Here is a 144179-nt window from a genome sequence, read left to right on the forward strand (position 1 = left end):
ATTTACTCTATCTCTATTTTTATTATTATTATTATTTCTCTCTTACTTTACTGCATGTCTTTTTACAATGTTTCTGATGAATTAAAATGGTGATTTGACAGTTCTTGCAACTAAGCTTAAGTCAATCTCTCAAACTCTGATAAATGCAAGAAAAGTAAAGATTTTGCGAACAAACGAATATTTTTCTTTTCATGTTAGAAATCAAGAATAAATACAAAGAATTGATACCAGAAAGAATTTAGAAGATTCTACAAATAACCTTTAAAAGTACTCGGTTAATAATTTGTATCGAGAACAATTGATTTGTATTATTTTTATGCTTTTCCTTAATGAGAAATTAATTCATTCCTCAAAATGTTCCTTAAAACTTTTTTTTATCTTTTAACATTTGTGAACAAAATTTGCAGTACTGAAATATATAAAACAAATACTAAAAACAGAGGGAGGAAATTAGACATCTATGGCTCAAGAAAAGTTCTAATTTAACTAATATTCTAATTTTAAGTAAAAAAAAAATGTTTCAGAAGATAAAAGGATTCCGTGTTTTATAATATTTTTAAAGCAGTTTCTGTGTTAAAAACAATATACAAGAAAGGATTGAATCCCAAGAAACGCCTAGTATATCGCCTTTTTCCTAACAGTCTAGAAATACACTCATGTCCAAAATTAAGGTCACAAACATAAAATCTGTGAAAAATGAAAAACTATTCACTGTGTTGCCACAAAATTTGGCACAGAGGTACACTACAATGGAAGAAAGAACAGAGACACATAACAACATAGAAAAGATTTTAATTGGGAATTAAGAAACAGGGAATATCAAAAAGTGTTACATTATGAATCAGAGATAGAGCATTTATCTCGGGGAAAGCCTGTCTAATATGGAGTGTGACCACCGTGCACTGCTATGCAGGCTTCACAACGAGCCTTCATACTGTTTATGAGGGTGTCAATAAATTCTTGGGGCAACAAAGCCCATTCTTCCAAAAGCGGGGCTTTTAACTCTTGGAGTGTATTAGGAGGAGAGTTACGCTGTACAATGGCTCTTCCGATCCCCATCCCAAACATGTTCAATAGGATTAAAATCAGAAGACCTCGAGGACCAGTCCATATGTCGAATATCCTCTTCCTCAAGAAAATCATCAACGATCTGAGCTCTGTGTGGACGCGCGTAATCGTTCATAAACATGAAGGTTGGGCCAAAAGCACCCCGGAACAACCTCACATAGACTTCAAGGATCTCATCCCTATAGCGATGTGCATTGACAGTATCCGCATCGAAGACGTGCAGTGGTTACGATTGCCCAACATTATGCCACCCCAGACAAGGATTCCTCTGCCACCAAATCTATAGATTTCTTTTACGTAGGAGGGATGATAGCGAGCTCCGCGCTCTCTCCAGATAAAGATTCGACGCGTGTCACTCTGTTGGTAAATCTCGACTCATCACTGAAAAGAACACTCCCCCATTCTTGCTTTGCCCAAGACTGATGTGTTCGGCACCACAACAACCTGGCTTTTATGTTGGATGCAGTCAAAGGGACGCACTCAACTGATCGCCGGACATAAAGGGCCCTCTCTGCTAGACGTCTATATATTGTTTGTCTGGAAATTCTTGTTCCAGACGCAGCAGCAAGGTCACAAGCAAGTTGAAGAGCCGTTGTCAGCCTATGTCGTCGTGCGCTTAATACCAAATAGCAATCCTGTGTAGGCGTCGTTGCTCTGGGACGGCCTTGGCCGACCGTCCTGGTTACAGTACCACTTTCTTGGAATTGATTCCACATCCTGAATACCACTTTCGGTGCCACTTATAACCATCGAGCCACCTCCGCTTGAGACTGCCCAGTTTCAAGCCTGCCAAAGGCTCTCCATCTCGAGGAATCGTCTAAACGATTATGAGAACTCATTCTCATTGAAACAGGTTAAATTTTTTGTTTTAATTCAATATTCACAAAATCGTAGGCAAAAATCCCAGATGCCTAAACGGTCTGATTTCAATAGTTCCTCGAAAACTAATGCTAAAAAACATTTTTTCCCACAACAAAGATTAATACCGTATTAGTGGTCCTTCACAATATATAAAATATAATTTGTTTAAATTTTACTGGTAGCCATTTAGAATTACTTTGAAAAACATTTTTGTGACCTTAATTTTGAACATGAGTGTATTTGCATAAGTTACTCCAAATTTCGACTGAAAACATTTTTTTTAAACGTTTTAACGTATAATTTCTCCTAAAAATGAATAATAAAAACTTTCACATTTTGTTACTTCATAAGATACGTAAAATTACTAAAAAAAAGTAATGTGTTGTTTAGAAAAAAATAAATTCCTTGTTGTAAAGACCGTAATAAATTCTATGAAACAAGGTATAGTGCTATTTTATGTATTTATTTTTAGATTTTGTTTTAATATAGTGAAAAAAGAAATACCTCGTCGTGATATAAAAGAAGCTTGCTTTTGAAGAATTTACTGTCAATAAATTCCTTAAATGATGCATTGCGTCTAAAATTTGTCTTTAGGATCTTTATTTCATAATATGAAGGTTTTAAAAACAAAAAAAATTAATTCTATTGAATAGCTAAAAGTAATTTTTCTCTCAATAATAAATTCCTAATTTTGATTTTTTTTTTTTTTTTTTTTTTTTTTTCCTTTGGCGAAACGTAATTTTAACATTAGAAACTGGAACAATACCTTGAGCCATTTTTTCAGATTATAAGAAAGAAAAACAGTTTCCATGACAACGCCTGCGAGATTAACTGTTAATATAGGAAAGGGGGATAATATTCCAAATATTTAAGACAATTCATGGCACATAGAAACTTTCAGATTTCGTTCTCCCTGCATTTCTGTCTATGCAATTTGAAAAATTTAAATAACTTGTCAGTGGAACTTTTTTTATTGCTTGCGATTTAAATTAGATTGATAAGAAAAGAACGGATCGATGAGCTGACTCGTCACCTTGGAGCCACGTGACCGTTGCGTCACCTTTAGGAGGGCGTGTCCTGCCGTCGGTAAAGGTCTACAGGAGTGACCGCGCGTAGATGAAAAGCCAAATGACAGTTAATTCCAGATAGGAAGATTCCTCCCTCCCCACTGTCCTTACTTTATTCTATTTTTCATCTTGTTATTTTTGCTATGGAGACAAGCCGTTGCTGGGATCGAGTAACCGATATTCGAAATTTTTTCGATCGTTTTCTGTCACGATTTTCGGAATTGGATGACCTTTTCCTTCTTATGCCTTCTTTTCTCTTCATTTGAATATTTCGGCCTCTCATAAATTATTTTTTACATTAAGTTTGGGCCTCTGAATATAATTAAAGTATTGCCAAATGACGGAAAATAATTGTGTTACGATTTTGCTCTTGATTACCGATCCCACTGTTTATCACATTTGCAAACATAGAATATCGAATTTTTATTTCTGCGTGTATGTGAGCAAAAAGCAGTTATCATATCTTGAGAGGTATGAAAAATGCATGTTCCTTTCCCACTTCCCTTAACATGATGTAAATTTTATGTGGAAATAATTTTCCCTCAAAGTAAAAATAAGATTTTCTATTTATGCAATGATGGTAATAAAATTTTCGAATCATAACTACACGAATATTTTTGCTGTAATAAGATCATTTGAGTAAATTAACACCCAAAATACAATTTTAAAGTTACGAATCAGTTTTAAAAGGCAGAAAGTCAGATTTATAGTTTACATTATTTTTTTCATTCGATTCTTTATTGAAATAATACATAATAAAAGAAAACGCGTCATTACGTATGTATAATGAACGTGTAATTGTCGTACACTAGCCGCATTTGACGACCAGAATAAATGCTCGCCAGAATAAATGCTAAAATTTTCAAATAAATATTTTATGTACCCTTGGTCTCTTAATAGTCACTTCATTAAAACACTTTTAAGCTTTAAATTTCGATGGCCATATAACTCGTATTATTATAGATGCATTGCAATATTCATTGTGCTGCGTATTTATTTCTTTTATTTTTTTCTCAGCATCCGTATTATTTGAAAATGAACTTGAAGCGGAATCGATAAAACTTCAATAAATATAAAACATTTTTGTTGAAATAAAAAATACGACTACAAAATCTACATATCTTTTACAAATACGACTACAGAAAATCGAATCTTTCAACATTGAAATTTTATGAGAACAAAAAAAGAAGAAGAAAAAATGATATAATTTATGCAAAATATGAAAGAATCATTCAATAAACAATATTTGATTCACCATAAAATTCAATTTTACTTTCAACAGTGTTTAACTGCTGTAACTAATGTTTTATTTTATATATCAATCAATATATGCGCTCACTTTTGAAAACAATTATGAAGTCTAAATTCTTTGTCTAAAGTCTAAATTCTTTCTACTTTATAAAGTAGTTCTACGGTCCAGTAAACTATATTCAGAACAATAATCATGACAGCGTTTTAAACTTCCACTTTATAAAGCTAAGAATATCCTTATTTTAGGATAGTCAACAGTTTCATTATTTTAGGCCAAATAGAGTGGGTGTTGATTCGCCAATTTTCTTCAAAACGGTCGAAGGCAGGTGTTAAATCATGCGGTTTTATAGAAAAGAGACATTTCGATTTTCATAACTCAGTTAACTTTCTTCGCAAAAGAGTGGATTTTTTTTTTTTTAATTTAAAATATTAATGCCGCAAAAATACGTTATTCAATATGATTCACAGGGCAGTCGATCTTTGTAAAAATTGAAAATTCGTCATTCATCAGAGCATTTACGTAAAAACATAATTATTTACTTCAATTAGATCATTTTATTAATAGATGTATGCCTATTACAAAATGTTCGCAAATTGGCTGCTGGACACAGATGAGAGTGGATATCATTATATATAAAACCGTGTTTGCCTTAAATGAAATTGATTTATTGATTTAATAATTTAGATATTGTAAAAAATCATAGAAAACTTTTTCTCGTATTTAATCTAGTTCTTGTAATAATTTTTAATTTGAGCTCTTGTCAATGTGTGGCAACACGTTGATAAAAACTAATTTTTTTCTCATGCACGCATCATGTGCTCGTGCAGGCTTAGCTTTATTTTTATTTTGTGAGAAATAAATTGCCGGAAAATGTGATAAAAATATCTTTTAATTCATTAAAAATAAAAATTTAGTTTATAGATAAAAATATTGGTGTAATTGAAAAAGTTATTTTTTAAACATTAATATGAAGTAAAAATCAGTTTTGTGCCGGTTTAATAGCTTTACACAAGCTATTTCTTCTATCCCTGACATATACAGACATAAAATATAATAATTACATTTGAATAATAATAAAAAATACATATATTATATTCACTTTTTGGCCATATTTCATATTTTTGTTTCAAAACATGATTTTGAGATTGTTCCTTGCAGCATAATTAAATCGAAATGGATTTTACAAGGGCAATGTAACCATAAAACATACAATTTTTGCAAACAATTGTAAAATGCACTCATGGTAAAAATTATGGAAATACCTATTATGCTTCGAAAACGAAAACGAATTGTATGCGTCGATCATCTTTTCAAAAATTTCTTAAAGTAAAAGTATTAACTATGAACAATTAATTTAAAGAAGCATTTTTCCGCTTTTCTTTCATTTCATAAAGAATATATTCTTAAGGTCTAGTGACACTGCATTATCACTCAAGGAGTTGTTTTTGTATTTTATTCAGTAATATTTTACACATTAATACATCTAACACTACATAAATTCGTACTTAGTACAAAATGCTGCTTCTTTTTCTTTAATTTAAAATCTCGTAAAACATTTCTAAAAATGTAATCGCCTCCCTTTTGTATTATGCGCAACCGGAATAGAATTACATGTATCGGTTTCTGCTCCTCATGTTAGTAAGTGGTTTTAAAAGCAAAAATACTTTTATCTAAAGCAATGCTAGAACACATGCTTTGTTTTCTGTTTCATTTTAACGAATTTTCATTCCTGCCGGAGAATTCTTTAGAAACCAGAGATGCTCATTAAAAAAATGTCAGAATTTCGCTATTTTGAAAGTTTTGGTTATTGTTACATATCTTAAAAACAGTTTGATAGAAATGGAAAAAATCTGGAAGAGTGGTTTTTAGGTCCCGTTCCTGCGACAAAAAATTTTATGACATTCTGTTCAAAAATTTCTTAACCTGTGAATTTAACAATAAATTAATATATATACTCACATTTTTAATAATTAAAAAATTTAGCCTTCTTGTTGAGTATTTTAATGCAAATGATAATTATTGTCAAAAATTTCTTGAAATATTGAAAAAAAAGTGAAGTGCCATTTGACATGATTCATTCAGAATTTTTGTAGGCTATAATTCAACAACTATTAACGAAATTATGAAACATTATATTCATTCGAGTTGTTTTAATCCGGAGAATATAAATGCATATTTAAATTTGGGTGCTGGTATTTAAAAAAAAAAATTAGTTTGTATTCATTTAGACTTGTAGGACCATTAAATTTGATATGCAAGATAGACGATTTCTTGTGTGAGAAAATAATCCACAAGCTTATAGAGAACGCATTTACATTTCTAACGAGTGATAGTTAGTTGTGGAATAATTAACAATGTCCGAAATTTTTTTTCTTGAACTGCATATTAGACAAATCACTGTAGTATGGCCAAAATAATTAAAATATTATTATCATATGGCATAGTCAGAAAAGGATGCCAAACTGTATTTTATCATTTCGTGTAAAATTTCATTGCTGTGGGATTTCATCTTCTGGTGGGTGAAATCCCGCGGAGTATTTTTTCCCCCTTCAAAGAATACGCAATTCATTTTTTAACTTTTTTAAAGAGTCTTTTTTTAATATTTACAAGTTTGTGTTTGAAACAATCTGAAATTGAATGAGTAGCATTTAGACATTATTAAGGCAAAAACAAATTCATAAAATGATATTTATAGTCATATCATAAGGTTTGTTTAAAACCAAAGTGTGATGTTTTTATTATAAACAAAAAGTTCTTCGCAGCTTAATGAATTTCCTATCTGATTAACAATCGTTACTTCCTGAAAATGAAATGACCTCTCTTTAATAAAGGATGATAAATTTACCGGCTTGAAATATCTTTTTGCGAATTAGTTATTTAACCAAAGAAGAAAAATTGGGAATGTTATTGAAATGTTTCGGATGAGAGAAATCGTTTTGAAAACATTTTGGATAGTAATAAAACGATAAAACTTTCAAGAAATTCAAAATTCTATATGTTGATTGGAATTTGAGAATGAAAGATCTGACATAACTGTGTTTGAACTTTTTTTAAATCTCAGCGAATTAAAATAAATAAATTTTTTGCTTTTACAAATCTCAGATTTATTTAGTATATGGTTTTTAATAGCTCTTTTCAAGTGAACAAAATGAATCATTATTCAAGAACTGTAGCTCATTTTGGAAAGAAATTCAATACACATATAAAAAAAAGGCATATTGGGTCAAATGATTGAAAAATCTTGATTTCCATAAGGGGGAATATTGATACTCATTAATTAATTGCTTTCATTAACTTGGTAAATCAGTTTTTCTATCTGAATGAATCTGTCCTCTCGAACCATTTTGGTCAAAGGCAATAATAACTCATAAAGCTGTAGAAGGCGTTGGCGATCGAATCTTTTCGTGCCCTGCCGCAAGAAAAGATTCCGCACCTATTTCCATCTGTTCAGTGCACTAAGATGGGCTGCAGCAATGCAACTCAAATACTTCGATTCCATCGCCATTATCAACGAAGCTTGCTCTTCGATGATGCTCCATCTTTTTCCCGTCCTTCATTAATATTATTAAAATGTTATCTCAACAAAGCAGTTATTCCGGGGATTTTCTCTTGTTCCGTGGCTAATTTTCATGCTGCTTTTCTTTTAACTCCTTTTTCCGAAGAAATGCATTTCTTATTTTTCAATGTTTGAGGCAGGAATGTGAAGAATGGCAGAAAGTACAGCTATCCAAACGCTATTCAATATTTAAGGCCTATGCAATGTTGAAAGTAAAGAGTTATCTATTGTAATGTCTGCAACGGACTTTACAATAGATAATGTCTTTACGGACATACGCTGTTTAGATTGTGGCTGGTATGAGCTATCGTTACAATACGAGTATTCGTCCGATTCAATAAATTTAGATCAAATGAACTGTGACACGTCAAATTGTGTGTTCAATTCATTTAATCTAAAGTGAGTGTCTTCAGTTCATTTGATTCAGTTATGTGTCTTTGCTCTCTATTTCAGGCAAAAATCATGATTTTAGCTTTCGCACTTTTCTTTTTAGCGTGTTAAACTTATTTTTAACGCTACTTTTTTCGCTCTTTTATTCATTGTTTAAGTAAGAAATAACATCGCTAAATGAAAATTTGATATCAAACCGGAAGCAGTTGGATTATTTTAGGGTAATAATATTTCAAAATGTAATTTTGAGACCGTTTAGTATTTTTTTTTTTTTTTTTTTTACCGTTGTGTTGTTTAAAATGTGTAAAACAACATTTTCGGCCCATCCTACTTACTATACCTATTAAAACCTATGTAATGCAGTGTCCGATGCTTCCATTATGTTCACATATCATGAAAAATTTCATGAAATGATACATAAGAATAACACAAAAAAGCTTGTATGATATCAGTTAGCACCCTGTCAAGCAACAGGGCGCGATTACAATAGCTATACAAACAAATGTTTTGTGACAGAAATTGTTCGATGGATGCAGGGTGGAGGAAATCCGATAGTGAAAGGTGCCACTTTATTCCATGTTATCTACGCAAGAAAACACGGATAGCAAAAATATAACCAAACTGCACACGCAAGAAGTGGGAGGGAACCCTCCCGCTTCAACTCGTGTCTCAAAATGGATTTAGAATTCTATTGTGCATTTTAGAGTGAAAACAATGTTTAAGCCAGTTACATATTTGAATATTAATTTTTTTTTCTAGAAATGTATAAAAGTGAAACATTTTTTACAGAAATGAATGTAAAGAAAAATCGCATAGTTTAATACAAAAGATTTTGTTCCAACTACAAACTAATTCCCGCTCGTCTTTTCTTTTTTCTAAAATTAATAAAAAAAATATCTTCACCATCATTAGATGTGTCACGATGTATAGAATAACATAAGCGTACCAACTCGATCTTGGCTCGTTCTGTCTCTCACGAAGGACTTCAGTAATCCAAGAGAAAAAAAAGTTCTTCCATTCCATGCAGCCGAAATGGGAAGGGTTGCTAAGATGTTTCGAAGTTTCCTTACTATTGAGAATTGTTCAGCTTTACACACAGGCAGAGTTTCTACAAGAGATTTCTGTCCTTTTTTCCGAACTGGCTATTCATTTACAGTTCAAGCATCTGCGCAGTTCAAACTCCTCCATTACTACAAATTCTCTACCATGAACATCTTCTCGGTATTTTTGTACTTGCATCTGTTCATGCTTTAAAAACCAAGTCATCGAAACAGATTAGAAAAATTAATTCATTGCACTTCAGCCTAACTATAAAAAAATTCAGGAATAGGATAAAGCACGGGAAGAAACAACACATTAAAATTTCAGCGCTTAAAGGTCTCGCCGGTACAGCAATTTTCAACATAGATCAAGTCTAAACATCAGCACAAAGTTTAGGGCAACAGGTAGCACTAAATGTCATGCACAACACTTATAAAGAAAACACAACTAGAACACTGTTCAAAAATTCCTAATGATTTCAATTAATTCCATTGTAGACCCACCAACTGCTGAAAAAAATCTGCAAACACATTTTTAAAAAAACTAAATAGGAAAATTAAGCAGGAATTGACGGCATATCTAATAAAAATCATTAAAAACTTCCCATTCACCATTATAATTAAATTTTACGTAACCATTATCTTTAAATTAAAACACTTTTCCTCAACCTAAAAAACTACAGTAATGTTTTCTAATAAAACTTAGCAACGATTCTTCTACCCACTCTAGCAATAAATAAATCCGTCTATTCATTTAGTGACATAATCGAACTTTATATCTTCAAAAACTAAACAATCATATGTATGAAGATAGCATTTTTATCCCCCTTCAAGCGGGATTCAAACTGACACTATTCATCATTCAAATTATCCACCAACTACTTAGAGTTGTTGAATATATCTCCTAGGGTTTTGAAATTAGAAAACACATAGGTGTGGTTTTTCTAGATATAAAAAAAAAGCTTTTGCCTGAGTATGGCTCCACAGCCTTATTTGCAAATTTTTATCCTACAACAACCCATTCTCCTACATAAAACCGGTTGCGCTTTTCTTATTCGAGTAATTACCATACTTCATCTCATTTAAGCCAACGCTTTTGGATGTGAAATTGCCACCCGTTCATTATTCGATATTTATTAACAGCATTCTTCAAAAATTAAGCACTAAACTCTTCATTTTGCTGCTATCCAAAAAGAAAAACTCAAAATAATCACTCACTGAGCAATCGCATTAAAGACCTTAAAAGCTGGTTCACAAAGAAAAGAATCCGAACCAGTCCTGTTCACCAAAAGAAAGAGCAATTACCAAGCAAAATTCAGCATTAAAAGTATAGAAATCCGCTGGTTTCAAGAAACTAAATACCTAGGAGTAACTTTAGGCAAAGATATAACTTGGAACCCTCACATAAATTATATTAAACAAAAATTCCGAAAAATAATTCCCTTTAAACATTACCTTCTAATTTCGCGGAATTTCGAATAATCTTTGGGAAACAAGGTGACTATTTATACCACAATCCTAAAATTGGTCTGACATATACTTGTCCACTTTGAGCAGGCGCTGCAACATCTAACATCAGCATAACCGACGCCAAGTCATCATACTTAGAAAGATCACTAAAAGGAAATGGCTCATGACAAATGAAGACATAAGGCATGCATTAAATCTCCTATCAATTAAAAAGTTCATTGAAAAAGAGAGAAAAAAAACCCCTGAAAAATTTTCAATAACAATGCAAGAATAAAAAAATGACGCAAAAAAAAAAGTATCAACATTATTGATCCAAATATTAGAACACAAAGGCTCTGTCTCCTTTAAAATTTAAATTTTAAATGCAAAAATTCCTTTAAACTCTTATAGTTTTCAAATATCTCTTTGAAATAGCTCTTTAATATTCAAGGTCCTTCAATAATCACAAAAGTCTTTTTATCTCCAAGTTTAATTTTCTCATGAGACATCTTGCTCCATCCTATTGACTAAAATCAAAATTCTCCCTACTCCACCCTCCACCTTCTCATAACAAGGTGAAAGAAATTACTCCTGATATCTCAAAGAAACAAGTTACCCAAAGTAACTCCACGCCAAGAGCGAAGAAGAAACGTCCCCATTGGACAATCAAGCAAAGCCACTAATCCAGTCACCAACTGACATTCTCAGCTTCCGGGAGAGAAAGTTCCAACAAAGACAAACTAAGTTCTCCTGCCTTCATCATTCTCCACGTTTCTTTTCCTGACCAACATTCTGCTCAGTTCTGCATCTTTCCTTCTCCAGATCTCACGCACTTCAGTCCAGTTCACGCATTCAGTTTCCAACTGATCGTGAGTGTCGGCGTCCGTGAGCCGAAGGAATTGCTAATATTTTGTCTGCTTCCCTGTTTATGCTGCTTAGAATTCATTGAGAGTAGTAACCATTAAGGAGAAGGTATATGAATTTTTCTGGAAGCATTCTGCGTTTTCAACAGCTGTTATTTAATTTCATTTACAAAATAGTCAAGGAACTGCAAAAAGACAGCAATTCGAAAGTATTTTAAGTTGATAGGCTTCATGTTGCATTCTTTGACTCTCTCTCTTTTGGCCTGTTCTCCCTATGGGGATTTCAACATCAAGAACACCACAAAAAATTTTCACTGCTATAAACACATGTCTGAATGTCTTCACATCATTACTTCTCATCTCACTCAGAATAACCAAACTTGCTCGGTGAATTGCATTACTGAGTTTAAATATGTATCTTCTTTCGGCAAACATCTATACAAAATGCCCTGAACAGAAACAGTAAGGCTATAATAAAAGCATACCTACTAATAGCGCATCCCAGTTGACTAACCATAAGAGCAGTTTCTCTTTCTTTAAATTGTGTTATATTGTCCAAAATTTTTACCAATGGTATAAAAAAAATCCATAAACACAATGAACACATCATATCTCTTAACCCAATGAATCAAATTCATCTGCTTCAGAGATTTTTCTTTCTTTGAATCAGGTATCATTTTATCGATTGTTATTAATGTTAATACCCTTTTGGGTGCATTAAGAAAATTACGAACCGCATTTATTACGCCAATGCACTCCTGAATTACTTTTTAGAGGGCATTGGGGATGGCGAGATTTAAACCGCGGACACTCAGTGCACGAGAATGCAAATGAATATTGCTTAGAAATACAGGCCAGTGCATCTTCACTAGGGATTGCAATACCGGACCAAAATTGCAAAACCGGTATTCGGTATTTTTTAAATCTTAATACCGGGATACCGGTTTTAATACCGGTATTAGAAATTTTAGAAAAAGAAAGAAAACACAGGTGTTTCTTTGTTTTATTTGCCAGTTGTGTTAGAGAGTGTAAATATCACAAAAATAATTTGTAACTTATAAATTATAACAGTATATAATCACAAAAAAGTAACGAAACATCTTATTTATTTAAATCACAAAAAAAGTGTAAATATCACTATTCAGTCTGTGGTACTATTACAAATTTTTGAAATGGGATCTTAAAAAACATAATGCATCAATTGTACTATCATTAAGCCTGAAAAGTAATTTTGTGTAAAAATGACCAGCTGTCGAAAACGCTCTTTCGGCATCTACGGTAATTGGTGATACTGTTAGCAATGCGCGATATACTTTTTCCAAGTATTTACCTCTAAATCCCTCATCTTCAAATAAATCGATTTCCCGTCGGATGGTTTTGGATATAACAGATTTGTGTATTGTATTTTTGGTTCGTTGAAATTTTATTTATCGCTAATTCTAATTTTTTTTTAAGAGACAATTCCTTTTCACTATCGACAGTACTGACATCATAATCTTCGATAATTGAACCGAATTTTTCCGAATGTGGATAGGTTTGTGGGTAAACAATTTTAAGAAAATTTACTCTAAACTTAATCAGATTTGAATTGGTTCTTTTCTTTTCTTCTTTTTCATTTTCATTTTTAAAATCATTATAATTATGTAAATACCATAAGACATTTTCTATTTCGGTATGCCTTTCTTCTGTGAGATTTTTCAATGTAATATATAATTCTTCAGATAGTGATGTGTGCTGTTCTTTCAGTGACTACAACATGAAATTTGTTGTTGCATTAGCTGTTAATAGATTACAATCTCTCCTACATAATGCCTCAATAATCAGTTTTATTGGAAGTAGAGCTCATATAGTTCTGGATATTAAGCCGAATTCACTATCTGAAAAATTAATTTACAGGTTTAAGTCAATTATTACTTTTTTGATTAGATTTCCCAGTTTCAAAAATCGTTCCATCATTAGGAGTAAACTGTTTCAACGTGTTTTAGAATCTAATATTAACATATATTCTGTTTTATTTTCAGTTAGTATATATTTTAGTAATATATCCTTTTTATAGGGGAACGTTTAAATATCTTAACAATTTTTCGAACTTTATAAATTATAGGAAGCAATTCTTGATAGGTTAATATTTCATCCTCATTAGCAATATCTTCTGTAACAATTACATTGTCAATATCACTCTCACTCTTACTCTTTTCAAAGTTGGAATCCGAAATTTCTATATACACAGTATTTGGATTCTTCTGTTCTTTATTTTTTCTGTATAACACAACTATTACTCTAATTGAATTCCATGTGCATAGCACAACTGCTGATTTGCACCAGCCAACTTTCCAACTTTTTTCATAATTGTTGCTCCATCAATCGTTATAGATACAATATTTTCTTTCAGGGATAATCCATGTTTCGCTAATTTAGATTTAAGCAATTAATTAAGCCATTAATTAGCTAATTAATTTCGCCCGTTAGGGAGACATAAAAACAAAAACGTATACTCTTTTGCTATGTTGGCGATCCCTGAACAATTTAACCAATTACAAGACAATTTTAAAAATTTCTAGTAAATACCGAAAAACCGGTATTTAAACTTGCGAATACCGGTATTACAAAATTGTACAAATGGCTCAAAATACCGGTATCCCGGTATACCGGTATTGCAATCCCTAATCTTCACAGCAGCCATTCTTGCTTCTTGTTTTTTTTAGATAATCCAGTTTTATCCCCATTTTTTTCAGTCTATTTAGAAGGGCATTAGTTGTATTTTCCCCTGCGCTGTCATGGATGGGAAGAAATAAAAAAAACAAGAAAATTTTCAAGAGATCGATGCTCAATTTCTTCAAAATGCCTGGCAGAGCCAGAAAGCTGCTCTATATCTGCAATATCTACTGTTTCTTCAGCTAAACTTGAGAAATAGTGGGGAAGTTTATCTTCGCCACAGCTTGGACCCTTATATTTTTGTCACAACATTCCATAATTTCATTTTGAACTTTCAGACTAATATACGTATAACTTTTTTTCCACAAGTTTCTAAATGCTCAACCAGTTTAGCATCACCACGACTGGCCCTGTGTCTCAGAGAAGTTCTCAAGTTGCTTTCGTTAGATTTTGATTTTGCAGACTTATCCAGTGGTCCGGAATATCTGTGGGTGCGAAAAGATAATTCTTGCCACACAAAATCACTATCTCAATTATTGGCTTATTTATTTTCCAGCAGTTTTTCTTTCACAGCAAACTTCAACTGTAAATTTATTAGCTCAATTTTTCCTCTGTCAATATCTAACAAACGTTTTTCTGTGACGCAGAATTTTTGCCGTACAATGCAGCTTCGTGTTTGTTAAATGTTCCAATAGTTTTCTTATAATTACTGAAAGAATGTTCTACAAATTTTTTTCGGTTTCTGACTCCAAATACCAGCCCCATCAAATACTGAAAAAGAAAACCCCCGCAAACGTTACAAAATTCTCCATTCTGAAAGAGGCTTTGTGCTGAAATCTTAAATTTTATTCATTTGAGTTGGAAATACTTCATCCACACATTTTGTAAACGTTCCATTCTTTTCTTTATATTCATTTCCCCTAAACTTTGAATAACTTACAACATAGCTTTCTAATTGGCAAACGGCTAAATATTGTGGCAAAAAAAAAAAAAAAAAAAAAAAAAAAATCGGTCCGTATGCTAAGTAAGGTATCTATAATATATTTGGGTGTTCTTTGAAATTTTTAAAATTAATTAATTAATTTGATTCTTAGAAATTTTTGTAACGCATGTTTGTTTATGATTAGGCGTACATCTGAGTATAAAGGCATGATCTCAATACTTATGTAAAGCGTTTGGAATTGTAAATCTCTCTTATGAGCGAATGGGGAAAAAAAAAGTTGCTTCTAAGCAAATATGTCTAATAAACGGTTAATGCCTTTAGGCTCTGCAAAAAGGACGAGTGCTTTCTTTTCTAACATTCCATCTTCAAAGAACTTAATATTGATGAAATAAATTGATAGTCAAGGAATTTTCTTCAGGTATGCTTCCTTGAAATCTCATTTTGAAATTCTTCTCCTAGAAATTCTGTAGTAAAGGTCCCTAGTTTCTTTTTATCTTTTTTAAGCACTCCTCATCCTTTGAAAAAACGTGCGATTTTTTCTCAATGCAATTCATAAATCGAAATGAATAAACAAGTCACACCAAAAATATACTGTTTCCTGCATTCCTCTGCTCGACTGGAAAGGAGGGTTGCCAGAACAGTTTCAAGGGAACACGTCAATTCCACGCGGGTAGCACGTGGAACAAAAAATGGCTTGAAGGGGGAAGCTTCAACACTCTAGTATCATGCCTTGGCGATATTCACAGGTTTATATTTATAAATATTCAATTAACGATTGATTGATTTGAAATTGATTTAAAACTGAAATATTTTTGTCAAAGCAAATGCATGCAGTCCAAAATAAAAAATAAATAAATAAATAAAAGTAATAAAAATTTAGTGCGTAGAAGTTATTAGTTTAAAATTTTAATACACGGCAACGCGTACGGAAGATTAAAACCCTCATCGCTAGATCTCTGCTAGGTGAAATTAACGACACTCTAGCGAACAACAAAACTCTAATTAAATAGCAGCACAATCAACGGCGCTCTTCGTACACCAACTCGCAAATACCATCAACACTCCAAAGAAGAAATTCATCCTCCTGTGAGCATTTGTCTTTTTATATTTACGAATAATGAAGATAAAAGGGTCTATGACAGTTTGTGGTGGTGGGGGGGTGAGAACTATTGGATATCTACAAGACAGATAGTTTGATCTATAGCTATGAACTTTAGTACGTATATATTTTAAAGAGTGGGGATATCCACCTCAGAGCGATTTTGATTTGAAATTTTAATTAAGTAAGAAGCAAGCGAATTTTTTATAGTTTTCCGCGATAATTTTCGAAAATATTACAGCACTAAAAGAAATTTTATATTGTTTACACTTTATTGTTTTTTTAAATAGCTTTTTTAATAATAACAGTTTAATAGTCTTGCAAATATTTTTTGAATTTTGAAAGCTCTTTTATTTTTATTATTTTGCTTGCCCTGAAATTTAAACCGTTTTCTTAGCTTTATCAAATATTTAATTACTTCAATTTTTTTCCATTTTTGAAAGCTAAAGAAAAAGTTTAAATCTGCGCAGTTTACAGGACCAATAAAAAAAGTGAAATTCCAGTATTGCAAAATTGTATAGATGAATCATACATTTACGTTTTTATTAGCGCTATGATGCCATGAGACTGGTCTATTGAAAAGTTCCATACACATATTGAACAGAACATATGAAAGAAAATCAAAATAATAGGCATTAATACCTGGTAATTCGAGGGAATCATGGGTATGAAATTATATCTAAATAATGTAACTGAATTTAAATGTAACCATTGTCTTTAGTGACCCAGCTGGTAGCTAAAAGCGATTAAAACTCGGTATGGAAATTTCTTGCAGAATCTTTAGATCTCGTGCTCCAACAGAGAAATTTCCAGAAATTTTGTTTTTGTCGCCAAATGTTGGTTAAATGTGACGCCATGGTCAAGGCCATTGATCTAGCATCCGTTTCGAATCTTTGTAAATATCCTTTCCCAACTATGGTTCTAACTGGGGAAGGAAATAGTATTGTAAATTCGTAACATTGTCCTTCTCTTCAAATGCAGGGCACTCCACTGTCTCATTACATAAAATTATGTTCAGAATGGATATGGTGATAGCCGACGTATCTAAAGAGCTTTTTGTTTGCCACTGGACGCTCACTAAATTCAGTAGGGAACGCCGTTCAGTTCTTTTACTGTTACAGAAAATCCTTCCCATTTCTGCAACTTCGAGCCCGGACCTCTCCTTCATTCTTGGTTATACATCCAAACGCTTTTCCAAATTGCCTTCGTCTTAAATTTTTGATCTGCTTATTATCGAGTCTTCATTCATCGGCTAACTGGACAGATTAAATCATCTTGTGCTTTTTCCAAACGTGCCTCTAAATATCGACATATTGAATCGGAGAGGAAGGCATACCACTCATTCCTCGAAAGAGGGTATTACCGGGCAATCGCGACCGTTTAACCAAAAAGTGTATGTGATAAAGTACATCTAATTGCAAGATGCAATGCCAGATGCAACTTGCGCTCTTTTGAGGTTTGCCGCAGTCTTTGACATGCTGATCACAAAGCATTTGTTTGCCCCATCCCATTATGGATTTTGTATCCTCCCTAGCAGGTTGAGTTGGGGCGAGCACACTTTCTGATCCCTGCTTTTCCAGATAACTGAAAATGAAGAAAGTCTCACAGCTTCAATAAAAGCTTGAATGAGCAGGAAAGAAAAATATTCAGTGATACGCAAGGAATTGCAAACTTTTGTTAGTTTTATAGAACACTCTCCGCGGCTTCGGCTGCATCTATTTATTCTATGTGTAAGTACAAAAAAGCAAATCAATTATACTTTTAAGTCGCACATTTTTATATTTAACGCACAAATATTTTAATTTCAACTCCTTAATTAATTAACACTCTAATAAAAACCTTTGTAGTGTCAATATTTGACGTATACTTGTAAAGATTTGAGTTTCCGCTTTGGAATTTGGCTATATATAATTGACGGTGAGAGAAACATGGTGACGTTTAGTGACGTCATAGTGACGTTTTTAAATAATTAATATTACCAGGAAAAGGTAAATGTACTTATTGATAGGGACCTCTCGTCGTCCAAAAAAGCCGTTTTTCCCTAACGCCAAGTAGCAAATGTCAAAAAGTTGCAGTGATCAAGGAAGAATTTGCAGATGACGCTCACTAAAGACAGTTTTTGGAAGAAAAATTTTGAAAGACCGTTTTGGCTGGTGATCTAACTTGTTCCAGAATCAAGCTTCTTGTTCTAACTCTTCTTCTGTTAATTAGATTTTTGTGAATAAGAGAATATGGTCAATATCATTGTTTGGCAATCGGAAAGACACCAAGAATTGTCATAAATTCGAAATGTATTCAGTAGGACGGATTAATAGCCCACCTGGTAATTACTCTTGTTGTTATTGCACAGCTTTTTTATTACTATTATTTTCAAACCATAGGCTAAAGGAGAAAGAGAAGAAATATCCCTCGGAGTATCTTCTTACTACTTGTTACTCTGATAAGCTCGGCATACAGTTTGCAGCAAAATTATCTGGTATATGCAATAATGTCTTCCATGGGGATCCCTTTTAAAGGGCGTGGATATATTTCATTGCTATTTATTTGCTTTTGAACTAACAGCGTTGGCCAAATGCTGCAATTTCTTCCGTTTATTGTCACCTTTTTTTCTTTTATTTATATGCTCCTTGGACAAAACTATGCTCTACTTTTTTTTTTACAGAGATTTATTATCTTTCGTAAACATTCGGTTTTTTTTTTTTACGACCTGTTGATTTTGAAGCAGATGATTCCTCTTCATTTGTTAAATATGTTACGGTTCGCCTTTCTGACGGACGCTTCTCGAGCGATCGCATCTGACCTCGATTTATCTTGCGTTGCATGGCCTCTGATCTGCCTGCAGTCTGCGAAATGGATTCTAAAATTAAAACGGTGGAGCCTATCTCTCTCTTTTTTTTTTTTTTTTTTTTTTGTATATAACGTGTAACTGTAGAAATAATCGTTGACAGAAAATGTTAAATTTGTGCATCACCGTAATTATAATTGGAATTATGTTGTGATTTCGAAGGTCTTCACGTAGCTTAATTTTTTCGAAAATTGTACCCTAAAAGAATAATTTTTTCTTTAGATTTACATCCCGCTTTGCAGAAATTTGAGGATTATTTCGTGATAGATATCTTAGTTCTAAATATTACCAGATAACACTTCAACCGCCATTCCATTCTCCAAGCATCCTCACCGCATCAAAGAGAGGCATTTGAAATCGGCATAAAGGAAATGAATCCCTCATACATGACATTCGATAAACCGGTTCTTTAGTTCGCTCTTCTCAGATCTGATTCCGAAAACGCACATTCAGAAACTCTCTATTTTGGAATAAATATAAAAATGGAAAACGCATTTCGAGATATTCTTTTTTCTCTCTATGCATCCAATAAAAATAAGTTTTATGTTATAGTTCAACTTTTTCCAAGCTTTAAAATAATATCTTTTTAATAATATCTGAAATAAGATCTGTTAATACCAGAAATCTTAATTTCTTTAAATTTAATTCGTTTTCATTTTAAATGCTTCGGCACACATTTATTTTATTAAAAATAGCTGTCTTTACTGCAGTTCCATAGGTTAGAGCAATCCATTCTGCTCAGGAAAAGGGGAGATTTCTCTGAAATGCATTCTGACGAAAATGTAGATCTTTTTTTATCAAATTAAATTTAGTTAGGAAGTACCTGCTCTCGATGTTTTCTCTTAATTTTTAACGTCGAGTTTCATTCAAGGAGTTTAATCTTAGAGTATCGAAAATTTTACCTTCGGTTCGATTGCAAATGACCAGCGGAACTGAATCCATTCACATAATGCCATAACCACACGACGAAATATAATCGTGCGAGTCACCTCGTATCCAACTGGTTCACTATGTTACGTTTTTTTATCCAGCATGGAGCGCAATGGGTTCCAAAATAAAATTGAAGCGATTGAATCGGACATTCATCAGGTGAACATAAATACACTCCACCGGCTTAACGAAGAAATGCGGCGAGAGGATCTTTCAAAGGGCCCGATTCGAGCGATAGTGATTTTCAGTTCCATTCAAAGAACACACTGTTATACAAAAGCTAGAATGAAGATCTTTATAAAAAAATAAAACAATCTCTCAAAGTCAAGTTTTCTGAGAAGTAAAATGAATCTGATGTTAACGAATCTGATGCAACATCACCGAACATGTTTTAAGTATCCGATATTAATCTTTGTTCAATCTTCGCCGAGGGTAATTTTATGCAACCAATGATATTATTTCGTGCCGAGTTTTGCTGATTTTGGTAGGTACTTTTTAATAATAAAATTATCTTGCATTTTCACTGATTTCCGAAGGAAATAATTACTTTTATTTTTCATAATTAATTTTTTTTCATCCGTTTTGCACACTGGGGCTTGGTAATCTGAAAAAAAAAAATGAAGAAAAAAATGGGCGACCATTTTGTATACTCCGCACCACATTACAAAAAATTACTAGCGTGATCCCACCCGCCCTCTCCCATAAAATCTAAGAGCTTTACTTTCCCTTCCCCACAATTAAGCATTTTTAGTACGACATGTAATATGGGGCTTTTCTTAACTGCGTGATTGTTTCAATGAACTGCAGCTTGTAAGGGTTCGTTTCAGCCCAGCGTTTTTGCCAACTGTTAGTAAATAGCCTTAAAGAAAAACGGACAGAGTTACAACATTTGCATTAAGACAGCGAATCAACTAAGGGTTTTTGCAATCTCTTCATTGTTTATTTCTAAAGTCTTTGTTATTTCTATCTCTAATAATAATAAAGACTAGTCGCCTTTAGCGACCAGCTGGTTCGCCGGGATTATATGTTATATTTCATTTCATTTAAATCGTTTAGATATAACTTCATGTCCATGATTCACCCAAATTGTCTGATATTAAAGTTGTGTTATTTTAATTATTTTTCATTTGTTCTATTCATTGCGTGCTTAAATTTTTCCAATCTAGTGACATATTTCGTGCCGAAAAGGTTTGGCATGGATTCATGAAAAATAAAAGCTAAAGCAGTAAGCAGGGCGGAATCAAAAAGCAGACCAAGAATTCATTGAAAACATTTTATTATTGATACTTATCTCAAATTCTAGAAAATCTCTACTCTGAGAATCATTTTCAATCTCAGAGCAGTCAGTCCTCCGATATTTCTAAATAGTTACACATACAATTATATACATTCTTGTAAATGGTGAATGATACAGTAAAAGAGAGACCAATCACACAACATACCGAGTACCGTCGAATTGACATGAATTCTGCGGCGCACTAGAACACTGAAGTTCAACATGATTAGAAAGGAGCATGAAACTGTTCAGCAGTGTTGCATCACGTAGAGCAGCCCCATTCTACCACAGCGCTTTGAAAATAGAAATTTGCAATTCATTCCTTTTCTGAGTTTTACGATATTATATTTTCACTTTTTTCGTCTTGTAAACCACACAAATTTAAATAGAAATTTTTCCCTCTAGTTTTCAAAAAAAAAAAAAAAAAAAAGCTGAAAATCAAGCTATTAAATATTTGAAGAAATTATGAAAGCGGTTTGAATGTTAGAGCGACAATGTAATCTATCGTTAAAATTTGTGCAAAAAATATGTTTAAGATGATTCCAAAAATATATTTTTAAAAAACTGCAAGACAATGAAATTGCTTTCAAAAAAGCATTTTTTTAAAATTTTGGAAAGTTGTGAAATGCATTTTATGCTATAAAATTTTCGGATGTTATCGTAGAAAAAAAAATCACAAATTCGCTTATTTTTTTAATTGATTAAAATTTTAAGAAAATCGCTCCGCGATGGATACTTTCCCCTTTTAAAGTATATAGGTACCAAATTGGGTGGTGAAGCAATCTGCCCTATAGAGCATCAAAATACTCTTTCATCTCTACTATGAGTAGAGATGAATGTGTTTATGATCTACATGGCAAATCGTCTGACCTACAGATACTGAATTTTGTACTTACACACTTTGGCGGGTGGGAATGTGCCCCTTGGATTGATTCTTTTTTTAAATTTCAATTAATTGAATGCCGGTGTCCTGACATAGGGGTAATGCGTTTTCCCCATGATCTGGGCTTCCGGGGTTCGAGTCCCGGTTAGGGCATGGTTGTTCTTCCTCTGTGTTCTATCTGTGAGGTGTGTGAATGTGCCCCCCTGTAAACAGGGGTTGTGAATGTGAGAGTTTCATCTTCATATGAGCTAGAAATCAGACTTCTGTCTTCGGGTGATGAGGTTATGATGTTATAAAAATGATGTTATAGTACTACGAAATTTAGAAGATACCTGAAGTTTACCTTTTCAATAGCAGGATGATTGCATAAGATTGGCCTCTATTAGAAAAATTTAGGGACACAATGAACAAAATATAAGTAAGACAATTAAAATAACACTGCTTTAATGTCTGGCAATTTCACGTTATCATGGATGCGAAGTTGCATCTAAACGATTTAAATGAAATTAAAGTTAACCAATAATTCCGACTTTCCAACTGATTGGAAAAAGGCAACTCATTATTAACAACGCGAAAATTGAACATAACTATTTACAAAATTTTCGCTGTGAATTTTACAGACAAATGAATTAAACCTTTTGTTGATTTTATTATGATCAAATTTTCTTCTACCTACAAAGAAATTTTCTGCATTTATTTTCACTGTAAGGTAACTGCGAAAAATGTTGAATGCGGATTATGCTATTTTAGAGTTTGAGTTAAAGTATAATAACAAAGTTTCTCGATAAATAGGATATGCACTACTAATGGAACATTACATTATTTTTAGTGGAATTATTTTTTTTTAATTTTTAAATGAATGTTCCAACTGAATATAAACTGCCATTGCTTGACATTTTGTTTTGACTATTGTTTAGATATATTTGTTATTATTTAATTTAATACTAACCGCTTTTGATGACCAGTTGATTCACTAGGATTAATGGTAGCTAAAATTTTAAATATTCTGCGCAACTTCTGTCCTAATGTTTTCTTTAGCAAAATATTTTTGGACTTTAAATTTTGTGAGACGTATGACAGTTATTATTTTAGAAACCTTTCACTGTTTTATTCATGGCACTATGCAATTTCTTAATTATCCGTCCTATCTTCATATTTACAGTGATATCGCAAGAAAAAGCCGCAGTGTTTAAAAATGGGCGCATTTAATAATAAAAAAAATGTTCATTAATGCTTCATTCAGATGCTAAATCTGGATTGTAAGTATAACAAAATTTGAAAATTTTACTGTTGCCAAACCTTGAATTCTGCCAGTACAAAAAATCCGGAAATTGAAATTTTCTCTATATGGAAAAATTAGCCAAGTCTTCATAACTTAATGATCAACAATTGGGTAAATAAGCCAGTATGAAATATTAGCAGCAACAGCAGAAGGGATCTGAATTTCACTTCAACAGTGTAGTTGTAAAATAAACTTTAAATATTGTATAAGAATAGATTAAAAATAGAAATAATTGGCACCATTGATCATTTTTTTTAAATTTTAAAATGATGTAAAAAATATTTGTGCACTAAATAATTTTGGAAGTTATCAGAAGAAAATGGAAAAAATTCGTTTAATTTTTAATTAATTAAAACCATTTAAATTTTTTAAAAAATTACTACCAGGTGCTTATTTATACTTTCTAAAGTATACATGTCAAAAATTTGTAACCGTAGTTCAGATGATTTAGCTTTAGAGCTCCAACAGATGCATTCACTATTGTTATTAGTAGCAGTAGTGATTTTTATGCTTATTGTTGATGTTGACGAGTTATGTTTGAAACAGACACAGTGAAATCAATGGCAACAAAGCAAGCTCATTCGTCGCATTAAACGCAGTCAATACTAAATATTTAATATTTGTTACTTTCTACTTTTTGCTGCAATATATATTGTGTTTTTGTATCTTATTACAGTATAAAAGATTCATTTGTGAATGTAACTAAATGATGCAAATTTAAAATATTTATTCTTTATTTTGAACCTTCTATTTAGGACGTACGTATTCATTTCTAATCGAAAAATGATTTTAAGATGGGACGTTTATTTTTTCGCAATTTTTATGTGGTATAAAATTTTAAAAAATTTGTCAATCTCTGTTTCTTAGAGAGAAGAGCAGTCGAAATGAAATACCCTCGCCTCTAGATCCGAGCAAATTTTTGATGCATTTGTAAACCTAATTGGCAAGAAGCCTTTGTTAAGCAAAAATAGGGCATTCCATTTCCTGAGAGAACACAAATAATTCTAGCGAGGAATGCCCGTACTTCTATGGGAACTACTCATTCAGTGAGCACCTGCCAGCAAAATAAACACCTGATGAAACATCCACGTAAAAAGCCTCGATGAGTACAATCAGATGAATACAAATATCTCTTGTCGCAGGGTGAAGAGAAAGGAGGGACAAAAGTATTTCCCATATTCGTGACGTCGCCCCGCGAATCCGCAATTACTGAATGAAATTTGTTCGCTAGATCCTCTTACATCATTGCTGTTCGTGCATTCGTTTAGCTCGAACCGGTTTGGAAACGAGTTTTCAGTAACCGACAAAACGCACCGAAGTAAAGAAGGACTGCGTCGCTTGATCAGAACGACATAGCATTCGTGCTCTTGGAACGGTTTCCCGAAATTCCATGCAGCAAGCACAGTCGGGGAAATAAATCAACTGACTAAATGTTGATATTTGATAGCGCTCAAAGTGCAAATCATCATCTTTCAAATTCCTAGGAGGAAATGCGAGCCGAAAAGTCCTGAGCATCAGTGAAGTTTGCATCACCCACGCTTGGCTAAGGAAAAAAATAATTGGCGTCCTTGAGATCGGCATCGTGAGAAAGCTCTCCGGAACCTCGAGTCGGGAAACAAATTGGCTAATTGATAAGTCTCAACGGATGTGAGACCGAGCAACGAAGGCGTCACTCGCTGCTAAACTTGGAAGCCAGAAGCATCTCGCCAAAATGATTCACGTCGATCGAGTAGGTAGGTGTAGTAAAAATTCTCTTGCTATACATTTTGCAAAATATGACAGATGTCATTTCGTTAAAATCTGTAAGCCAAAAGGCTTTTACATTTCTTACATTTAGAGTGGCGCATTGATGGTATGACAGATTCCATATTTGCCTGCTCTGGAATGATCAGGTTCCATCATTTCAAACCGGAATGGCTGGTCCGATGGATAGTAAAGTAACATAATCCAAGAAGTCAATAATTTTAAGATATTCAGAGGCAATGAATGGATAATTATTGTTTAGAAATGTTCATGTGATGTAGAAAAATGAATAATGTGCTTTGCTGTTACTTCTGCTATTTCACCTTCGAGATAGCACAACCTCTTTGGCCAGAGCAAGGGGACTCTCCAATATGCGATTAAAACGGGGAGAATTTCTCTCAAAGAAATTTCTAACCCTTATTTATCGTCTCGAAGCGATTTTCAGTTCCGTGCAATGATTCGAAAATCAGAAACATCTGATCATTTTAAAAGTTCCTCAGAAGTTGGAAGGTAGAATTCACTTTCATTTGAAATGATCTTATTTTAAAAAGTTATATCTAGTCCATATTTTTCAATATGCCCTCCGTACTAATAAATTATTTTTTTTTATTTCGCATTTTTTATAAGTTTGTTGGTCCCTTTATATGTGTATCGTTTAAGGATATGAATTATAACTGCATAAAACATTACACTATGCAGTAACATTAAGGATAAAATGTATGCATACACTGAATGCATAATACATGCATATGCTGAAATTTCTCATTTTCTGAGATATTGTTTTGAAATTTTCATGCCAGTTAATTTATAATTTATATCAATCTAATGCTGTAAAAAAATTGTAATCAAAATTCATTGGTAACTTTTTGATTTTTATGTTTAAAAATGTATTAAAAAATTATAAATCTTCAGATTGTTTCAAGCGCATTAAAATAGAACATAAATCTTTTTTTGTAGATATTTTAATTTTACACGATATTTTACATGCTTAACTTTTTAGAATTTACAATTTTTGCTTCAAAACTTAAATTATCTTACATTTTTTTATTATTATTATTTTGATGAGTGTGTGTGTGTTGTTGGCTACCAAATTTGTATACCTGGGAGTTCGGAAATGTGCACTTCCGAACGATTTTTAAAAATTTTAATTAATTAAAATTTAAGCGAAAATTTTATAGTACAAAATTATTTTTACATCAAGATTAAGTTCAAAAAACTACCTTTTTAATGATAGCTATGTTTTAACCTATAAATTAAGTTACTATTTTCAATGATTTTTTTTAATTAATCATTTTTCAACAATTTTTTCTCACAAAATTAAAATAAAATTTCGCATGCGTGGAAAAAAATTAGCTCTCATCAGCGCGGTGCCACCACGTTCACAAAAACTCAAAACAAAAGATTAAGTTCTAATGAAGCTTGGAAAGTGTAAGATTCAGCACGTGTTTGCATGAAATCGAATAAATATGGATCGTAATATTTTCTATAAAAAAATAAATGCGAGAAATGGTTTTGTATTATATATTAAAATAGCTATATTATTAATTCAATAGCTCAGTTTTATATAAGGCCTACATAGGTTAACATATACAGGATATCATATCTAATTAGGCTCCAACAGCTAATTTCTAAAACTTAATTAACTGGCGTATATATTTAATAAGAAAATGATCTAAATGAAACAAATAATCATATTTTATGCAGTTTGAATCAATAAATGTTCTAACGAATGACGAATTTTAAATTATAATACAGATCCTCTGTTCTATGAGTTATGTTTAATAAAATGTTCTTGAGACACTAATATTTTAAATCTAAAAAAAAGTTCCAACCCTTACCAATTACAACTGATTGAATTATGACAATTTGAATGCCTCTATTCTATTTCTAGAAAAAGACACGATTTTAGACCTCTCTCCAACGACCGTCTCGAAGAAAATAACCAATCAGCGCTTGGACTTTCCCCGAGACTGACTGTCTATAACATTGAAATTGTTGATTGCTTTATAACTCGGTTAGGTTTGATCGCAGACGATCGAAGCATTAGATTGTCAAGATAATTTTACTGAACATGATTTATAAGATCAAAGAACTGTATAAAATTCAGACTTCATAATTGTTTTCAGAAGTGCATTCACCATACAATTCAGATTAACCTTCAAAAAGATTTAAATGTGGTAAATAATATTTTATTTTATCTCAATCAATCGAGATAAAATAAATAAGAGGTAAATCGCTCCTAGGCACACATTTCCACCCAAGAAGATACGGATGTGCCGAATTCGGCAACAGTCTGGCCCGCTTACGCATCCCTTACATACCCATTCATCTGTTATTATTGTTACTGACTAATCGCCTTCACCATATTAGTTGTATTTCATTTTATATCGTTTGGATAAATTCGTCCGTCAAATTGTTAGATATGAAAGTTACACTGTTTTTTTAAGGGTCTTACATATGTTCAATTCTTTTAATAGATGAGCTTTTTTAAGAGAGGCCACTTCCATGATATCATAACGTTATTATATCCAATTCATCTAAATTTAGAGATACTGTAACTTTATTTTTTTATTCTTCCTTCGAGCTAAATGGATACGAAATAGAATTCTTCTTTAGCTTTCAACAATGCAAGATCAAATATCTGATAAAAAAATAAAAACGTTTTTTATTTCATTCACAACAAAAAATATTGTTGAGAGATAGCTTTAAAAATACATTGAAAAGTTGATTAAATTTTGACCGAAAATTTTTATAGCAATTCAATTATTATAGTTGAAAAAATAATTGTATGGACTTAAAGATGGTGTAAAAATCATTTTTGTGCGAAAATATTTTCGGAAGTTAACATGAAAAAACATCCAAAATAGCTTATTTCTTAAATTGGTTAAAATTTCTAACTTAAAATTTTTTTTTTAAAAAAAAAAAGGCGCCACAATTTGTACATCTCTTTTCTCCAAATTTTATCTGGGTCAAACTTTTTAACTCTGTCGAATCCCAATACACACACACACACTCATCATTATTGTAAGTAACGTTGGAAATTAGTTGTGATATAATTATTCCACAAAATATATTTAAAAAGTAACCGATTTAATAATCGAAAATTAATATTAGAGTCTTTTTGAATTAACACTAGAAAATAAATTAAATTAAACTGGTGTAGAAAAATTATGCTATTTATCAGCCAAATGTCTGTAATAATAATAATAAAGACGAGTGTATGTGTATTGGCTTTCTATGTGTATCCAACTTGGCACGGGTGGCAATGCGCACATCCGAGCGTTTTTTTTTTTTTTTTTTTTGAAATTTTGATTAATTAAAAATTAAGTTGAATTTTGCGTTTTTCCGAGATAACTTCCAAAATTATTATTGCTCAAAAATAAATTTTATACCATTTCAAAATTTAACAAAAAAAAACATCTGTTTAATTATATCAATTTAATAGACATACGAAATTGTTTATTAAATTAGGCTGAATTAAAAGAATTTTCCGAAATTTCTTTAACTTTATTTTCAACAATATACAACATTATTGCCTAGAAGAAAAGTGAATATTTGCGTTTTAAGTGGCGCTATGATGACATGGAACTGGTCTCCATTAGAACTGTTCCCCATGAACAGATTAAACAGAATGCATATGAGGCAATTAAAATAATGCTGCTTTAATCTCTGACATCTTGGCGGAATAATGTACATAACGTTATAAAAAACGATTTGTCTGATATTAAATATAACCGCCTTTCCTAGCGAACTGATTGTACTTTTAAATACTGTAGCAATTGCTATTAAATTGAGTAATAAAATCAATAGTGAAAGAGTTTAAATAGTATGCAGTTTATTAAAACAATATAATTATATTTAAGAGTTTCAAAATAGATATAAGTTTAATTTTCACATTTTTCCTTAAAAAAATATTCTATTCAAAAGTTTATAAAAACGACGCTTTAATTCATTTAAACATGATTATTTGACACTATGCGATTGTTAATACAATCGATATCAAATAAAAGATATAAAATATTAAAATAAAAATCACTTATGTTCTCTTGTTTTCTACGTATTACATCTTTAAAAAAGTGATAGCTTAAAACTAAATTTCAGTTCTAATTTTGTGTATGGTTTTGCATGAAACAGTTTTGCTTATTAAATTTAATTCTTGTAAAATTTTATTTTTCAAGAAGTTTATTCATTTTGGAATTCAAGTAAACTGACTTATTATTCTTACACTTTTTCCTTTTTTTTTTTTTTTTTTTTAATAAAGAGTAAAAAAAAATGCTTAGCCATGAACTCATAGAAATAGTGACGGTCTAAAATATTAAACAGTACTTCGTAAATCATTAAAATTATAGGAAATTATTCGCCTTCTCATGCGTATGGAAGAAATGTAAAGTATATTTTGCATCCAAAAATGATATGCCAAATCCACTATTTAAAAATGTTTTGATGACTGATTTTTTTTAAAAAAAAATTCTGTTTATAATTTGTTACAGAATTATAATAATTAAAATTACAAGAAATTAATTTTATGAAATTTGTAAGAAATCTTGGATGCATGAAACAAACAACAATATATACTTAATAAACCTAATTGGCCTTTTTCTTGTTACAAAATGTGGAATTCTTTTACATAAATTATAAATAAAAATATTTGAGTCAGTATGTTTGTAAAATTAAATAATTGCAATCTTACAAAGTATTTATTAAGAAAAAATTCCCTCCGAGGCAAAACGAAAAATAATACTTGATACAAGAAATGCGTGATTTGGCATTTGAGTACAAAATAAAAGGTTGTCGACAGTTTGAATTTTCTGAATTATTCGCCCCTATAGGCATCGTTTTAAAGACAATGCAGAAAATTTAATATAACGGAAAAATTACTCCTAGGAATGAACTGAAGTTTCGAATGCTTCCATAAAATGGTCTTGTCCATTGACTTATGCCCAAATATAGACGTGTTATTGTAAGAATTGTATTTTAAAAATTACTTTGTAATTATAAACATGTGCGTAAAATATGTGGAATACCTCACATAACTATAACCAAAAAATTTCAGATCGATACCGGACTAATGAAATTTGGTGTGTTGCCATTGAAAATTTTGAAGGCTTGTTTTCATTTTCTTAACAGGGTGTTTCGAAATTCGTGTACAAAAATTTAAAGAGTGATAGAAAACATACAAACAAGCAATTTTAACCGTACGATGCATGAGCAGGCGGTGAACCATTAGGAAATATCTGTTACCGTCACATGAAAGAAGGATAGACCAAACAGGCTAAACGAGGTCTACTTAATTTTATTGACAGCATGTGTGGCAAAATCATTTAAACTTTAAAAAGAGCGACCGCCTGCTGTATTGCAAGCTTAACATCTTCGACATAGCGAGTGGCGCACGTTTTCAAACACACCTGGTATTTCTCGCACGGTGCCGACAACAGCAGAAATCCTAGCCATTAGATCCTCATCGGAGTTGATAGAACTTTCATAGCGTTCAAATAGTCCCACAGAGAAAAACTCAGGCTGAAGAGATAGATTGAGCGTGCTGATTAAGGTGTGGACTTACCCTGACCAATCCATTGCCCTGGAAGCCACATCGAAGCTGAAAAAGGGTGGTGCTTAGATCATATACCTGCTTGTATGTTGACTGCAACACGTTGAAATAACTGGTAATATCTGTTGCAAAAATGTGAGGTATGTTCTGCCATCCAGTCGAAATGGCAGAAAATGTGGGTCCATCAAATGGACACCCACTGTTCCAGCCCACACATTTAAGGTGAAACGCTTCTGATACTCATGATACTGATAATGATACTGATTATTCGGTATCGACAAATAAAGGGTGTGCGTTTTAGAAATGCCTTCACAAGTAAAGGTGCATTGGTCTTTGAATAATATGCATGTATTAAACTCATGCCAATAACAAATATCCCATTTCACACAAGCACCGATGCAATCGCTCGGACATTTCTCGGTATGGCACGTGTCTTCTCGGGAAAAGTTGCTTGTACAGTCGGTCGGCTTCCAGAACATGTAGGGAAATTTCTGCTTTATGCTTTTCCATTACATCGCTAGCGGTTCACTTCTTGCTCTCTGCCCATGCATTATAATGAAAATTGCTTGTTTAAATGTTTTCTATTACCTGTTACATTTTTGCCCATGAATTTTGAAACACCCTGTATCGAAAAATCAGTTTTGAAGTTTATAATTAAAAAAATCTTTAAGAGTACGTTGATTCCTTTGTAATGGTACTTTATTTTATGATTATATGATGAATGATAGAAGAACAAAGCTGTGTGACTCCTTTTTTTTTTCCTCGCGTAAATTCCTTAATATACCAATTATGATTATACACCTATTGCTTGTATAATTTGTATAGGAGAATGATAATTTTCGAAATTAAAATTGATAAGCAAATATTTAAGAGGGTCTTTAATAGGCAATTTCGAGAATTATATCACCAAGGGTTATGAATTTTTTATACTTGTGCATTAAAATTCAAATACGTTAAATATATTTAAATCAAAATGTAGTATTTAAAAAAAACAATAGAAAATTCAAAATAGTCCGAACGACGTAAATTTTTTATATTTTTCCCATCACCCAATAGAACTTCATTTGGAACAGAATTAGGTGTGATTTTGTAATTTCGATTAAAAGCAACGTTTTTAGAAATATTTTTATGCAACCACACTTAATTCCATAAATTTTTTTGTACTTTTCTGAACTAAATTTGACTTTTAAGAATCTAAAAGAACATGAAATATATATCCAGTTCTCTTTAAATATTTAATTGAAGTTTTCAGTACCCATTTTAGGTAATTTCCATAAAATTTAAGACACTTGGAATGTTTCAGTATATATATAATGTGTGTATGTATATAATGTATTCAGTATATATATAATGTATATATATATATATAATGTGTGTGTGTGTGTGTAATGATATCTTTTAATTTAATTTAAATTCAAATTAATTTCCTAATTATTATCTTAATTCAGTTCATTTCAACTTCATTCTAAAATTGTCTCTTATTCCCTGATCCAGTTTCTACTTTTTTTCTTTTTTTTTCTAAATTTAATTAATTCTACACGCACTCTATAAAAATACTTACGTTAAAAATCGTTAAGTTAAGTTTTTTATATTTTTCAATCATTGTAAATGAGAAAATGCTGATCGAACAAATTTCTGGGGAATTTCTTAGTAAACCCTCACAATTGAATTGGCATATTTATACCAATAAAATAAAACACAGCTAAAGTGTTTAACTAGTGGCAATTTAGATGCACAAATACTCATGTTATTGTTATATTACTTAAAAATATGAAATTTGTTTATTTAAATAATACTTTTCTTAATTATCAAAAAATTCATATTTTTGTATTAATAAAATGAAGTTTTTAAAAAAATTTAGAATGAAATACAAAATGTTTATATGCACTTTCTTATATTTGCTGAAATATTAACTAAACCCATTTCCAAGGTTATAAAGCATTTAACATTTTATGTTTTGCACTTCATTTACTTTTTAGTTAGATATTTTCACTAAGCCATGAGCTTTCATATTCTTAATTACAATAAAGATGAAATGAGGCTTTCACTTTTTTTTTAAGCTGAAGGCGATTAATTTTGTTAAAATTTCTCCATCTAAAATGCCTTATTTTTAAAAATTTCTACTTACTGAAAATATGTATTCCTTTAAATTCAATGTTTCTTTAAAATCTTATTGGCTAAATAATTGTTTTTAAAAATATAAATATTTGTTCCAGTGTGGTATCTATTTTTTCTTCCTCTCTTAATCTCAGGAGGAAGAACAATTCCAATAGCGGAAATTATTTTTACAAATTCCTTCCGGTAAAAATGATTTTTGTAATGGAATGCTTCTTCTTGTTCTTTCTAGCCTTTTTTTTTTTTTTTTTCGCTACTTATCTAGTACTGCTAATTTTTTTTAAAAAATTCAGTTTATATGAACTTAATCTGTATTGATATAATACTTAAAAAATGATATAAAAATACTAATGTATTTTTTAGTATTTTTGTTAATTAAAAATCCATGAATTGCATTCAGTTAAATAGGAATATCATATAAATCTCAATTGAGGCGTAATTTTTCAAGTAGAATACCAGAGTAGATTCTGATTTAACTACGAATTTCTTTCTTTTTTACTATAATATTTCGTGTTTTATTATCCGTAACAAATTTGCTTACATAAAATTTCTTCTTAATTGTTTTGGCATGGAGAGATAAATGAAGTTTGTAAGTCGATTATTTTTTAATATATTAGACTCAAATGATTTTTTTTTGTAGCTAATTTTTTTACAATTTTTTGCTTGATTTTTTTTTTCCCTCCTTGAGATTCAAATTATTGCTGTATTATGGAATCGTTTTAGATATTGATAAATTCTAAAATTCCAATAGAATATAATTTTCGTTTCTGTCCTATTCCAATTGCAAGATCTAATTTCTCTTTAACTTATCATGTTTTATCAATATAAATGCAATACGAAACAATTTGATAATTAGCATAACAAATACTATAAGAGAGATAAATTTTTTAGCATTACATGCCTTCTATTTTCTTCTCATCCCTTGGCAAGGGAAATACACTGTCATTCCCTTACCAAGTTCAATTACTCAAATTACCCTGCTGCTATAGATATTAATCATGTGGGAAAATTACCGTGTTTACAAGATCTTTCTTTAATATTAATGCTATTTTGTTTTGCGTGCAGTGAAATGAAATCGTAACCAACAGATTTTCATATGGCTATTAACTATGGCGCTATTAACTGCAACCGTTTCGAAAACAGAAACAACCCATCCGGGTCCTCTGTTAGCGTCACATTTTATATTTTATTGATCGAAACAAAACAGTGGTTTATCTGGGTGTTCGCGATGGAAAAGATGGCAGATCAAGACGGGGGCTTATTTAAGCCCTCAAAAGAACCAGAAGATAAAAGTCTTAAGACATTTATTTGGAATCCAAGAACAAGAGAATTCTGCGGCCGAAATGGAAGTAGTTGGTGTAAGTGCATTTTTATTTAATAAATAAGAAGTGAAATTATTCACCCCGCCCTTATGACTTGCAATCACTACTAAAGGACACACATGGGATATGTACTTTTATTAACTGATTATTTTGAATATGTTACTTCATGCAAAATTGCAAAAATATTCTATAGTGATCATTTAATGCGGATTATTGAGCATTAATTACTGCTTTGTTTTTATTTTGTTTTAAGACCAGAAGTCCTCTGTTGGTCATAAAGGTCAGTTGAATGAAAGTCAAAGTCTTTTTGAACTGGAACATTCCAAAAATCAGTGTAATTTAAAGTGATATTTACATAATATTTGCAAATTATTTGGATCACTTGTAAATTTATTCGTATCATTAAAAATTTTTTCACCATCATTCTTTTTATTTGCTGATAAGTGTATGCTTTAAAAAAAGGTCTTTGCATGCAGTTTTATTTTTAATTCAAATTTAATAAAATAATTTGTCATGAATTTCTAGAATATCTTTGTCACATAGGAATTTGTTTGCAGAAATTGCATGATTAATTTGCAATATTGTAATTCAAAATGCGATGAAGTAAAACTATTCAAATAAGTTTTTAAAAAAATTTTTAAGAGTTCATTGAATAAATACATGATTCTCTCTTCAAAAAAAAAAAAAAAAAAATTCTAGAGAAATCTGATTTTTATGATTTATTGTTATTTAAAAACTTGGAAACATCTGTACTAAATAAAATAATGATCATAATTAAAAAAATTTTGTGCTCATAACTTGAATCAAAGAATTAAGCCAAATTTTTTAAATCAAACCCTAGGATAAGAAATTTCCAGTTCTCCACCCATATGCATATGAATGAATGAGAGAAATTTAGTACAATTTTGTGGTACTCAATTTATTGAAAGAAACATGTCTCAGAAATTTTACTATGTATATAATTGTGTGATGGAAACTGAATAATTAATAAGAATATAATTAATTATCTGCAATTTTATCGCAAAATATTTTAATTCTTTGTATCAAATTAAATTTGTAAATTTTTTACATCATTTTGTAAACATTTCTATTTATTGTTTATATATATATTCCATTTGCAAGCTTGCCCTAAATTTTCTGTTCTAAATTTATAATTATTTAAAAGAATTTGGAAATTTTATAATAATTTTTATCATTCTAATTTAGAAGAATGTAGTAATATGGAAATGCTAGTATTGGTTGTAATAAGTCAAAAGATTTAAAATCCAAATAAATACTGTAAATCATTAAGTAGGAAATTTGAAATAATATATCCTTTTTTGGCAACTAGTGGAAGATTTCAAATATAATATTTAATACTTAAGAAAACACACATCGAGTCTTCAAGGCTCAATCACTAAATATTTCACAAAAATTGGAATTTTACCATAGGAGAATATCAGTTTTGCAGCAGATGTATTGTAGGTCATTTGGAAGCTGACCACAAATATTTTGTGAATTTCACTATTTTCTTTTTCAGAAAATAGATACCCAAGCCTCTGGGGCCCGATGTAAGCGTTCCTTTTTAGTATTGAATTACTGTGATGATCACAAATTAATCTTTTTGTGAATGTAACTATATAACTTTTTTCTATCAGGAAATAATAATTCCAATTTAGATATTACTTTTTTTTTGAAGTGCAATAATTTTTAAAGTCCTCCTCAAAATTTTTTGCTTCAAATATTTTTAAATGTTAAATTATTGCATTTAATATTCAAGTGAAATATCCTTCTTTTGTATGTTACATATTATGCTTTCATACAACTAAAATTTTCTTTGGCATAAATGTAATTTTGCCTTTTGTAAGGCCTTTAAAAAGCCTATCCAGGCTTCTAGGTTATTGCCTATCCAGGCTATTTTTAAAAAGCCTATCCAGGCTATTTTTAAAAAGCCTATCCAGGCTTCCATAATCTGATGCCTATCCTCCAATACTAGTAACTACTGATAAGATGCATCTTTGTTGGTTAAATTATTATACTTAGAACCTTGATATATTTCAAACCTTTTAAAATTATCTTAAGTTAATATTCCAAAACTTATCAGTATTTAGGCTTCTAACCCCAAATAAAATTATTTTAATGTATAGCAGTTCTCAGTTTTTAATGATTAGTGTATATGTTTCCATGAAATTTGAAAATGTTTCATGCATTTTTTAATTGTCTTTAAAATATATAATTAATTGAAGTTGCAAACCAATTGTTTAAGGGCATTAAATTTTGCCCACATATATAAATTACATAATTAGCAGATCACTGAAAGGTGCCACACATACCTCTTTGATATGGAAAATTAAAACAAAATACGAGAGTTTGGGAACCATATTGTCATTCTTTTTTAAATTGTACAAACTGTGCTTCAATTAAGATACAGTGGTTTGTAATTTTTTTCCTCTGTTTTTAGATTCTGAATGGAATTTTTATGTAATTATGCAATTTTGTTAGCTTGTTTAAAGTATCTGTAATCTGTGACATTTCTTTATATGTTTATGGTTTATTCTTTTAAAATACTCCATATCAAAGTGGTTTATTTGGATTTTTGTTTAAAATATCTAAATAATACTACCCCGTTTATGGTGAAGACACACTACCCCTAAGCCAGGAAGGACCCTGGCATCTTTTTTTACATGGACAGCAAATTTAGCTTAGACTCATTTAATTTCTTCTAATTAAAATTTGGTTGTATATTTGTGTTGCAAAATATGAGTAAGGATTATGTCATTTTAAATATTTTTTTATTGTTCATTGGTGCATATTTCCATAAAATTATTTTTTTCTTGCTGTTTGAAATATATCAATCTAAATAAGCAAAATGGATAACTCATGTAAACTATTCATTAAAATCTTGTGTATAGAGAAAGCAAGAGCAAGTCTTAAAAGGTTGGGAAAAAAAGTATCAAAATATATGCCATTCATAATATAACAAAAATATAATGTAGAAAACCTTGTACAGTATATGATACACTTGGGTTGCACAAATCTTAGAAAATTCCATTTATTTTTATTATACGTAGTTTTGTTTAAATTATGTAAGCCAGCTTAATTTTTATGTAAGAAGCCAATAAAAACATTTTTTGATTTCAACTTTACTGTGAACCAACCTATTTTTTTTTCCTTTTCAGTAAAAATTACAGTATTCTACATTATATTCTATCTACTGCTAGCAGGTTTTTGGAGTGTTATGCTCTTAGTTTTTTATCAAACGTTGGATTATTACACACCTAAATGGCAGTTGGATAGTAGTCGTATCGGCTCAAACCCAGGTTTGTATTATGAATTGAATAAGTATCATAAGTTGAATAAGATTTTATTGCAGTATCTTTTGATCATTTTTTTTAAAGTTCTGTCTCAAAATTGTTTGCAAAAAAATAAAAAAAAAAAAAAAAAATAAAAAATAGATAGTCATATTTTTGAATTCAAAGAATCTGATTTTTTCTTTATCTGTGAATAAAATTGAATGAAAGGATTATGAATTAATTATAGTGAATATATTACTTGAAATATTTTATTAAATGAAAAGTTACTTCAATGTCAAATATTTGTTTTTAAAAATTGAATATCTTGAGGAAAAGATGAAGATACTCTATTATAAAAAGGGAAAATAATTAAGATATTGAATTCTGTTTTAATAGATAATAAAAGATTTAAAAAAAAAATTGAATTGTGCTTTGCTTTATTTTTATAAAAAATAAAAAGATTAAAATAAAATAAAAGGCAAGATAATTTCATTATCTTGTGTCTTTAATAATTTTCCTATACATCTACTTTAATCTGCAAATAAGATTATCTGTAGTGCTATTAGAGTAGATTTATATATTCTTATCGATTATTTCTTTGATTAAAAAGATATAATGTTTTTTTTTCCTTCCTCCTATATTAAAAATGTACTAATGATTGTTTTTCAAGTGTTTTAAAATTTGTCAATGGTGATGAAGAAAATTATCTATATGCAACTTAGAATTCTAGCCAATTAATATAGGAATTCAATAAACACTGAATTTAATTCATTTATACTAAATTTTTATAAGTAATTATTTTTTTCTAAAATACATGAATAAATATTGAGCTATTTATTTAATTTAAATAGAACTGTTGATAATTTATCTGTAATATCCTCTGTTTAGTTTCTGAAATATGCAAATGAAATGTCATTTTATATAATTTTTAGTTTCTGTTACATTGTAATTTTCTTAATCATGCTTTTATTTCATTTATAAATATTTAATTAAACTCATTGTTAAATTTTTGTCCCCTCTCTAAATTAAAACTTTGTTTTCTTTGGAATTATAAGCTCTGAATTACTGTGATAATGGTACAAATAAACCATAAATGGTTACAAATGGTAGTTGAATTATCTTTAAAGCTGAGAAGTGTTTTACAATTTTGGTTGAATATGTTTTAGGGCTAGGATTTCGTCCATTACCTCCACCTGATAATGTGGACAGCACATTAATTTGGTTCACTCATGGAAGTTCTCAAGAATGGGAGCATTGGACTGCCTCTTTAGAAAAATATCTAGAACGTAAGGCATTGTCATTCTTTTTCTAAAAATCAACTGTTAGAAATTTATTAAGCTAAATATCATCTTAAATCCTAGAACTATGTGATTGCATTGCAGAATGGTAACTCTACATCATTTATATTCTTTATAATAATCTAAATTTTTCTGTCAATAAAAATAAAAGAATTGATGAGTTCTATTACATTACTATAATTCTTGGACATTTCATGTCAAAATTTTTAACTGGCACTGTAATAGAAGTGTAAAAAAAAAAATTTTCTCACTGATATTAATCCTTATTCTTAAATTCATTGACTTTCTTGTCGGTGTGAACATTTATATTAGACTATTAGCAAAAAAATTTTTGCTTCATGAAATTATAAATACTGGCCATTATTTTAAGGTTAATTGTAATTTAAGAATTTAGTTCTTGTAATTTCTTAGGTTGTAGTCATATTATGAGCCTAAGTTTAGAATATAAATACGATTAATTTTGTATGGCATGTCTATGAATACTGCTCGTGATTGCAGGTTAATATAAGCTTATAAAAGTGTTAAATGAATTTCTTCCAACTTTAAGTAATTTGATAATCAATAATGCAAAATTGATTTTTGCATTAATTAATACTTTAAGATAAACAGTACTTGTTACAAATAATGAATTCTATTTTTTTATTAATATTATTGTGAATTTTATTTATATATTCTATGAATTGTACTGTGGTGACATACTTAAATGTTAAAGAGGACATGATATTAAAACAATACAGATATAAGTAATCTGTATTTTTGATTTTGAGCTATTCAAAATAAATTTAAACTTTGGATAATATTTTAACTTTATATGAATAGAAATTTCAAGGAGTCAGAGGGAAAATTTGAATTTATGAACACATTTAAATTAAAATGGCTTAAAATTAATCAGATTGCAATACTTTTTTATTTAATTGTTCAATATTAAAATTGAGGCATTATTTATTCATATTTCTGCTTCATAATGTAATATCAAATTGAACATCAGAACTAGAGCATCTGAGATATTACATGGAAGAACATTAAAATTACTTTTGTAAAGATTTCATTCAAGTTTTTTTTTTTTCTTTACTTTTAGAGAATAGGTTTTGAAAGAGTGATAAATACTATTTTTTTTAAGTTACAAAAAAAAGGAGGGGGGGGGACAAGAAATAAGTCATATGGTACCAAAAGAAAGCTTTCGTATAACTCAAATATTTTTTTTAATGAAAAACTATTTTTTAAAAAAAGTTTTCCTATGAGTTTATATATTTACATGCATAAAAAGTTATTCTTTTAAATTAATAAAATTTTTAGGATGCTGATAACATCTTTTGTATTTTGCAGCTTACAAAGGCGGCCGTCAATTTGGAGAACATGTGCAGAACTGCAAAATAGATGATCACTTTGAAGGAAACCGTGTCTGTCAATTTGATTTGGAAAGTTTAGGTAATGATTGTACATATGCAAACAATTTTGGATATGATCTTGGCACACCTTGTGTACTTCTAAAGATAAATAGGGTAAGACATTTTTCCAGAAATTAAATCAATGTATTTGAAAGAATATGATTTCTGTGCTTCTAAATTGAGTAATACAAATCTTATGCTTGAAAAAATTATCTTACTATAATTGCCTTATCTTAGTGACTCTTCAAATTGAGAGTATCTAGAAAACTGCAAGTGACTACATTGCCACTCAGTGTCAGTATATGTTGCAGTTATTGAAAATTCCTTGTAATTAAACAGTTTTCAATTTATTTATACAATTTCTCTTTGCAAGATACCATTGGCATGTGGTTGAAACTGAATTCTGTAAAGATATAGCAGAGTATTTTAATTTTATGAGGAATATATTCAAGATTATTTGATAATGCATTTATTCACCAAGTGGTCTCTCCCCCCCCCCCCACTCTGAGCTTCAATTTGCATCTGACAAATGGTTTCCGTGTAATTCATATTCATTTGATTCTTGTTGTAAGGAATACAAACTGAAATAAAAGTTATAATTGATTAATTAGTGATTTATCTTCAATAGTTAATTGAAGATTAATCAATCAATCAATTTCCTTAAAGTATCTTTAAGGAAATGAGGTTTATGTGCTATGTTTATCTAAGCAATGACCTTAAGTATGTAGGTTTTCTGTTTCTTATTAGTTATTTTAAATCATGATGATAAGTTGGTTTGGGTGTTGATCTTTATTTTATCCCTGCTAAATGATTGTATTTCATTTGGATTGTTGTAAATTACTTCTATAAATGAGATAATTATATATATTACATATTATATTGATTACATTATTTATCTTTTCTTGTACTCTTTACAAAAAAGTATTAAAATATTAAATTTTATATCGTTTTATTTAAAACTGTGTTTGTTCCCATGATAAATCTCTTAACATTGCTTTTTTACATTTGATATATATCCTTGCTATAAAATTTTGAATATAGTTTGAATTCCAGTCATTCTTTATTTCGTGCCCAACTAGCATTTTCCTTGTGAAGGATTTATAACTAAATGTAACAAAATTTATTTTGAGTTTTTTAGCTCATCAAGGCTTTTTTACTCTTGAATGCAATTATTTTTCTTGTCCTTTTCATAAGAAAATATTTTTTAAAGTCTTCAGATTTTATTTAATGGTCTCAGTTGTAGATAGGTATCTACAATCTTTGATATTAATGAAGCTATATAACTGTTCACATATTAGGAGTATGAATAATAAAGATTTGTAAACTTGTTAAAAACTATTTTTTTAAGGTGGTATTTATGTTAACTGTTAACTTATTTCAAAATGAACAATATAAAAGTATGGATTGACCAAAACAAAATTGCAACTAAAAAAAAAAAAAAAAAAAAATGGTGTACCTGAAAAATTGATTTTAATTTTTCATTTGATTATCCTGGATTATTAATCTTAACATTGGTTCCAATAAGAAGTTAATTACTTTATAGATATAAAAAGTTGGCATACTTCTTTGAAGAATGTAACTTTTAATTCATTTTATTGCTAAAGCTGTATTGTAAATGACAAATAGTACTTGTTTTCATCTTTTATGAAGTTATTTATGGCTTGTTTGCCAATGTTCTTTATGTGGGTTTTAAATAATTATTTGATTTCTATTTCTTTTTGGTTATTTTTTAACATTTTTCTTTATTTTATTGAACAGTAGAATTGGTTTGAAATTCTTATAATGTATTCTGAAATAGAAATTATAAATTTTTCTTGCTTATTTCATGAAATTGGAGATTTTGAAAAATGTCAGTATATTTCAATTAGTTGCTGGGAACCTGGAAAAGTGTTTGCTGTATCTCATGTACTTTAAAACTTTCGTTGTTAAGAGTTGAATCATTTGGCAAATAATAGATGCCTGTGATCATTGTATGTTTTAGGCTGTAATCAGTATTAGGATCCTTATACTTTAAAATAATTTTTTTGTAATGAATTTCATTTTATTATATTTGTATGAGAGAAGTTAACTTAAAAAGATGTATTAAAGAACTTGGCTTCAAATTTGAAGCCTAATATTTTCTTTTTTTTATTAAATAACATGTATGTATGTTTTTCTTCTCTGATGTCAAAAAAAAAAAAAAAAAAAAACCTTGTTAGTTATTTTCTGCAAAATTTTAGGAGTTTTGTTTTTTTATTTATGTGATTGTATAAAAATTTCCAAATATCTTTGGATGACTTGAATGATAATTATTAGCCTTTTGGCATAAAGTCAATTTTCCATATGAAATGTTTTTTGCAAAACATTTGAAGGGGTTGGATTGTAAAAGTGACTTCAAATTGCACTCTTTTAAATTCTTTATGACTATGTGTAACCAATTTTTATCTGCTGAAAAAGATGTTGTTAAGCTAATTTGTAAATGAATTGGTCAAACTGAGTGAGATGGATTGCTAAAAAGATTTTGTAATATAATGATATGAAAAACATAAAAAATAAAAGCTATGTATTGATGTAAAATATTACAAAAATAAATAAAGAAAGAATTGATTGATATCTCTTATTCTTGCATGTAGGTTTAAAAAATTGCAAAAAAAAAAAAAAAATGGCAATTTGTAATTGTTTTTCTTCAAATTTTAAAATATGTTGCATTAGTTGTTATATAGCATTAGTTGTTAAAGTATATTCAGTTCCTTTATAGATATGAAACTTATTTATCAAAACTAGTCTTGTTTTCTAAATTGCTGATCTTATCTTCTGTTCAAAGTTAAAAAAAAATAAATAAATAAAAGCTCCAGAATTTAATTTTTAATTCCTAATCATTGCCATAGTATTTTTACACTATCTAATTTATTATTAAATAATAGTATTTTTACACTATCTAATGTAATAGTTTGATGTATATGCAATACAAAGAGATATTTAAATCTGAAAATAATTAAAATGAAACTTCAAACTTCAAAATATCATTTATGGATTAAAGGCAAGTATATAGAAAGTAATAAAGTAATTGGAAGTCATTTAAAAAAATATTTCTGCTATTCATGTGCTTAAAATTTATGCTGCATGATATATATATTTTAATTAGATGAAGCTTAGAAATCTTATTGAAGAATACTACAGCATTTTTGATTCAATTCTTGATATTGACGAAAAAATATTTAGTAAATATCAAAAATATATTTTCAATATTTCACTTCCCATGAAATCAGTAAAATGTATTGTTGAATTTTCTACTGACAGTATTGGCAAATTGTCACATTTCTGTTGGCTAACAATGGCAAAGTGTACAGATTATATTAAATTGTAAGGGAAAAAAAAATATTTTAAAGTTTTTTTATGGCTCAGTGTTAGACATTATAACCAGAAAGTATTTCAGGAATTCTAAAACTTGTCTGATCTATTAATTTTACTGGTAGAAGTCTCAGGCCATAATCATTTTGAATTTTTGAACTGCAGTGAATGTTGGACCCAATTATTTTTATCTTTTAGCTATATATTTTTTTGTTCCTGTTATAGTAAATTTAATGTATGATTTTCCCTAAAAGGGAGTTATTTCGTGCATTGATGTTCCAATTTTTCTTCTGAAATTAATACATCACTCTAACAAAACAATAATAATATAAACATATTTTAATGTGGTACCTTCCTTTCATATTTTTGCACGTTGATTCAAAATCCAAAGGTCCAGAACATCACAGAAAGTCCAATAAAAAATTTAAAGCACTTAAAAGAAATTCTAATAATTGAAGTGTTTTATTATAGAACTTTTGATATTTGTTACTTTCTGCATCCTAGCATCTTATTCTTTGCAAACAAATGACATTCTAGTTTTGAGTGTATTTTTGCTTTCTTTCCCATGAACAATAAAAGCAAATGTGTTTTAGTCCTAAATTACATTTTCTAATGCATATACTTTAGTTAATGTAATCAATGGCATAAAGATTATGGTAATAATTAAAAATTGAAAATTTCTGTGAAATATTTTTTTTTTTTTTTTTTTTTTTTTTTACTATAGGGAAATGTGTGACTGGAAATTAATAAATTTAAGGACTCGTAAAAAGTTAATTTCAAGTAATTATGCTATTCTAAAAAGACCGATTCTAGAGTTTTGAAAATTGAAAATAAGTAATTTTTTTTTTTTTTAAATAGAAGTTCCTTATGAAAGCAGAAAATATATTGCTATATTTCACTTACAGCTAGCAGCTTCTCCCCTTCACAGGAATATGACAATAATAATTTTCTTTCAATCACTTTAACACGTAGTGTGCAAGATATTTATTGGAGAAGGAGTATGCCCATAATTTCACTCAGTAAATGTTTTTTACAAATCTGTTTTATTTTTTTTAAAAGTTACTTAGTAATTTAGAGTTCTTTCTCAGATATATTATTTTTTATTCATATTGATGTCTTATTTTCTTTCCTCATGATTAAATATATTAATGCATGATCTTTTTAAAGGTAAATACCTTTAAAAGATTTTGAATGATATGCTTCAGTTTTGTTATTTCTTCATTTTATGGAACCTTGTGCTTTGAAGCTGTTTTCTCTCCCCTCTGAAACTGAAATCATTTTTAAATTTTCGAAATGAATGAATTTATTTCATTTCTAGTGATGAAACTTCATCAAATAGCATTAAAATGAAGACAATAGAAGTGTATATTAGTTTTATTTAACAGTGTTTCTCTTATGTTCATAAATTTTCATTTTTAGATATATGGTTGGAAACCTGTACCATACTCGAATGATTCATTCCCACCAACAATGCCTGATCATATAAGGCAAAGATATGATCCCAACTATGTATATATATCATGTGCAGGAGAAGTAAGATTGTTACACTTTTTTATAATTTTAATTTTTACTGTATTGCTTTTATTGTATCATTTATTGTAATCAAATTCTTTGTATCTGTGTTGTGAATAAAAATTTAATGCTTTTGAAGATAATAGAACTGAAAGACCAGAACAGAATGTTATCTTGCTATATTATTAATATGTGATATTTCATCTGTATTAATTTTCATATTGAATGTTATTATGAAAAATTACCTGTATGTAATGTATGTACCTGTATGTAATGTATTAATTTTTACTACATTATTACTTAAAAATTGATCAGGAAAAATTCTGGCTACTACAAAATGCTGCGATTTTGTTATTGATGTAAATTTATAGAGATGATATAAAATTAAAAAAAAACTAAATTATGATTGAATATGCTTAGTGTAGCATTATCTCAGTATGTGACTTACTGTTTTCTTTTTCCTAAAAGGCTTGATAATGCTTATTACAGTCTAAGTAAATAAATAAAATAGTAACAGCCCATGTTTTAATTTATTGTTCCATATTAATTTTTTAAATTATGTTGATTTGCAAGATTAATTTGATTATGTTATTCTTTTATTGCATTATTTGTTTATAATAGGCATTATTTTACAAAAGTTCAATCTTTAAATTTAATGGTTCAATTCTTATTCATTGCTGTAATTTAATTGCATAAATAGGTCAAAAAGCTTAGCCATTTCAAAAATACTAATAAATTTTTATATAAAATTATTTAAATTTTTGTAAATCGGAACTGCTGTGATCTTCAGCAAAATTAGATTGATTTTACTGTAATCTTTTGTATTAAAACTGAGAAATTAAGCTTAACATTTTTGTTTAATGATCTTACAGAAAATTTATTTCAATAACATCTAGTACATTTTTGGACTGTTTTAAAAATATAAGAAGACAAGGGACAATATGAAGTTTTACTGATATTTTGTGATGTAAAATTAAAATTTTAAGAAAGTATGCAAATCAATAGAAAATATCTGTTTTAAAGTAGAATATAAAGCTAAAAAGGTGCCTGGCCAATTTGCTTAAAAATTGGTCATTTTTTAATAGTAGAAGTAGAGATAAGAGAATCAACAATACTGTTGATAATTTTTTAAAATATGAAAATCTTTTTTCAAACATATATTCTGAAAAGAATTGGTTTCTCTTCGATAAAGATGAGCCTATTACAAAAGTTAAAATGTGAACTATGTAAAGAGTATGTTCTGCATTTTATTTAGTATAATGCAGTGTTATTGAATAAGCAATAAAAAAATATTGTGAGATTTTATTAAGTTTTGAAGAAGTATTGAACAATTGGAATTTAGAAGTGTCCATAATTGATGGATTTTGTTTTTATCAGATAGTGTTATAGTTTTTAAAGGCTGTCATGAAAATCTGAGTTTTATTTAGCTTTATTTTTTACAATAAATATTTAGATTAAAAGCAGTTAACTTACTCTTTAATAAGTCAGATGCTGCAGTACTGGAATATTTATTTATGTTTTATTTTAATTGGACATGCATAATTTTATCTATTTTAATGTTTGTGTAAGATAATAATTTTTTATAGTTATGGAATAATCCCAACTCTAAAAATGTAGTCATGTATCCTGTTTCTCTAAAGTATGTTGCTGATACCTGTATCCTTAGAAGACTAACAATTATTAACCTCTTAGCTTGCTTTTTGAGGTTTATCAGTATCTCTTATATTTATTTCATGGATACGATTGGGCGTGCTCTATCTATTCATTCATGTTTATTCACTAAAATATCATTTTAAAATAAATTATCATTAGATTCTGTTGTACTTTTCAGATTTTATGAATGCAATATAATGTCTTTGCCCCCTTTTTAGAATCCTGCTGATAAGGAGAACATTGGTCCAATTCGCTACATTCCTGAGGATGGAAAAATTGCAAAGTACTATTTCCCTTTCACCAATCTGGACGGTTATCTCTCCCCATTTGTGTTTGTTAAGTTTATGAAGCCAATCACAGGCGTCCTCATCAACATAGAATGCAAAGCATGGGCGGCTAATATAAGACATGACCGAACTGATCGCCTGGGCAGTGTCCACTTTGAATTGATGGTTGATTGATCTCTTTTAATTTATTTTTGCTTCCACTCATCTCACACTCTAGATGAAAAAAAAAAAAAAAAAACTTTATTTTAGAAACCCAGGATTAAAACTATTGAATTTTCACGATTTTAGAAAGGAAAGGCTGCCTCTATATAAGAATAAATAAATAAATATATATATATATACATACACACCACTTGAATATAAAAAATATAGATTTCATAGCTAAATTATTAAATCTTGTGCCTAGCTGAAGTGACGTGGGTCACATCTGTTGTATGTATTAAAGCTTAGAAATTTCCTGCCATAGTATTGAGTGGGGAGACAATCCTCAGAAACCTGTTTTCTCTTCTCTTTATTCTACTTTCCTGTTAGACTAAGCCACTGTAAATGTATTTTTGGGACTTTTACACTGGTTAGGTAGCTGCTTTCTATAAAGAGGAAAACATCAGTTTCTATAGCAACTGAAATGTAAATATTGTTTTTGTTACTCTGTGGGTTTTCTTCCTTTTCCCATTTCACTAATCATTGTTATCATGTGTAAGTATCCTTGGGATTTTGTTTTGTGTGTGAATATACCTGTCATTTGGAAATATATATATATATATATATATATATATAAACTAGGTTTACTTTAGTTTTTGTTTAACTGCATTGGTATTTCTTGTAATGTGGAATTTATGCTTGATACAAAACCCTTTAATAAATGATCTCTTAAAACAGACATATTATTCTTGAGGTTAAAGCCATAACATTTTTCATATGTTCTATTTTATTGATTTTATTTTATGGGAACATATATTCTGACAATTTTGTTTCTTGTATTTCATATTAATATTTAGTTTTTTTTTTTCTTTACCAAGTAAATTATGTAAAATTAAAATAGAGCTTAATGGTTCCTAATTTTAATTTTTCTATCCCTCCCCTCTATTCTGTTACTAAATTATTTAAAGAAATGTAGAGCTTAATGATTTGAATTTAGTGGTTTTAATTATCTTTATTGCCTTTTAAACTCTGACTAGTTGTTTGGACCATAATTTTGCAATTGTTTACTGAAAACTAATGTGCGTTTCATTCATAAATTAAAATTCATTTAGAAGTATTGAATTGTTTTTAGTTCTCCAATAACTTTTTATCTAATTACATAAGAAAATTTTCCTATAAAGAATCCATTTTAATGGTTTTTATAAATGTCAAATGGCAGGTATAGGAATTTCTCTCTCTCTTTCTCTCTATTTTTAGAATTTCATTTTAATTCTTCCACTTAGTCTATTACACAACACTTCTAACACTATTTTATTTGTGGCACAAAACTAAAACTATTTTATGTATAGTTATTAGTGACCCTTTCATTTGAATCATAGAAACCAAAGTATAGGCATTGAATAAAAGAGGCACTGAAGCAGCGATATACGCAAATTAGTCAGATGCTGCTGTGTCTTTCATCACACTGCCCATCAGCAGCACATTTGTTTCTGCCGATGTCTCAATTTTTCCAGAGTTTTTTGCTATTATTTCGGGAGTTTAGAAGAGTACAATGCAGTATGTAACTTAGCATTTCTCAGACTGGATCTGTACTGTATTTTAAAATATATATTTCTTATTTATTATCCTTGGCCACTTTCATCATCTGTTATTCAAATATTTTAAGAATTTTTTGACATTCACATTTCTGTCTCTAGTATGCTTGAACTCATTTGTTAAAATATTTCAAGGAAATAATGTTGTGCTGTTGTCAAATGGTTGTTAATTAAATAGTTATGAAAAAGTATTATATGTCAGAATTAATGGGATTTTCATTCTTTATTAATATTTAAATTATATACTGAATGGATGTGACAAAATAAAACTAAACAAGATACTACTGATACTTTTTTCTTATATTTTTCAAAGCAACATTGAAAATCATTATAAAAGTCACATTTTTTTTAAAATTAACTTTTGAATATCATTATGATCATTTTAACATTCTGTTAAACCAGAGACAGTTACCTTGCCATATTTTTTAAATAAATGTGAAATAAAAAAGTTTTTTTTAAGTGAACTAATTTTTGCTATAGGTATATTTACTTAAACTCCTTATTAGAATTTAATTAATGACAAGCTGTTATTTTATATTTACTTCATCGCAATGCAATAATGGATAACATTCTTCAGATGGTCTTGAGAAATGCTAATTTTATGAAATTATTTGTTTTAAGTCTATAATTTTCTCCTGTAGAATATTAGACTGTTCTAGTGAATGTAAACTATTTCTTGAAAATCAAGTTAAATTTCCTCATGAGTGTGGAAAATTATTTATAAGATGTTACAAGAAATATGTTATTGTGTGTGTGCCTTTTAAAAGATGGCTAGTATTAATGGAGAGTATGATATTTTACTATAATCTTATTAAATATAAATGTTGAGATAGGCTCTGGCTTGAATTTGGAATGGGATTTTTTTTATTTCTAATTATATTTTATAGTAATGTAGATGATAAATCGATGCTATTTAATGATCACGATAAAAAGATTTTAGTCACTTTATTATATTTTTTATCTGAGTTTTATGATGTTTATTATAATCATTTATTGTTGTTGGAAAATTTTTACTTTTTTCTCTTTTCATTTTATGTTTTATCAATTATTTTTTATGGTATTATGTGGCATCATTATTCTAGCACTTATTTCTCATTTTTTTTTTCTTTGTAGTAGCTCAAAAATTGTGATATTTGCTTTACATTCCAATCATAAATGAATGTGCAATTCGCATATTCAGATCATTTATTTTTTATTTGTTCAAAATTTTGTGAACAATTATCCTGATGCATTTTATCTGTTTTAAATATATGTTATAAAATATTTGCTTTAGGATTTTTGTGTTGGTAAAAAATGTTAAGTTACGGAAATATTTTATTGTTCATATTTTTTCTGTTTTGTCATCATTGTTTGTCTGCAAGAATCTCATATGTAACAAATATGATTATACTATTAATTTTTTATTTTATTGGACCAATTATAATAGTTTATTGTATTTGAAATAAGATGATGCATTTGTATACTTTTTTCTTTCAAACTTTGACATTTGGGTTTAGAATGTTGGTTAAAAAGTTTATTTATATAAAAAAAATATATCATGAAGTCTAAGTACAGTATTTTGCTTGTATTAAAAATACTAAATAAATTCAAAATAGTTTCATTCAATGTGTAAAAAGCCTGAATTCTCCTTCCTAACTTACTTATTTATTTATTTGTAATACTTAAAATATTTTACCTAATTGTCCAAATTTTTTTGTGGTTTTAGGAAAGTAAATGGTGTATTGGTTTGCATTTGCATTTTTTATTCAATTAATTTATAATTTAATTTTTTCTTTTTATTAATTGGTTGTACTTATTATTTTGTATTTGATTAATCATTTTATGATGTTAAAAAACAATAAGAATAAATATTTTTTCATATTATTTCTTGGGATTTATCTAAAAAAAAAAGATTCTGGATCCTCACTGTAGGAATGATTTTTGTTTCTGAAGTTTATAATATTTCCTTCTTTTTGATGATCTGACCACTTATGGGTCTCTCTGTATGTAATGTTAAGTTTTATCAGGATAAATAGTTGTATTTGATGCAATCGCAATACTGTCCTTGATTTTTTTAATTTCAAGGGATTTTTGATAGTTTATATTTTTATAATATTTATTTATTTTACTTTTTTTAAATCCTTGTATTTATTTATTGCATGTTACTTCAAATTTATTACAAACTAATCTTATTGCAGCTGATTTGTCAAAAACTTAATGAATTCATTTCTGCGAGGCTTTTTTAATTCTTTAAAAACATCATTAACTTCAAAATCTGTTATAGATATTAATATGCTAGTTCTTAAAATGCTGAGATGGAAAACAGCGTAAAAATTTTCATGTTTGAAATGTTTTCTTCCTCTCAGTAGATAATTAAGTTTATGAAAGTTTTATTAGCGTAAGATAAATATATTTAACAATATTCATTTAAAGGGCTATAATTTTTAAATATTTTGCTAACTTAGCAGACTAATTTAGACATTTATTCATAGGCATAAATTAGGCTTATTATCAATTTTTGCATCTCTTTCTTTTCTGCTCTAGAATTATCATATTAGCTTTTTTTGTCATTTTTAATTGCTTTATGATGTTCTAAAATTCTTCCAGTTAACATTAATTGTTGCTGAAGTGTATAGATTTGATTTGATAGTCTGTTAGCTAGATATGAAAGCTATGTAGATTATATCAACAAATCATTTTCTACTTTTTGAGATTCCAAGAATGCTTATTTCAAGCAAGCAGTTTTTTTTTAATAATTAAATTTTCAAAATAGTAGAAAGAAAAATAGGGAAAATCGTTTATATTTTGCTTCTGCTGTTTCAGCAATTGTTACAGTTGATACATAGATTTAATAGCAGTTATGTTCCAACTTCTTGTGTGTGAATCTTGGAAATGATAAGAGTTTAAATAAAAACAATATATATATATATATAAGCTTAAGTGTACTTTTATGTAGCAGAGAAAAATATTTCAAATATAAAACTACTGCCATATTGTTACAGTGTATTTATGAGTCTTAGGTAATTTTTTTATTATTATTTTGCTTTGGTTTATGGTGATATCATTTTTATTTCCCATTCTTTCTCTTCATGTTTAATCATTCCATTTGTAATAAATAAAACATTTTGTGATAATTTTTTTAATTGTTTCTTGGGACTTTTGTACGATTTTATGTATATTGACAAAGCATTTTCATATCACCTGAAATTCCTGGTGGTAAGAGGGTAGCTTTAGCCTTTTATTGTAGAGCCAACTGCTGAATTGTTTATTTATGTGTTCCATTGTACAAAAGAGAATTTAGTTAATAAATGCTGTAATGTGGCTATTGTTTTTCCTTTGTTTCATGCACTCGCTTCAAAGATCAAATTATAAGGAGAGAAAAAAAAAATTTTTAAAAATTCACATACTGTGTACAGGGAAGTATTGAATTTTTGAAACATTATTTAATTTTATCTTTAAGGTAATTCTTAATATAGTAATTCAAAATGTATAAATTTTCTTCCATATAAAATGCAAAGCATAGAAATTTATTTCAAATGAGCATTTGTTAAAACATTTGTTTAAAACATTATTTACATTTGTTTAAAAATTATCCTTAATTACGTTTTTTCCCCCAAGTGTTTGTGCTAAATTTAGTTTGTATTTCAGATAAATTTTTGCAATTATTTGAAAAATGAATTTGTTATTGTATTTATTTTACTTCATCTTAGAACTTAATTTCATTCACGTTTATTATTTATTTTGACAAGTTCAGTAAAATTAGTAATAATTGTTAAATTACAAAACAAACAGAAAAGAAAAAAAAACCCTGCTGTTCTGTAATTTAGCATTAAAGAGCAACTTCTACTTTAAATGCATCTTCGTCATTTAGATTTGATCTTATTCTAAACAAAATAGAAATTTATTTTATACAAGTTTATTTTTTTTTTAACATAAGAGTAAAATGGAATGAATTGTTCAAAATTTTAACATAGTTTAATTTAATCTGATTTCATTTTTTATATTCTTATTTGTGGGTTTAATTTCACCTACACACTGCAGTGAGTTTGGATATTACCTTAAAAAGCAGAGAGTTAAATTTCATTCTGCTGATATTTGATTTTAGTATCGTCTGTTGACCATTGCTGACCAGTCTTTGAGGCAGAAATTTCTAAAAATTGTCTTTTAAAATATTAGTAAAAATACATATTTAGAAATGGTTTTAATATCTGGAATTGTTTAAAGAAACTCTTAAAATGATATTTTTGGAAGATGAGAAAATGCATTTCTTTTTCCAAAGATTTAAATACTACTTACCCATTCGTTATTTAATTATTCAATCTGACTTGATTTGTATTTTTTTTTTTTTTTTTTTTGCCAATTTTAAATGAGTGGAATTCACATCGAAAGTGACAGATCGTGAGAATGTTGAGAGTGGAGTATCAAACTATCAGAGGTAACGAAAACTATTTATGCATGCTTTAATGTTCTTCGAAAATGATTGTCAAGAAGTACTCTAGTACCTTAGATTTAGAAATAAAGGACAACAATTGTCTTAAATATTTATTTGATGTATTTTTTATGACCAGCAGTGCTCCAGGCACTGTCATTTGCAAATAGAAAATAACATAACTTGTACACAAAACAATAACATTCAATTTCACCATAGTTTTCTGATACATAGTGGATAATCTTGTTTTCTTTTCCTTTTAGCTTTTATGATGCAATTTATACTTCTTCCATCACATTAAAATCACTTCTTCTATCACCAGATAAAATATAGTCACACACCAAAGCTTATTTATTTTAAGAAGTCTCGTCTGACTGTATCAATATTGATGACTCTGGAACAACAAGAATGATGATGCGGGCATGCATTTGGCAGACGGATTTTTGATCCTTTTTTTTTTTTTTTTTTTTAACTGTTTGTCTTTGCAGATTTCGAGCGTGGAAGCTTTCAAAATTTACACAAGCCAGAAAATAAGTTAACTGAAATTAAAAACACTTGGATATGTCATAGTGAATCAAAACTACGTGAAAATGTTAAATTTGTCTTGGGCTGTAAATACTGACATACATATCCCACTGAATGAATAATAATCGCAACGTTTTATTCGCTTTACACGAATTAATATTGTCCAAGAGTATTGAACTATCTTATTGAACTCAATTGCACTTATCACATTTTTCCACCCCGCCCCTCTCCCGCAAAAAAAAAAAAAAAAAAAAAACTTATTGTTTATTAGCTAACTGTTTTATAGCGCTGTCTTAAATCCATATGAATGCATCTGTATTCTGCAAATGAACAGAAAATTTCAAAATCAAATTGGGCGTGGCGCGCACTTGGTCTCTAATAATTGTGTCGTAACAGATTGCACTGTGACGACATCACAGGAGGGGGAAGCGGAACGAACAGCAGTAAACAGGGATTCGCTTTGGGAGCACTTAGTCAAATTGCCTGGCCGCGGGTTTCTCGTGTGATTGAATCATAAGGTTGCATCCTCTGGAGACAGTTGTGTATGCTAATCACGCATGTGTAATGTGCCGCAACGAGTGGACTTTCCCAAATGAAGTCAGGTGATTTTTCTATTCGAGTGCAGTCTAGCACATTAGTATTCAGTTGTTCGTAATCGTTTTGTAGTTGATTCTGCTAATTTAGATCAAATAATAACCTATTAATCAGAAGAAAGAAATGACGTGATTTTTATCTAAAAAGAGATTTCTTTAAGTGAAAAACGCAGCGATTCTATTTTAACACATTCACTGACAACCGCCGTTGTTTACGTGCTGGTGATTTAACTACACCAGCGGTGACGATGATCCTTTTCAATGAAATAACGCACAATTTTTTTTAGCTGTCACACATCCCTAGGATATTGCTTTATAAATATTTCTGAAGAAAAATTGCTTTAACCCAAAAAATAAAAATACGCTATGCACATTTTGAAACTATTAATAACATTTAATAATTTTTCATGTGATTTATATTTAAAAATTTTAGATTTGTTATAGGTTATGGAAATTTGGATCGAACTAATAATTTATTACTTTGGCTTTTAAATTTTTTGTGGTAACTTCACTTCCTCGATGTAGAGAATTTTGCTTTAAAATTCAGTGCACTCAGATTGAGAGATCCAAAATATTTCATTGTGACTCATCTCTCTCTATATATACTTGAGGTAGAAATAAACAAGACTTGATAGATACGAAGCATGAATTATTGGGAATTGGATCAGAAAATTAAGAAAGTCGTTTGCTGCAGAGGCGTTACTTTTCTTTGATTTTCCACATTGGAATCGAACAATTCCCCAAACAGCAAATATGCCTTCCTTAAAAATCTTTTGGAAATCGATTTGATGATTGGGATGGCAGAATGTCTCGAGAAGTCGATGAAAACAAGCGATTTATGTCGGAAGAGAAAATGAAATAATGGGTTAAATTAACACGGCATTTAACTGCACGCCGACTTACGCTATCAATTATTTCACTTTCTTTTCCAGAAAAGGCCACCTAATTCCAAAATTTGGCATGATAGGTTCGGTATATATGCCGTAAGGTATGGATGTAACCTTATTCTTTGTAAATCGGATACCGTTGTAACTTCGCTGCTTTCAATCCGAATATCAATTACCTTACAACATTTTTGATTTCGAAAAGTTTTACCAGTCCGTTGCCGACAGCATATCTGTGTGCCAGCTGGTCTAGGTATCGCCTGTTCAAAGATGTTTCTTTGAGAAAATTAAATACTGTGTTCAAGCTAGGGGCTGAAAATCCTAACAAGCTATTTTTCTGTTTTTGTAACATGAACTGTCAATTCAAAATGGGTTGATAGGACTACATACTCGGGCATAATATTGAGATATATAAAAAGGAAAAAAAAAAAAGTTAATTTAAAGGAAATACAAAGTGAAAATTACTTCCATTTAGCTCATTCATATTACAATGCGATGGTGGAATAATGTCATTGTTGTCACAATTCCAATGAATGGAAAAAAGTGTTTTTTCAAGCAAATTTTCTACAGCTGTCACAATCTTAAGCATCACAATTTCAAGTATTAAATCTCGTCAATCGTTGCTGTGTTGTACATTCGGAATTTTTCCTATTTTCATACCTGTATATTAAGTTGAGTGTTATTCCAGCAGACAGGAAAGCTATATGCATGAAGGATCATAAATTTATGATATGGTTTCCCTGTCCCAAAACGAGTAGACATTACGATCCGCGCATGCCCGCTGCGTTCCAAATGCTCGGCCGAGAATGAGCGTTCACTCGACGTGGCAGACGCAAGCGGATGGGAACCTGTACAGCTTCATGAAGGGGCAGTCGTGCTTCTGAGATGGATTCAGACTCATCAGAAGGTGATAGTTGTACTTCTGGAGGCACTGGCTTTTCAATCCACAGTTAAGCATCTTTTTGCAAGAGCTGTTCGTTTTCCTGTAGTAGAGAAAATGAGTAACTTTCATTGAAGCGGAATGGAAGATGGATATTTGAAAACAGATATAAATTTACAGAATTACATCCTTTGTACTGAAATAACTTGCTAGATTCAAGGCTGTTTTAATTAAATCTAAGCTCCTGAGATAGATTAATTTGACTTCCATTAAACTCATAACTGCTTGCTTTTATGCCCAGGGGACTTTCATACAAATAGAATGATTGAGGAAAATGAAAATCACTTGATTCATTGAATAACAACTTAAAATTTTGTAAATCGGGACCTTTTTAAGAGAGTATTTTGCAAGCCGGAGACACCTCACATGTACATCGTAAGCATGCTCAAATTTAATGATTATGCTCAACTTTAATATTTGAATGCTCAGTTATAAATCATTGTCTTCTTAATATTAGAATTTTGTATCTATTAACAATAAAAGAGTTTGTATGTGCGTCCGTTGATCTGACCATTTGAGATAAAGCTACCACAGTTTGCACATAAAAATCGAAACGGATGACTAAAATGAAGATACATTGAAGGAAGCACATTTCCAAGTAACTGCAAACGATGCAATGAGACTTTCAATTGTAGAGACAATTGCCTAACCTGCTTACCTACTAATCCAGCCCTGCTGACGGCACACAATTCATCTTTCCTCTGTGTCGTAAATCCATGGCTTAATCCATGTTTGCATATTAGCAGTTCCCCCACACTCCCTCCGCTCTTGTGGTAGGAGGGCTTTGTGATTTTGTAAGGGAAGAAAGATCTGCGACGAGAAACTTTGAAAGCTTATCTATCTATACTTATATAAAGCTCAATGTGTATATTGGCGCTCTACAGGCCAGATCGTTCGACCTACAGCTACCACATTTGGCACATGCATACCTTGGAGGTCGGAAATGTGCACCTGGGGTCCCTTCTTTTTTTAAAAAAAATTTTAATTAGAATTTTAATTATTAATTAAAAACTAACTTTCCCGCCTTAAAATCTTTTCATTTCCCCACTACCAAATGAGTAAGGCTTCAGTTTTTTCCCCCACGCTAACAAGAATAGGCGTAACATATTTCCGGCCGATTATTTCAAACGATTCTGTTTATATTCTTAGTCTTTGATGCATTTAAAATTAAACATTGTTAATGAATCGATCTTTCAGATTCATTCTGAAGTACTTTTGAATTAAAATAAAACAGAATAAAGGAAATTAAAATTACTACCATACTGCGTTACTACCATAATTGGCGTTGAAAATTCACGCATGCGCATTGTGTTCCGATTGTTGACAACTATTATCAACGGATGCGGGCTTGATTTAAATTATTTTTAGGTTAGTTTTATGCTTTTGTAATTAAATTGTATTTATGTTAGTCATATATTTTTTGCATATGCTTATAGTTTTAAGTACATCGTTTTTTTTAAGTAGTTTTTTTTAAACCTGTTTTCGACCGATTATTTCAAACGATTCTGTTTATTTTCTTAGTGTTTGATGCATTTAAAATTAAACATTGTTAATTAATCGATCTGCTCATGATAATCTGAGAAACTTTTCGTGACAAATTCTTGAGATATTACATAAATTAAGAAAGATATTCTTTAGTGCTCAGTGATTCTATTTTCTGTAATCATATTATTAAAAAAAATGCTTTGTTTCAGTAAAATATATTATTATATTAATTTCAGATTAATCATTTCCACTTAAATTTAAAGCATAAATTCTACGGGTGCTAACAGAAAATTAGAGAGATACATATTACGTTATGACTAAAGACCTTTATAATATTATGAGTGAATTATGTGACTTGCAAAATTTGAAGTTTTAAAATATTTTAATGAAGAAGCTATTAAAGTAGGAATTACATAAACATTTAATTATTAAAATTTTAATGAGCATTAAGATTGGCGAACCAACTGGTTACCAAAGGCGGCTAGTAAATCAATATTTAAAAAAAAAAAAATTGCCCTCTTTTTGTTTGAAATTTGTGGGGAATGTTTGAATAATATCTTCAGAAATTTGAGAGAAAATGAAATTAGAAGGCTGGATTCGGGAATTTTAGTTTTAATTCTTAAAATTTTGGGAGAAAACTGAATATTTTTTGCAAATTTCTCAAAATTCGGTAAATTATACTAGAGGCATCCAATTTTTAGTTCTCTTATTGGTATTTGGATTGCTTTTATATAATCAATAAAATAACTATATTACGGAGAAATGCATTCGAAAAATCACCCAAAATTACACAATATTAAATTTTAAAAAATTCAGCATTGGACTTCAAAATTTGAGCTTTGAAAGTTATCGAGATACTTTCATATCTACCTCCGTGCTTAATTTTTTTGCTGTAATTGCAATAGATTTGTTTGGATACTAGAGATAGATTGTGCATAAGTCTACACTTATATTGCTTTAAATGGCACTTGATAGGCCTTTTTGAACTTCCAACATTTGAAGAGCGAGAACTGTTTCTCGATGTGTTTCAACTTTTCAGTGGCAATAGGTCCGACTCACCTGCACATTTCGATGGGCACCCTCTGCCTGATGGCGTCTGTTTGAACTATGATGTTCCATTTGCCTGACGAGTCTTTGGCCGTCTCGGGTCTCAGGAATCCAGTTTCCGCGTCACACAGTGACCCCTCGTGGAAGTAGGACGCCCAGGACCAGGCGTCGTGGCTTCCCCTCTCTTTCGCCTCCCTCTGGGTGCTGAAAGTATTCGGGGTAATTATAATTCAGTGAAAGGAAGCATCAAAATTAAACCGTTTCATCCTTTTTGTTTTTCGGTACATACCTGTTGCTCAACTCGGCCTTGAAATCTGAAATGTCCGATAGCTTCTCGAAGCTGTGTGGTACCTCAACGTGCATCCTTTGGATCGAATCTTGGCAAGCAGCCACAACTTGATTCACGTATTTCCTACAAAAAGAATTGTGCAGATCATGAAAAGGGTGTCTATCGATTCAATGGACATCATCATCATATAATAGTTCACATTCAGCTGTAATTTTGGCTTTAAAGCACAGATAATACCATTTAAAAACATTTTTTAATTATAATTAAGTATGCTTCAAAATTAGGATTTAATACAACAGTAAAATGCATTAGCTCTCTTTTTGACACATGCACTTTATATCCATGACTAGTTTTTATTAACACATTTTTTTTTTTTTATCTTCGACATAATTCATATTTTTAAAGATAAAAATTAAATTAAAATTTTTAACCTGTGTCTTCCACTCATTTATTGATGCCCTAGAGTTTTAAAATTTTCTACTCTTATGTGTTCTGTAGATAATAATGCAATTTTTTAATAATTTATATATCAGTAAATTAATTAATTTTATTAAATTTTGATTTCATGCCAGAGGTACAACTTTGTAGTGAACTCGAGGGAGAATTTATTTCAAAAAATCATAATATTTAGATACAATTATTCTTGAAAATCGAAAAAGTAAAAAATATTTAAAGCAAAGCATTTTCTTCTTTTTTTTATTTTTATTGGAATATTAAAAAGTATTTCTCGGTATGTTAAAAGCAGGAGTTTTCTTTTTATCAGTATGATAAAATGGAGAGTCTTTTTAAGAATTATTTTTATTAATTTGTATCGAATCGTAGCCTTAAACAATTTGAAACTGTGGGATATTTTTCTGTACTAATTTTCGAGAAGGGGACAAAAATAGAACTAGCATTTTATTTGTGAGTTTAGTAAGATTAACATCCATTTTGGAAGCAACAATATTCCGGTTTAGATGTACTTTTTGTACCAGATGACGTACCTGTTCCAGATGACGAGGACGGCATCTGAATTAGCAACCCACCTTCCTGCTGTACCTTGACAGCAGATTTTATCTGTATCAAACTTAAATATATGGTTACTCTGCCAAATCTGCTCGAAAATATGCCTAGCTTTCGAGGTCTTAACAATATGGGCCCTCTATTGGCAATGAGTTCCCAGCATAATTTGAAGATTATGTCCCGATTAAATTCTTTTAAAAGAAAAGAATGGTCTGTTTAGTAATGCTGAAATTCAGAATGAATTGTGAGTGCTAATGTTCACGAAGAAATGGATGGATATCGACTCTCAAATGATCCTGCATGAATGAAAATTCAATTTCCTCTCAATATAGGTTGAATAAGTAAACTTTTCTGGGTTGAAGATATTTATTCAAGATAAAAAGCTATTATATGTAAATATGTGTGCAATAATATATCACAACAAGTCATCGTGATTTGAAAGGAATTTACTAATCACTTGTAATGTTGTTCACTTCGATTGGTTAACAACTGCAACTTCGACTTTTTAAGGAAGATAAGAGAAACTTAAGAAACTGAACATTTACGATATCCTAGAGAATTTTCGTAATGCCGTGCAAGAAAATAAAATTCTTAGCTCGCAATTATGTTCTTCCCAAAAGAAAGGCATATTTCAGTAATAAGAAACGTTTAGAAATACTGATGATATAGGATGTATGTAATCGTAATACTGGCCTAGTTGTCAAATAAATAAATAAAAAAGACAATTTTCTCGATTTTCAGCATCCTTCCAGAAAGTATGTTTTCAGAACAGTTTAGTGATAAAAAACAACAGGAGAGGAACGGGGAAGATGAAGTGTTTAAGAAATGACATAGAACTGCCATTTTAAAATTTTTTCCAAGTTATCCTCATACTAGTACTAACTGAATTTTCTGATACATACTATCTTAATTTAGATTCCTGAACAGTCAGTTCAGAAGTCTAAATTCAGTTAGCTTTGATTGGCATTATGTCTGACCTGAAGAATGAATAGCCTTTGGCGGGACAGATCCTTGCCGCCAAATTCAAAATGCATGTGTTTATGTCACAATTAATCAACTGTATAACCTATATTCAAGCACTGTTATAAAGATTGCCATTTTAAATAGATTTCGAAGATTGCATTGCTATTTTCAGATTTTGCCTTTTTAGCAATCTTTCGTAATACATATAATATCTGTGAAAACAACAACGGAAGACTCGCTCGAATACCGATTAGAGATATGGGAAAAAACGATCGATGTCAGTGAATTTGTGAATTCACAGATAGATGCACTGCACTTTGTGTTCTTATAGATGAGTGCAAGAAAAGTATTTTACTCGCTGACATATTTTAGCTATAAAGGTCGTATAAAAACTTATTTTTTAAATTTTTTTATTATCATCCTTTTAGAGAAACCAAAATATTTTCATCATTTGGTGCATATATGCATCATGTCATTCCTATTTTCTTATTTGATGAAACTTTGCAATTGATGTCTAATTACAATAATTAACGAAATAATCATTTGCTTCTTTTGGGGACAGTCACATTAAATAATCAATAATAAATTAGGATTTAAAACTTACTTCCATTGAAGCTTACTACTGTCGATTTTCATTCAACAAGTAATTCCACAAAACTTTATACATAAGAGATCAACTTTACAACTGCCAGTGGTGATGTTTTTTATTTATTGTTTACGAGTTTATTTTATTGTGAGAGGTTCCATATCGAGTGTTTCTCCGACAAATTTTAATCTTTTATTCACTTGAATGTAGCAAATGTGAATTCCAGGGCATCTTACCTGGGGTACTTGCTGCCCAGTTCGCACCATCCCAAGTCCCTGCTCCCTTCGCAGTTGATGTCCAAGGTCTTCTTCGCAGCCGTTTTTACGTCTTCCTGAATCATCGGGGCCAAGCGTAGCAGATCTTTCTCTTGAGATTTCGGGACTTTTGCGGGCTTAGTGACAACCCGAGAAATGACGCTGAAACCAAAACAAAATGATTACTTTAAAAATTGTAGAAATGAGTGTCAGAAACTTAATATGTGTGCATTTGAAAACACTTTTGAAAATAAAGAATCCTCTTATCAAATGTTCTGAACCTTGAATTTTATACAAGCGGACAATTCACATGACTTTATAGACCCGGGGTGAGCTTGGTTGAACGTATCATCCGACATTTACTCATGTCATTCTGTCTGTTTGCACTATCCCTTCTTTACTCCCGAAAAAAAGGCACATTACATGAGCGTGATTTGAATCCAATTAATCTGGCTTTATTATTGTGGAATGATTAAAATGAACTTAAAGTTTATATTGAACCACGAACAACACACTCCAAAAATAAGCACGGATTTCCCTAAAATATACTTTTTTTTTAATTTTAAAAATAAGTTTACTTAGTGTTTAGTACTTTTAAGACTGCATCTGCAAAATGAAATAGAAGCAAATAATTTCTATCTACTCATTTTATTTTTTTATTCAAAGTTCCTACGGCTTCAATGTATTTTTTGCAGAAGTTTGATGATTATTGAATTGCCTGTTCCAGTTAACTTTTTGAATGTCCCCGAAGCATGAGAAAAATTGCTTACATGATCAAAATAACACCCTTTTAATTTCATTTTAGATTTTGGGATCTGAATAATTCAGCACACGAACGTTAGTTTTTGATTTGCTATTTTATTAGGAGCATTGCCATGAAACAAATATTAATTATTTGCATGATATTGATCTAGGAGAACGCTTTCAGTCAGAACTTTTGAATCACAACAATTAAATAATCATTGGACATCAATAATTGTTTGTCCAGTTGAAACAAATCCTTTAAAGGTCGAAGTATGTGGTTAGCACTTTTCTGATAAAACATTTTTTTTTTCTTCATCTTTTTGATCTATCATGAGTTTTTTTATCTCCATTTCAAGGTGACATTGAATAACATTACGTTTCCTTACTTGTGTCATCGAATTCAAGAAGCTTGGGCCCGTTTTTGCATCTAACTATTTTTAACTATTACTACTATTAACTGACTATTTTAGAACAATCACATTTTGGGACAATAAAATTTTCAAGCAAGTTTCGGTACCTCCTGGCCATCACGGTGCACGTCACAGGCCCATTGCAGGTAGTCTTTTCGAAAGTCCAAGAATAAATGTGGCTGTGAATCCACAGCAGACTGTAACTTTCGGTGAGAGAGGTGGGAGCTCTTGGAAGGTACGAGAGTTTTCACTGTCCTAGAGTGGCAGTTATGGGTGTTGACTGTTCCACTTAAATGGAAATGTGCTTCATCGCTCCATAGAATCTGCCATAGCCACGATCTATCCACTTCAATTCTATCCAGAAATATCAATACAAAGTCAGTAGGAATTTTGTACGGGTCGAAGAGCACCATTTTTCTCAATATGTTTCGCACTGCACTGTAAGGAACATCAAAGTACCATGATACTGCACGTACGCTACTACAGCCTACAACGTTATCCACTGATTGTTTAATGATAGAGGTGGCAACATCTTCAACGACATCTGAACGAGTCGATTTGCTTCCTCAATTCGGCTGAACTCTAAGATCTCCAGTTTTCTAGAATCGAGAGATCGTTCTTCTGAGAACTTGTAGAAGTATTGGTCCTTTGCGTAAATTCTTAAGTCGACGAAACTCTTGAATTGCAGTCGAGCATTTCCTTTGTTTTCAAAAAACAATTGACAAGCAAAGCGTATTCTGGCAGCGAAACAGCTATCGCTGATAAAAATGACATTTCCCAGTTTTATCCCCTTTTATGCCAAAGAACAGTAGCTATACACCAAGGGTTTATGAAATTTTTGTACATACAGTGTGAAATTGCAGTTACAATAACAGTTTCAGTTTCATTACTTTTTTCATCTTTTTTTTTTTCTTTCATGTAAGCAATAGAAATTTAGAAAAAAATCCATGCTGCAGTGCGTTTTTTGTCGGTTGTTTCAGCATATTTTCTGCTACACAGCTCCATATACCGGTGTTTTCAGGACTCCTTTTTTTCGCATAATCTGTTTCTCCATGTTTTGAACAGTATGATCAACGATTTCGGAGCCTTTACACTGAAATCAGTTCGCTATGTAGAGAGCTGAGAGTAGGGGTGTTTCAATTTACACCCACTTGAACACACATAGATATAGATAGATTACTCAAGAAGGTCTCTAGCAATTAAAGTGTTATGTTATGCAAGTTTGGTTATAAAAGCTGAAATTTTTATGAACGCTAAAATATTTTAGATTTATTAATATTATGTGACATTATAAAGAATACAATATTCCATCAGATACAGTAAATAAGAAGTTAAATAGTATTCTACAGAAATTATTTAACGAAACTCAAAAGTATTGCCTTTAATTTTTATGTATTTATTTTATTGTGATATTCATTTTAGAATGCCATGCTCTTAAAAATTCTTTGGCTGTTCTACTCTCTGTCTACTATTGAAGTAATTGATATCTCAACTTTGATTTCGCCCATTTATTCTACTTGAATCGATTATCTATGCAAGTTTTAAAGAGCTCAATGAAGATGTGAAAATCACATGGAAATATATACATATAAGGAAGAATGGTTCAGAATTTCCCATTTGAATTTCTACAGACTCTCTTATTTTTGGTTTAGTTCTGTATGGCTTTGGGCTCTTGTGCATCAGGACAAGCCAAGAAAAAGTTACCAATACGCTTCAATTTGATTGCCTTTATGGGCTTTTGTTACGATACCGATAAGTATTGACTTTAGCTTTATGCTGTAGAATTTACAAAAAACGATCTTTTAAATTAAAAAAAAAAAAAAATTGCAAGTTTTGGCGAAGGAATTTGTGAGCTGAAGATTTACCAATTTTTGCAAAGTTTTGCACCCGATAGCAAATGTAGAAATCTTTCTGATCATGTTATTGATCCTTCAATATCCTTTGACTCGTTATTTACTGGCAATACCTATTGAACTGGCCATGACAACTTACTAAAAAAGAGTATGATCGGGAGTGTTCGGACACTTTCGGATTTAAATACCTTTTGAATTTCTTTAGAAATTTTGGACGAAATGAATTCTTGAACTTTGACCATGTAAAGAACATGTTTGAAACGTCTTATAGTGGATATTCGGGTACCAAATTAACAGAATACCTAGTAATATTCCATTGAAGCACTTTATAAAATTTTGAAATAATTTTTCAGAATATTTGGGGATATATTTGTATTTGTAGTGAATAAATTTAATTGATCCATCCAGATAGATAGGATAGCTGATAACATATATAAAAAAATTCACTGAATGCAATTAAGATTCAGGAATATATTATCATTTCAGGGACTAATTTTTAGCTGCTTTTCATGTGAAACTAAAAATTGAGCTATCTTCCGCAAATTCATATTTTTTGAAACTTGCATTTACGAACATTTACACTGAATTCTATAAAAAGTTAGGAATATGCTACATACTGCTGAAATAGTATAATGTAGACAATATAAATTGCAATTAATTAGATACAAAATTAATAATAAATTTTAAACTCCTTCTAAATAAATTTCATTATATTAATATTATTTGCTAAACATATCAGTTTGTGTAAATTGATTTACAGTAAAAGTTCTCATTCACCTTTCGCTTTACTTATCCTGCAGGTGCTTTAATTATTACTAATATGAAATTAGGGCACCTTTTTTTGCAATGACGGCTATTATTTTATGAGTAAGCTCATTCGCAAGTGTTTGGAACGTCGTCCCTACGACCAAAGAATCTTCAGACGGGCCACGCGTTCCCCCTTCGACCCCTCTTGCGGTTTTCTGGGATGCTTTGATATTTGTCCGACAATTTTTCGGTAAATTGGACAGGCATCAAAGCACCCCAGAAAACCGCAAGAGGGGCTCAAGGGGGGCGGGGTGGACGCGTGGCCGGCCTGAAGATAGGAACGCCACTTGAGTAGGAACTGCATGCTCTGCCCGTGAAGGAAAATTGGCACGCTCCTTCTCTGATGCTTGACATTTTAATTCAAGCAGAATTTGAGGCAATCGCAATCAATCTTTACTTTTTCGTATACGCAATATGCAAAAAGAAATATTGCTAGAGTCAAATAATTCGAACTCTAGATTTTGGCGAATATTTAAGTTTTTCCCCTGCCCCCCTTCCAAATCCGAAAAACACATTTGTGTAATAACCCCCTCTGTACGGACGTCGTTAGGAGGAGTTGCATCTGTTTGTCTGTGAAAGGATAAGTCAAACACTCTTTGAGCTGGATAGATAAAATTTTATATATGGGCTTTAAATAAGATTTTAAGATTTTTATGAAATTTTGTATGAAATCCATGCAAAGGAAGTCAATTAATCTTCTGTTTGAATACAAGTGAACACAACAGCTACAATCCGTAAAACGCTATATAGATAAAATCTAGTAAAAAGGTTTATCACCGAAACTGTATACCAGTTCAAAATTTCGAAAAAATATGGCTGTCGATTTGTACTTTTGCATGCATGTAAAGGCAGAAAATGAAAAAAAAAAAGTAACAATTTGATCAATGAAATTTGCTTCACAATTTTGGCATCTAATGCAAAAATTTGTATCCATTTTTGGAACCAAATGTGCTGAAGTGTTGACAGTCTGTCTGTCGCAACGACTTAAATAAATGAAATTTGGAATGCGATCACGTGACTATAACTATTGTTCTATGTCAAGTTTTCGTTTCATTGGGTTGGAAAAAAGAGCCCAATACACACATTCGATTTTTGGCTTCATGTGTACTTAATCACAATGTAAGGATCAATAAATAGTCCAAGATCACAAGACAGATTCGCTGAAAATGGTAAATGCACGCCGAGGATTTTCGTAGCTGTTTTTCGCCACTAAAGGCATTTACAAGGTTCACAGTCTTATGCGTGGAGAGGTTCAAACACCTACACTCGAAAACACACTAGAATATTTTGTGGAGACAAACTTCTGCGGGTTATATTGAGGGATGATTGGATTGATTTGCTCACGTCATTGAATTTGAGTTCGACCACGTCAGTGACTGCGCTCATTAGTTTTACGAAAATGGCATGCAGTTCTGGCAGAAGCATTTCAAAATCTAGTAGTTGGTCTTCTCCAGGCTTCATTGGAAAAAAAAAAAAAAAAAAAAAACCGGCCTATCTCAAATTATTATTTGAAGCATCTACAGGATAAACAAAACATAGAAGTGAATGAATTTTCTTTGGTCATATAGTGTATATTAAGCTACACAATTCTAGTGTTTGTATTAATAATATGAATAGCATATTAAAATTTACTCTTGCTTACGAAATCTAATTTATTACTATTCTATTTTACCTCTATGAAACTTGACGGGAAGCTCGGCATTTTATAAGTACAAGACGCGCACTGAATTTTCGGGTTAAAAAAGAACACCATTTTTATATCTTCTAGAAATGCACGAAGATGCATGCACTTATTGCTCACACCGAATAAAACCAGCAATGAAAGTTATAAATCATCATAAAATTTCTGTGAAATAAAGCTTAACACCATTTTTTTTTATCAGTTTCCGGTTGATTTTATAAACGCTCTGGCGATTGAATCGTGACGGAGAATCGGAAATGGGAGCCTATTCTCTACTTGAGGAAATTTCAAAGGAATTTCGCCCTCCTACCTGGCGAAATTCGAAATAAAATGGCCAATTCGAAAGTCTTAGGTTACTTCTTGTTGTATAGAGTAAATAACCGCTGTGTGGTATTATTGTATTCTGAACTAGCATTCGATATGACATCGTCTCGTTAAGACGTTATTTGGATATGGTCTACTGAACAAAATGCTAATGAAGTTTTACTGTCGACTTTTGAAGGTCATTAGAAAATCGGATTTTAATAATTTTATATTTATTATAATTTTTTAAAAAGTATAATTTATTAAAATTTGTAAATTTTTTTTTTCAAATCGTACAAAATGATCCTTTCGAGACTGAAGCAAGAATTTCGTACAAAAGTCATTTCATTTAGAAAAAGGTTTTTAAATTTCATGCAAGTACACAAGAGAATTTCTAAAGTGGAGGAATATGAGACGACTCATTCACCGCTCTTGTTCCATGTTTTACTGACACTTATTTTTTAACGCGCTGTGAAGGGACAAAAAGAATAGCTAGAAAAATAAATCTCGAAATTCTTTAAGATAAGGAAGAGTCACAATTGGATTTGAATGGCAGATTTTAGAGCCATTAGGAATTGAGATAGCTTTTCAGATTTTAATAATCATTTTTTTATTAAATTATTAAATGGATCAACTTCTATTGATATATATATAAAAATAAAAATTGCTTTATTGTGATTTAAATCTCACTTTGGATGTGCGGACCAGATATGGGCATCGGGCCATCATATTTTTGTCTGGGGAGACCAGCGCTTAAACAGCGGCCAGTTCTAAAACATAAGACATTTTTTTTCTCTCACCAATGAGATATTATTCTTAGATTATATTCAGAGATATTATTCTTTACGCATGATAAATAATGAAAAACAATCCATTGACTTATTTTTTGTTAAATGAAATGTTATTCATTAAAAAGGCATATTTATCTCGATAAATGCTAAATGTATTTAGTTTAACTCTAATGAATGATTTTTTGTTTTCAGTTTCTTCCGTTATATTTACTTTTCAAATAAAGGCATTAAGAAAGAACTTTATAAGTCCAGCATTTACTTTTCAAAATAATAATAATCAAGTACAGAGATGCGTTCGCACATCGAGTATTTTTCGGAAAATAATAATAATAATACGCGTTTGTTTGCATTCAGAGAGACTCGAGCAGCTCACCTTTCGCTGGAGGTTGTGCCGGCTCCGCCCCTCAGATTTCGAGAGTATCCGCTCTGCCTCGACTTCCCCTCGTCCCCTCGCAGGCTGGAGGCGTTCTGGAAGGATGCAGACTGCACGCTCGCCGACACTTTGAAAGTATTCGGCCTCGAAGACGCGGTCAGGATCGGAGGAGGGAGGTCCTTGATGACGCTGCTGGGAGAGGGGCCCTGGGACCTGGCAGCAGATAATCAACATTTTTGAATGAAACTTGACAAGAAAATAACTGATGAGTTTTCTTGTTGTACGCATTTAAAAGCGTGTGCCGGGGGTCTTTTTCATTAGACCCGTGACAAACTGCATTCTTAATTGTTTTGTTTAATGAAATATTAATAAGCACACTTTTCAATCAACTCAAATATTTAAAACAACAAGCGCTTTTATAAATACCCTAAAAATATGCAGTACATTTTTAGAAAGATGATTGCAGTGTCGAAACAAAAATCGTAAAGGCATGAGACGTCGATAGAAATTTTCTAATTGAATTGGAGCTTCGATCTTACTCGTAGTATTTTAAAATTCTTTTTGAAGTTTTCAGTACTATATTCTTCGTGAATTATTTCTATTATTGGCTTTGCTTTCTGAACTTCATCCCTTTATGATTTTTGATTCGACATTCAAATCTTGTATTAAAAAACTATTTTACAACTTTTAGTACACTAATTAAGGGGTGCTTCAAAATTATTAGTTTCTTTATTGATAACTATTTCCAACTTTTAATCCTTCATAGTTGAGGACTAAAAGCGGTAAACATAATAAATGGCAAAAGAACACACACACACAAAAAAAAAAAAAAGAAGAAGAAGAAGATAAGGCTTGAGGAACAATTTGCTATTTACCTTTTTATATGCTCTTTTGAGCACATTTTTCTCTAATTTACTACTTGGATGATAATCAGGGACTTTTCACATTTATTACATTATTCATTGGACATTTTAAAGAGAAAAATGTATATGAATTCGTTTGGCCCTTACATCGTTTATCGCTTTTACACTTCAATAAATTATCTTAATTATTAATAAATCTTTTCATCAATATTGGATTACAAAAACCAGAGCAGTGTCAGAAACGTTATTATTTCAGAAAAGTGAATGAAAAATGAATTGTGTGAAATATCCAGACTAATGAAGCAGAGAAGGAATTACTTTACAGACAACCAAAAATGTTTCAGAGACAAAGTTTTCTGCAAATTGAAAGAAACCTCCCAAAGACAAATTAATTTGAAACTATGATCAACCACATAATTCCCGATGCATCTTTTTTGCCGTACATAAGAATTTCTTTGGTGCGAAAAAGTTTTTTTTTTTTTTTTTTTCTACTGGTGAAGCAGTTTTTGCATATACAAAAGAAATCATTCACATACATGCAAAAAATTCAAACTAATAAAACACTCAGGAGTAGAGTAAAGAAACTGATTCTTGGCATGTCACCAATATGTAACTTAAATCTGATAAATTGAGAATTTTGGATCACTTAGGATTTCAAATTTGTCACCATTTTAAAGTCCAATCAATCAGCCCTCTCCAATATCAAGTCTCTGTCAGGTAATAACATTTTTGGGGAAGCACTTCACGTCTTCTGTATGCTCCTTTTAATTTGTAGAATTTGATCTAGCCTTCGTTCTCTGAAAGAAAATTGTAAAGCCAGGTTGCATGATTGGCACGTGGCACAGGTGCTAGAACTGAGTGTCAGTTTGAAGATGAGAGAGTTTTCTCCCTTACTGAGTAAAGTTTCATTTGAAATGAACGCTCCTTTCACGGTTGTAAACAGTTTCAGAAAGTGTCGACTTCCCCTTTGAACCTACACATTTCCTCTGAGAACAAACCAATTCCTGTTCTTCAAATACTTGTCAGATTCAGACTCAAAACGAGTTCCATGAGGGTTGTCAGTCCTAGAAAGATTCATGGATGAGGATATTCTGAGAGTGTCATGAGAAATCCCTCATCAAGAAGAACTGGCCGTATTGAAGATGGCTCCCAGCACTTCAAGCTCTGAGCAACCTTAGATGATATCTGTAGAAGTTATGCTACGCGCACATCCCAAATCACCTGCAGGAGTCAATACTTTGTTACCAAGCCACTTCAGGAGATGTTTAAGTTAGTGTGAGCTCCGAGAAAAATCAGTCAAGAAGTATAACAGAGAAGCTTCACCAAACGTAGTCACTTCAACTTAGAGTAATAATTACCTGGAAAGGTAAATGAAAAAGAGAGCAGATGATCAAGAAAAGAAAAGCAATAGAGCGAGTACAAAACAAAACAAAATAGTTGATTAAATTACAAAAAGTTTCAGTAAGAGAGAAAAAGGTAATATTGACACAGTTCAAGGAAAGAGATATTAGAACCATAAAGTTAAAGAAATTATCTCGAATCAACGGTGAAGAAGACGAAGAATGATAATTACAAGATTAATCAGATGAGAACAGTAAGATGCAGGATGTTCCTAATAGAACAGTGAGATGCAGGATAGTGATAATCAACGAGACCGTCATGATGAAATGACGCAGTTAGATCAGTCATTTTTGATTATGTATGGGATTTGCAAAGGGACTGAAGATAGGGCATAGATTCACGGCAAACTCAGTCAAATTCCTTTTTCTGGCAACATTATGCAGTAGGATAATACAACTTTAGGTTTGTGAGTGAGGGGATGGAAGAACTGAAGAGCAAACACGAAGGAAACGAACAGAAAAACATAAAAGGGATTGAAACTTCAGCAGAAATGGGCAAACATCAAGCAATAGGTAAGTGTGTCTTCATGAAAACCAATGAAGAGGAGGAGAAATGAGTCGAATAGCAAAACAAAATTACCTAGTACTTGGGAATAAGAAAAAAAAAAGAGATCGATTGAAATGCACCAAATAATACTTACCAATTTAGCAATTGTATGGCAATTTTCTTTCTCAAATCATTTTGTGATATTTGAAAATAAAATAATAAAATAAAAGTTTTCAGTTTTGATTCGAAATTAACCAACTGATTAAAAAAACCCAGCAAATTCCAGTTAGAGAAAATGTATCAATATTATTGTTATAAGAGAGGAAGAGACTAAGATCCCAAGAAATCGAATCACTGATAGAATTAAAAATATTAAATTGTAGTGAAACTCACGCCTTACCTTTTTCCATTGACAATGGGTACGAATCCCGTTTGGATTTGAGGTTGGCTTGTCAGACCTCCCGACGAAAAAGAGCCATCGGGATTCTTCCTGTATTTATCGGCTGCGTTCTGTTTCCTCTCATCGATGTTCGATGCTGCTGAGAAAGGTTCCAAGTTCAGTCTCGGAATTCTCTCCTGGTGCCTGGAGCCGTGGAAATGCTGCTTATTCAGCAGAGGGGGCTGAGAACTGGCGAGCTTCTGAAGTGTTGCCTTGTATTCCTTTTCCAGTTTGGAGAGAGTGACCTGCGGAGGGGTTGCTTGGCCATCGGTATACAATGGAACACCCAAAGGAAATGGAGCTAAGTGCAAAATCAAGCGAATCAGTTTTCGTTGAATGTGATTCAACAAGACTTTGATAAGTTATCCTCAGAAAAACTGTGAAAACATAACTTAAGTATGGCACGAAGAAACTTTCCTAAAATGTTAAACTCTAAATGATATGCCATAAATAATCAATATAATGTCAGTCGCTTTTGCATGCTTACATAAATGAACATTACACGGGAACATTAGATGCATTATTAGTAGATAAAGCAATAACGCTCCGGCAGGTAATTTCTGAAATCACCCATGATGAAGGAAACTGCAGGAGTGACTATTTCCGGAGAATGTTTCGGAAATGTTTTCACGAATCAATGAAATATATGAATCTTGAAAATATGGAGGAAAACTCTTTTTAGTAAATTTTAAATATTTAGAAATCGTAGCTTATTACTTTACAAAGTACTTCAGTCATGTTCAAAGGAAAACTTTAAAGCCATTGAGATACATTTGGTTTTTACATGTTCAGCAATAATAACAATAATAATATAACAATGACTGGAAATCGATTTTACTCATTTGACTAGAGTAATTGAATGAAATTTTTTTTGGTTCTGTTGCTGATAGACAGTGTAATGTCACGTAAGATGTCGTATTTTCTTTGAAGATGATTAATATCCGATCTGCTATAATTTGCCGCAAATCGCTTATGAGTTCCTGATTAGACGGGGAATTATATTTCTTATTTTAATTCGATTTCTAACACACTGCCGATGTGAAATTAACTCGGACAAAATTTTTTCCCAAATTTAATTTATTTGATTCTTAAATGGCACAATAAAAATAGTTCACTCTTTTTCTTCTAATAATAAGAAAAATAACGAAGTATCTATTGCAAATAGACCAATAAAGGAATATTTATTGAAATGGACTTAGAACTGCAAATCACGTGCTACAATTCAGCAATTCACAATCTAAATATTCAAATAATTTTTTACGTAAAAGAATGTTTTAGATTCGTGAGTGCTGATTTATTAAATTTTAAATTCTATACTTTTTCACATACTCACAAAACCTTGAATATAGCTGACGGTTTTAGGCTCTGCAGTTTAATTACCATGTAAAAGAAAAAAAAACCGTTATTCAGCGCAGCATAAGCTATAAATCTCAAGTATGAGAGATGGTAAGTTCGTTTTATGAAGAATGGGGATGGGAAGAATGTAATTAGAAATGAAGATGCCTTAATATTTTCAATTATCTTAGGCAGTCAAGCAGTAAGCATGTTAATACCAATTACAACAATAATACAGAAAATAGGCCACATTTTCCCTCACTGAAATAAAGCAAACAATGAAATTGTTTTAGTCTATCCCAACCGCAGTTAGAAATCCGAATCATTATAAAATGGGTGAAAAGAAACAATTACAGATTGAGAAACTAATCTTCGGCACAAATACTGAAAAGCAACAAGCTAGAAAACGCACCATGATGGCAATCCTTTCTTTCTTACCGGATAAAGTTTCGCGCATTCTTTCGAATTCAGATGCTAATGCAAAATTCATACTCTTTTACCACTGTGTTCTATTTGTTACGTAAGCATGTTGCCCCGCCTCTCACTTGTAACGCCCTCTAGCGGTATATGTTAACAACGATCAGTCTTTGTAACCTCATCGACGAAGCAGCACGCCGAAAGGCAAGGCTTAAACAAACTCCCGAAGCGGAGAATCAATAAAATCTTTAAAATACAAAAAAGGTCCGTCATCATTATCGAACCTCTCCATTCTTGTCCTATCCGGAGACGAATTAGCGAAAATATGGAGAAAAATAAAACTCAAAAAGCCAAAGAGTTAAAAAGAATCCGTGGAAGGATAAAGGCGAAACTAACAAGTGTTAAAAAGTTTGTTGAAAGTAGTTCAACGGTTGAAGAAGAAAATAAATTCATATTAAGCTGTCAACAAAAGCTGGCAATTGTGGAAGAAATAAAACAAGAATTAGAAATTTTATTCAAGGATTATTTAGAAATCGACGAAGATGAAACGCTAAGCCAAAAGTGCGATCAAGAAATGTTGGATATCGAAGAAGAGAGAAACGAATTAGAGGTAAGTTTGAAATGCTTACTCTCTAATTATAATGTTAAGGAAAATGTAATTCATAATATAAATGGTCAAAATTCAAACTTGAAAGCTTATATCAATCATATTGAATTAAAAACGAAACTTCCGGAAATTCCCTTACCGCTATTTTACGGAAGAATGGAAGAATTCAGTAATTTCAAAAATCAATTTATGTGTCTAATAAACGATAATACCGAATTAACGAATGATCAAAAGTTATTTTATTTAAAAGCTGCCCTCCGTGGTGAAGCTAAATTTATAGAAACAAGTGACGATACATTTGAGTCACTGTTTGCTGCTCTCGAAGAACGCTTTGAAAATAAGCGAGCAGTTGTTGATATTCACATTCGAAATATGCTAAAACTAGAAAAATTAAATTTTGAATCTGCAAAAGGCTTACGAAATATCACAGACACAATACATAAAAGTCTGAGAGGTTTAAAAAGTTTTAATTTAGAATGTAATGACTTAACAAATGCTATATTAGTAAATATAATATTAGAAAGACTTGACAAAGAGAGTAGAAAGGCATATGAAATGTCCATACAATCAAAACAAATACCTTCATTGAAGGAGCTCTTGCAATTTTTAGAATCAAGAGCGATGGTACTCGATCAATTAGGGAAATACCCTACAAGTAACAAATTCTACAAGGAATTTCAAGGCGCAATAAATAAGCCAAAAAACTTTCTTCTTAATGCGAATAAACTAAGTAATGCAAAGCCATGCATTTTATGTAAATTTGAACATCCTTTACAAAGATGCTCTGAATTTTTAAAACTGAGTGTTTCTAAAAGAATCGAGCTTTTAGAAAAATATAACATTTGTAAGAACTGTTTGAAATTGCATAAGCCACCCTGCAAATCCACATTCCGCTGCCGAAGCTGTCAAAAATCAGGCCGTAATTCTTTGATACATCTGGATCCTAAACTCTTAAGTACGCGCCTTGCAGAGGTAACGCCCCCAGACGTGGGGGAGCAACGTTATGTAAACAATGAACCGCCTGGCTCGTCGAGGTTGCCACAAAAACTGACCCCTGATGCTGAGTCAGCGCTTACAAGTAACTCGAAACTATCTTCAAACATTCTATGCACCGCGCAGTTATTTATTGAAGATGCATTTGGTCAAAAAATAAAAATAAAAGCCATGTTGGATTCTGGAAGTTCGGTAAACATAATAACTGCAGATTTGGCCAATTCTTTAGATCTGAAGCGGGAAAAAGTTAATGCATCCATCTCTGGTATTAACGGAGGAGAATTCTTCGTTAAAAATAAAATAACCACTGCCATTTTTAATGAAAATAATGATTTTTCCAGAACTGTATCATTTTTAATTATGCCTAAAATAACGAATTCAACTCCTTCTAAAGAAATTGATATCTCAAAAGTTAACTTCCCAAGTGAGATAAAACTTGCGGATGAGACTTTTCATATTCCTAGTGAAATTAATGCATTACTCGGATGCGAGTTGTTCTTTGATTTATTGAAGGCAGAAAAATTTAGATCATATGATAATTCACTCTTGTTACAAAATAGTGTGTTCGGATATTTAGTAACTGGAACAATCAACGGCAGAAATTCTCATTTCTTTTCTGGATTAATTTTTAAAAATGATAATCTGGAGAATTCTGTTAAAAATTTCTTTAACTTAGAATCTTTTCCTGATGATAATATAGATGATTCAGTCGAATCAAAAACATATGAACAAACTTACTGTGAGGAACATTTTCTTTCCACTCATAAGAGGGATAGTACCGGAAGGTATGTTGTTAAATTACCAATAGTTGAAGAAAAACGTTCTATACTAGGGGATTCAAGAGAAATGGCGGAAAGACGTTTAAATTTACTTTGGAAAAGATTAGATAAAAATAAAACAATGGCAATGCAATACAAGGCTTTTATGGATGAATATTTCCAGTTGAATCATATGGAACGAATTTTAGATTCTCCTGAAATTGCCAGTAGCGAATATTATATTCCTCATCATGCCGTGTTTCGCCCAGAAAGCACATCAACACCCTTGCGTGTCGTTTTTGATGCATCTGCAAATTCTAGCAGTGGAGTTTCACTTAATTCCATTTTATTGAACGGCGGAACAGTTCAACAGGAACTATTTTGCATCATTCCAAGATTCCGAACATATCAATTTGCATTTAGTGCAGATATAAAGAAAATGTATCGCCAAATTTTGGTCGCAGAAGCAGATAGAGACCTGCAAAAAATTCTGTGGAAATCTAATACATTTGCTCCTGTGGAAACATACAGACTACGGACTGTGACATATGGAACAAAATGTACTCCATTTTTAGCCACCAGAGCACTCAAGGCATTAGTTGAGAAAGAAAAAAGTGAATTTCCCCAAGCATCTGCAACACTTCCTACTGATGTTTATGGTGACGACATTTTAACTGGTTCGATTAACTTGCCAAAAATCGAGGCTTTACAACAGCAGTTAATAGAACTTTTAAGTAAAGGAGGCATGCAACTTCACAAATGGGTTTCAAACCATCCTGGATTATTAGGGAATAAATCAAAACTTAAATTTTGAATTTCCAGACTTAACAACAGTTAAAAATTCAAAGATGTGTTATCATCAAGAATCCCGCCACCATAGACCTACATTGCTTCTGTGATGCCTCAGTTAAGAACTACGGTGCAGTCATCTATGTGTGCTCAATAAATAAATCCAGTGAAGTGAAAACAAGTCTTTTGTGCAGCAAATCGCGAGTGTGTGCAATCAATAATGACTTTATGAAAGAAGTTAAAACTTTTTGTGAATTGAATTTACTAACTAATATTTCTAATAATTTTATTTGTAATATTTTAAATTTAAGTAACAACTATACTAAAATTGTAAGTTATCTTTTCAGATTTATTAATCATTTGAAGTGTTCTTCTAAAATGTAAAAAAGGGAAGGTAACAATAAAGGAAATTCAAACAGCATCCAACTTCATGGTAAGCAAGGTGCAACCTTCTGAATTTTCAGAGGAAATTAAAGATTTGTCAAAATGGCAAAAATTAACTAAATTAGTACAACAAGTTTGGAAAAATTGGAAACGTGATTATTTGAATAATTTACATCTTGGAAACAAATGGCAGTTTGCTAAGAATAATGTAAATCTTAATGATATGGTTGTTATCAAAGATCCAGATTTGCCTCCATATAAATGGAGCCTGGGTAGAATTCAAGAATTAATAAAAGGTTCAGAGGGTTTAGTCAGAGTTGTTGTAATAAGAGTTTTGAATGGTATTATTAAAAGAGGTATTAGTCAAATATGTTTACTCCCAAAAAATTAATTGGTTCAGTAATTTATATTATATGTGTATATGATTGTACATAATATATAGAGACTTTAACTCATTTGTATAAATGTGTATATATAAGAATTATTTCAGTATTATTTTGTGTAAATTTATATATAATAATTATTTCAGTATTTTTTACTTGTTTTTACATTTATTCATTTTTTTTATAATAATTCTGTCGAATTTATTGTGATGTAAAATTCATATAGTGTCTGAATATTGAAATTGTGCAATTTCAAGGCGGGAGTATGTTACGTAAGCATGTTGCCCCGCCTCTCACTTGTAACGCCCTCTAGCGGTATATGTTAACAACGATCAGTCTTTGCAACATCATCGACGAAGCAGCACGCCGAAAGGCAAGGCTCAAACAAACTCCCGAAGCGGAGAATCAATAAAATCTTTAAAATACAAAAAAAGGTCCGTCATCATTATCGAACCTCTCCACTATTCACCTAACAAATGTTGTTGGAGAAATGGATTAGGATTTTAACATATTGCACAATACCTTAAGAGTTGTGATTAGGGATTGCAATACCGATATACCGGGATACCGAATACCGGTATTTTGAGGCATTTGTAGAATTTTGTAATACCGGTATTCATAAGTTTAAATACCGGTTTTTCAGTATTTACTAGAAATTTTTAAAATTGTCTCCATTATATGTTCAGGGTCGCTAACATAGCAAAATAGTATACGTTTTTGTTTTTATGTCTCCCTAACGGGTGAATTTAATTAGCTAATTAACGGCTTAATTAAAGGCTTAAATCTAAATTAGCGAAACATGGATTATCCCTGAAAGAAGATATTGTATCCATAACGACTAATGGAGCAGCAGTTATGAAAAAAGTTGGAAAGTGTATTGGTGCAAATCAGCAATTGTGCTATGCTCATGGAATTCAATTAGGAGTAATAGATGTATTATACCAAAAAAAATAAAGAACAGAAGAATCCAAATACTGTGGATATAGAAACTTCGGATTCGAATTTTGAAGAGAATAAGACTGAGAGTGATATTGACAATGAAGATAATTACAATGTAATTGTTGAAGAAGATATTGCTAATGTGGATTAAATATTAACCCATCAAGAATTGTTTCCTATAATTTATAAAGTTCGAAAAATTGTTAAGATATTTAAACGTTCCCCTACAAAAAATGCCATATTACAAAAATATATACTAACCGAAAATAAAACAGAATATATGTTAATAATAGATTCTTGGACACATTGGAACAGTTTACTCCTAAAGATGGAACGATTTTTGAAATTTAGAAATCCAATCCAAAAAGTAAAAATCGATTGTCGGAGAGATTTTAATTTATTAACAGCTAATGCAACAATAAATTTCATGTTGCAGTCATGAAAGAACAGCACACATTACTATCTGAAGAATTATATATTACATTGAAAAATCGCACAGAAGAAAGGCATACCGAAATAGAAAATGTCTTACGGTATTTACATAATTATAATGATTTTAAAAATGAAAAAGAAGAAAAGAGACTAACCAATTCAAATCTGATCAAGTTTATAGTAAATTTTCTAAAAAAATTTTTTACCCACAAACCTATATACATTCAGAAGAATTCGGTTCAGTTATCGAAGATTATGATGAAACTAATGTCGATAGTGAAAAGGAATTGTCTCTTGAACAAAAATTAGAATTAGCGATAAATAAGAAAATTTTAACGAACCAAAATACGATACAGAAATCATCTATATACAAAACCATCCGATAAGAAATCGATTTATTTGAAGATGAGGGATTTAGAGGTAAATACTTGGAAAAAGTATATCGCGCATTGCTAAAAGTACCATCAACTAGTGTAGATGCTGAAAGAGCGTTTTCGACAGCTAGTAATTTTTACACAAAATTACTTTTCAGGCTTAATGGCAGTACAATTGATGCATTATGTTTTTGAAGATCACATTTCAAAAATTTGTAATAGTACCACAGACTGAATAGTGATATTTACACTTTTTTTGTGATTTAAATAAATAAGATGTTTCTTTATTTTTTTGTGATTATATACTGTTATAATTTATAAGTTACAAATTATTTTTTGTGATATTTAAACTCTCTAACAAAATTGGCAAATTAAACAAAGAAACACCTGTGTTTTCTTTCTTTTTCTAAAATTTCTAATACCGGTATTAAAACAGGTATCCCGGTATTAAGATTTAAAAAGTACCGAATACCGGTATTGAAATTTTGGTCCGACATTGCAATCCCTAGGTGCAGCCCAAGGTATGGCACCTTTCCCTCTATCACAAAATGAAGTTCCGCAACCCTTTTCCCCTTGATATGAATAAAATTGTGTTGTAATTTATTTTTCCCATAATCTTTATTATCTGATATTTTAAAATTCATTGATTATTTCTAGAACTGTAATCCATTAAAAATGTAACTTTTACCTAGGATTAAAATTTTTTATATATCAAGAGAAAGACCTACTTTTGAAACCTCCAGCAAGTGCAGCACTATCTTTAGGGTAGAAAGAGAGTCCAGAAAAGGTTCCGAAAGCCCCTTCTTCGGGCGGTGAAAAAAAGCCGGGGCCGAAAAAGTCATCAAAATCCGAGGGCTCGGAGCTCGCCGTCATAAACAAACAAAGAAGCGGAATCAGCCACATGCTCGGTATTCTTTATTTTCTGGAAAAAACAAAATACCTGATGGAGATCTTGCAAGAAGAATTTAACTTCATTACTCAAATTTAAATTCTGAGACATTCTTTTTGAAAATTACAAGGCGTATAAAGATTGAGTTTTGTTCATAAATAGTTTCATCATAGTTTTATTCATTAAACAAGTAAATACACAAGAACAGAAGTCTAATATTTACCAAGTCTAATCAAAATGGATCATATTTCAGCGCATTAAGAAAATTAATCGATGGTCACAAAGTCTTGGAGATCTGCATTTCACTGAATGGGAAACGAGTGACGCAGAAATAAAGTGAATTGAAAGGATAATAAATATTTGGAGAAAATGATAACTTTTTAAAGAAATGTTACAATATTCTATAAGCAGCTTTTGGAGACCAACTTATCTGAGAGAAATATTGGTTGTGTTTAATTTCAGTTACATTTCTGATGCGAAACTTGATATCGATGATTCCTTCAACGAAGTATTTTTAACCATCAAATTGTGCTAGGTATTAAAACCTCGTTATTTTATCAGTCTTACACACAATCTGCTCTTTGCTTGTATGGACCATCCAAACAGAATCCAGTCACATAGCGTCATGTCTGAGATACATTTTCTGCCATAGTACTATAACTTCACTGTCTTCTTCAGCTAGAATTTTCTTCAATTTTCTTATTTCTCTTATCAGTAAATTGTGTAGATCGCAAATAGAATCTGTCTTCATTTTTTATTGCTGCACATTTCCCAAAATTAATTGCTGCATTATAAATAGTCTATCCTGCAATACAAGCTGAAAGTCGTAAAGAAGTGAAAGGCCAACGAATGCGTTTAATTATTCCAGACTTTCTCAACTTTGCCACTTTATAAAGCTCCAGTTGGCATCTGGAAAGTAACTTCCATCTAAATTGGTCCTCTACTGGTATGATCAGCAGATTGTTCATTGAATGGAATCTCGAAGTCGATGACACCGAACCGTCGGCAAATTAAGAACAAAACATCGAAATATATTGCGATGTTCTTATACACTGTGGTGACAAAAGTCATGGAATAATAATATGCAAATATATAGATAGCAGTAGTATCGCGTATAAAATGGTGCGAAATTTGGCTTTAATGAGCTGTGGCAGCAGAAGACCGATTCTAGTACTTTTACTGACGGCGCAGCATCGATTCTCGTGTGCTTGTGACCGTATCTACTGGGGGCTTATGCAACAGGAAAACCATTACTTGGAAAGATGACTATCACTCACAATTTCAGGTTTGGCGCAGATTCTACGAAGCAATTGACCCAAGTTGACAACAAGGCACTGTAAAAGTTGGTGGTGGCTCCATAATGGTTTGGTCATTTTTTCATGCAATGAAATGAGTCCTCTGGTCTGAACAGTTCATTGACTGGAAAGGCTTTTGTTCGATAACACAGAGACCATTCGCAGCTATTCATGAACTTCATGTACCCAAACATGGTGGAATTTTTACAGATCTCAGCTATCACTGGGTCACAACTGCTCACGATTGTTTCGATGAACAATCTGGACAGTCGTGCAAAAATCCTGCACTGGAAATACTTTGCAATTAGGAATGTCTAGGTGACTTCCAATGACTTGTTGAAACTATGACATGTCGAGTTGCTGCTCTTCGCTGGGTGAAAGGAGGTCTGACAAGTTATTATGAGGTATCCCATGACTTTTGTCATTTCGTTGTATATGACTAGAATTAATGATTCTTAAGTTCTAAGGAATGGCAATTATATAAAAAGAAGGCACTGATGACTTCTCTTATAATGCAAAATTCTTTGTCTACTCTTCAACGGCAAGAAGCTATAAGCTAAATGAAGATTTTAATTCCTCCCCCTTCGTTTTTAGCGATTTCGTAGATGAACATCTACGAACTTGAGTCTTTCGCGACATACACGAGACCCATTCAGATTCTTCACGCGTTTCAAAGTATCATAGATGTGAATCTAATGGAACTTCTGGCAGACATTCTCGTTTGGTCTTAGCTTTACATTTCTTTTTCTTTACAAGATCGCGCAATGGCCTAATGGTAAGGTCCCGACTTCGTGACCGGAGAGACTCGATTCCATCGAAGAACCGTCGGGTGAGCGGGCTTGATGCACGTTAACTCCATCGAGGTCAAATGTTGTGCAGAAGTTAAGAGATGGGTGTACCAAACCAGGCGCCGCCTTCGTCTTCCAACCGTGCTCGAAACGATGCAGTCTGCTCTACAATAGCCCCGGCGATGCTTCAATAAACGTTAATGTAACTAGAGTAAAATATTCTTTATAAAGGAGCAAATGACTTGACACTTTATTTTAGTTTTAAAAGAATCACTTTCTTAAGTTGGACTTTAAATGAAGTAATTAATTTTAAAAACTCGAAAATATTAAATTTTTGTTACATGCATTCTCATACACAACTCTATCTCTGAAACTAATAAAGACGCACTCTGCAAGATAGATATTTCTGCAGTTATTATATTTCACACAGATGTACTTTGAAAGGAGGAAGTAGCACTTCGAGGAGATTATTTTTAATATGTAATTAAACATTTTATTTATTAATAATTAATATAAGTGAAATTTATGTTTTTCTTCATCAATTAAAAATAATCTGTTCAATGACGCCATTTTCGTTGTAGTGCTCATATCTATTTTTAATAAAATTTCAAAAATATTTTAAGCTTATTTTTTCAGCAATATAATTCGTTGTTATAAAAAAAAGATATTTTTTATTGTAATTATAAATAATTCATTTGGATTTCTTCCATTGCTGATAATGAAAGTATGAAATGACGGCCTGTTTTTCTATAGAAAATCGGTTTCTATTGAATGTATGCGCTTAATATGTGTTTTGAAATTGTATCGCACTTGCATTTGAGATTTCATTTCTCAAGTAAGCAATGATGAACGTTTTTCAAAACGCCTTCATTCTTAAAGACTGCTCTTCTTTCCTGTAATGCAATGAGGTCTTTAAAAATATAATATTGTTTGAAAAATTCTTTCTTTTTGCAATAGATTTTAATTTTCATTGTATCACTCTTTGAAAAGTGACATTCGTCATGAAAAATATTTCGTCGAAGCCTTCAATGTTGAATGATTTCACTGACCTTGAACTCTTCATAAACATGTTCAGCTTCAATAAAAAGTTTGCATCAATCACTTCCGTTTTAATTTTAGGATTAGGATTTAGGATAAAATGAAATTTACAGATGACAAAAAAATGAAGTAGATGCACCCTAAAGAGAACCGAACGGTTAAAAATTTTAAAATAGTATGTGTTGCATGCGTGTCAAAATTTGAAATTTAAAAATATTTTTCTTTAGAAAGGTACGAATTCTAAATCTTGCTTTATGGAAGTTGCAGAGAAAATGATGGAAATGAAACTTCTGGATGGAATAGAAATCGTGTGATATTTTAGACTCTTGAAAGAAGGAAATGCTTTTTTTTTAACAATGGGATTTTTTTTCCTTCAGATTTCTTAAGAACTGTTGTCGCATAAACATTTTTATCTTTAACCTGCGGCACGGATATTGAATCACTGAAACAGTTTTCGGATTTACGCAGTTGCTGTTGTCCTCAATTAAGATAATTTTAGCTCCGTTGTTCCTCACTTTAATTCATTCGGCCCATGCGTGATGAGCTGTTAACTCCGCGTAAATGTCAGACAATAGTTATTTCTTCTTCCCTTTCCTATAAAATTCAGTTTAGAGATCTGAAAATTTTTGATGCGATTAAATACATTTATATAGAACTATTATTTGTTTGCCTCACTAATACGGTGCGTTAATAGAAAATTTATTTAGATATTTGAAAAGCTATTTAAATTTTAAACTCGCTCTTTTAATATTATTTTTTTCATCACTGAAAGTAAGCCGTTATGTAGCTTCGACAATTATATGGAGTTCGAATACAAACATTTCCGAGAATCTATTTTTAGAATTTTTAATAGCATCAGAAAAATGATTTCAAAACTAATCATCCATTTCGCAATGAATGTGGCCAGTATTCTTTCTAGCTCTTGTAATTCTATAAAAGTTAATAACTACAGCTTAAGAATTTATATTAAAAAATGTGAGTGTTCTTGAATTTTCAGAATTCTTTATTTGTATCACATCAGCTATATTTGGAGAGGTTTTTAAGTAATGAGTCGCCTTTGGCGACCAACTGGTACTCTTATGGTATCAATTAATCTAAAGTTATTTAAATCTTTAGATATAACTTCATATCCATGATTCTGCCAAACTATCAGATATTAAAGCCGTGTCATTTTAGTTTTCTTATAACAATTCTGTATTCTGTTTACTCTGCACATGAATATTTCTAATGAAGACTAATGTCTCATCATCATAGTGATATTAAAAAATGCAAATGTGAGGCTTATCTATCTTATGAATATCGCGGCATTGCAACTTCAGTTTTTTGTTCATCCTGTAAACTCCACAGATATTTAACATAATCCTTCTTCTTTAGCTTTCAACTAGGAAAGAAAAGCCACAATTAAATTTTGGATGAAATAAAAACAAACAAAAAAGCGGTCTTCATTTCAGAAAAATAATGTATAAATTGTTAGAAATTAAGAAAAAAAAATTGCCAAAAATTTAGGAAAAATTCGCTAAACTATTAAATTGGAATCATTAAAAAGACAATTTTTGAAATTCGGAAACTGTGTCATTTACTTCTGTGCTACAATATTTTTGGAAATAACAGTGGAGAAACTGGAGATTCAACTCATTTTTAATTAATTAAAATTGTAATTAATATAATAATATCATTCCGATGTGATCATTCCCACCCTCCAAAGTACCAAACTTTTAAACTGCAGGTCAAACGGGCAAAACACACACACATTCATCTCGATTATTAGTAGCGATGCAAAATGTATAGCAAGACTTTTTCCAATGAATTTTTAATTTCAGAAGAAATGAATCTGATTTTTGTGCCCTCTATTTTTAATTTTAAAAACTTATAGTATCTTCAATTTCGTAAAAAAAACTTCCTTGCATTAAGCAAAACAATTTCTAAGAAAAAATTTATTCAATTTGCTTTTGAATTGTGTACAGTACATAAGAATAAAACCTTTTTTTAAAATTTTTTTTAAATAGGAATGGTACGATTTTGCAAAAAAAGAGGCATTCTTTATGACAAAAATAAACAACTTGTGCAACTAAGATGAGTGTCAGTTAAAAATAAAATAAAAGCACCGCTATTACAAAAATATAAAGAATTTTTAAAAATCCAATCCTGAATATGCAATTATACTAAAAGGATGTTAGCGACTGATCACCTTTAAGCTTTGAATATTCACTTCTATGACACATTATCAACAAATTCCTTTTATTACCATCTTTGAAGATCCATATTATTATTTTAATAATATTGTCTGCGGTCCAATGGATTTATTAAAATATGCATAGTTAAATGATTACAGTAATGTTATATTAATTCAACTGATTCCTCTTTCATAGACCAAACACTTAAATGCAAACATTTTTTTTTTTTAAAGATAATGTTATCAGAAATTTGCAGTTTCCAGAATGATTTTCGAAAAGTTTATGAAGTATTCTTTATAAGATTTTTTTAAATGTACAAGTATTATTTGATAATGGTATGTGCCTCAAATGTTCGATAATTGCGTATTATCAAATTTCTATCTGAAACATCACCTCTTATGAATTTTTATCACTGTGCCGCACCTTTTTGAATGCAATGAATTCGTTTTGTGAAGAATCGAGTCAAAAACAAAATAACAAATCTTTGACATTCAACATCAGAGAGCGCAGCGGATATGTAATCGTCTTAACCTCTGGAGCGAGCTCTTATCAGTCTTATTCATAGCGACTATCTCCCTTCTCAAAAGTGGTATGCAACTGCCCGTACATGAGATAAGGGAGGTAAAGAGAGGCAATACAACGGTTTTTATGATTAACGTCTCCGGTGAAATTTCTGCTTTTCATATCAGGGCAGGTAAATCGATAAGAGCTCTACCTGCATCCAAAGTTCGTAACATTCGATGGAAACAGATTGAGAAGAGAGGACGCCTTTCAGCTGCAGAGTGCCGTTTTCTAGAAAAATGGCGCAGCTTTTGTGGATGTTCGTTTTTTTGTGCTTTGTGCAGTATAGCAAACCTCAAGGCGCTCCGAAAGATTCACCTGTACTTAGAGCGCCTGTATACATTGATATGAAAAAATTTCGTTCTGAATTGTTGTATCCGCATGACAGAGATCATCTCATCGACACCATAAACAGAGGTCAAGCAATCAGGGACACTCCATTGCCTTTCCGATTGCCCTTCTTTGGCTTTGACTTCCGATACATTTGGATACACCGTGACGGCTACCTGCTTTTCAATAAAGGACTCCTAGAATATACCAGTCCTGTGAAATTTCCAACCCCATTCATTCGGGATCCTACCCGTGAAGAAGATCCGTCATTGATTGCACCATGGTTTAGTTACCAAGACATTCCAAATTCCATCGAAGGAGCTGGTGTTTATTCCCAATTAGTCAACATGGCTACGGAAAAGAACGATTCCTTGAAAGAAAGACTGAGGTTGGATTTTAGAGATGCCATGATTGGGTCCGCTGACTTCGAACCAACGTATGCCATCATTGTGACCTGGAGAAACGTTACTCATGCTAATCGTATGCCAACTACTACCCTCAAAACGAACACTTACCAGGCTGTGATCGCAACAGATGAGAAAAGAACTTATGTTATGTTTAATTACGATGCTATTAATTGGATATCTGACAAGGACAATTATGATGGTCAAAAAGGAATTCCACCTTTCATCGGTTTTAACGCTGGTAACAGAACTAGAGCCTACGAATATGAGCCTTACTCACAACAACCCAGGGTAAGTCGACTTCCTTCTTTGGGCTTTGGAAATGGACTGAGAGGTAGATTTTATTTTCAAGTTGATGAAGAAATCTGGCCAGGATGTTGTATTGAACGTTATCTGGATATTAACTGGCCAACCAGGCCAAAGCTTACATTCTTTCCTCGATATGGTAGCATGCTCGGAGGAACAACGGTTAACGTGACAGGACCTTGTTTCTTTGACCCTCGCAGTATCATCCGCTGCAAGTTTGACACCCTTGAAGTCGACGGTATTTATAGAAGTCCAAACCATGTTTCTTGTATATCTCCTCCTGTTATGTACCACGGATACGTTGATCTGTCAGTATCCATAGACCAAGGACCTTTCCTCTTCTATGGAAAGTACTATATTCAGCCACCAGACATGGTTGAAGCGGATGTCAACGTGCTAGACGGAAATGATAAACGAGAGGCTCCCGAACGTTTTGTTATACAATGGAAACATGAAAAATTGACCTGGGATACTAGAGCACCTGTTCAGGTAGCTTTATGGGGGTACAGAGAAACCAATGAGAACTATCCAAAACTCACTTACATTGATCTTCTGACTGATGAGACGATCCTCGCGGGAGACAGACAGCATTCTCTTGATTTGGAAGTGTATAAGAACCGTTGGAACTGGGACAAATTGGATATTCATTTTGGTTTCATTGCTATTAACCTAACTGAGCCTGAAATCTTGAGAGATGGTAGCAGGCACTCACCTGTTCTGTGGTCCGATCCATTGCCTTTGGGATGGTATTTCCGACACCAGTGGAGACGGAAATACGGCAAAAATTGGAAAAAAGATATTTGCGAAGATTGGTATTACCGTGAAAAATACAGTGATCGTTTTGCTATCACTCTTTTTAGATGCCCCTGCACTTTAAAACAAGCAAAGATAGATGCCGGGAGATTTGCACCAGATTTACAATGTAACGAAATAGACAGGAAATGTGAGACCTTTCATAAAGCTGCTTATCATTGTGTTAGGTCAGGAAGATCTGCTGTTGGTGGGGCAGGTCAGTTGTGCTGTTATGACGACCACGGGGAGCTTATAAGGACAGGCGATACAATGTACGGTGGCAGACCAGCAAGAGCTTTCCAGTATGGGAAGCATCCTTTCAAGCAAAGAATGATGATCCCTTCTCTGTCCTATTGGCTTCATGACGTCTCTCCCTACTTCTTCTGCTGTAAATGGGCAGATAATGAAGACGATGCAGAATCTTGCGCGATGTTTAAGTACTGGAGAACTTCCCAGGACTGTTCTCTTTACCAGCCTCCAGGTGTAGCCTCAGTGTTTGGTGACCCGCATCTCCTCACTTTTGATAGAGTGAATTACACTTTCAACGGCAAAGGTGAATTTGTTTTGACGAGAGTGAATCACAGGATGCACAAATTAGATGTGCAAGGAAGATTTGAGCAGCCCGAACCGAAGTATCACCAGAGTCCTCAAATAAACGGCACACGTTTGATGGCTGTTGCTGCTAGAGACAACGTGTCATCAATTGTTGAATTCAGAGTCCGACCTGCTCCAGCTAGATGGCAGTACCACATGTACATCATTGTGGATAATGAATATGTGTATTTCTGGGACAACAGCCTTCGTGTTCAGTTCTTTAAAGGCGTCACACTTTTCCAGCCTGCTAATGTATACAATATGTCCCACATAGTGGCTATGTTCGATTCTGGAGCAGGAGTCGAAGTCAGAGTAGAGAATGGACACATGGCTGTTCATGTTTATTTACCGCTGACGTTTATCAACAAAACTAGAGGCTTGTTAGGGAACTGGTCAAGATTAAGAGATGACGACTTTACAGCTCCTGATGGTGAAGTATACATTACTCCTGATGCAAGAACTTACGATATACATCATCGATTCGGAATGCAATATCGAGTGTCTGAAATAGGGAATGACAAAGTTGGACGTTCCCTATTTTTTCACAATGCAATACCCTTTTCCCAATATGACAACATGTCTTTTGTGCCAGAGTACGAAACACCTCCACCGGTACCCAGAAATTTCAGCTACAGACCAGATGAAATCGATAACATATGTACGACTTCGACAGCATGCCGTTTCGATTTCATTGTCACGGGAGATAGAGAATTCGCTGTGGCCACCAGAAACCATGAAAATTATGCCCAGAAATTGTCATCGGATGTGAGAGAGGAAGTCATTCGTTGTCCAGAGCTCGTCAAGCCAAGAAATGGAAGAAAAAGTGAAATACGTTATTTTGTTGGAACAACTGTCAGATTTTCCTGTGACGATGGATACCGTTTAGTGGGTTATGAGAACAGAAGGTGCAGAGAAACGGGATTGTGGAGCTGGGGTGTGGATCCAGAGTGCATCAGTGAAGGCGACTACGCCAGGAAAGTTGCGGGAATATCTTTAGGAATCGTTCTGCCAGTCATCATTCTGGGAATTTTGCTCTGCGTTTGTTTAGTTCAGAGAATCAGGCAAAGAAAAGAACACTGGACAGGAGAAAGAGGCTTGCCTGCCAATGCCATTTTCGAACTAAAGCCAAATATAAATCGAAATGGAGCAGGTAATGGAAGCAGTAAAGTTTCTGACTTTTGAACTTTAAATATTTTTAGTTTTAGTCAATGAACATTTATTTTTCCCTATATTTTAAACCCGAAATGATATGTAAAAAAAAAAAAAAAAAACTGTACAGTATCATCCTTGTCTAATTGATGAAATATTTTAGAAAATATATTTTTGAATGATTGTACTTGGATAAGATTTTTTTATTTTAATTTTTCTTTCAGTAAAATCTTTAATATAATCACTCTAATTTCAGCAATGGTTTAAAAGATATAGCATTTTTACATATTTATCCTTTTAAAGTAATTTTTTAGAGTTTTTCAATGTAATATATTTATGTGAAAAAAATTAAATGTGTGTTCTTGTGACATTATATAGAGGCTTCGACCTTAAAATGTAAACATAATATATATCCTTCTATTGAAATAATTACTAAATATGAATTTTAATCACTGAAATCAAATTCCCAAGGTGTTAAATGAGTTTATAAATAATTTAAACAAATTAAATAAAATTTCAATGAGTGCATTTTTTTTTATTTACTTGCAATTATGTTATTATTTGCGAGCGATGTTTTATTTCTGAATTTATCACGTGATGCACAATCATGAAAAGTATTTTAAATATATATGATATCAATCTTTCGAGGCAAGAACTTTCATTTATGTTCTCAGAACATGTAAAGAATCATCTTTCTGATAAATGAAAAACATATCAGCATTAATAAGGAACAAACTTTTTAAACTGAAAAAAGAATTCAGCATTGAAAATAAAAATTAAGAGAGAACATTAAAATATTTAATAGCGTTATTTGTCAAACAATTGTTTCAATCCTTTTAGAAAATTTTCGATAGAGAAGCTGTTACTTTACTTTTAGGCTATGTATTATATATTAAAAAGGATTTATCAGAAAGTTTTCATTTCAGCAGAGGGAAAGCATTTGATTTAAATGTTGTTTATATCTTAACGAATTCATGTTCATTATTTTTTTCATTTTATGTTTATTATTCAGCAGTGGAGTGTTTCTTGCCGTTTGAATTTTATGAATAAAGTTAGCTTCTTATTTTTACTTGTCTTACGGGTCTTATTTCGATTCAAATAGTGCTTAAGTAAAACGTTATTAGCTAAAAGATATACTTTATTATTTTTCGAAATCTAAAGTTTCAGAGAATTTTAACGTGATATATTTGAATGGAATTTTTTATTATCTTTGTATATTCCTTGATTTAATGTAATATTTTACAGATTTGGTTAGGAAAAAAATGTTGAACTGAATGCAAATTAAAAAAAAATTGATTAAAAAGAATCTTGACAAAATAAATCCGGGTTTTTTTTTAAATTTTTTTGTTTATTTAAATTAGCACTCCATAAAGAAAAGATAACTTCAAAAATTAGAAACTGATTTATAATATTTCGATATTTAAATTAATCATAGTTTTTCATCTGTGATATCAGAGCTCATTTCATTCAATCAAAGACGATGACGAACTATATATTTTTTTTGATGAAGGCATTACTTGTGCTTTTATTTTATCCCTTTATTTTTTTCTTCATGTATTTTCAAGTCAAGCCGAAAGAAATTTATATTATTTGATTACATTACAGCATAAAACTGTATTTTTTCTTAAACACTTCTTTGAAATTACATTTGTGTATGCACTGTAACTGTAGGTTCATTAAAATTATTTTAAAAGATAAAATTTGAGGGATGAAATTGTACAAAGCGATAAAAATATACAAAGCTTTTGAAGCAAACCTATTTTTATAAGCACTTCTACTCTCTCGATACATTTTTTAATGAAAGCACTCGGTTATATTTCACATTTCATAGCATTAAAATGTCCTTATATTGGAGGTAGATAGTTTTCAGTGTGAATTTTTTCTACAGAAAGAAATGTCTACCAAATTTATTAAAAAAAGATTTATGTGCACGAAGTTAAAGTACAAGATATTTTCAGTCAGAAATAATAATTTTCTGTGTCTTTGCAGCATATTTTTGAAAAGTATAAAAAATAGTAGGGTAGATTTTTAAGAAACATTATTTTTCCTTTTTCCAACGCAGTTAAATAAATCTATATTAATAAGATTGATTAAAAGGTTGTTTGAACTTCAATTTTAATGTCTTAATTCATTGAAATCGCGTTGCTTATTAAAAATTTTCTTCTTTAAGTCAAAAAAGAAATTTATTAATAGATTTCTGCATCATATAAATATCATATTATTAAAAATTAATTGAACAAAAAGTGAAAATGCGCGTATTACTGCGTCGTGCAGATCAATCACTCTTCCAAATTCTTCGATATTAATAGTGCTAACTTAAAAATCGAAGCTATGGAGATACCAATTCGCAGAAAATGACGCTCGGTTCATTAAACTCACAACTTACAAGTATGTTTTGGCTAATATGAAAACCTGCTAATCTGCAGATCATCATTGTAAAATCCTTTTCATAAATGAGAAATTTAAAATGGATTTTTTTTCCTTAATGGAACCTACTTGGTTTTCCGTCATTAGACAAATCCGTGGGTTAGGCCTTAGCTGAGAATGAGCTTCAGTATATGGGTAAAGGTTTCCTTTCTGATGGACTTTTAGGACTATAATTTCTGCTTCGATTGGAGTTAAACTAAGCAAACCTCCTGTTGACAGCTGGATATTTTCCAAATTGCACATCGATCTCCCAATTTTTGAATATTATTGGTTAAAATCACATAATTACACTAACCACATGAAATCATATTGATCGCAGGATTCATATCTTTCGGTTGGTTTACCTTTGCCATGCGGCATTTCAACCCGGTAGTTAAAATCCGGTGGGCATAAAATGATTTTTTCTTTAGGCCAATTGTATCATCTTTTTAAATCTAAAAATCTGTTCGAAAAAATAAATATACCTGAGGTTTCCGGAAAAGTATTAAGTATCACACCTTCTGTGAACTATAGTATTACTAGGAAGCATTGACAAATACGGAGCATTTTTCAAATCTGTTTTATTTTTAAACTGAAAAAAAAGTCTTATAATATTTCTTCTTATGTTTTAAAAAAGTCTTATAATATTTTTAAAAATTAAAAGAAGGCCATTAATGACTACATTTTCCTCATTAGATATTACATGACCAAAGCTCTAGGTAAGTTCTGCATTGGAATTTTTTGACCTTTGAAGGTTTCTCCAAAAAATTTAATAAAAGATTCATTATAAACATAGTCGGGAATTTATCAAAATCAGAGCAAATGTTGCTGGAATGACTAAAGAGGTTACTGTTAAATTAACAGTTAAATAAGTTAAAATTAACTCATAATTAATTACTAAGCAGTTGATAATTATTAAGTAATGATTAATTAATAATTAACTGAATAGGATTTTTGAGAAATAAAACAATTTGAAATAAATAAAATTAAGCAATATCAAATATATATATATTTTAAAATTTAAACATATGTCAATATCAATCCATTTTATCTCAAATTTTTTTATTTCCGGATCTTGCTGAAATTATTCGCTTCAAAACTTTCCAAATGGAATACTGGAAAAAGACTTTTCTATTTTATTCAGAACTGTAGTGTTCAGGGATTGGATATCTGTATAAATATCTTTATTTCGTTTGGTTGTTCCTCTATAGAAGAGGTCGGCAATGTATCATAATCTTTCAAAAAATCAGCATAACGATAATTCAAAAAGGTTGGATTATTTATTTCAATTTTTAATTAATTTCTTTATATAACATATGGTTGATTCTATAGGAATTATTTGGCTCAAACATTTAATCTTTAAAACTATTGATAGTTTTTGTTATTATAGACCTTTTAGGAATCAAGAAAGAAAATTTGTTACATTTTTTAAAAAAAGACTTGCTTAACATGTTCTTTATTCATTTTTATTACCAAAATTTAATCAAAAATAATTTTTTTAAATCCTGAAATTTTTTGTTAATTATATTCTATGACTTCACTTATTATGTACGAATCTGGATGATTTCCGAGGAAGTACAGCTGTTTCATATAAAAATTTAACTTATTATGGTTGAAATATGGACTTTTTGAAATGGAAGAAATTAAGAAAAACTGGCAATTATGCATTCCCTCAATAGACATAGCTCAAGGTGTTGCAACTCCTTCATCTTGACTGATTCCTGTACTTTCAAATGCCAATAAGCACCAGCAAAACCCACACCACAGCAATCATCAGTCAGGTCAATGAAAAAGAGTCCGTCTTCCGTTGAAGAGGCGGATGCGTCTCATTTTTGCATTATTCGCCAACCCCTCTTCCCTCCCACAAACCTACTTCGGAAGCAACACGAGCCAAGTAAAGCAGTGGGTGGCTAACACCTGCGGAAGAAACAAGCCTTCGAGTGGGAAGGAATATCCTGTTCCGCAAAAAATCCGGATCTGTTCTGCACTGAAATCTGTCAAAAATATGGAGTGAAAGTCTGTACGAGGAAACAACAAAATTTATAATAGACTCCAAAGGGAGTGGGGCGTCTCTGAATCTCTAAATCGGAACATTGATCTGATTTCATAGAAATGTGAATTCATAGAAATGTGAAAGATACCAAGGTCAAAGCTGTATTTTTTCTAAGAGAAAATATAAATGAGATTAAAAAATATATAAGCGCTATTTCATTGCTCCATTAAAACGAAAATGGTTTTAGTTGTGCAGCTTACAATTTTAAAATTTATCCAAAGGCTTCTGAATTCGCTTTCGTTCTCACAAGTTCGCATTGTCAATAAATGAAAACACAAATATTTAAGCAAATATATATAGTTTAATATTCTGTTTTTTATTCTTTATCTTCTCAGAATGATGCGTCATATATTTCAACTTTTACATCTATTAATGCTTTCTTTGTATTGTATTGAAAGTACTGTATTTATTGCTCTTTTAATTGTAATTTTTTATGACAGCAAAATCTTTTCACAGCAGAGAGTGAAACTTAGCTGTGAATCTTTGCGTTTCAACAAAAACAAGGGAGACATGAAATGATAAATGTCAAAAATCGATAAAGAAGAAAGTTTTTAATTCATTTCTGCTGTATGGGAAACAGTTCTTTAAATTCTTCTTTCTTTACCACAATTGAATGCATCATCTTCATTACAAAACTTTCATGGCAGACATAATATATAATCGTGTTTTATAAAATTGTAAATCATTCCTTCAACCATTTTTTTATCAAATGGTTTTCTGGCATTTCTTTATCAATTAAGGTATTCAACATTGAAAACTTTAACAGAACCTGACTTTTGTGTGCAGGACGCCTCAAGGTAAACAAAACGTTTATCTCTCCAGATAGAACAACTGATGCGAGTGGGAAAATACAAGCAAGTGATAAGCTATGGTTGACAAAAACACTTCAGTTACGATTGAGAGCTAAAGATGACGATTCGTTTTTGTAAATTAGCTAAATAAGTGTTTTTCAGGTAAAAATTTTTCTCCGTACCTTCAACAAGCTCTAATCTTCATCAGTAATCAATGAAATCAAGTCCTTCATTCGTTTATGCAATTTGCACTTTTCCGTACATCAGCGAGGAATAATGCATTCAATCAGAGATCTTTCCCCGCAAAGTTGTTTAGGTGATTTTCGTTTTATGGCTTTTGGAAGAATATCTCTCCCTGAAGTAAAATTCTTTGTGTTTTTGTGTCAAAACCAATCAATATATTAAATGAGTTTTCGGCAATCTATTTTTACAAGAGACGCATACACATATAAATAAATATTTGATGACTTGCTTGTATCTGAAAGCTTTTTAGTTCCATTTAGTTCCGTATGATAGTAAAATTATATATATATATATATATATATATATATATATATTGTAACCCAAATTATTTCGAATGACAATGAAAGCAAAAGACTTGCCCTTGAAAAGCTTGTTTATTTTTGCATGAATTTATCACAGAATTAAAGCAAACGGCAGCAATTTATTTTTCATGCAACCGCCCATATCAAAGCACATACGTAAATCAATTCCTCATCACTGGTCCTTGTCCTCTGCCCAGAGTTTTAAAGGCAAACGTTGAATTCTTTTGACAATAAAGGCAATGGAAGATGCAGCCAGTTAGCTTTGACCTTATGATGAGAAGTGTCGAACGGAAGCTGCATTTAGGTCAAAGTCCTTAAACTTGACTCGGCCCAGAGAAGGAGGAAAAGACGAATCTCCGCTGGTTTGAACGAGGCGTTAATCAACTGGCAGGGAAGATACCGATCTCGATATTGCGCCGCTGGTGGTATATGTCTTTTTCGACGAACAAATAGATCCAGTTTGAGAGCGGTTCTCATTTGAATTTGAAAGTTGATTGCCTTTTCCAGTTATCAAGTGCAAGGCAGCCGCTTGGCATATTTACATAATTGTTTTCTTCTCTTCAGTTTTATATTCACAAGAACTGTGTCATGACATATTTGTTAAGTGGGGAAATTTTCCGTCTCTTTGAAAACCGGCAGAAATTGGAAGTAATTCACACACAAGTTTTGTCTGTCGTATTAATTGAATAAAGAAAAATTTATTAAACGAGAATTTATTTAGCGAATCAACAAATGAGCAGAGAACGAATCGCCAACAGTCGGTATTAAGAACAAAAGTTTTCTACTTAAAGTGTAAATGGCTGAATTTAAACGTTTCCTTATTTACAATAATCTCTAATAATGAAGCATTTATAGTTTAGGAATGCTGCTCTCTGTGAGTGTGAAGCGCTTTAAGTGGGATCGGTAGCTGAAAGAAAATTTTCTTTATTAGTTCTGATCGTAGTTCCATAATTATTTTATCAGATGTAATCTTTTTTTCTACATATATATATATTTTAACTTTAAGGAATCATTTCAAAAATCTATTAGCATTTTTTTTTTTTTTTGTGATGTAAAATGAGATTTCCACAATTGAAGAAAAGCAGCTAAAAATTTCATTTTTTTTTTCGCAATCGTTTCAATCAGGGCGTTTTTTACCTGTTTATACAGCTTTTAAATTCCAGACGTTTGGAGGAAGAACAAAAAGTGGCGTCCGAGAGATGCTGGATTGCAGCCGGGCGGCGAAAGCGGGGAAATGTTATTTTGGATGGGCTTGGGAAGGTGGAGGAATTACTTCAGAACGACAATTTAAGATTGAATTTAGATACTGAGCATCTCCGCATGACTGAAGTTACAAAACGTGCTATATTATATGCACTCTGCTTATATTTAATCGACCATGCATCTTTTTCTTTGTGAACAAAAAGTGTTTATTTTATTTTGGTTCAATTCATTAGTTTGTTTTCTTATATCCAAGCTTTAGCTTTCAAGGGTTCGAGAATTATTCGGTAAAAAAGGCAATGAAAAATATAGATTCCACTACGGAAATTTTATTATTCCTAGGCTAATAAACTCATGAACAGAGCAAAGAATTCGAATCGAGTTCATGATGAAGTATCATGATTTACAGAAACAAAAATGTACTACGTTAAGAAGAAATATAAAATACGGTTTCAATCAAGAATTCTTAATTGCATTGTGTTTTGTATTTTACTATATCAAAATATGAATGCATCAAAAATGACGATAGGCTTTTTATTATAAAATTTAGCCTTAGATTATATAGTGAGTAGCTTTGTTTTTCTTTTTGTATTTCCGTGACATAAATTGCAGGTAAATTCATCGAAATTCTCATTTTTTACTTAATTTAGAAACTTCCACATTTGTAAAACAATGCAAACTTTTGAGTAAAAATATTTAAATAAAGATCTCTGTTTTTAAAATTACCTAGACTTCATATTTTAAATATTTATACAGCTCCAATCCATAATACATTATTATTAGTAATAAAGCAAGACTTCATTTTTTGAAAAATAAAATCTTTTACCCATCTATTTTACAAAAAAAGAAATTTCTTTTTACTTAAAAATCTTTATTTAGGATTTCACATGATCACAGTATTATTAGAATTGCAGCGGAACATTTTTACGTTTTTATTTCATTTCAAAATTCATTTGGATGGTTATATTTTTGTGCCATGTTTGTAAATCAACAGGACATCAAATGGCGGTACTGTCCAAAATCTGCGTTAAAGAACTCATAACGTAAAGATAAATTATTTTGTTTCTTTTTGGTAAAGAATGTGTTTTCGGGGGTCGAACTGAATTTTCCTGTGCTACTGAAATTATTATAATTCCTTAATTTTATCATAATTTTTTTAAAAAAAATAATTTTCTGACCGGTATAATTTTGTTTCTTTAAGCCTTAATTGATTTGAAAAAAAAAATCCTGTGTTCTCTGTTAAGTTATAGCATAGTACAGGTTCAGAATATTAATGAATTTAAATTCTCTTATTTAATATAATTTTCAAATGAAGAGTTTAATTTACAGTTTAAATAAAATATTTTATTCCTTTTTGGCATTTAATTTAACAGATATTATAAAGTGCCATGCACGCAGTTTAACTGTTACAACAGTCTTCCAACAACATGCACTGAAAGCGAAGAGGAAGACTTAATAATATTTAATGCCAGCCGCATTTACTAATCCCATCTAATCCCTCCCAAAGGAGTTAAGCCTTCTCATCGGAATGGTGGTAAATCGAATCCATACCAATGATATTTTCAAAAGGACATGAGACTCAGCCACTGAACCAGCGTCTTTTCCTTCTCATATCTAGGACGCCTTACATTAAAAAAATTTTACAAAAAAATTATTATTAGAAATATTATTTCAATACTCCCTAAATATTTTTGAATAATCAAAATAATCATTTAGGAATATTACTTTAATATTTCAAAAATATTCCTACCAAATATTGTTCATTAACGATTCTTTTAAGTTTTGTTTAAAATTTTGTGTAAGAGATTGGCTAACTTTCATATTATATAAGAATATTTCTAAATGAATATGCGAGTACCAATAAAAAAACAAGACACAAACCATAAAAAAATTTCGTTAATTTTGTCTCTTTGATAAATTTGGCATTTAAAGAATATCAGGCGTTCAAGTTTTATTTTTTCTTGCTGTGATTTGCTTTCAATGCTTACGTATCAGCAAGTTGAAGAGATTTCATTTCATTTTTTTAAAGATCTTTCCTGTTTCCTCTATCAACTACTCGGAGGCACAGTGCGGTTTTAAAATGCACTGTACTTGATTCAAATTAAAACTATTTAAAACAACTTCTGTTTGTGAGCCATTGCATCGTCTTCTGAGTTACATTTTTTTTAGTTGTTAAATTCCTCTGTCATATGCTTAGTGAAAACCTGAGCTCTCATCTTTCCTCAGAATACTCCGATGTAGGATAAAAGAATTCGAAATGCCGATTAGTATCCCAATATTTAGTAAAAGTAAACTTCTAAAATACTTTAATTTTTTATGGGGCTTCGAAAAGGAATAAAGTAGTTAAAACTGAAAAAATAACCAGCAAAAAAGTAACTATAAGAGACAGAATCAAATTTAAAAAAAAGAATTTAATACAAGATTAAAGTTATTTTATTTAAAAACGTGAAGGAATTAAAGCCTGCAATTTTTAACGTCACACACACATAAAAAAAAATGCCTTCAGTTAAGATATAATATTCTAAAATTATTTGAGGGATTTCATAATAAAGGAATGACTTACCAGAGTGACAAGAAAGAAGCGGTACTGTTCTGCGCGATGTCAAGGTGTCAGAACTGAAAAAAAGGAGAAAAGATAATCGTCTGCCGACTGGGTAACCTTCGAAAAGAAGACTGGTAACAAAGATTCTCTTTCCATTCAGTTTATAGGTAGTCGGTCAGGAGAGTAGGCATTGTCTTGACCTACTGACTTAGAGAGCAGCATCCGGCCCTCCCCCTGAGGTGACAGACGATGATACCCCGGCGGAATAAGAAATCGTCTAATGGTCCATAAGCTTGCTTGACCCAATAAAACAGCGGCAGAAGATTAATTCGATATGTTTAATTTCGAACGATGAACTTTCCCAGAGGTTTTCTGGCATGTCAACGTTCGGTCCGATTTCGTGCACTTTTCCGACTACTTTTACTTCAACTGGGCGAGGCACGAGTGATTTACCTCGATGGGATCAATTAACACCTGCATTTTTAAAAAATTAAAACAAGCGTGGATTGAAGACATTTATATATATATATATATATATATATATATATATATATTACATTCTTTAATTTTACGATCAGAAAGAAATATATCTCTAAAAGATTAATTGTGCTCTTTATTCCATTAAAAATATTTTTCAACACTTTAACAGATAAATTGCTTTCACATTTATCATAAAAATAAAGACTCTTTAAATAAACTAAATTAGTAATGGATTTCTGATTTGCAAATTGATTTTAACAAATCAGTCACTGTTTCGTTTCCCGATTGCCGTTTCTGTGTAAATGTTAAAAGCACAAAATCATGGCAATTTCCTAACTTGTTTCTTAAAGCAAATCAATAACTTCCAGAAATATTATTTACTAGCAGCCTTTGGCGACCAGCTAGTTCGCCAGAAATAATGCTTTCTAAAATTTTCAATTAAATATTTATGTACCTTGCTCTCTTAATAATTTCTACAGCAAAATCTATTTAAACTTCAAATTTCGATAATCACATAACTCATATTATTATAGAGGCCTTACGATAATTTGTTCCTTGTAACATATGTCTCTCTAATTTGCAATCAGTTGCCTTGGAATCATGTGGAAGATATCACATTTCTTATTTATTCCATAACATTACGTTTCCATTTAAATACGTGCTGAACATCACACTTTCTTCGGTTTAGTTTGATATGAGAGTTAATTTAACCATTCCGTTTGAGTTTCTGTCAACGTGACTGCTACGCATTGATACGCTCTTAACATGCTCTTGCAGGCTAAATGTTACTTTCATTTTGTGAAAAATAAATTGCTGGAAAACATGATTATAATATTTTTTTTAAAAAAAATAAATAATAAATAAAAACTTAATTTTTATGTTAAAGCATTGGTATCAATGGAAAAAAATCATTCTTTGAACATTAAGATGATTTAAAAAAGAGTTTTGTGCTGTAATATTTTTGGAAGTTATCTCTGGAAAACGCCAAAATTCAGCTTAATGTTTAATTAATTAAAATTTCAAATAATTTCACTAAGGTATACATTTTCATAATCCAAAGTATATATATATGCCAAGTGTGGTGGGTCTAGATCATATGGTCTGGTGCGTAGAGCACCAACACATGCAGACACACACACGTATGTAAACGCACCTGCATGTGATTATCAGCCTTGAAGAAATTCCGAGCACTGATTGCCCCGGAATTGATATTTTCTTTAAGATGGGGGATAGAAAGGTCTGAAAGCGTACGTTTTTATAGATTAGACATATTCATATTTTCATAAATCAGTCCATTTTAATAACTGATTTAGTGATTGGTGTAATTCTGTTTATTTAAAATATTAACATCTATGATTCACACAGCAGAGTAGGAAAAAATTTAAAACTCGTAATTCATTAATGCATTTATTGACTCGAGTTGCATAAAATAGAATTATTTGCTTCATTTAGACCATTTTAACAGAACTAAACGGTGTGTATACATATCTAAAGATTTACAAATGAGCCGTTTGTCCCGAATTTGAATGGATATCCTCTATATATTAAACCATGTTTACCTTAAATAAAGGTGGTTCATTGAATTAACAATATAGATATTCTAAAAGATCATAAAAAAATGTGTCTCGCATTTATTTTTTTTAGAAAATATCCCATTTTCTATTTATTTCATTTCATACAAACACGTGCTGAAAATTACATTTTAAAAAATTTAATTTATCGTAGTAGTTAACTTATTTTTTAACCAGAGCTTCTGTAAATGTGATGGCAACACGTTGATTAAAGCTAATTTTTTACCATTCTCTTGGAGATTAAGTTTTATTTTTTATTTTGAAGAAAATAAATTGTTGAAAAAATATAAATGAATTATTTTTAAAAAATTCAGTAAAAATAGAAATTTTATTTATAGGCCAAAAAATTAGTATCATTGAAAAGATTATCTTTTGAGCTTCAATATGATGCAAAAAATCAGTTTTGTGCTGTAATATTTCCGGAAGTTATAGCGGATAAACGTCAAAATTTCGTTTCATTTTTAATTAATTACAATTCTAATTGAAACTCTAAAAAAATCGCTCCAAAGTACACAATCCCGACCTCCAAGGTATACATATGCCAAATTTGGTGGCTCTAGGTCAAACGATCTGGCCAACGTACACACACATTGACCTTTATTATTAGTATAGATTTATTATATACTCTTATATCACATATTGGAAAAATATAAATATCAATGAAATCTTAGAGCACGAGATTGTTTTCAATACGTAAGTACGAAATGTGTCCATTACTATTACTCACCTCGAAAAAATTAAATCGTTTACGTCAAAGCAAGAATTCCGTGTAGATTTTTAATGAAATATTACAATGCCTAGAAAATTTAAAATTAAGAAAAACGTCCAATTTTTTTATGCAGCTTCAAAATGAAATTTTTGAATAATTTTGCCATTCAAATTTTACTTCCTGATATTTGAAGAATTTATAAAAAAAGATACAAAAAATGAAACACGCTTCTAGTGACTCGTGAAATAAACATATGTAACAGCATGAATTCAATCTAAACGCGCACTATGTGTGCTAAAACAGAACTTCAAAAGATGATTTTTTTTTAATGCAGTCAAGAGGAATAAGGCACCGTAATGCATTTGACGGGAAGCAGGAATTAGTTTTTCACGACGGGCATGTAAATGTTTAATGCCTAAATTTCTCTTTAGAAGTGTAAAAGAATTCTTTAAATTTATGCATTCCATTTGATTCATAAATACAAAGCACAAGGAAGCAATGTCAGTGCGCAGAGAAAACTGCAATTCTGTTTGTCTACCAAATTTTAAGAATTTCGGCGAGCTTTAGTCTCCTTGATTCTTGATTTAATTTTTAGTCCACTTGTGTGTGAAACCACATTTTAAACACTATCCCCTCTCCAGGGAAAGGAAAATGCTTTTCCTTCTTTCCAATTTTTTCTTTCGACTTTCGTAGGATTGCCATGTCTTGTCTCTCTCTTCAGAATCAAGTCTAGCAACCACATTAAGGGCTATGCAGGAGAACAAAGGAGGGACATTCTGGTCAGATGAGCATTCGCCGTTCAAGTAAAACATTGATTGCAGATTGGCGCTGCAGTTATATTAAACCTAATGGGAAAATCAAACATTCTGCGGAAATATTTTCTATACTGACCATCAATGGAATGGCCAGCTCCTCCCTATTGTGTATTCGAATTCCACCAATTCTCTTCTATATTATTTCCTATATTTGATTATGCTTTTACAGTTTTGAGGGTTAAGAAAAAAATTTCCGTTGTCTTATTGATTGCACACTTACATCGGAAAGAAGACCCGTGCATTTTCTTCTTATCTTTTCGATTTCTGCCATAAATCGACCTTCGCTCTAAGCATTTTACATTAAAATTATTAATAAATATTTTTATACTGGATTGGAAGAAGAATATTTAAGATCATGATAGTGGATTTGATTTTCAATAACAATGCTTTCCATTATATCTTTGATGCTGGAGTGTGGTTTCGGATCTTATCGGAGCTTTATTCATTTTTTTTTTCATCGTTGTTAATTTGCCAATAAACAATAAACTGATTCTCGAGTTTAATCCAAACGCAGAATCACATTTTTGGGCCCTTCTGAATTCATTTCAGAAAGATTTATCTTTACGTGAGTTTGTATTCTACGAAAACCGGCTTGGAAATAAGAAATGGTTTATTCTTGCAGCAAAAAAATGGATGGCCTTTTATTATAGTTCAAATCAAACCTTCGATTGCTTTGGAAAGAGGGCAGTTTAGAAGCAGTTGCCTACAAATCGTTGGTTTGTTCCAGCCAGGTTTACTCACTATGCTTCAGATCTCTGTGGGAGCATACACTTATAATTCTAAAACAATTTGAATTACGGAAACTAATTATGCCAATTAGTTTTCGCTGGAACAAATATAGAAAAATACTTAACTAAAAAAACAAGAAAAATTCTTCTTATATTTAAATTTATAATAATTTCCTTTAAATACATGAAAAGTCATTCACTTATCTTAAATGAATCTGAACTTCAAAAGCAAATTTTTAATTTTTACATTTAACTTACAGCTCGTCCTCCAATGCCGGCTATAGCCAGAATATTTCTTTTCTCAGATTTTGAATTCCCAGATTTGCATTTCAGAAATTTGGAATAATTTTTTTTTCAGATTTTATTTTGGAACATTCAAGATAGCAGTCCCAAAGAAATGAAATGCAAGCAATATAATATAAATAATTAACCCTATACTATTTCAAGCTTATTAATGTAAAATATTGCTTTTCCTTGTTAAGTAAAAATGAATGTGTATCAGAATGCCTCTCGTGAGATTCTGACGGTAAAGGTCATTTATTGTATAACCTATGCACTACTGCTGCATTCTAACATTTTATACACCCTTTGGTCCAACATTTCGAATGCATGAATATTATTTCCGGTTACTTAAATGCCTTTGATTCCTCTGCCTGCCTCGAAAACTGTTGCTCAGGAAACTGAACTGTGGCAAAACGGGAACAAAAGAAGGACGATTCCTGAAACTTCCTCAGAAATGTGCCTTAATTCTTTCAAAAAAAATTTTTTTTTCAGGATAGAAAGAGATCAAAAGAAAAAAACCAAAATTATCAGAAAATCGAAAATATTTCTGTAAAACATATAATCCTATCATTACTCATTTATATTCTTTTTTTTTAATTTTGAATTCATGAAAAGCAAAGTCACAATATGCAGACTACTTTTAAACATCAATCGAAAAATAAAAAAAAAATAGCACATTTTGTGGAAATCCATATTTTGTTTGGCCCTCAACGGTTTCCCAAAGAAAATATATGGAATATGTTATCTACGAAGGACAAAAGCAGTGAATGCCCTCGTTCTGCCGTCCTTATTTCGAGTTATCCGCTGCTTCACTATGGGTCGATCGACTGCCAGAGCGATTGTAACTCTCACCTGCGATTGAAAATATATGCAGCTCTGGTAGCAATACTTTTGTGAAAATAGAAAATATCAGAGAGCTTGATATACCTGGGTATCGTTTATGATTAGAAATCTTATTTTTAGAAGATGGACATGAATACTATTTTTTAAAAGAAAAACCGCCCGATCCGTAGAGCTCGTGCTTCGATCAAATGAATTTCAGCTTTTTATTATTTATGATTAAAATTAATTTTTAAAATTAAAAGGGAATACTACTAATTGTTTAGAAAATACCGTTGATTCATATCTTTATTAAAAGAAATGGTAAACAGCGTTTTTTAATTATCTGGATTGAAGTGTTATCCAAGGAAAGCTGAAAAGAAGACCCCCCCCCCTCCAAAGGAACTCCAAATCCACATATATTTAAAAGTTTAAAGAAGATAGTCAATGAAAAAACATAATTTATTCTATTTTCTAGTCAGAACTGAAATCTACGCGATTCTGAAAAATGAGTAATTTTTAATTAAAACTTCTGAAAACAAAAGTAGGGGAAAAAAAAATACTCAACCCTACAAATTTCCTATTTCTTTTTTATTTTGTTCTTCTTTTCTTCCTCAGTTTTTTTTATCATATACATCAACAAAATTTCTTAATAATTTAATTATTTACTTTTATTTCTTTTAAATCCATTATCAGCTTAGAATACTTACAGTCGTCTTTATATTTTGTATCCATTTTTAATAATTGGCTTCCTTTAATGAACTCTGCATCACTCGTATACTTGTTGTGAACAACTTGTTACGAGCACGAGTTCAATTCTTTATGCCAGACTGAAAGAGGTCACATTCGGCAATTTCTTGAATGATCACAAAATTTCCAGATTTTTTTAAAAACTTTTATTCGGCTTTTTCAAACCACACTAATAGAATACAGTGGAGGAACTTTTGTCTAGGAATTTGTCCGGTGGCGCTAGGTTGCGTGTAAATCGAATGTCTGTAAAAATATATATATTCAATGAATAATGAAGATAATATTAATAGTTTGTTCAGTATAATGGGCCAGGTTCTTATATGTTTCATTTATTCCCTCAGTTGTTGCAGTATTGATAAACAATGAATATTGTCTTGAATTCATAGTTTATCTATTCTGCAACATATAGTGTACGCAAATATTGATGCCACGCACTTATGAGTCATAATAAACAAGTAAAGCCACATACATTCACACAAAATTTCCATAAAAATTAACCTAAAATAAATCCGTAATATCATATTAAGCCAAAAATGTGTTGCAAAGTGAAATTGAATTTATTATTAAAATAGGGGGACCTTATATTGTGCCTTGTATGATGCCGTAAGATGCCGAAATCCGTCACTGATCCAGAAAAAAAAAACTAATTAAACCTTGGCTCTTGGTCACGTTTATGCGAATTAAACAATGCAGCAGATTTATTTTATTGTATTGCAATATTTCTTGCAATTTTTTTTGTTACATATTTTTTAGGCGCATTAATCAGTTGACATTTTATAAATGCCTAAAAATACAAATCAGACCAGAGGAATTGTCTACTCTGTGTGCTCTTGTATTATCTCTCCAACTAAAAAAGTTCTTTCTTGCATCCTAACCTTTCTCTAACATTTAGGGCTTTGTGCAAATAAAATTTTTAGACTCTGTATAATGAATAAAATACCGCATCTTCTGAAAGGAGTTGCTGTTGATGGGCATGTTCACAATAACAATTTATTGAAAAACGACTTAAAATATTGAAATTAAATAGCTTTTATGAAAAATTATTACTTTCCATCAATTAATTTAATATGCATCATAATTAGCAATAAAACAAAAAAAAGATCTTTCGAAATTTTTAATAGCATATATAAATTACTCTAACAATAATGATGTAATCTGCTTTTCAGTTGATGAGATTTATTAATGTATATAGGTATTGTTACTAATAAGATCAGGGTACCCACATAGATCTATTAATTAATCCATTTCTTCATTTAATTTTTGAGGTTGATTTTCCACTATTTTCTGGAACTTTTTATTTGTCTTCCTTGGCATCCAAACACCTCAAGCAAATATTGCTGACACTGATTCGGCAATATCGTTCTCAATGCTATCAACGGCGGGTATTTTCATTTTATTGTAAGTGTTCCAACAATGAAGGGCAGCATCGAACAAAATAGTTTAACTTTCTCACCGCTGTAGCTTCTTTTGCACCTCTTTTTGAGTTTGTAAGATATTTCATGGAGGTGCAAGCGACTTCAGTCTCTTTTTTTCACAAATCTTAGTTTTTAGATATCTTTTGATTGCCAGCGTTAGGTGTGATGGCAATTTTTAAAAAAACTGAATGTTAGTGAACAGCTGTTTTAATTGGAGAAGTCGAAGCCATGGTGCTAATCTTATTTAAGTAAAGAAGTTATGCAGAGATTATTATTTAAAAGCGGTGTGTCCGAGGTGGATATTGGGTAGTCATACAATACTGTGAGAGAAGGGCTTCCCGGATCCGCAACAATGTCAGGGATCATATCTGAGTTTTAAAATATTTCACTAACGATTTAAAATTCGAATTTCAATGGAAATTAGATTTCTTTTTAAAATCTGCATAAGCTTTATTTGCTACAATTAAAAAAGAGCTTAAATGATATCAAAGCTAATCATGGCAAGTATAAATAGAGTATTTTGAGCAAGTATTTTTTTCTATAGAAATGCGAGTAAAAAATACATTATGTAGTTTTTTCTCTTTCTGTCTTTGAGAAATCAAATTGTCAAAAGCGCTGATACTTATTAAGATAAAGTCATTACTTTCACCTACAATCGCAGATAAATGTGTGGGTGTCGGAGATAGAGCTGATTCACAATTAAACAAATAGCATCTTCGTAGGTTTTCTTGAATACAATATTTACTGGACCGAAAGTATCAAAGTATCGTTTGAGAGAATTTTTTTTATACCATCTCTTGATATAGTATACTCTGATTGCGTTAAAAGACATTATTTGCTTGAAAATTTTTTAAAAATAGAAATATCAAATACATTGTGATATTATGGATGCATAATTCCTTCACATATCTTCGATTTTGAAAAATTAACTTCTATAGATCACATAATTCAATCTCATTTCGACCAACTTAATTTAACTAGAGTGAAATCCTCTGAAATTTCAAATGAAGCAGGCTGTAGGTCCAAAATTTAATACAGATACACAATTTTGGTGACAAGATCACATACCAAATTTCACTTACCAAGGTCTATAAGTTTTTGAATGATCTCGTTAAACCACTTGCAAATTCCTCTTTCCAATTTTTCAACAGACTGGACACAACATTTCATGCAAGTCTTGATGATAATTCGGTGTATTTAGTTGTACCCATCCAAGTGTTTGCGTTTTTCAGTTTCTTGTTTTCATGAGCATCAGAGGTTAAATCAACAGTATTTCTAAGAAAAATTTCATCCAAAATTTTAAAAACAGACAAACCTGCAAATGTAGTGCAAAATCCTCTACGTTTCATGCTCGTACCTCGTTAATTTATTAGCTTTAGAATTTTTCTTCGAAATTTTTTTAACCAAGATTACATTTTTTTAATTGCGAATATTATTTGTGTCATTTTATATAATATCTCAGAAGCTCTTGAAATTTTGTTGTATGATTTACAATATTTTTTTTGTGGGGGGGGGATAAGAACATTGTATCGTAGCCATTTGGGCATAGCCTAGTGATAGAGTGTTATTTGACAGCAGCTAAATGCCTTGATGATTTCCAAAGGGCTCCGCATTACTGTCCCGTCTACTGAGAGAGGAACTAAGGATTCTAAAAAAGTGAAGGGAAATAGAGAGTTTATAGCTTCCTTTTTAAAAAATTACTCAAGCATCACAAATTAAATCCTGAAATAATTTTTGCAGAAAAGCTGTATAATATTAAAATTTGCTTAAAATGAATGCCAACGTTATGGAATACCTCCTAATAACGTGATGTACTTCCTTTTGTAAGGCGAAGTGTAGCAACTCTAGGTGGCATGGACTCCATAAGTCTTTGGAAGTCCCCTGCAGAGATATTGAGCCTCTACAAACATCCATAATTGAGAAAGTGTTGCCGGTGAAAGATTTTGTCTTGAACTGTGTCCTCGGTTATTCTCATAAATGTTTGATAGGTTGGGTGATTTAGGTGGCCAAATCCTACACTGGGATTATCCAGAATGTTCTTCAAATTAATCGAAAATAGTTGTGGTCCAGTAATATGGCGCATTGTCATCTACGGAAGTTCCACTGTTGTTTCGATACATGAAGTCCATGAACGGTCGCAAGCGTTCCCCGAATAGCTGACTATAAGCCTTTCCAATCAATGATCGATTCAGTTGAATAAAAGGACCCAATTCAATTCCTGTTAAAACAACTCACACCATTATGGAGCCTCCAACAGTTTGTACTGTGCCTTTTGATAACTTTGGTCCTTTGGACCGTAATTTAAGGAGTCTGCACACACTCGAAGCATCAATAGTGAAATCGTGACTCATCTGACTAAGCCACGGTTTTCCAATAGTGTAGGGCCGAACCGATATGGTGCCGAATCCAGTAAAAGCCCTGCAGGCATTGTCGAGGAGTTAGTAAAGGCACCCGAGTCAGCTTTCTGCTATCACAGTCCATTAAAGCCAAATTTCGTCGCACTATCCTCAAGGACACATCCGTCGTGCATCCCATATTGATTCCTGCAGTTATTTCACTCAGTGTTACTTGTCTGTTAATACTATCAAATATTTATAAGCACACGTCGCTAGTCTCTGTAATTAAGTCCAGGGGTGGGCCAAAGCATTGTTCAGGGTAAGTGGTATTTGCCCGAATTTAGGTATTCTTGGCATACTCTTGGCACTATGGATATCGGAAGGTTGAATTGAGTAATAATTTCCGAAATTGAATGTACCATGAGTCTAGCTCCAATTACCATCTCTTGTTAAAAGTCTATTAATTCCCGTTGAATGGCCGTAATCACATGAATCACTTGAATGTAAATAAAAGTCCTAATGCACTGCAAATTTATGCATTTTGTACGCTATACTACTGCTATCTATCTATACTACTATTATAAATGTGAAAGTTTGGATGGATGGATGGATGTTTGTTAGTCAATCACACCAAAACGGCTGAACGGAATTGGATGAAATTTGTGATAGAGATAGATTATAGTCTGGAATAGGACATAGGCTACTAATTATCCTGGTTAATTGAGTGGTAATTTTTTTATTAATTAAAAACTAACTTTACCGACAAAAATCTGAGGCCAAATCCCGCCAAAAATGTGTAAGGCTTTAGTTTTTTTTCCCACGCTAATAAGGTTAGGCTTAACATATTTTCGACCGATTATTTCAAAGGATTCTTTTTATTTTCTTAGTGTTTGATGCATTTAAAATTAAAAATTGTTAATTAATCGATCTTTTAGATTCATTTTGAAGTACTTTTAAATTAAAATAAAACAGATTAAAGGAAATTAAAAATTTCTGATGTGCATTGCTTAACCGCAACTGGCGTTGAAAATTCATGCAGGCACAGTGTGTTCTGATTGTTGACAACTGTGTTTTCATTTTAATTAAATTAAAAAAATATGTGTATTATACTGTTGTAGCTATCTCAATCTCAATCGATAAATAAAATAGACTTGGCGTTTTTTTAAAGAAATACGGACTATCTGTTTTGTTTTATTTCAGGTCACAATGTAAATAATTTGTTTTTAGGTTAGTTGTGTGTTTTTGTAACTAAATTGTATTTGTTAGTTAAATATTTTTCGCATATGCTTATAGTTTTAAGTGCATCGTTTTTTAGATGAGTTTTAATTTTTTTGATTTGTTATTATTTGATAAGGCAAAACGTTTGTGCTGAATCTCCTGCTAGATCAACTCCGCAAGGACCGCAGTATATCTCTGGCTCTTCCTTGGGCATTGCTGCAACTTTGCTTAACAGTGGCCGGACTGAACATTCCGTTTTCAAATTGCAGCTTAATCTTGCAAGCGAAGTTACCCCAACATGCATCACCAAAAATAGCGACCGAGGAGTCCTTTGCAGCAGTGCAAGTTAATAGTATGGGACGAGTGCGCAATGTCGCCCAAGCATGCATTAGAGGCGTTAAGCAGCCTACAGGACATCCGCGGTAATCAGGCGGTGTAGGCGGCGTTGTCATTTTGCTAGCAGGCGATTTTAGACAGACACTGCAGAGTGCTGATCAGAGCGTCAGTTCTCATACATAAACATCAAAAACTCCACGCGGGTAAAAGCTAGTATTTGCATGTTTCTATCCGGTGAGTGTCTAGTTTGATGGAGAATTGCATTACTAGTTCTAATTCAAAATCCAATTTTTTTTTTAATTTTCAAAAAAAAAAAAAAAAAAGGAGTTTGCCTTTTTTTTAATAACCACTACGGCTGGGAGATGATCGAACTTCATCATCGTAATATATCGTCCAACATATATCGATATTTCTCGATATATGGTGATTTCAATGTTTATTTATTAATTTTTTAATTATAATTTATAATCTTAACACACTGACTAATCTGAATGCTTCCAAATAAATGAATTTTCATTTTATATAATTAAAGTATTCTTGTATTTTTCAGTAAAGATAATTAGAAAAAAAAGTAAATAAATAATAAAGTAATAAAAGCCAAATCAGTTAGAATTTTTCATATTCCGTTTTTTTTTTTAATCAATAATATTGCAATTTTTGTAAATGTTAGATTTTTTACTGTTGATCTAGAAAAAGTGCTTGTTTTCATTCTTCATTTTAAAAATACCCGACGTAATAACGCCTTTAACGAATGAAACTGAGAAGTTTTAATAAAAATCGAATTCGAAACCTGAAGTCTAATATTTTGAAAAATCAATTTTGCTTGTGAATTACATAAATTTTTATTTTTATTTTAAAAGTATTATTGGCAGGTTTAATTTAAATACGCATTAAAATTTTAACAATGGGTAGATTGGATTAATGAAATTGTAGAAATAACTAACATTAAAGAAACTTTTACACAATTTACTGTTTGAAAAAAAAAAAAAAAAAGGTAAAATGAAGTGTAACAACAATTATCAAATATTATAGAGTGTAAGTTTTCAAAAAAAATTTACATGAAATAGTTTACATTAAAAATTTTAGAAAAAGATTTCCGATTTTTGTTTAATAAAGAAACAACTTACTCAAATGAAAGAGAAATACGCCATTGTACATCATCATTAAAATAAACGCAATGAAAGAAATAATTAGCACTCAAATAAAGCATTATGTTTCTGAATATCAAAATTCTAGCTAATTATCTATTTATTATTTCTAATTATTCTATCAACGTTTTGGCAGGCTATGAAATTTAAAATGAAATAAAGGAATTGAAAAGTAAAATAAAATATGAAAAATTAAAAAAGAGAAAATGAAATAAAAAAAGACCATATAAAAGGCAGTAAAACATCGAAAAATTACCACTAAAATAATCTTAATCTTAAAAAAAGAAAAAATAATAATAATTAAAAAAATTTCCTAATTCGATTAAAGGCAGGATTTTTTTTAACAGTTCAAAATGATGTATATTTGAAAATAGAAAAAAGACCACGAATAAAAAATATTTTTTAAACTTCGTGCGCATTTGAAAGAAATGCAATATATATTCCAACCATATAAACTGAAATCAATCGGAACAATAAGTGTTTATTCATGAAAAATTAACTTTATTTTAAAAACAAAATGAAACATTTTAATAAAAACATATTATGAAATTGGAAAAGAGTATTTTTTAAAGATATAAAACAAGAGAAAATGTGTATTTTTAGAGTTATAAAAGCTCATACTACAGAAAAGCATACGGAACAAGGAGAAAAGAGGGGAAGGGTGAGCACACATTCTCCACTGATTAACAAATCAATGCCTTGAAATCCAGTCTTAAAATACTACCATGACCGATTCTTGATTGTCGTGAAAATTTGATCATTATCGAAAACTCGAAATTGTCGATTCGATAAGTACTAGAAGTTCGATCAAGTCCTGTCAACATGGAACAATCGACTCAGTTCAATGGGCATCATGATTTAAATGGCTGCGAAATGAAGGTGAACAGTTTTACCATTAAGAATAATCTTAAATAATAAATAAGACATTCTGATAAAAATATATTATGAAATTGAAAAAGAGCGGCTCTTAAATATATAAAACTAGAAAAATTATACATTTCTGAAAATGTAAAAGTGCATACTACAGAAAAGCAAAATAACAACATACTTACATATATACTGCAACACTGTAACATACTACAGCAAAATTTCAACATACTTTCTATTGATATACAAAACAAAGCCTTTAAATCCAGTTTTAACATATTGTCATGACTGATTCTCGATAGTCATGAAAATTCATTATCGAAAACTCGAAATCATCTAATTCAATAACTAACCGATAACCGATAGAGCATTCAAACTCATTTTGAAAGGGGATTTCTAAGAGTCAACTAATGATCAGCGCATTTCTTTTCTTTCGCCCATTCCTGCGCTCCTCGAGGGGGAGGGAGGAAGATTCCCATTCACGAAAAGCGCATTCACATGAAGTTTCATTTCACGTGTGTTGTTACTATTTTTGCAAAAAAAAAAAAAAAAAAAAAAAAAAGCCATGTGGGGGCATATGTTATATATGTAGAATGAATTTATGGCTGACGATTAATCTTTTGCATTATAATTCTGCCTGGGTTAAAAAAAGCTGCTACTAGTCTCCGTTAAGTGTATTATTGTAGGGGAAAACTAAAAGATTTCAGGGATTGCTGCAATTTTTACATCAGCTTGTATAAAATCATGTGTAGTGTCATACAGATAATAAATTTTTAACTCCAATGCACTACTGAAAATTTCAATTTTGAGCTGATGCTTTTATATTTGTTTACTTCTGGAACGCAGAATTTGAAAGTTATCTGTAATGCTAATTTCGAGCGAAGCTTTTTTTTCCCTTTGAATAGATTGCTCTTCTGATCTCGACTGTATTTAGTTGTTAATGCGTATTATTTTACAGAACATATAATATATGTATTCTTTCTAAAAAAAGCATTCTAATTTCAAACTTTTTAATAAGAATTTGTATGTAATGGATTACGCCTTTCGTGCCCTTATCTGCCTAGAGCAACAACAAAAAGATAAAAAAAATACTAATTTTGAACAGCAAATATGCAAAAACATTTATTACAGTAAATTAGGTTTTTTAGAAGTTTTTAAAATTCTTAGATCAAAATTTAAAAAAAAAAAACTTTCTTTTAAATTGAATTTTATAACAAATTTTGTTTTGTGCTTTAAAATGTATAAAAGAAAGTAAATTTTTGTAATGAATTTCGAAATTTAGATTCATGAAAGCTCGTAATAGAAAGAGTCAAATAAACAAACGCTCGAAATGATTGGATGGATGATGCACATCTGTTCTGAATTCAAATTTAAATGAATGAATTTTTTAATGGCAATGATCATTAAAATCTTACTTAATATCCTAGTAATATAATTTGTAAAGTTAATAAAAACTATCACAAAACTACTGTTACATTATTTTTGGAAGATATTTCGGATGTTTAAAATGAATCGGAAGTTCGGAATTAAGCCCAAAATATTTGCGAGTTACAAAAATATTTGAAAATTAAAGATGTATATTTCTTTTATTATATTTAAGCAGAAATGTTTTGGAAGTATATTTCAGTTTAAGTAACCGAAAACAATTAATATCAAAATGACATGCTTAAAGCAAGTATTTCTATGTATTAGAATGTGACAGTTTTTGTAGAAATACTAACAAGAATTATGTACAAAAGTGAAAAACAGTGAAGAACATAAAAAACAACTAACTAACAAAAAGCCAAAACTAATTGTGAGTACCGATTCATCTCAACGCGAATTATCATGAACCAAGATTCATGGTCGCGATATCGATAAATATATATTTTCAAAAATATCGATTTTTAATATACACTGGTGTGCAAAATTTGAGCAACAATATAAATTTTAAGCAGGTAGCCATGAACTTGCAGAAAAGGGGTTATTGTGATCAATGCAGTGAGCAAGCAATTGAGTGGAAAGGTGATGCGTCAGCAACAAAACATCACAGGCGACGTGAGTGTACGCAAAACGCATACAAGCTCAAGACTACAAGGAAAGGAAGAAGCAATGAAAGACATTCGCTGCAAGTGCAAGTGAGTTCTTTCGTGAAATATGACAAGAAGAAATCCTCTGGACGACTTCACACGTGGAAGAACGATCGGAAAGCTGAAGGAGGCGTGCAGTTTGACCAATGTAGCTGAAGATGTCGGAATCCCCCAAAGTGTCGTTTCGCACGCTTGGAAAGCATCCCAAATCATCTATACTACTATTATGAATGCGAAAGATTGGATGGATGGATGGATGGATGGATGTTTGTTAGTCAATCACGCCAGAATGGCTGAATGGTATTCGATGAAATTTAGCACAGAGATGGATTATAGTCTGAAATAGGACATAGGCTACTATTTATTCCGGTTAATCGAGTGGTTAATTTTTTATTAATTAAAAACTAACTTTCCCGCCAAAAGTCTTTATTTCCACGCAGCCAAATGAGTAGGGGTTCAGTTGTATTTCTTTCCGAACCCATATGGTGCCGAATCCAGTAAAAGTACTTTTAAATTAAAATAAAACAAAATAAGGAAATAAAAAATAAAAAATTTCTAATCTGCATTGCGTTACCCTAACTGGTGTGGAAAATTCACGCATTTGCCTTACGCCAACTGGAGTTGAAAATTCACGCATGCGCAGTGTGTTCTGATTGTTGACAACTATATTTTCATTTTAATTTAAAGTTTAAAAATTATGTCTATTATACTGTTACCGCCGCCTTAGAAGTGCAGTTTAATGAAATGACACTATGATTACTTCCCAAGTAGCGTCAAGTCTACGAAACGATTCTGCACCGAGTAATAGTGGGGAGGAGGGATTATTCTTTCTTGACGCACCAGGGGGTACGGGTAAGACGTTTGTGCTGAATCTCTGGTAGCCCAAGGAATGCAATATATCTCTGGCTGTACCTTCCACGGGCATTGCTGCAACTTTGCTTAATGGTGGCCAGATTGCACATTTCGTTTTCAAATTGCCGCTTAATCTTGCAAGCGTAGATACCCCAACATGCAACATCACCATAAACCGCGGCCGGGGAGTTCTTTTGCATTAATGCATGCCAATAATATGGGACGAGTGCACAATGTCACACAAGCATGCATTAGAGGCATTAAATCACAACCTGCAGGACATCCGCGGCAACTTGGCGGTGATGGGCGGCATTGCCGTTTTGCGCACAGGCGATTTTAGATAGACAATTATTGAGAGGGCCACACCGGCGGATGAAATAAACGCATTTCTCAAGGCGTCGCCTCTGGGGTCTAGGACTCAAAAGCTCCATCTTATGTGCAACATGCGCGTCCACCTGTACAACTACCATGGATCAGGTGTATTTGCAAATAAAATTCTGCATATTCGAGAGGGTTGCAGATGCAGATGAGATAATTCTATTTTCAGAAGGATTTTCCTATCCAGTGGCTACAGAAAAAGAACTTATCATGAAAGTTTTTTCCTATTTGGAGGTTAATATAAGTAATGAAGAATGGTTGTGTGAGAGGACAGTGCTGTCGCCAATGAACGAGTGAGTCAATAAAATAATCCCAAAAAAAATTAATTAAGACATGATCATTGGAAATTTAAAACTATACACATCCATAGAAACTGTGATGGCTAATGACGATAATACTGTCTACCCCGTTGAATTTCTCAACTCCTCAGAGTTAACAGGTGTATCTTCGCATAAGCTGGAGCTTAAATTTGGCGTTCCAGCTCTGCTGATGCGAAATCTTGATGCACAATGACTGCGCAACGGCACCAGGCTTCGTATCAGAAAGGTTGGCAGTGACATTATAAAAGTTACCATTATTACAGGAGCTGCTAAAGGAGACAGCGTTTTAATTCCCCGCATATCTGTTATTCCAAAAATTTGGCCATTTTGTTTCAAGAGGTTGCAATTTCTCTTAAAAATGGCTTTTACAATGACGATCAACAAATCCCAGGGCCAAACCAGGGCTTAATGTTGTATTCATTATGGTATTAGAATAAAAATAAATGTTGAAATTTTCCCATAGATCTTTCTCAATCAGTTACAAGTTTCTTGATTATATCATATCAGGCTTTGCTTTCAACAGCACTATAAAGATACAGTTTGATAGCATTTTACATTTTGATCAGTCTGTCAGTTCTCATACATACACATCAAAATTTCCACTCGGACGAAGTCGCGGGTAATAGCTAGTAGGTACATAAATCATAGGTTAGGTATAGGTACCAAATCATAGGTTAGAAGGGTTGGTGGTGGCTTCCCTAAGAAAACAGTGGCAGTGGATGAACGATATATCGTCCTGCAGTCGATAAAAACCCGATACCAGTCAGCCAGCGTCACTACTCAGCAACTGTGTACAGCAGCAGAGCGACAAGGTGGTCAATTGCCTTCGCAAAGGCACCTTCGACCTATTCACTCACCGTCCTCTGCATCTCTTCGAAGGTTGGCCATCAGTGGCACCGTTTAGAGTGGTGTAAGAAGCATGAAAACTGGACATTTCATCAACAGAGTCTTGTTCTCTTTTCGGATGAGAGTCGTTTTAGAGATACAAGTGATTCTTAACGCCAGTTGATTTAGAGAGAGATAGGGACACGGTTTCAACCCAGTAACAACACGGAAAGATACCGCTATGGTGTTCCTGGAGTTGTCGTTGAGGAGGCATTATGCTGAACGGGCGGACTGAGCTCCACGCTTTCGACAAAGGTTCTGTAACTGGATATCGCTATTGTAAGAAAGTGATCCTTCCCCATCTATTGCATCTGTTCCGAGGTGCTATTGGACCAGACTTCATTTTTATGGATCAAAATGCACGGCCACACCAAACTGCTGATGTTCAGCAATTTCTGGGATGTGAAGATATCATTCGAATGGATTGGCCAGCATTCTCTCCTGATTTAAATCTCATAAAACATGTGTGGGATGATTTGGGGAGAAGCCTTGCGGCACGATTACATCCTCCGGAGAACACCCAACAACTGAAACATATGCTGATTGAGGAATGGGCCCTCTTACCTCAATAACTGTTGACAATCTGGTGTTGAGTATGGAGATAAGATTCGAAATAACCATTGCAGTAAAGGGAGGGCATATCCCATGCTAAGAAACATCTGCTTATTGTTCTTCCTCTTGGACAGACAATCATGTGTAGCGATACTATGAATTCAATAAAGCCTTTTTTGTTTGATTCCATATTAGATGCATTGTATTCATTTTTGCGCTACTATACTTTCGTCATCGTTTAAATACAAAATGCTGTCTCTTATTTCTGAATTTCATGTCTCTAAGATAATTTCTCGTGGAGTTACGGCAAAAAAAAAAAGCACCTGTTGCTTAAGTTTTGCCCACCAATGTATATATATAAATGGTTAGCACGAAATAAGTGTTCGTCCTATTGGTCCAAGTAGGGATTGCAATACCGGACCAAAATTTCAATACCGGTATTCGGTATTTTTTAGATCTTAATACCGGGATACCGGTTTTAATACCGGTATTAGAAATTTTAGAAAAAGAAAGAAAACACAGGTATTTTTTTTGTATTATTTGCCAGTTTTATTAGAAAGGATAAATATCACAAAAAATAATTTGTAATTTATAAATTATAACAGTATATAAAGAATCCCCAAAAAGTAAAGGAACAACTTATTTATTTAAATCACAAAAAATTGTAAATATCACTATTCAGTTTGTGGTACTAATACAAATTTTTGAAATGTGATCTTAAAAAACATAATGCATCCATTGTACTGTCATTAAGCCTGAAAAGTAATTTTGTGCAAAAATTACTAGCTGTTGAAAACGCTCTTTCGGCATCTATGATAGTTAGTGGTACTATTAGCAATGCACGATATACTTTTTCCAAGAATTTACCTCTAAATCCCTCATCTACAAATAAATCAATTTCTCGTCGGATGGTTTTGGATAAAGCTGATTTCTTTATTGTATTTTGGTTCGTTGAAATTTTCTTATTTATCGCTAATTCTAATTTTTGATCAAGAGACAATTCCTTTTCACTATCAACATTACTGTCATCATAATCTTAGATAACTGAACCAGATTCTTTTGAATGTGGATACGTTTGAGGGTAAAAAACTTTAAGAAACTTTACTATAAACTTAATCAGATTTGAATTGGTTATTTTCTTTTCTTCGTTTTCATTTTCATTTTTTAAATCATTATAATTATATAAATACCATAAGACATTTTCTATTTCGATATGCCTTTCTTCTGTGCGATTTTTCAATGTAATATATAATCTTCAGATAGTGATGTGTGCTGTTCTAGTGTGATGTGTGCTGTTAGGAGTAAACGGTTCCAACGTGTTTTAAAATCTATTATTAACATATATTCTGTTTTATTTTCAGTTAATATATATTTTAGTAATATGTCATCTTTTATAACGGAACGTTTAAATATCTTAACAATTTTTCGAACTTTATAAATTATAGGAAGCAATTCTTGATGGGTTCATATTTCATTCTCATTAGCAATATCTTCTTCAACAATTACATTGTCATTATCTTCATTGTCAATATCACTCTCACTCTTTTCAAAGTTGGAATCCGAAATTTCTATATCCACAGTATTTGGATTCTTCTGTTCTTTATTTTTTCGGTATAACACATCTATTACTTCTAATTGAATTCCATGTGCATAGCACAACTGCTGATTTGCACCAATCAACTTTCCTTTTCATAATTGTTGCTCCATCAGTCGCTAAGGATACAATATCTTCTTTCAGGGATAATCCATGTTTCGCTCATTTAGATTTAAGCAATTAATTAAGCCATTCATTAGTTAATTAATTTCACCCGTTAGGGAGACATAAAAACAAAAACGTATACCATTTTGCTATGTTCGCGATACCTGAACATATAGTGGAGACCATTTTAAAAATTTCTAGTAAATACCGAAAAACCGGTATTTAAACTTGTGAATACCGGTATTACAAAATTGTACAAATGGCTCAAAATACCGGTATTCGGTATCCCGGTATACCGGTATTGCAATCCCTAGGTCCAAGTGAGATAAAATTTGAACCACAGGTAATGATGCACTTGAAATTTATTTAATAAGAAAATTTTTTTGCATCAAAATTCATCAATTGAATGTGTTATAACACAAATGATGTTTATTTACATTTATAAAAATTCTAAGCATAGTTTGCGTGACAAGGCATATCTATTAACATTATTCTATCGATTAAACGAAAGCGCGTTCAACACTTCTTTGCACATCATGCAGAAAGTTACTTCTTTGTTACTTCTTTGCACATCATGCAGAAAAAAAGATACTCTTAAAATTGTGACAGAGTCAGCAGAAGTGTGGTGAAACTGTAAAAGATTTCTGTCATATAAAACAGATACAAAGAGGTCCAATATCTCCATTATCCTTATGCCTGGTGACACAGAAATTTGTAGCAACTAGGCAACTTGGCTTTTTTTAGGTAGAGGACGAAAGCAAATACCGTTTTTCAGCATCAAAAATCTTACTATCACGGTCATTGAAGTCAGCAGTTAATCGCCGCTTGGTAGTGGGAATGTAACCGCTGTTTATCATATGTTGGATTTGCCTTATTCCACTGTACAGAAAATTTTAAAGCGGAATTTGTATTTTCAAATCTGTAAAATCATAGTTGACAGGAGCTAATCTTGCAGGATGAAAATTCAGAAATTCGTAAAATTTTTATATTTCAATTCCTTTCTGAAATTGTAGTTGAAGTCATTTGGACATGGAACATTCTGTGCAGTAATGATGCCCACTTTTGCTCCAATTTTGTATCCGCAATTATCGAATTAGGCCAGTGGAAAACCTTTAACCTTACAGCCAAGAACAACCTTTGCATTTTTTTTTTTAAAGTGATATTATAATTCAGTTTTTCGGTTGCCTTTATCGTTGGATCTTAGGTTTTTGAAGCAATGAATCCAAATTTTTGTGTCTGAAATCCAAACATGTTCAGACACAAGATGATGGTTGCCGTAAGATGCTGAGTTATTTTGCAATTCCACAATTTCAACAGCCTGGACGTTTTTAGGACATCATGCAGGGATGGAGCACCTCCTCTCATTCACTGTCGTGTAAAGCGATTACTAAGACAGCGTTTCAAGATGCGGGGAAGGGGGGGGGGGTGATCATCTGTCTTTTTACAATAGCACAGCTTCTTCCTTGGCCGGACATCATTCCCTGTGACTTTTGATAATGATGTTCCTTGAAGGACATTATCTATCGTCAAAGCAAGCATCTGTGACAAAACTACATGAAAGCATTCGGCGGCATGCTTCCGATAGTCTGGCAATCTCCCTCCTGTCATCTGCGGTAAATATGGCTCTGCTATTAAAGTACAATGCGGAACATGAAGGGGCGGAGGGCTATTGAGCAGCTTAAATCCTACTTTTTATTTCAGTTATTATTTATGAAGAATATTAAATATTTCTATGAATATCAAATTGTCACCTATCAGTAGATTTTTGTGCTAAAGGTTTTTATTTAATGAATGTCAAGCGCGTTATTTGACTTATCTGTAGTTAAAATTTTATCTCATTTTGTCTAATAGAATGTATTCTAGATTCCTATAAAAAAATAAGTTTTTTTTTTTTTTTTTTTTCTGCTAATGCTTTGGTGCAAAAATTTGGTGCGCTAGTACGGTATTGGATTTTGGAGAGGACAATTAATTCGTGTCACCATTGTTTAACCAATGTTCAAAATTATGGAACGAGTTTGACCACTGTTCAAACTAGTTCCTACGTGGCTCCTAGCTGGAATTTTAAGATTACTATTCTAAATCATTATCAGCCAAACTTACGAAATTTGCTACCGTTTTTTTAACTTGAGCAAAAAAAGAAAAGGGAAACATGTAAAATTTGCATACATGACACTTTGCCTTCATTCTCTTTTCATTTGTTATTGTAAAGTCAGTAAGATAATATGAAAAAAAATAAGATAAAGCATACAGTGAATATGAGAAGATATACGAAACTGTATAGGAGAAGGAAAAGATGAAGAGGTCCTAGAAAAATAATTGAAATTTTTGAATTTGTATTCAAGGATGCCGTGATGAAGATCGGAGAAAAAATGAAAGGATGATTGGGCGAACGTTCCAAGGCTGTGCATCGTTGAAGCAATCGATTTTATCTTAGTTAATGTCGAGTATCATGATGTATGATTCATTACATTTTCAACAAATCTCTTCTAGAACAAAGCACGTCACCTTCCGAAGAATAAGTAATGCAGACCAAGGACAAGATCTCTGCCTAATATGAAGATGACGAAAAACTGCCAATTTACCCCCTCTGAATGCTTTTTGTAATTGATCCTTTTGAGACGAAGTGCAATCGAAACACTATTAAGAAAAAGCTTATTGAGCCGTTCGGTGATAGGCTAGCAATTGCAACAAAGAGAAAATATCAGCCATTTTCTGTTTTCGAGACAGAAACTATAATTTTTTAACGAAATAATTGTATGAAAGTTAGAGTCTGATCCTCAAAAAGAATGTTTAAGTAGCAGGATTTTATTTTCTGATTTTGTAAGGTTGGCTATTAACCTCCCAGCACCAAATTATTCTTTAATATCAGCACGAGCGTACCAGATTTATTTCTTTTACCGATGGTAGAAATCATCTTGAAAAAGAGAAAGGGTTCGGTAGAGTCAGCTGCGATTTGCCATGCTATTATGTCTACGGTTCATGCTCGATCCTTTATATTCTACTTACTTCTCCGAGTATTCAAATAAGCCCACTGACTCAAGACGTCAGTGCACAGTTCTAATGAAATCCACAGGGCTTGTCCAAAATAATAGAAAACCATACAGAAAGAAGTGTTTTGCACCTAATATGGTGTTTGAGCCCCTTTTGCAGATAAAACCGCTTCAATCCTCTTTGAAATGGGCATACAAGAGTTCTGTTCGATGGTAAGTGGGATGTTGGGCCATTTCTCATGCAGAAACAGCTCCAACTCCCGGAGAGATGAAGGAAGAGGAGAACGGGATCTCGCTCTTTCTTCCGAACCAGACCACAGAGGCTCTAGGATGTTCAAGTCCGGTGATTGTTCTGACCTCGGAAAGTGTACAATTGAGTCCTCATGCTCCCGAAACCATGATGGAACAGTTGTACTGCGGTGAATCTGGAAATTATCAACTTGATAGGCACAGTCTCCGGATGGAAACAATGTCTGCGCGGTAGAATGAAGTTAATCGGCCAAAAGAAGGACATAGTCATTGTTAGTGAACTGTCCAAGTAAGGTGACGAGGGAACCTACTCCAAACCCCGAAATGAGGCCTCGAACCATTACGACCCCCCCCCCCTCCCTCCTGCTTCACTGTATGAAGTTGGAAGGAGGCAGCCTGGATTGTAGGCATCCGCGGGGGTTCGCTACACGTAAACCCGTCCAGTGGTGGGGAATAGGGAGAAACTGGATTCATCGGAAAAAGGCACTGCAACCCAATTTCTATGGTTCTTGCATTACTGTACTCGTCTTTTTCGATTTATTTCTGTCACAAGGGGTTTTGCAATCGCAGCTCTGTTCCAAATATTTTGTTTATGCAACTTTCTTCGAACTGTGTGAGTCGACACTGGGTTCTGTAGATGTTCATCCAGCTCAGTAGTCACTTTTTCTGATGTGGTCATCCATCTGGGGGCCCCAATCGCCCTTAATGTTCGTCTGTCCCTCACAGTGAGTTTCGTTTTCCTTCCACAGCTCGTTTTAACGGATGTTGTTTTGCCAGGATCTTTGCGTGCTGTCATGATCTTCAACATGGTGCTTATTTGCACCCTGGGCAATTGTGCCTCTATGGATACCCACACACCAACTTGACGGGCTCCCACTGTCTTTTTGGAATACTGACAAGTCTCTCATATTAGCTTTACCCGAAACGAAATTAAACTCACACACACTCTTGAGACTATAAGCAACAATGTAGTAGAAAAAAAAAAAAAAAGAACTGGAAGTTACATATTTAATTTAGTCCTATACTATCACAGAAGAAAGTCACTGTTTTCAGTTATGCTTTTCCATTATTTTGGGCTATCCCCTGTTCGTATCCTTTAAACAACCTTCATTTTCCTCCTCTGTGATTGTTTCCTCTAGCATGTTAGAGAAAATGGAGATTGCAATTATTCGACAATTGATGATCTGAACACATTTCATTCAAAGTGTATAATTGAGATTGTTATTCCTCATGAAAGGTTAATGATTCCCTACATAATGTATCAAAGTCAAGAGAGATATCACGAGAGTGCTTAAGAGCTAACCGAAAGCAAAAAATACCAATTAAAAAAATTTTTTTTAATACTCAGCATTAACATTTTTATGCCCAGCTTTAACAAATATAAGAAGTTTTCGGATGAAAAGTTAAAAGTGAGATCTGTAAATGCGGCACATCAGTCTGAAGGGCTATAAAGAACAAAAGGCACAAGTTCAAGCTTATTGGAACTAGACAAAAATATGTTTCTAAAAACAAAAATATATTCAAAAATATTTCTTACAAACAATATTGAAATAAGAGTAATAGCATTTTTACAATTCACACTTACTCCCCGATATTTACCGTCCACCGTTATTTGGTACTATTTCTTTTACATTAACGAGAAACCTGAGCGATCATTTTCAAATTTGACCGAAGACAATACCAATAATTGTCCACGAGTGTTCAGTGTTACAGAGAATGTTATTAACTTGCTTTTACAAAAGATATGCGCTTCTCTATAAAAATTGCGCAGTCTAGAAATAATTTTTCATCGCCTTCACAGTTTCTTGAAAAGTTTTCCTTTCTGTTTTTATAATTTAACATAGCAGAAGAATTCAAATCATACTAAGCAATTCTGTCATACGGCTAAAATGAAAAGGTAATGGACAAAAATCGAAATCGTAACATAAAGAAGTTTTGCAACAGGGATCATATTTGCACGAGATATATAATCTTTTACGGAGTTGTTTGCTTTTAACTGATGTTATTATGTACATTTTTTTTTTTATCTCTATAAATATTTTTTATTTTTATTTTTTTTATGAGTGATAATTGTCTAGCTCTATCGAAGACATCTCTAGGCTGATGGTCTTGTAAGGCTATGTCAAGCTAAACAGAATGTTCAACATCAAAGTTTAAAAATAAGCCCTTATAAATGACATACGAGTTAAAAATGTTCTCACATTTTGGCTATGAGTAAAGTTACCAATGCACTGCTAAAAATAACAAATAGGAACTGTTTTTTTGGAAGTTAAAATTATTCTCTCAGAAAATAGAGTGCACTATGCTAAGCAGACATCTTTAGAGTGCACTATGCTAAGCAGACATCTTTAGAGTGCACTATGCTAAGCAGACATCTTTTGCAATAATAACGGATCAGCATTATGAGATGCGGGGCCCATTTAGAAACAATTTGGATAGCCTAGATTCTCAAAAATATAAAATAAAATAAATAAATAAAAGAGTTTCTAAAGACCATTTTTTTTGGTGTGCTAAAATTTAGTTTTTATTTAAATTATTTCTGGATTAAATATTTCTTCATTAGTTTGATAATTCTGTAGAAATGAGTATTCCTTTTTTGTCAGGCTAGCAAATTTGCTATAAAAATGATTATTTGTTCAGAAATGAAATCATCGGGTGAATGAAAGGTTTAAATGCATCTTCATTCATGATAACTGAGGACAAAACGAAAGTATTTAACGAAAGAAAGCAAAGAAATATAAAAGTAAACTGCAATTTTTAGTCTGTATTTCAAACTAGGGAAAATAACAAAAATGGTATTTTAAAAGTATGTTAAAAAAAGAAAAATCGGAGAAACAAGGGAAAAAGAAAAACCAAAACACCCGAATTTCTAAAGAATTTCAATTAAAACTTTTGCAAAATACTTGCCATGATATCCCTCCGAGCGGCTAATTATCCTGAGTATAGCTTCGCTAAATTTTATCTCTATTTCACTACTAAAAAAAGATCTACTAAAAAGAATACTTAAAAAAAAGATCAGTTTCACGTGAGAGAGAGAGTTCGAAAATAAACGAGCATTTTTCACTCCCTTTCTTTCTCAGCCGCAGGAATCCTATTACCACAGTGGGGTGAATGGTTTCTAATCGGTCTGGTTAATTTATCTTGCCGATTGACCACTTCTCACCCCAGCTTTTTTCTCACATTTGCAACATGTAGTTCTAAACTAAACTCTGATCAGAATTCGTTTTCGAAAAACTGCCGCCTCTTGGAAAGGGAAAAAAATATTTCCTATTAGAGGTCTTAATTTTTCAAATTAAAACTTTAAATATTTTCTATAATTAAATTGATTATTACATATCTTTCTTTATTTTGACATTTTCACACACGAAACCTATGTTACAGGTCGTCCTTTCATTTACAGTGTCATATAAAAACGAGGAAAAACCTTCAGAGATACAAATGCATTAAAATCGTGCTACGCATTTACAATTTTTCTGTAGAATTTATCAATAATGTTGATAAAGATGAATGTGCCTGCGCGCGTGTGTGTGTGTGTGTGTGTGTGTGTTGGTGCTCTACATGTTGGATCATTTGACCAAGATATGCTAAACTTGGCAGGGAATGTGTTGATTGCAGCTATATTTTTTTGGAAATTTTAATTAAAAATTAAATAAAACAATGGCTTTTTTCAGTGATAAATTCTGAAAATATTACAGTATAAAAATGATTTTATATCACCTTAAAATTCAAAATATTATCTTTTCAAAGATATCAATGTTTTTGCTGTGCAAATATTTTTTTCTATGTTTAAGGCATTCTTAAATAATATTTTTAGCTTATACTCCAACAAGAAGAATAAGAATTCTGAAAAAAATATTAAATTTATCAAGAACGATAATACCGAAAATTTAAAAATTATGCAAGAGACCAAACTGACTAATAAATGTTAAGAGCAAAATAGCAGATATTTTTTTTTTTTTTTTTTTTGCTTGTTTGTTTGACAATCCGAATTATTCTGTTATGACCACAAATAATGTTTGATAAAATAAATTTCCAGAAAACAAGCACTATATATATATATAAAACTGGGAAGAATCTGTAAGAATTAAATTTGTATTTAAAGTACTATTAATATAAAGAAAAAAGCCGAATTAAAAAAAAAAATATTTTAGGAACATTACAATACCATTGTGCATTCATATCTTATTCATTTTAGGGGAATTCCTTAAAAATAAGGGAATGCATAGTAAAATGAACAAAACGGAGTAAAATTTTGTATTTATTGCAATTTGATGCTTAAAATATTTTCCTGCAGAAACCATTAAAACGGAGGCTACATAAAATACTTAAAATTGTTGGCGGCCATTCATTCTGGTGAATGAGCTGTTCGCCAAATACGGGTAGATAAAAATGAAACTTTTTGGTGTGTCCCAGAACTATACGGGAGTCTCAAAAACTGCTGTCATCCATTTTCAAATCAAAAATTCGTCTAATTTTTTATCTCTAAATTCTTATCTGGTCTAAAATTCCAGTCTCGCATGAGTCAAAAACAGCTGGAGCTGTTGAATCTCAGTGCCACGCCCTTTTGCATAGCACCTGGAAATAGCAAACGCAATAACCTATTCTGATCTATTGCGGTTTTCTTTCTTTCTTTTACTACCGTAGATAAAATTTCCAAGGCTCTTTATTTCTGAAGCAATGTGCAAAACTAAAATAAAAATGAAACGAGATAGTTGTTTTTGCCATCGATAGTAAAAAGATAAAAAAATATTCTAAGGATGAAATTAAAATGATATCTGATTTTAATTTGAGTAAGTTCCGACCTCATTCTTTGCAGTGAATGTTCTGTTGAGAGCAATCGGTCCAGTTAGCTGAAGACCGGTCCTGCGGTAATTACAATCATATCGAGCCTATTTCAGTTTAGCCATTTATACATTTCCTAAAATCATCGGCAATTTTATGCATTTCAGAAAGATTTTGTTTTATATTTGTTTCTCACATACGCCAGTAACGCATTATTTTAAACGGATGAAGTTCGATCGTATTCTTTTACACAAATTTTTATACATATTTCAATAATTAATTTAATTTCGCTTTAAAATATTGAAATTGTACTCAAGTCAAATTTCATTTTATAAAGTGTTTGCATTGGCAATTTTCTACAATTCTAAGACGAGCCAATTTCACATTTCCTCTGAAATCCTATTTCAACTGTGCAAATAGAGATATAGAAAGGAATTTAAAAAAAAGAAGAAAGATCCAATGTGACTTATTGAGATGAAGTGCTCAAACATGCTTCCATTTTATATAGCGATAAATACTAAGACAAACACACGTTTTACTGATAAGGGAATGCGTGTTTTATCTTTCATTTTCTGATTTGTTCTTTGGATCGTCTTTTCGTACTTTTCCTCTTTTCCAGTGAAAAATATTTTTCATTTTTTTTTTCAAAAGTAAAACAGAACATTAATATTCGGGTGAATTTACTGTGGCAAATTGAAACAAACAAAATGTGAGCGAGAAAAATATAATATTTGTAATTGGAATAGATATATTTCCATCCACGTAACTCTGACCTCATTTGAAGTTCGTTCGTATTATTGTTTAGTTGGCCATCTGTTGGCGAAATAAAATACCAACTGCTTAAAGAGTTTTGCTTTAATATAAAGGCGGCTCTTTTTAAATATTTTAGGGACCAGATTTTGTTGGAATTAGGTGTTTGTATTGTACTCAAATTAGTAAAATACTTTCAAAATATCAGAAGAAATGTTTGTTTTTTTAATTCAAGCGTGCAACATTTTAAAAAATAATTTGTTAATTTGCTATATTTTTGTAGAAGCAAAAAGGAAAAGGTATTAGAATACAAATATTTAAACTAAAAAGGAAGAGAGTACATTTGACTCTTATGACCTCCTTTTACAAGCAGCTACTTCGTCAGGATTTATGGTCATTCTGTTAAATAATTTATGTAATTTGACTCTAATCACTTCTTTAGCAAAATATTTTTAAGCTTCAAATTTTGATAAATATATAATCCATATTATTTTAGAAACTTGAATTACGTCTCCTATTCATTTTATTATGCATTTTCTTTATTTTCTGTCAGTTCCCTTAAAATTCGTAAAAAATGATTACTCTCTGCAATTTCTGCACTTTTACAATTTAATCTAATTTCTAACCTTAACCAAATTTCTCAACTGTTGCAAACAAAAAAGGCCAAATTTATAAAATTTGACCTTTTATAATTTTTAAAATTAATTCATAAATTTTTTAAATTTATATTTAAAATACTACTATTTTGGAGAATAATTTCATTTTTTTTCAAGTTAGTAGTATTTTAAATATAAATTAAAATCTTTTTCAGATTCTTTTCAGAATTAAGTAAATATATCGCTTGCTTTCTATAATCTATTTTATGAATAGTGATTTCTATTAAGTATAGCAGTTTAATCTCAATATTTTGCCCCTTACTTTATTTTTTTTGTATCAAGTTATTATTATTATTTTGTTGTATTAGTATCGATAATAATTTGAATTATAAAACAAAAAAAAAGGCCCGCAACTTGAATAGTGATTTTATTTATGTTCTTCCTGAATTTATATGCTTTTATAATATCTTCCGTGGTGCGATTAATATTCATTCAGAATTCTTATATACTTTTATATTCTTGTTGGGTGATAAGCTTAAAACATTTTTTAATTGATTAAATATAGAAGAAAAAAAAATCACGACAAAAAATTGCCTTATTATAGAGATACTACTTTAAATTTTAAGATGATATAAAAGGTGTTTTTGTACTGCAATATTTTCAAAAGTTATCGCAGAAAAATGTCAAAATTTAGGTTTTAATAAAAATTTCAAAACATTGCTCTGAGGTGAACATTCTCTGTTCTCTCATTCCAATGCATATTTAGTAAATATAGGTCAAAGATTCTAGTCAATAGAGTGCTAACATACACAAACATGTAAATAATAATAAAGATAACGGAGGCATGGTATACATTATTTGTCTTTAATTTTAAGAAACCACAAATAGTTTCAATTAAAATATTTTTCACACTTTTAATATAGTTATTCATACCCTCATAGGCATGCTAAAATAAGTAACACAGATAAATAAATTTGCGCTGATAAAAGCATGTTTTTATTATGTAGGTTCTTTATTATTATTTACTCATTAGTCGATGCCTTGTTACATTACAGAAATATTAATATCACCTGAAAATTATTTATTCATATGTCCTTAGAACAAATATTACTTATAAAATATTTTATTTTACCTTTTCGGCAACATATAAATTGTCTATTATCTCTTTTTAATAAAAATCGAATGCTGAAATTGAATATCGGTCAATTGCGATAAAATAGGGAATATAACTGCTTTTGGATTGTATGAGTGAATATACAAATTTGGAGCATTCAGGGTGTTTTTGAAATTTGCGCAAACTATAATTCTTGGAAAAAATTTCCATATGAGGGAATTATATATTAGAATACTTTTCGCAGGTGTAAAAAAAAAAAAAAAAAAAAAAAAAGTAACCGAAAGAGGGCGCTTACATGTCATACTGAGATGCTTTATGCAAATCAGGCTAGCAGTAATATTTCTGTTCAGGCTAGCAATAAACGATCGTTCTCAGACCGTTCAGCTCAGATCAATTATATATCGTTCTGAGATATATAACTGCTGATTAATCTTTTCTAAAAGAAAAGTGAAATCACAACTAATGCATTGCAAGGAAAAATGAACGAAGACGCAAGAGAGCTCCATTTCTTTGAATGGATTATCTGAATTTAGTGCGATGTTTCGAGGCGAGGATCATCCACGAACATCCCTGAGTGAGAAATCGCATCCATATTGTGAAAAGTATCACGGGAGAATTGGCAGCCAAGACATCAAAGAAGAGTATCAGGCCCGTGAAACTGGGAGAGTAGCGATTGATCCAGAATCGTCGCATCCGTACAAGATACGGGCACTTCACCAGTTACTATCGGTAGACGCAGATAAGAGACTGAACTTTGCTACTTGGGACCTGGCACAAAAGGAACGAGACCCGCAATGGCTGCTGAACTTCTTGTAGAGGAATGAAGCTCACTTTTCACTGCATAGTAATGTCAGTACTTGAAACAATCATATCCAGAAGAAGTCAAACCCTCTTGAGTCCTTGATCAATCCAATGAAATCTCCTCTGACTGTTAGGTGTGGTTTAACCACATTTTTTTTAGAAAGAGGCGCGTCGTCCTCTATCCGGTTAAACTGCTGTGCTTTGCTTTTACGGGACCACATTGCATCTGCATCGCACGATAGACATGCGTTTTCTGTCGTCACTTCCATGCAGAATGATGTCCCATTTTACTGCCGGACTCTATCCGGTTAAACTGCTGTGCTTTGCTTTTACGAGACCACATTGCATCTGCATCGCACGATAGACATGCGTTTTCTGTCGTCACTTCCATGCAGAATGATGTCCCATTTTACTGCCGGACTCTATCCGGTTAAACTGCTGTGCTTTCTTTTACGGGACCACATTGCATCTGCATCGCACGATAGACATGCGTTTTCTGTCGTCACTTCCATGCAGAATGATGTCCCATTTTACTGCCGGACTCTATCCGGTTAAACTGCTGTGCTTTGCTTTTACGAGACCACATTGCATCTGCATCGCACGATAGACATGCGTTTTCTGTCGTCACTTCCATGCAGAATGATGTCCCATTTTACTGCCGGACTCTATCCGGTTAAACTGCTGTGCTTTCTTTTACGGGACCACATTGCATCTGCATCGCACGATAGACATGCGTTTTCTGTCGTCACTTCCATGCAGAATGATGTCCCATTTTACTGCCGGACTCTATCCGGTTAAACTGCTGTGCTTTGCTTTTACGAGACCACATTGCATCTGCATCGCACGATAGACATGCGTTTTCTGTCGTCACTTCCATGCAGAATGATGTCCCATTTTACTGCCGGACTCTATCCGGTTAAACTGCTGTGCTTTGCTTTTACGAGACCACATTGCATCTGCATCGCACGATAGACATGCGTTTTCTGTCGTCACTTCCATGCAGAATGATGTCCCATTTTACTGCCGGACTCTATCCGGTTAAACTGCTGTGCTTTGCTTTTACGAGACCGCATTGCATCTGCATCGCACGATAGACATGCGTTTTCTGTCGTCACTTCCATGCAGAATGATGTCCCATTTTACTGCCGGACTCTATCCGGTTAAACTGCTGTGCTTTGCTTTTACGGGACCACATTGCATCTGCATCGCACGATAGACATGCGTTTTCTGTCGTCACTTCCATGCAGAATGATGTCCCATTTTACTGCCGGACTCTATCCGGTTAAACTGCTATGCTTTGCTTTTACGAGACCACATTGCATCTGCATCGCACGATAGACATGCGTTTTCTGTCGTCACTTCCATGCAGAATGATGTCCCATTTTACTGCCGGACTCTATCCGGTTAAACTGCTGTGCTTTGCTTTTACGGGACCACATTGCATCTGCATCGCACGATAGACATGCGTTTTCTGTCGTCACTTCCATGCAGAATGATGTCCCATTTACTGCCGGACTCTATCCGGTTAAACTGCTGTGCTTTGCTTTTACGAGACCACATTGCATCTGCATCGCACGATAGACATGCGTTTTCTGTCGTCACTTCCATGCAGAATGATGTCCCATTTTACTGCCGGACTCTATCCGGTTAAACTGCTGTGCTTTGCTTTTACGAGACCACATTGCATCTGCATCGCACGATAGACATGCGTTTTCTGTCGTCACTTCCATGCAGAATGATGTCCCATTTTACTGCCGGACTCTATCCGGTTAAACTGCTGTGCTTTCTTTTACGGGACCACATTGCATCTGCATCGCACGATAGACATGCGTTTTCTGTCGTCACTTCCATGCAGAATGATGTCCCATTTTACTGCCGGACTCTATCCGGTTAAACTGCTGTGCTTTGCTTTTACGAGACCACATTGCATCTGCATCGCACGATAGACATGCGTTTTCTGTCGTCACTTCCATGCAGAATGATGTCCCATTTTACTGCCGGACTCTATCCGGTTAAACTGCTGTGCTTTGCTTTTACGAGACCACATTGCATCTGCATCGCACGATAGACATGCGTTTTCTGTCGTCACTTCCATGCAGAATGATGTCCCATTTTACTGCCGGACTCTATCCGGTTAAACTGCTGTGCTTTGCTTTTACGGGACCACATTGCATCTGCATCGCACGATAGACATGCGTTTTCTGTCGTCACTTCCATGCAGAATGATGTCCCATTTACTGCCGGACTCTATCCGGTTAAACTGCTATGCTTTGCTTTTACGAGACCACATTGCATCTGCATCGCACGATAGACATGCGTTTTCTGTCGTCACTTCCATGCAGAATGATGTCCCATTTTACTGCCGGACTCTATCCGGTTAAACTGCTGTGCTTTGCTTTTACGAGACCACATTGCATCTGCATCGCACGATAGACATGCGTTTTCTGTCGTCACTTCCATGCAGAATGATGTCCCATTTTACTGCCGGACTCTATCCGGTTAAACTGCTGTGCTTTGCTTTTACGAGACCACATTGCATCTGCATCGCACGATAGACATGCGTTTTCTGTCGTCACTTTCATGCAGAATGATGTCCCATTTTACTGCCGGACTCTATCCGGTTAAACTGCTGTGCTTTGCTTTTACGAGACCACATTGCATCTGCATCGCACGATAGACATGCGTTTTCTGTCGTCACTTCCATGCAGAATGATGTCCCATTTTACTGCCGGACTCTATCCGGTTAAACTGCTGTGCTTTGCTTTTACGAGACCACATTGCATCTGCATCGCACGATAGACATGCGTTTTCTGTCGTCACTTCCATGCAGAATGATGTCCCATTTTACTGCCGGACTCCATCCGGTTAAACTGCTATGCTTTGCTTTTACGAGACCACATTGCATCTGCATCGCACGATAGACATGCGTTTTCTGTCGTCACTTCCATGCAGAATGATGTCCCATTTTACTGCCGGACTCTATCCGGTTAAACTGCTGTGCTTTGCTTTTACGGGACCACATTGCATCTGCATCGCACGATAGACATGCGTTTTCTGTCGTCACTTCCATGCAGAATGATGTCCCATTTACTGCCGGACTCTATCCGGTTAAACTGCTGTGCTTTGCTTTTACGAGACCACATTGCATCTGCATCGCACGATAGACATGCGTTTTCTGTCGTCACTTCCATGCAGAATGATGTCCCATTTTACTGCCGGACTCTATCCGGTTAAACTGCTGTGCTTTGCTTTTACGAAACCACATTGCATCTGCATCGCACGATAGACATGCGTTTTCTGTCGTCACTTCCATGCAGAATGATGTCCCATTTTACTGCCGGACTCTATCCGGTTAAACTGCTGTGCTTTGCTTTTACGAGACCACATTGCATCTGCATCGCACGATAGACATGCGTTTTCTGTCGTCACTTCAATGCAGAATGATGTCCCATTTTACTGCCGGACTCTATCCGGTTAAACTGCTGTGCTTTGCTTTTACGAGACCACATTGCATCTGCATCGCACGATAGACATGCGTTTTCTGTCGTCACTTCCATGCAGAATGATGTCCCATTTTACTGCCGGACTCTATCCGGTTAAACTGCTGTGCTTTGCTTTTACGGGACCACATTGCATCTGCATCGCACGATAGACATGCGTTTTCTGTCGTCACTTCCATGCAGAATGATGTCCCATTTTACTGCCGGACTCTATCCGGTTAAACTGCTGTGCTTTGCTTTTACGAGACCACATTGCATCTGCATCGCACGATAGACATGCGTTTTCTGTCGTCACTTCCATGCAGAATGATGTCCCATTTTACTGCCGGACTCTATCCGGTTAAACTGCTGTGCTTTGCTTTTACGAGACCACATTGCATCTGCATCGCACGATAGACATGCGTTTTCTGTCGTCACTTCCATGCAGAATGATGTCCCATTTTACTGCCAGACTCTATCCGGTTAAACTGCTGTGCTTTGCTTTTACGGGACCACATTGCATCTGCATCGCACGATAGACATGCGTTTTCTGTCGTCACTTCCATGCAGAATGATGTCCCATTTTACTGCCGGACTCTATCCGGTTAAACTGCTGTGCTTTGCTTTTACGAGACCACATTGCATCTGCATCGCACGATAGACATGCGTTTTCTGTCGTCACTTCCATGCAGAATGATGTCCCATTTTACTGCCGGACTCTATCCGGTTAAACTGCTGTGCTTTGCTTTTACGGGACCACATTGCATCTGCATCGCACGATAGACATGCGTTTTCTGTCGTCACTTCCATGCAGAATGATGTCCCATTTTCTGCCGGACTCTATCCGGTTAAACTGCTGTGCTTTGCTTTTACGAGACCACATTGCATCTGCATCGAACGATAGACATGCGTTTTCTGTCGTCACTTCCATGCAGAATGATGTCCCATTTTACTGCCGGACTCTATCCGGTTAAACTGCTGTGCTTTGCTTTTACGAGACCACATTGCATCTGCATCGCACGATAGACATGCGTTTTCTGTCGTCACTTCCATGCAGAATGATGTCCCATTTTACTGCCGGACTCTATCCGGTTAAACTGCTGTGCTTTGCTTTTACGAGACCACATTGCATCTGCATCGCACGATAGACATGCGTTTTCTGTCGTCACTTCCATGCAGAATGATGTCCCATTTTACTGCCGGACTCTATCCGGTTAAACTGCTGTGCTTTGCTTTTACGAGACCACATTGCATCTGCATCGCACGATAGACATGCGTTTTCTGTCGTCACTTCCATGCAGAATGATGTCCCATTTTACTGCCGGACTCTATCCGGTTAAACTGCTGTGCTTTGCTTTTACGAGACCACATTGCATCTGCATCGCACGATAGACATGCGTTTTCTGTCGTCACTTCCATGCAGAATGATGTCCCATTTTACTGCCGGACTCTATCCGGTTAAACTGCTGTGCTTTGCTTTTACGAGACCACATTGCATCTGCATCGCACGATAGACATGCGTTTTCTGTCGTCACTTCCATGCAGAATGATGTCCCATTTTACTGCCGGACTCTATGCGGTTAAACTGCTGTGCTTTGCTTTTACGAGACCACATTGCATCTGCATCGCACGATAGACATGCGTTTTCTGTCGTCACTTCCATGCAGAATGATGTCCCATTTTACTGCCGGACTCTATCCGGTTAAACTGCTGTGCTTTGCTTTTACGAGACCACATTGCATCTGCATCGCACGATAGACATGCGTTTTCTGTCGTCACTTCCATGCAGAATGATGTCCCATTTTACTGCCGGACTCTATCCGGTTAAACTGCTGTGCTTTGCTTTTACGAGACCACATTGCATCTGCATCGCACGATAGACATGCGTTTTCTGTCGTCACTTCCATGCAGAATGATGTCCCATTTTACTGCCGGACTCTATCCGGTTAAACTGCTGTGCTTTGCTTTTACGAGACCACATTGCATCTGCATCGCACGATAGACATGCGTTTTCTGTCGTCACTTCCATGCAGAATGATGTCCCATTTTACTGCCGGACTCTATCCGGTTAAACTGCTGTGCTTTGCTTTTACGAGACCACATTGCATCTGCATCGCACGATAGACATGCGTTTTCTGTCGTCACTTCCATGCAGAATGATGTCCCATTTTACTGCCGGACTCTATCCAGTTAAACTGCTGTGCTTTGCTTTTACGGGACCACATTGCATCTGCATCGCACGATAGACATGCGTTTTCTGTCGCCACTTCCATGCAGAATGATGTCCCATTTTACTGCCGAACTCGTTCACTGAAAACCGAGTAATAAGTCGAAGTTTTAAGCGACCTTAAAGATCACCAATCATGACACTCAGTAGATTTTTGATTTGGGGGATATTTAATTCTCGTCTGTATCGGGGCATCTCAGCTGCTTTAGTGGAACTGAAGGATGCGCTTTGATGAACCGTCGATGCGCGGTATCCATGGCAACATGCTACAATCAGCTATTACAAGCGTAGTGACGCTTCTCCTTTGCTTTATACTTTGTGATGGTGGTCATGCTCAACCGTATTTGCTTCAAATGAAATGAACAGTGTCAAATTATTGCAATCTGTTTATTTGTATGTTTGTGCTTGTCTGATTTGCTATTTAATAATAATTGCAATATCTTCAAAAACTGAAAATCATGCCAGATAGGGTGGTTCGGATTTTTAAAATGGTCACAATTATTGGCCGACATTTTAAAGAAAAATATATTTGGCCCTATCATTGATTTCGCACATGCCATTGAATTTCAAAAGCTCGACTCACAGCGTGCAGATATGCTATTGATTTTAGACTGAAATTTATAGATTCGTGCAAAAGACGATATTAATAAATATGTCAGTGTAGAATTACCAGATATTTGTGCTGATTTAAAAGCATTTGAAATTATGACAGAAAATTTTATCCGTGGCTCGTATACGATCTTAAATCCAAAATTCCTGTGCACGATGGATGCAGTTTATGCTGTAAAGGATCCAAAGGAACATTGAATGGCAATAGAAGAAAATATCAAAGGCAATCCAGTTTATTGAAGACAGCCAAACGAGCCAGTGAAAGCAGGTCATTATGATATTGATAATAAATGGATTGTACCACGCATATCTCGGTTTCTCATCAAGTTCGATGCTTGAACGTTGAAGTGTGTGCATCCGTGAAATATTTGAATGAAGGATATAGCGCTGCACATTCAAATAGATGATGGAAATTTTTAGCAGATGCTCGAAGAAAATTGGCTTATCAGAAAAATTCCGTTTTGTGGTGAAATGAGGAGCTCATTTTTCAGAATAGTCTCAAATTTTCTCTCACGAAGATGAAGTTATTGCTATAAGACAAATGCCTGATTTAATCTGAATTACTTTGATGAAAAAGATAGTTACTATACATAACCTGGCATTCCATATTATTGCGCTTTGGGTAAAAATGAAGTACACAGAAAAAAGACAACGTGGAAGACACAATGAAATTGGAATAATACCACTGGTCAGTTTATGGGATACATAAATACATGTATATTACCGTCGACTGCTGTTGTTACATAAATATGGGGTTTTATGATTTAACCAGCGGGATGCTTTCTCGTACACAATCCAATGAATTTCTTACCTCCCCTCCCCTGCATTGTGGTCATGCAGTTATGGAGGTTGTGAATATTGCACGCGGCACTGGTGAGCTATAGTAACGAAATGTAGATCTTTGGTATCGAAAAATCTAGAATCTTTACTGAATCTAATGAGGGAATATGCATTCTGAATATTTTTTGCCGGCTGATTGACACTAAAATTTTGCATAGAAATGCAGTAATATGTCGAATGTCATTGATTTAACTCATTGCGCTCATGAATTGTTGCTTTTACAGGCATGAGAAAGCGCGGACCAACAATCGGTGAACCGTTTAATGGATTTAGTTGGAAATTTCATAAGAATCTATGTTTTAAATGCTAAACAGGTGTGAAAAACGTTATCCACCTTATACATGTTTTGTAATTATAGAGTTCACTTGTACTCGAACAGCTGGACAGATAAACATCCTGTGAAAGAATTTCGCTGAAAATTTGATAAGAATCTACATATTTTGTTATAAATCCATTATATCAAATTGGATGCTTCTATATTAAAGCAATTTTTTTTTTGGGGGGGGGGGAGGAAAAGAATTTTATTCTTTATATTTCGGGGAAGTAAAAATAGTTCGTGGAATAATGTGTGAAGCCTTTCAAAGCGCACTTGAAAAGTCAGGATTCTTTAAAAAAATGGCAGAATATCCTCACTATTGCTGCAATGATGCAAATGTCAGGTTCTTCGAGAATTTTATTTGCAATGATTTGCGGATTTTGAGAACTTGAAATGTTTTAGAATTTTGGGTTCCGCATGCAACGTTTTCTCTAAAGATTTTACAAGTACATTTTCAGAAGAGACTGCACCTTGCATACACTTGGTGAAACTGATATTCTTATCAAAATTTTCAGTTTTCTGGTCAGGAGTTTGCCTGCAGATATTCCATTGGTTTTTTATTGCGATTATATTACTGGAATTATCTGAATCAAACAAAATTAAGAGAAAAATTCAATACTAAAGAAGAATTTGTGTTTGAAACTATGTAGAATGCTGCATACAGAAATCAACACTGTGGTCCAAATCCTCGACGGACCTGCCGGGACATTTGCTTATATTTTTTCATGCAGCTAGAGGAAGGTGTGATAATGCAACAGCTGTTATAACAGCAATTCTGCCACCAGGAAGAAGAAATGAAATTATGTTCAACATCTACTTTGCAAACACTCTTAAACATTCCAGTTCAAATTGTTTTTTCTGCACATAAAATGTATTTGGCAAAGAACAAGAAATAACGAAAGGTAAGCATTCTCATTTCACCTGTTTATTTCCTAACCCCACTGTCAGCAACTGCCGAACCTTTTAAAAGTGTTTAAGCTGTTCACAAAAACATATCAATTTAACGTGTTAAGTAATTGGTTCACAAAACAGAAATAAAGCAAAGTTAGTTAACTGACAAAAAGTGAAATAAATTTACTGAATTTCAATAGACACCACCCTAAGATATTTCTTCAGGCTTTGAGGGAAGAAACTTTCTTCAAAGGGAAAACAGAAAACTGCTCTCCTGCCTTCCGATGCAGCATTGCACAAGTCACTTATTTCGAGGAGTTTAGCTGAAGAAACGTGTTACATCTAATTTCATCGAGAAAATTTGGCTTATCTTTTGCTTGGAAGACACGCCATTAAGGAGCTGAACTGCTGTAGAATGAGAGTCGGCGAAACACTTAAATGCAGTTGTGAAGCCTTAGTTCAAACAACCATTTGTGAGAATACTGGAACTGTCTGTATTATTTCGTGGTTCAAAGAACTAGAAAAAAAAAATAATATTCAATTTAATGATATTAGTGACAGATGCGAAACCATCGGAACCGACATCACAGGGAAGTTTTTAATCTGTAAAAAACGACCTCTTGCCTCAGTTTGTCAGCATTGAGGAGTCTGAGATAAATGCAGCTAGTAACCAAAGGGATACGTTGATTTCGGAAACATCTTAAGCCCCTTATCGATGTCAAATCGGTACCAGTTCCTGCTGCACCTGAAAATGAGACAAAGCTCCAATTTCAGTTTCTTTCTTAACTTACAGAAATATTTATACTTCGACATGTGTAAAAGTTTCCTTTTAGACACCGTAGAAGTGTGAAATGAGCGTTAGGGCGCTTTGAGGTTGATATAAGTGAATTTATTTGCCAAAATCTAAAGAATGTGTGTGTGTTTTTATTGCCAAGATCGTAATGAAGCGAGTTATTTTATTAATATTTTAAACGAGTATTTTTAACTAAATGTCAATATTTGTGTAAAATCGATATGAGGTGTGTTCGCCCTGAATCCCTAAAACTGTTGTACAAATTTATGTACCGAATATTTTTTTTGTTAGTTGCGTATTTTAGCAGAGAGCATTTGAATTGCCACTTAGCAACTTGGTATCACAATTAATACTGTTTTTCGTTTTTTTTTAAAAATTCAACCAGTATTTTTTTTTATGTAATCCTATTATAGTATGAATCCATACTATCAATTTATGCATACATACATACATAAAACGTCATTAAACATTAGTCATAATGCAAACATTTTGTGTTTGTGATTTATTTCATGGCAAATTATAACGACTTCAAAGTACAGCCTCGTCTATCTATGTGTTACTCTGAAGTTAAAAGTTAGAGTTAAAAAAATTATTATTAAAAGTTTAAGAAAGTTATTAAATATGTTACATGCTACAAAGTTAAAAAAATTACTATTTGATATTTATAATTAATAGATATTTGTTTTTAATATTTTTTTCATACTTGATTTTTTAAATTTATGTAGCAATAAAATTTCTTAGGAACATTACCACATTTTTCTGTTACTTTCATTGTGCTCTTCGAAATAAATTCTTTATTCTGCAGGTATCAAAGTTTTTTGCTTTTCTGAGGATAAAAGCTTAACTGATTTCGTTATTTGTTTCGCTCATTCTAATTTACCTTGGCCTGCATTTTTTCAAGGAAATGGCACGAAAAAACAAACAATCGAAGGCAATAGATAGTGCTGCCCTCTTTCGAGTCATTTGACAGTAACGAATATAATGCCAAGATACGAAGCATGCATTGCAAATGCAATGGAGGAAACGATGCGATATTGTAAAGTAACATCACCTCTTAAATTCAAAACGTACGTTATAGGAAAAAATAAATAAAATAAAGCAAATAAGGTAAAATAAAAAAAAATTACTATTTAATTTTTTTTCGTTATTCTTTTTAAAGAATGTGCATATTTCAAATAATAAGCAAACATTTGCCATCACTTCAGTATCTGATATTCCGTATCTAATATTCATCACACTGAGAATTTTTTTCTATGAAGTAACCTGCCTGTCTGCACACACACACACACACACACACACACACACACACACACACACACACACACACACACACACACACACACACACACACACACACACACACACACACACACACACACACACACACACACACACACACACACACACACACACAACACAAACAAACAAACAAAAATAAAAGTTTTGTTTAATACATCATTCTGTTGTGCATTGCATTTTACAGTAAATACTCAGAGCCTGACTAAGGTAGGGGCATAAGGCAAGAGCATAAGGTTACTTAGCATTTTGCCAGATTGTGTTTTAAATTCAATGGTTACTTCGAGTTAAGACTAAGAGTGCTTTACATTTTAAGTTTAAATAGCATTTTGAATTAATTAACGAAAAAAACCAAAGACAAGTTCTATGCACGGTTCTTCATTACTGAAGTTGTGAAGCAGAGGCGGGGGGGGGGGGGGCTTCATTAAGCTCAGTCGGACCCTGTAAATATTTTAGCGACACATTTCCTTGCCATTCCACGAACTGATTGAGCATCAGATAAAAAATATAATTTCGGGCTTTTCATAGGAATACGAAAGATTGTTTTGTTATGGGCCGAAAATTAGCATTACACTCACTTATTGAATAAACAATATCATTCTGAGTTCGCTTACATTATTAAATTTGTTCTTCATTCATAACAAAGAAAGATCTGGAATTTAAATCAGTCAGTATTGTATATACACTCTACTTCTTTGTAATAATTAAGACGTCCGACAACTGAATTTTTTCCTCGTAAGTTAAATTTAATAAAAAATTTAAACTTTTGAATAGGTTATAAAAATATCTAATAGTTATAAAATATATTATCTCTTTTTCTGAAGCATATTTGAAATTTCATGTCAAATTTTGGTGTGAGATGGTCTGCAAAAAAGGCGACAAAAACAGTCAATTTTCAGCGAATCATTCAAAACGTCAAATTTTCAGAATAAATTCAGTAAAAATGCTAAATTCAAACCAAAGATCTGTATTTTGTAACTATCAGCAATTCTGTCGTTTGTAACTATTTCGCAGGGCGTTAGTGAACGCCATTCAAGGAATTCTCGGCCTCATCCGAGGCCCACAATGCGGGGGGAGGGGAGGGGGAGAATGGTAAATATGCGAGAATGTTGCGGGAAGACCATTCGCATCGGTGTTTGTCGAAGGAATGAAAGAAATTTAAAAATAATAACTTAGATGAAAAGTACACATTTGCCTTCCAGCTAGTGGAGAGGAATTGTTAATCCGCTTTGGAAACGTAGTATATAAACTTTTTTTTATTTAAATAATAATATTTAATGTAAAAATTCAAAGTGATTGCTGTTGCTTACTGTATACTGTATAGTACTTTTTTTTCTTTTAAAGCAACAGTGAATCTATTTTGCATGTGTTGTAATTTTTTGAGATTTTCAGATAAAATTTGTTGAATAAGCCAGGTGGACGTCTTTTGATGTAAAGATGGAATGATATTACTAATGGAAAATTTGAGGTGGTACATATCTGAATTTTTAATGAGTATTTAATATGTTCAACACTTTTTTTAAGTATATATAATTACATAATACAGTAATCTTATAAATGTAAATTCAGTTTTAATGAAGAACATACATATAGCCTACAAAAAGAATTTTGAATTAATTTTGCATTCAAAATATATCAGAATTGAACGCTATCATTTCATACAAACAGTGGTTAATATTTATGGCTTAATAGAGAAATTCGTTTCATGGAGCGGCGTCTCCCCCTTCCCGGGCTCGATTAATGGGGCGGGGGTACTGTATTATAATTAAAAGCACATGCATTTACAAACCACGATTTTTTAATTCAGAAGAAACAAATTAATTAGCAAATAAGAGAGAAAATCACGCAAAAAAATATTATTGAGTATTCAAAATGACGATGATTTTGAAACAGTTTTATTTGATACAAAGAAAGTTTTCGTGATTTCAAGCATAAGCCCTAATTTTGAAGAAGAAAGAAGATGTAATTCAACCTTAGAAGAAGAAGGAAAAAAAAAAAAAAAATTCGTGAACAAGAGTGTTAACCTTTGGCGATTTTTCTTTTAGTGGTTTCAGAATGAAATGAAGACTGATTTTTATTTTTCAATCATTAACACTCTTATTGCAACTAGTGATAATCAATCCGAATACTTTTCTATATGGCGCGACATTTTTGGATTAACGAAAGTAAAGAGCCCAACTATCGTTAATGTAAGAACAATTTGCCAAAAAAGAGTTCTAATGCATTGCGTAACATATTATTTAAAAATAGATTGACTGCGAATTCGAAAATAAATTTAATATACTCAAAATGTTTTTTTAAATATTTTCATAAAATTTATTTTTTAATTTATATTTTCCTAAAATCGAACTTCTTTATATTAAATAGTAAAATTCTTTAAAACATATTTTGAAGTGTAGTTGATGTAGCTAATTTTCAATACCTTTACTAATACAATCAAACAGTTAAATATAAACAAAACATCAAATGAATTTGAGACTACTTTATTCGTTGAAAATTTTCATATTTGTATTGAATCAAACGCTTCGCTTATGTAATTAATGGAGCTGAGAAATACCATTAGAAGTGTTCTGAAGATAGTTCATGTCAACAAAGAAAACATTCAGTCAGAGGAAAGAAGATATAAAAGGAATCAAGCAATAGGTTTTAAACAAAAAGTTCAATCGAGAGCAAAAGTAAGTTTAACCGCTGTCAGATAAGTAATAGTAGTGAGATAAGTAATAGTGATAAGTGAGATAAGTAACACTGGTAACTGTCAAGTCTGGCCGTAATCGCTATGAATTGCCTTCAGAAATGGATACTCATATGTTCCAAAACAATTATCTTATAAAAAAGGCTTTTTGTTTTATCATAAAACTAAAAAAATTACCTTTCTAATGACATAAATTTCCCTTTCGTGCAATTTTTCGTTTAACTTTAATAATATTTTTAATTCAATTTGATGCACTATCAGAGACACTGTTTTTATGGGATTCAAACTCTCTATCAAAACAATCAAGCATGTGCTTCTGCCAATCATTTCATCCGAAGTTGGATTTTCATTTTCGCTTTTACTACGCTTTGTAAATTGAATCCAGGTGTTTCAATCGTATTAAATAACCAGGTGATTTTTTTGTAAAGAAATGCATTCCATATTAATAATTTAACAACCTAATAAGT

The 144179-nt window shown here is 32.1% G+C and overlaps 3 protein-coding genes across 4 annotated transcripts; 2 read left to right on the plus strand and 1 right to left on the minus strand.

Moving 5' to 3' along the window:
- Positions 1–24614: 24614 nt before the first annotated feature.
- Positions 24615–51965, plus strand: LOC129971271 (sodium/potassium-transporting ATPase subunit beta-like). Of its 2 annotated transcripts, none has more exons than XM_056084888.1 (6): positions 24615–25192; positions 37346–37486; positions 38626–38745; positions 40084–40259; positions 44895–45008; positions 46859–51965. In XM_056084888.1, the coding sequence occupies exons 1-6, from the start codon at positions 25171–25173 to the stop codon at positions 47099–47101; spliced, it is 816 nt and encodes a 271-aa protein (XP_055940863.1). In that variant the 5' UTR covers positions 24615–25170; the 3' UTR covers positions 47102–51965. The 2 variants fall into 2 exon arrangements, with proteins under 2 accessions (XP_055940863.1, XP_055940862.1); XM_056084887.1 differs by lacking the exon at positions 24615–25192 and adding an exon at positions 34029–34223.
- Positions 51966–53181: 1216 nt separating this feature from the next.
- On the minus strand, positions 53182–99175 carry LOC129971248 (uncharacterized). The gene is made up of 8 exons (XM_056084842.1): positions 99080–99175; positions 79930–80123; positions 71752–72091; positions 68602–68814; positions 61622–61801; positions 58835–58957; positions 58558–58749; positions 53182–56056 (listed from the first exon to the last, which is right to left on the minus strand). The coding sequence occupies exons 2-8, from the start codon at positions 80102–80104 to the stop codon at positions 55888–55890; spliced, it is 1392 nt and encodes a 463-aa protein (XP_055940817.1). The 5' UTR covers positions 80105–80123; positions 99080–99175; the 3' UTR covers positions 53182–55887.
- LOC129971247 (protein mesh-like) lies at positions 86041–90590 on the plus strand. The gene has a single exon (XM_056084841.1). It carries the CDS (start codon positions 86186–86188, stop codon positions 89552–89554), a length of 3369 nt encoding a protein of 1122 aa, XP_055940816.1. The 5' UTR covers positions 86041–86185; the 3' UTR covers positions 89555–90590.
- Positions 99176–144179: the final 45004 nt, after the last annotated feature.

This window comes from Argiope bruennichi, chromosome 6 (genome assembly GCF_947563725.1).
Source record: "Argiope bruennichi chromosome 6, qqArgBrue1.1, whole genome shotgun sequence".
Taxonomy (NCBI): domain Eukaryota; kingdom Metazoa; phylum Arthropoda; class Arachnida; order Araneae; family Araneidae; genus Argiope; species Argiope bruennichi.

What these genes read in the sequence shown, in the direction of transcription:
- LOC129971271 (XM_056084887.1), top strand. Translation starts at nt 34,094, where the DNA reads ATGGAAAAGATGGCAGATCAAGACGGGGGCTTATTTAAGCCCTCAAAA. An exon ending in TCGTATCGGCTCAAACCCAG is followed by an intron (nt 37,487 to 38,625) that starts GTTTGTATTATG and finishes AATATGTTTTAG; the next exon opens with GGCTAGGATTTCGTCCATTA. An exon ending in TACTTCTAAAGATAAATAGG is followed by an intron (nt 40,260 to 44,894) that starts GTAAGACATTTT and finishes TTTCATTTTTAG; the next exon opens with ATATATGGTTGGAAACCTGT.
- LOC129971248 (XM_056084842.1), bottom strand. Translation starts at nt 80,104, where the DNA reads ATGTGGCTGATTCCGCTTCTTTGTTTGTTTATGACGGCGAGCTCCGAG. An exon ending in ACTTGCTGGAGGTTTCAAAA is followed by an intron (nt 72,092 to 79,929) that starts GTAGGTCTTTCT and finishes TTTTGCACTTAG; the next exon opens with CTCCATTTCCTTTGGGTGTT. An exon ending in CCCATTGTCAATGGAAAAAG is followed by an intron (nt 68,815 to 71,751) that starts GTAAGGCGTGAG and finishes ATCTGCTGCCAG; the next exon opens with GTCCCAGGGCCCCTCTCCCA.
- LOC129971247 (XM_056084841.1), top strand. Translation starts at nt 86,186, where the DNA reads ATGGCGCAGCTTTTGTGGATGTTCGTTTTTTTGTGCTTTGTGCAGTAT.